The sequence below is a fragment of the Gigantopelta aegis genome, chromosome 1 (genome assembly GCF_016097555.1).
Source record: "Gigantopelta aegis isolate Gae_Host chromosome 1, Gae_host_genome, whole genome shotgun sequence".
NCBI lineage: Eukaryota > Metazoa > Mollusca > Gastropoda > Neomphalida > Peltospiridae > Gigantopelta > Gigantopelta aegis.
The window spans coordinates 32222546-32366724 of record NC_054699.1 but is presented as its reverse complement, the minus strand read 5'-3'; the positions used below and the strand labels follow the sequence as shown (position 1 = coordinate 32366724).

At 37.8% G+C, this 144179-nt stretch overlaps 5 protein-coding genes across 19 annotated transcripts in view; 3 read left to right on the top strand and 2 right to left on the bottom strand.

The window, feature by feature from the left end:
• Positions 1 to 19507, top strand: part of LOC121373897 (zinc finger CCCH domain-containing protein 13-like) — a 48747-nt gene extending 29240 nt beyond the window's left edge. For all 7 annotated transcript variants that reach the window (XM_041500713.1, XM_041500743.1, XM_041500721.1 and 4 more), the window contains 11 exons: positions 1 to 358; positions 3191 to 3692; positions 4495 to 4651; positions 6466 to 6549; positions 8040 to 8164; positions 9222 to 9421; positions 11160 to 11242; positions 13009 to 13086; positions 14663 to 14878; positions 17412 to 17611; positions 19287 to 19507. The exon at positions 1 to 358 is cut by the window's left edge and continues 1011 nt beyond it. In XM_041500713.1, coding sequence (XP_041356647.1) covers positions 1 to 358; positions 3191 to 3692; positions 4495 to 4651; positions 6466 to 6549; positions 8040 to 8164; positions 9222 to 9421; positions 11160 to 11242; positions 13009 to 13086; positions 14663 to 14878; positions 17412 to 17611; positions 19287 to 19439 — 2156 coding nt within the window. In that variant the 3' untranslated portion in view covers positions 19440 to 19507. The remainder of the gene's footprint in view (positions 359 to 3190; positions 3693 to 4494; positions 4652 to 6465; positions 6550 to 8039; positions 8165 to 9221; positions 9422 to 11159; positions 11243 to 13008; positions 13087 to 14662; positions 14879 to 17411; positions 17612 to 19286) is intronic.
• Positions 19508 to 27383: 7876 nt separating this feature from the next.
• Positions 27384 to 39892, top strand: LOC121367774 (sulfotransferase 1C2-like). The gene is made up of 6 exons (XM_041492140.1): positions 27384 to 27534; positions 33874 to 34100; positions 35321 to 35450; positions 36457 to 36586; positions 38068 to 38213; positions 39469 to 39892. Exons 1-6 carry the CDS (start codon positions 27384 to 27386, stop codon positions 39579 to 39581), a joined length of 897 nt encoding a protein of 298 aa, XP_041348074.1. The 3' UTR covers positions 39582 to 39892.
• Positions 39893 to 45013: 5121 nt separating this feature from the next.
• On the bottom strand, positions 45014 to 88360 carry LOC121373850 (glutamate-rich protein 6-like). Of its 9 annotated transcripts, none has more exons than XM_041500630.1 (16): positions 88273 to 88360; positions 85994 to 86433; positions 80026 to 80149; positions 74915 to 75042; positions 73143 to 73285; positions 70992 to 71072; positions 65521 to 65837; positions 64071 to 64138; positions 61347 to 61451; positions 57332 to 57379; positions 54282 to 54430; positions 52876 to 52961; positions 52003 to 52155; positions 50793 to 51021; positions 48041 to 48120; positions 45014 to 47167 (listed from the first exon to the last, which is right to left on the bottom strand). In XM_041500630.1, exons 2-16 carry the CDS (start codon positions 86331 to 86333, stop codon positions 46984 to 46986), a joined length of 2235 nt encoding a protein of 744 aa, XP_041356564.1. In that variant the 5' UTR covers positions 86334 to 86433; positions 88273 to 88360; the 3' UTR covers positions 45014 to 46983. The 9 variants fall into 9 exon arrangements, with proteins under 9 accessions (XP_041356564.1, XP_041356593.1, XP_041356570.1 ...); XM_041500659.1 differs by having other exon boundaries at positions 61347 to 61448; XM_041500636.1 differs by having other exon boundaries at positions 88281 to 88360.
• Positions 88361 to 88505: 145 nt separating this feature from the next.
• On the top strand, positions 88506 to 97532 carry LOC121373840 (RNA-binding motif protein, X-linked 2-like). Its single transcript, XM_041500618.1, has 5 exons — positions 88506 to 88641; positions 90998 to 91156; positions 93683 to 93812; positions 95400 to 95568; positions 96940 to 97532. The coding sequence occupies exons 1-5, from the start codon at positions 88628 to 88630 to the stop codon at positions 97470 to 97472; spliced, it is 1005 nt and encodes a 334-aa protein (XP_041356552.1). The 5' UTR covers positions 88506 to 88627; the 3' UTR covers positions 97473 to 97532.
• A 7385-nt stretch (positions 97533 to 104917) lies between these two features.
• LOC121373830 (integral membrane protein GPR180-like) lies at positions 104918 to 122690 on the bottom strand. Its single transcript, XM_041500608.1, has 9 exons — positions 122417 to 122690; positions 118129 to 118266; positions 115752 to 115976; positions 114128 to 114308; positions 112846 to 112895; positions 112164 to 112318; positions 110194 to 110385; positions 107813 to 107890; positions 104918 to 106537 (listed from the first exon to the last, which is right to left on the bottom strand). The coding sequence occupies exons 1-9, from the start codon at positions 122565 to 122567 to the stop codon at positions 106382 to 106384; spliced, it is 1326 nt and encodes a 441-aa protein (XP_041356542.1). The 5' UTR covers positions 122568 to 122690; the 3' UTR covers positions 104918 to 106381.
• Positions 122691 to 144179: the final 21489 nt, after the last annotated feature.

The following is a 144179-nucleotide window of genomic DNA, read 5'->3' as shown; positions in this document are numbered from 1 at the left end:
AGCCTCAGGAAGCTCGGGCGAGGAAAGACGAGAGAGGGACTACCAAAGATGAAGACTTGAAGAGTGACGCCACAAGACCCGAGAGGGTCAAGGAAAGCAAGAGGGATGAGAGTTCGGACTATAAGTACAGAGATGCTAAAGATAAAGACAAACATATTTCTGAAGACACTCAAAGACACGACAGAAACAGAGACGATGGTTCCAGCAGAGATTCGAAATCCAAGCTTGATGAGAGCGTTGGGAAGGATGGAAGGAAGAGGTGGAAGGCACACAAGAAGACTGCAAAGTGGCCTCCTCGTAGTTTTGATGATGTAGATAGTGATGGAGAGACTGTAGAGGAACCAGCAAAGGAAACAAAGTAAGTGCAGGGAACATTTTGTTCAGCATCGCATCGCCATTTGCTACCCAAGTTTTAGAGATAGCAACTCAATTTTGAAACATTAAAGGGACATTCCCGAGTTTGTTGCATTGTAAGATGTTTCCGACTAATAAAATATTTCTATGATTAAACTTGCATATTAAATATATTTTCTCGTTTAGAATATCAGTGTCTGTATATTCAATGTGTTTCTGGTCGTTTTAATATTTGTAAGAAGCTCAAACTGGACTGTCTTCAAATAATTTCGTATGTACGAAAAAATTTTTTTTAGGAAATAACATGAAATTTAACCTAGTACAAATATTACAACAATCAGAAATATGTTTAATATACAGCCACTGATATTTTATGCAGAAAAATATATTTGATATGTAATTAGAGTCGTCAAAAAGTCTCTGTTAGTCAATAACATCTTAACAATTTCAGCAAACTCAGGAATGTCCCTTTAAACAGTAGTTTGTAATCAATTTTCAATTGACTAGAAATATCGCTAATCAAGATTTTGAAAACAAAATGTTTTCTAAAGTGATCCAACCTTTTTGTCTTACTTTCATGAAGTACAAATTGAAAGCAAGATATAGTTATTACTTTCAACTTTTACATTAAAGTTTCGCGATTAGATCCATTCCTCGCAAATTAAAGTCCTAGGTCAATAAACTTGGTTTATAGTTGCACTTGTGGATGTTTATCATAGCACACCAAAAAACTTTATTTTAGGCAAGACATTTAATTCTACAGAATTCTTGTTTTGAAGTAAGCAGGACACAGCTCATCGGGACAACCAGAATTTTATTCATACATTCCAAATTTGAACTCTGATGATGATTTTTGGACCTTAATGGACATTGCAAAATCTTGTTTTATTTAATACAAACAGTTTAATGCTGCACCATAGTCCTAGCATGTTAGATATGCAAATATAAATTACAGAACTGAACATCCGGTCACCTACTGTCCGAAAAAAATTGTTAACAACTACAAAAAATTACTCTCCTACCTTTAATTACCATTACATTTCCCCAAAATTTTGTCCATACACAAGTTGTGAAAAAACCATTACAGTGACATGGATTCCACATATGAGACTGTAACGATGTGACCGGCCTCGGTGGCGTCGTGGCAGGCCATCGGTCTACAGGCTGGTAGGTACTGGGTTTGGATCCCAGTCGAGGCATGGGATTTTTAATCCAGATACCGACTCCAAACCCTGAGTGAGTGCTCTGCATGGCTCAATGGGTAGGTGTAAACCACTTGCACCGACCAGTGATCCATAACTGGTTCAACAAAGGCCATGGTTTGTGCTATCCTGCCTGTGGGAAGCGCAAATAAAAGATCCCTTGCTGCCAATCGGAAGAGTAGCCCATGTAGTGGTGACAGCGGGTTTCCTCTCAAAATCTGTGTGGTCCTTAACCATATGTCTGACGCCATATAACCGTAAATAAAATGTGTTGAGTGCGTCATTAAATAAAACACTTCTTTCTTTCTTTCTGTAACGATGTCGCCAGTATCGACTTTGCTGAGATAGCATAGGGCAAAATACATGCGGTTTTCTGCCGTCTGCCGTTTTGCTTTTTTATGGAATATTCTTCAAGAGGGGTGAAAGCCTCCAAAGTATGTGACATAATTAATATAAAATCAATGATCTTTAGTGGTATATTTAAACAAACAAAAAATAATGTAAAAAATTAATATGACGTCATCACGTTTGCTTTTATATCATAACATGTTATGACATTGCTAGATTAAGTCATATCCTTTCACCCCTCTTGGAGAATATTCCATAAAAAGTCAAAATGGCAGCCGGCACAAAATTACATGCTTTTTGCCCTATGCGATATCAGCAAAGTCGATATTGGTGACATGGTTATCATCTAGTATGTGTAATCTGTGTCATTGCAATGGTTTTTCCTAGATTTCTGTCTGGACAAAATGTGAGTAAAATCTAACGAAAAATAAAGGTAGGAGAGCAATTTTTGGTAGTTGTTAACATTTTGGTTCGGACTTTAGATCCGTTTCTTGCAAACTAAAAGTCCTAAGTCAATAAACTTGGTTTATAGTTGCACTTGTGGATGTTTATCATAGTACACCAAAAAACTTTATTTTAGGCAAGACATTTAATTCTACAGAATTCTTGTTTTGAAGTAAGCAGGACCAGAATTTTATTCATACATTCCAAATTTGAACTCTGATGACGATTTTTGGACACTTAATGGACATTGCAAAATCTTGTTTTATTTAATACAAACAGTTTAATGCTGCACCATAGTCCTGGCGTGTTAGATATGCAAATATAAATTACATAACTGAACATCCGGTCACCTAGGTAAAAAAAAGACAATTCTATAGGGACAGAATTTTCCTTTTGTTTATAACTGACATGAACAGATCTGATTACCAGGGCTAGCTGTGGGTTTGCAGAAAATTTCGCCAAATTATCTGTTAAACTTACAGAAATCCAGTTATTTTGTACCAAAATATATCAATTAATACTTGAAATAATTTCACCAAATTAAAATAAAATTCGCTGATTGTTTTTAAAATTCTCAATTGGCGAATTTGGCGAGTGCTAGAGCTAGCCCTGGTTACTTTAGCAAATGTGTTTATATATTCACTGAAATCTTCCTGTTCAAATAGCATGGATGAATGAATGTTTAACCATGTTACCATGTTACTGAACATTATAGATGAAGTTATACTTTAATGACAATTTACCCATTTTTCATATAGAGTTGTGGCTGCTGGGAATATTTGTTAGGCCTGGTAGGGGACATGTATTGCTATACAGTACGCTCAGAATGTGTGTTATTTCAGAAAAGAGGACAAACGAAATGTGGGTGAAGAAATCAAATCCAAATCCCCCCTTCCTCACGGCTCATCTCGGAAGGGAAGCCGGTCTCCACGGAAACGCAGCCGGTCTCCCTCAAAACACACACTGTCTCCTTCGTCCAAGAGGAGTCGATCGCCGGCGTCAAAACGAAGACGGTCTCCGTCAAAACACAGCCGATCTGCGTCCAAGCGTGACCGGTCGCTGGACTCCAAACACTCCCACGCATCGTCGAGACGCCACCGGTCGCGCTCGCCCGCTCACAAACGATCTCGCGACCTCTCCCCGGCGGGTTCGTACCACGGACAGGCAGGGGTTGGGGGTCGCCGACCAGATAAGAGTGTTTCCGGTTTGAAAGCCCCGCGAGACGAGGAGTCTGATCATGAGGAGAAGCGCAGCACAGCCGGGAGTCTCGACCTGGAGAGGAAGAACAGGAGGAGGGAAAGTAACTCTGAGGTTGTTAGAAAGGACAAGGCTAAAAGTCTAAGTGTGAGTCGGGGTTTGTTGTTTTGGTGGGGTTTTTTAATCCTGCGATCATTGGTTCTATTGACCGACTAAAAAAAGTCATAAAGTATATACTAGCAGATTATGACTTTTGACGTCACATGCATAGTTACGTTACAAAATCGTTCATTTGACATCTATAGTCCGTCCCATAAGGAACGCCTTCTTTCATACTATGGAATTTACTACAGGTTATTTATTTCTGAGCTGGTTGTTTTGTAATTTGCAGACAAAAAATACAAACTGAAATTATTCACAAAAAAATATTTTTGTAGGATGGGATGGACTATAGGTCATCCAACAATGTAGTTAAATTAACAGAAATAATAGCTTTTCCACTTAATTTTTACAGACTGCAGGATAAAAGTAATAACTAGTTAATGCAGTAGGATATCGGCTGTATCCTGTTCAGATTGAATGGGAAATTCAGCCTCGCAGAATTTTCCATTCATACATTGATAGAATAAAGCTGATGTACTACGTCATTAACTAGTTTAATGTGTTGCCATGATGTGATTTATATTTGTCAGAGTGTTGATTATGAATATGGTCTGGTGGAAAACAGAGAGCATGGGGTGAATAGAAGGTTTAGGACAGTGTGTGGAAAATTAGGACCAGAATTAAAACAACAGAATCACAAACTAAATAGCATATGAAATAATTGTACATTCATCTGTCTTTTGAAAAATTACCTGCTATTGCATTTGCTAGGTGTAATAAATGGACTGTTTTTTGCTTTTTGTAGGCCACTATTTGTGAACCATTGTATTCCATCTGTTTATTACAGCCCCAACCAGCATCAAGAAAAGTGGACGATACGTTTTCTAAATCGGATAAGGTAGCTAAGAGAAAACGATCGACATCTGGCACAAGTGCGAGACCCCAAGACGTCCATGATAAGAAAGACGAAGTTAAGAGAAGACGACTTAGTGACAAGGATAAAGGTAATTCTTGATAGAGATGAGGCTTGGATAAACTGCTCACTTGATGCATGTCGGTTTGGGATTGATCCCCATTGGTGGGCCCATTGGGCTGTTTCTCGTTCCAGCCAGTGCACCACAACTGGTATATGAAATGCCGTGGTATGTGCTATCCTGTCTGTGGAATGGGGCATATAAAAGATCCCTTGCTATTAATGGAAAAATATAGTATATGTCAAAATTACTAAATGTTATGTTGGACATCCAATAGCCAATAATTAATAAATCAATGTGCTCTAGTGATGTCATTAAACAAAACAAACTTTTAGCTCTCTTTCCAGCATGTGATCAAGCCATACTTACTTTTCTTATTAATCATCTTACTGTGCTTAGATGTTAACTTTTAGCTAAACCCTAAAACTGAGTGCTGTAGACCTAGGGCATAATTCAGTAAACTCTCGCAACTTTGCGATCTCGCAGTATAATGCAAAAAGACTTGCAAAGAGGATGCTTTGTTGTCTAGCAGAGCCTAAGAAAGCTTTGTGAATTAGGCCCCAGGGCCCCGTTTCACAAAGCGATCTTAGCCCTAAGATCACCTACAGTGCATATATTAGCTGTGCAGTTACGGTGATCTTAGGGTTAAGATCACTTCGTGGAACTGGGCACCTGGACTTGAAGAAAACTTAGAGAGAGATTAATTGCTAACCTAACTTAGAGTATGGAAAGCCATTTAGGATATTACCATATTTATACCACATTGTGTACTCTTGGGTGATAATTTTCCCTATGAGAAAAGCAATTCAAAATTGCTATCAGTAACAAATTCTGGAGATTTGAGTGCTGCTACAATGTGTGTCCAGTGAAACAGTGTTATTAATTTGTAAATGTAAGGTGGGACGTAGCCCAGTGGTACAGCGCTCGCTCGATGCACGTTCGGTGAGGGATCGATCCCTGTCGGTGGGCCCATTGGGCTATTTCTCGTTCCAGCCAGTGCACCACGACTGGTATGTCAAAGGCCGTGGTATGTACTACCCTGTCTGTGGGATGGTGCATATAAAAGATCCCTTGCTGCTAATCGAAAAGAGTAGCCCATGAAGTGGTGACAGCGGGTTTCCTCTCTCAATACCTGTGTGGTCCTTAACCATATGTTTGACGCCATATCATCATAAATAAAATGTGTTGAGTGCGTCGTTAAATAAAACCTTTCTTTCTTTCTTGTGAAGGTGACTCTTTTATTGTAAACAGTCGCTAGTGCTCACATGAACCATACTGATAAACAGCTTATTAATGCCCTTCCGGTTCATCTGGAGGGACCGTAGGTTTCGTGTGTCCGTCTTTCTGTCCGTCCCTGATGAGTCTGTCTGTCCATCTGTCACACATATGGTTGTCTGTCCGGACTTCTGTTTTCACAATGCCTTGAGATATGTAGCTCATATTTTGTGTATAGCTTTAACATATATACTAATACTGATCAAATTTCATGACAATTTCCCTATTTTTAACAGAGTTATGGCCCTTGAACTTAGGAGATATCAAAATGTGTGGTGCTGGTGGGGGGGGGGGGGGGGGACATGTATTGCTTTTAAAATTAGCTGTATTCTCAGAATGCTTGTTATTTATCTATGGGATGTGTACATTACAGAGTCCAATATTAAGAATAGGAGTTGCAGTTCTAAAACATTTTACCCTTGGTGCCATCATTTGAAGTAACATTACTTTCATCTGTTACATCTTATATCTGACAGCTAACAGCTTCCACATTTTTCTCTGTGTAATGAACTTAAAAAAATAAATTTATGATTACTAAACTATATTTTGTTTTTTTAATTCATCGAAAGAATCTAAACTACCAGTTGATGAAGAAGTAAAGAAATCTGTAGTTACCTCCCCTGACAAGAAATCACTGCATGATAGTGATATGGGTAAGTATAGAAAAGAATATTACATATTAACACAAATTTTGTGTTCCTGGGCCCCGTTCTATGAAGCGATTTTAGCACTAAGATCACCTTAGTGCATACGGTAGCTATACACTTAAGGTGATCTTAGGGCTAAGATCGCTTTGTGGAATGGGTCCCTGTATTGTAGAAAATTCTATTATTGAGTGTTTTCTTGTAGGCACTGATATTATTTTGTATTATTGTAAATGTAAAAGTGAAAAAAAAATTGTTGTATTGTAGAATATGATATTATTCTTTGTTTTGTAGAATATGATATTATTCTTTGTTGTTTTGTAGAATATGATATTATTCTTTGTTGTATTGTAGAATATGATATTCTGTGTTTTGTAGAATATGATATTATTCTTTGTTGTTTTGTAGAATATGATATTCTGTGTTTTGTAGAATATGATATTCTGTGTTTTGTAGAATATGATATTATTCTTTGTTGTTTTGTAGAATATGATATTCTGTGTTTTGTAGAAGATAAGATATTATTTTGTGTTTTTATCAGAGAATGTGTAATTATTTTGTTTTTTATCAGAGAATGTGTAATTATTTTGTGTTTTTATCAGAGAATGCGTAATTATTTTGTGTTTTTATCAGAGAATGTGTAATTATTTTGCATTGTACTGCAGGAGTGGTATATTTTCTGTTATATTGTAGAAGATAACCTGGAATCAGATGCCGAGAGGGTCGTGTTTATAGGATATTAAACAAACTTCCATTTTGTATCATGTTTTAGCAAGTGACAATGAAAATTATTTCACGAGAGACATAAATATGATATGACCGGCCTCGGTGGCGTCGTGGCAGGCCATCGGTCTACAGGCTGGTAGGTACTGGGTTCGGATCCCAGTCGAGGCATGGAATTTTTAATCCAGATACCGACTCCAAACCATGAGTGAGTGCTCCGCAAGGCTCAATGGGTAGGTGTAAATCACTTGCACCGACCAGTGATCCATAACTGGTTCAACAAAGGCCATGGTTTGTGCTATCCTGCCTGTGGGATGTGCAAATAAAAGATCCCTTGCTGCCTGTCATAAAAAGAGTAGCCTATGTGGCGACAGCGGGTTTCCTCTAAAAAAATCTGTGTGGTCCTTAACCATATGTCTGACGCCATATAACCGTAAATAAAATGTGTTGAGTGCGTCATTAAATAAAACACTTCTTTCTTTCTAAATATGATATGAAATGTTAGCAACTTTAATATCCTATTTATTACCCCTAATCAATCTTAATTTGTAACTCGCTTGGTTGATGTTCCTGTAAGGTTGTAGTGGCCAATTGATGACATCACAAAGTGTTACGTCCCACTTGGCATTCTAGTGGGACGTATCACTTTGATATGTACCAGGATATTTTTAACCATGTGGGTAATAATTTCTGGGAACTGAATCGGATGAAGGGGGTGGGGGTCATGTTGAGTGATTCATTGGAAGACTGTGTGATATTTTTCCGTTATATTGTAGAAGGGAACCTGGGAACCGAATCGGATGCGGAGGGAGACGTGTTCAGTGACTGGTCGGAAGATGACATTGCAGACAACATCCTCAACCAGGAAGACGAGAAACTGTTGGCTGCACAAAAAGCAAAGGTTCCTGTTTTTATTGTATTTCTGCCTCCTGGATTAATTTTGACAAAACTCACATCGAGAGAGTACAAGCATATAATGTTTACTCACATATTGTCACTTTAAAATCTTATACATACATATAAGGGCAGGATTTAGCACAGTCGGTTGAGTGCTCGCTTCAGGTGCTTACGTTGCAGGATCGAACCACCTCGGTGGATTCATTCAACTGATAGTTTTTTTTCTTGTTCCATCCAGTGCACTACAACTGGTCAAAGACCGTGGTATATGCTTTCCTGTCTGTGAGAAAGTGCATATAAAAGATATCTTGCTACTAATGGGAAAAATGTAGCGGGTTTTCTCTGTAAGATTCTATGTCAGAGTTCCAGCCAGTGCCCCACGACTGGTACATCAAAGGCCGTGGTATGTGCTATCCTGTCTATGGGATGGTGCATATAAAAGATCCCTTGTTGCCAATCGAAAAGAGTAGTCCATGAAGTAGCGACAGCGGGTTTTCGCCTTCAATATCTGTGTGGTCCTTAACCATATGTCTGATGTCATATAACCGTAAATTGAAATGTGTTGAGTGCGTCGTTAAATAAAACATTTCCTTCCTTCCTTCCTTCCTTCCTATGTCAGAGTTACCAAAATGTTTGACATCCAATAGCTGATGATTAATTAATCAATGTGCTCTAGTGGTGTGGTTAAACAACACAAACTTTTCTTTATAGATACATAAAATAAATCCTGCCATTTTGCAGGCAGCCAAGCCTGGAAATAACAATAGAAAAACAGGAAATAGTTTTGGAAAAGACAATGGTTGATTTACTTTTTTATTTTCTGTGACAAATATCTTGGAATTTTTTGTTCGAAAACAGGGTTTTGGTGAGTATTTTTGCTTGACAACTGTGTTGGAACATCCCAGTCATTTTGAAGAATTGATAGCTGATTGTGACAGTTAATTTGATCATAAATGTGACCATTTTACCAACAAAATACTGTAATATGAATCATAGTTCATTTCCAAAAAATTTCTAATGATTGAATTTATTTTTATATTTGTATGAACCTTGACTTTCAGAATGAGCCTCCAACTGATGAAGCGTTGCAGCGTGTCAAGGATGACCGAGCGCGACGAAGCCCTAGCAACAGTAGTCGTGGAAGCAGGTCAAGCCGGAGGTCAAAGGACCGGGGTGTGAGACCGTCACGAGACAGTGGGTCTCGTTACAGGGACGAGAAAGTTAAAGAGCTTAGTTCGGGAAAAGGAGATGCCAAAGAGAGGTTTGTTTATTTACAGTATTAAGACAGCCTTTGCTGTTCTGAAAATTGCATTAGCAAATACAAAAATAGTTTGCCTTAGCTGAAATACAATTTACTTCAGCATTTGTATTTTAAATATCTACAACTTGTGGTACAAGTATCTCTTCATTCAAGTTGTGTCGACAAAAAAAAAAGAAAGGTCATTTAATTACACAGTCAACTGGTATGGAAATCATTGACTTATAGAATGTTACATATTATTATGGAATATAATATAATAGTATGCAGATAATTTAATTAATATATAGAACTACTATGGAGATCATTTATTTTATAGAATATAATAAAGAGATAATTTACTTATTAATTATAAAATAAATAGAATATAGGGGTGGAATGTAGCATAGTGGTAAAGCACTTACATATACCTGATGCGCAGTCAGTAGAGGATCAATCCACGTTGATGGGCCATTGGGCTATTTCACGTTCCAGGCAGTGCACCATGACTGGCATATTAAAGACCGTGGTATGTGCTATCATATCTATGGGATGGTGCATATAAAACACCCATTGCTATTAATGGAAAAATGTAGTGGGTTTCTTCTCTAAGACGATATGTCAAAATTACCAAATGTTTCACATGAAATGGCCAATGATTAAAAACATTAGTGTGCTCTAGTGGTGTTATTCAACAAAACAAACTTTAAGTTTATTGAATGTAATATGGAGATCATATACTTATAGAATATAACATGGAGATCCTTTACTTACAGAATGTAATATGGAGATCATTTACTTAAAGAACATAATATGGAGATCATTTCTTATAGAATGTAATATGGAGATCATTTACTTACAGAATGTAATATGGAGATCATTTACTTATAGAACATAATATTGAGATCATTTCTTATAGAATGTAATATGGAGATCATTTTTTATAGAATGTGATATGGAGATCATTTACTTATAGAGTATATGGAGATCATTTACTTATAGAGTATATGGAGATCATTTACTTATAGAACATAATATGGAGATCATTTTCTTATAGAACATAATATGGAGATCATTTCTTATAGAATGTAATATGGAGATCATTTCTTATAGAATGTTATATGGAGATCATTTACTTATAGAGTATATGGAGATAATTAATTTTACTTATAGAGTATATGGAGATCATTTACTTATAGAACATAATATGGAGATCATTTCTTATAGAATGTGATATGGAGATCATTTACTTATAGAGTATATGGAGATCATTTACTTAGTATAATATGGAGATAATTTCTTATAGTATAATATGGAGATCATTTACTTATAGTATAGAATATGGAGATTATTTACTTATAGAATATAATATGGAGATCATTTACTTATAGAATATAATGTGGAGATCATTTACTTATAGAACATAATATGGTAATCATTTACTTATAGAATATAATGTGGAGATCATTATTTATAGAATATAACGTGGAGATCATTTACTTATAGAATATAATATGGAGATCATTTACTTATTGAATATTATATGGAGATCATTTACTTATAGAGTACAATATGGAGATCATTTACTTATAGAATATAATATGGAGATCATTTACTTATAGTATAGAATATGGAGATCATTACTTAAAAAATATAATATGAGAAGATTACTTAATCAAAATGATGAGCCTTTACTAGCAGATTAGTGTGAAAATGTATGAGTAAGCCGTTTTGTCTGGAGTATTTTGTTTGTTATTTACAGAAGTGTCAAGGAGGTGGAGCTGGAGCAGACTAGTGACAGAGCTAGAGTTCCTTCATCTCAGAGTGAGGATGTGAGAAAAGAAGGTAACTTAACTTAATTTTGTAACATGATAAGAGATTCACATATTACCTGTTCTGATATTGCAGTCTCATTTAATTTTGTAACATGATAAGAGATTCACATATTACCTGTTCTGATATTGCAGTCTCATTTAATTTTGTAACATGATAAGAGATTCACATATTACCTGTTCTGATATTGCAGTCTCATTTAATTTTGTAACATGATAAGAGATTCACATATTACCTGTTCTGATATTGCAGTCTCATTTAATTTTGTAACATGATAAGAGATTCACATATTACCTGTTCTGATATTGCAGTCTCATTTAATTTTGTAACATGATAAGAGATTCACATATTACCTGTTCTGATATTGCAGTCTCATTTAATTTTGTAACATGATAAGAGATTCACATATTACCTGTTCTGATATTGCAATCTCATTTAATTTTGTAACATGATAAGAGATTCACATATTACCTGTTCTGATATTGCAATCTCATTTAATTTTAATCAGTGTGCTCTAGTGGTGTCATTAAGCAAAACGAAAACCAAATTAATTGAATGTACACATGTTGTTATGTTTGTGTATATAAGTTAAACCGTGCGGTATTCTCATTACTCTAAGGAGTTTGTGCTGCCTCTCTTGTGAGTTGCTTTCCTGCTTTTTCATTTTATCATCCCACTCCTTGATCGACACCTGTTGCTTCAATTTTAAAATGAACATGCAATTTTCATCTTGGATGGTAAAATATCAATCTGTAAACTCATGGTAAATAAGCTCAGCCAAATACCATGCACATTTTTACAGCTAACTGTAAAAAATGCATTCAGCTTTTTCACGATGTATTTACTGTTGTGATCTACTATCGTCATAAACAAAAGGGATATTGTAGGTAGCATAATGATACTTGATGCCATGAAATTATCTGTTAAGACAACAATAAGTTGATATTGTGCAGATTTGAAATGTACCTTTAAAGAAGTGTGCTCTCGTTAATATTTTTTATTACATACCTATTCAGTCTTACTATAGTGATAAAGGCCTTTTGAAACTGTGTAATAAATTTATCCTGTATCGCACATATGTGCAATATGGACCGGAACTTTTAAATGGGGAATTCCCTTTTTCTTTTTACTGCAGTTAGCGTCTTTTATTTACTGACATCATATATGATTTACAAAGACATCACATCATATTTGAAACATTATACAAGGCTGCTGCAGAGTCTGATTCTTCATGCTAAATAAATCCATGAAAACAGTTTTGATCATAGATTTAAGAAAGTGTTGTTATGACGTTAAATTAAAAACCGTTTTTATAAAACATAAAAGAAGATATGTAATAAATACAGAACTTCACAAACGTTGTTTTCGCTTCCTATTTATTGCACTCGTTTATTTGGTGAAAAAACACCATGAGACCGCTACATGGTCTTGTGGTATATATTCTTGCGCAAAATAAACTTGTGCAATAAATAGGAAGCGAAAACGACGTATGTGAAGTTCTATATATGTATTAACAACTTGTAGTGGTGACATAATCTAATTGCTACAATGCTACGTCCCACCCCACAATAGCATGTGAACCCCAAAATCGTAATGACTTGTAGTACCTACAAAAAGTCATTACGATTTTGGGGTTCTCATGCTATGATTCGAGTCTTGTTACAAGTCATTACTACACAAATTGTAATGGGAGAGTGCCCCCTTTAAGTAACGTTATGTAATTATGTGTGTATTTTCAAAAACAAAATATTTATCTTTTCTTTTCAATTTTGGTCCAGTTGATGTAGGTTTGCCAGAATATGAATCGATTTCCTCTGACGAAGAGGAGTTCCTGGAAGAAGTGCCTCCTAAGCCAAGTGAGTTGTACTGCAGGGATTCTAGATTATGGTAGCCCCACTCCCATGGCTAGTGATATTCAATGTTGGGCTAGTAAATAACTACTATTACCATGCCAGACAGGGCTTCTAGATTATGGTAGCCCCACTCCCATGGCTTGTGGTATTCAGTGTTGGGCTAGTAAATAACTACTACTGCCATGCCTGACAGGGCTTCTAGATTATGGTAGCCCCATTCCCATGGCTAGTGATATTCATTGTTGGGCAAGTAAATAACTACTATTGCCATGCCCGACAGTTAGTGAATCTTTTTTGTCAAATGTTGCAGTTAAGTCTATTTTGTACATATGACTATTCTGCCCCCACCCCCCACCCCACCCCCCAATGTTAGTGTTTTTAAGCTCCATCTCCCTCTTTAGGTTACATATCCAATTATTACTATTATTTAATAAACTTGTATTAGTTTAAAGTAATATCGGGCTAGTGAATTTTTAATTGTGGCTAGTAAACATTTAAAATCACTGATCCCATGGCTAGTGGATTTTATAAAAATTCTAGAAGTCGTGTGTACTGCTAATTGCAAGCCCTGTGTACTGCTAATTGCAAGCCCTGTGTACTGCTAATTGCAAGCCATGTGTACTGCTAATTGCAAGCCCGGTGTACTGCTAATTGCAAGCCCTGTGTACTGCTAATTGAAAGCCCTGTGTAATGCTAATTGCAAGCCCTGTGTACTGCTAATTGCTGAACTAGTAAACAAATCACTTACCTTGCTTATGAGCTACATACTTTTTTCTGTTTCACATAAAATGTATTTTCAGTTACTAGGAAGACCAGAAACATATTAGGCCAACATTGGTAATTTAAGCAAGACGTTGGGGCGGGATGTAGCCCAGTGGTAGAGCGTTCGCTTGATACACGGTCGGTCTGGAATCGATCCCCGTCGGTGGGCCCATTGGGCTATTTCTCGCTCCAGCCAGTGCACCACAACTGGTATATGAAAGGCCGTGGTATGTGCTATCCTGTCTGTGGGATGGGGCATATAAAAGATCCCTTGCTGCTAATCGGAAAGAATAGCCCATGAAGTTGCGACAGTGGGTTTCTTCTCTCAATATCTGTGTGATCCTTAACCATATGTCCGACGCCATATAACCATAAATAAAATGTGTCGAGTGCATCATTAAATAAAACATTTCCTTCCTTTCTTTTCCACTATTGTTTTCAAGTGAAAATACTTGCTGAACACCACTTTTTTAACTCAAAATTACCAGGTATTTTCCATTGAAAAACTAAAGCTGCAGTACTCTGAATTAATCCATTTCCTCTTGGTGTATTATCATTTCCAGTGAGTGCATGTGCAAAACGGCAGGAAATATGAATTGGGAGATATCACACTTGTAGTAGTCAGAAGGTCAAGCAACACAGCTCAGTAGAGTATTTGTCTAGATATTTTAACTCATGTGAGCTCAAATCTCATGTAAGGCACCATAATCCAAGCCCTTTTCCTGTCTTGTTAAAAGTCTATCACCATCTGGCATTAGGTATCTTTGCTGTTACTGTGACAAGACATATTTTGGAGTATTTTTGTTTCTCTCAACAGGCATTGCAGACCTTCTTTCCATTGATTGGTCAAGTCTGAAACAGGAAACCAAGGAGAAGCCAATCAAAAGTTCTGTGTTGGACAAATTCAAACCAGCGAACATTTTCAGCCATCTTGGCGTGTCAAAGAAATACGCTGGAGAAGTGCTGTTTCAGAAAGTTAAAGATGTGTGTCAAACAGAGATGGCCGTGACCACAAAACAAGAACAGGGTCAAGGTAAGGATTCATTAACACAAAGCAAGGGCAAGGTGAGACTAATTAACACAAGACAAGAACAGGGTCACGGTAAGGATTCATTAACACAAAGCAAGGGTAAGGTGAGACTACTAAACACAAAACAAGAACATGGTCAAGATAAGGATTCATTAACACAAAGCAAGGGTAAGGTGAGACTACTTAACACAAAACAAGAACAAGGTCAAGGTGAGGATTCATTAACACAAAGCAAGGGCAAGGTGAGACTAATTAACACAAGACAAGAACAGGGTCACGGTAAGGATTCATTAACACAAAGCAAGGGTAAGGTGAGACTACTAAACACAAAACAAGAACATGGTCAAGATAAGGATTCATTAACACAAAGCAAGGGTAAGGTGAGACTACTTAACACAAAACAAGAACAAGGTCAAGGTGAGGATTCATTAACACAAAGCAAGGTCAAGGTGAGACCACTTAACACAAAACAAGAACACGGTCACGGTGAGGATTCATTAACACAAAGCAAGGTCAAGGTGAGACTACTGAACACAAAACAACAAAGTTAAGATATAAGAAACCAAGAACAAGGTCACGGTTACTGGTAGGATTCTTTGTCAGAAAAAGAACAAGGTCAAGGTAAGGATTCTTTAGCACAAAGCAAGGTCAAGGTGAGACTAGGGATAGGACAATTATTTGATGTTACTGAAAACTGCAGTTTTAGGCTCACGGTTTGGTGCACCCTTTCCCAATTTGCGAACCATGGTTCATTTTTATTTTTTTTATTTTTTTTGAAATGGTACATGTATAAACGTTTTCACACATTGCTGGTAATCCCAATGACCCGTAAAGTATTTTGGCCAATCACAGCATTTGATTCCCTTAAACTTGACATGTTTGCATGGGCGATAGGTGCAGTTTGGATCCTGCACAGAACCCACAAATTTCTTGCCGGGACCGTAAAAATTTTAACTTCCCAAAATAGGGACTGACCTCAACGATTAATCTGCCCAGAGAATAAACATTTTAAGTATGTTTTGCCCCAGTTGTCAAAATTTAAAAAGTAAAAACGTGTTGACTTCAAGAATTATAAAATGGCACCCAATTTCCATCATATTAATTTAAAACAATTCAACATCACTAATTTACGTAAATTTTTATTAGGACGAAATCGTCAGCAGTTCCAGAACTAGTTTGTACGCAAACTACATGTACTTTGCATTTTTTTTTTAAACTAAATCTTTGCAGATTTGTTTTTTCACTTTCAGTACGAGCAAAAAATTGAATAAAATAATAACTAGTTATATAATTCACTATTATATATTATGTGCATGTACTGTGCTTGCTTATCTTCTTTTTTCTTTAATCAGTGATACCTTTTTGTGTAACTTGTGTTGAGTTAAATAATCAACAGTAGGCGTATGTATTATGTATTTGTGCTTATATCGAGTAATTCATACTTTAAAAGAATATATATATTTCTCATCACAAAAAACTGAACTGTCCCATCCCTAGGTGAGACTATGTAACAGAACAAGAACAAGGTCACGGTAAGGATTCTTTGGCACAAAACTAGGTCATGGTTAGACTACTTAACACAAAAGAAGAACAAGGTCAAGATAATGATTCAGTAACACAAAACAAGGTCACGGTTACTGGTAGGATTTTTTGACACAAAACAAGGAACAAGTTCAAGGCCTGGATACTTTAACACATAACATTGTTAAAAAAAGTGTCAGGATAGGATGTTTTAAAACATAAAGTCAGGGTAGGATGCTTTAACACATAACAAAATTCATAATAAAGTATGTACCAGCTTCCATAACACTCTTAAATTTATTTATTTTTTGAGGTGTATTACAGGTGAGTAGATTAATATTGTCATCAATTTTCGATGGGGAAAAAAAGTACCCTTTGAGGGCAAAATATGTTTAATATAATAAGGTCAAGGTGGTATTCTTCAACACAGAACAAGGTCACGGTAGGGCTGCATAACACAAAACAAGAACAATGTCACAAGAACACAGTGGAGTGGGGTATTCTTAATATGAATTAAAATCTGGTCTTAAATAGCCACAAAACATTAGTGGTCAAAATAATGCAATTTAATATCAAATCAGCATGGAATACATGTATCTAACACAAAATAAACCCAGTTCTGTTGATGTTCATGACTCATTGGTAGTACATGTTGTATGTACACACAATTATAGACACATACACATTTATGCATTTACTCACAAATGTACACACACACAAACACACACATGCGCACGTGCGTATGTACACACACACACACTCAGAGACAAAACAAACATACATGTACATGCATCTCTGATGCGCATAGGTTTGTTTTGTCTCTGTACACTCACTCACACTAACTCACTCACTCTCACACTCACTCACTCGCTCACATACACACACAGACAGACATATGCACATACATATTTGTTTTGTCTCTGTACATAATACCCTTTTCACTCTCAATTTATGTCCTGTTTTAAATTGTCACACTGATATTTACAATCTACATGCACCTGGTTGAATCCTGCAGATGGTAAGGAGGGCGACAAACAAAGCAAGACGACGGCGGAAGGCTTCACTCTTCATCACAGTATTGCATCGTTCCACTGCTGTCTGTCGCGCACAAAGAAACAGCGAGAGAACCTCATGACCAACCTCGGTCCTAACCGACGCGCGCTGTGTGCCCGGCGAGATCTCGAGATGCGCCAGCAGCTCTGTAAAGTAGATAAAGTGAGTACAGGCCCCATGCTTATAAACCTTATGAACCTTAAAGTCTAGACTTTAATAAAGTCCAGACTTTAACGTCACGGCAACGCCATTCAAATAGCATTACGTTAAAGTCTGAACTTTATTAAAGTCTAGACTTTAAGTTTTATAAGCACGGGCCCTGGTCTTCTCTTAGAAAGTGGACCCATTTGGCTATTTCTCGTTCCAGCCAGTGCTCCACAACTGGTGTAACAAAGGCTGTGGTATGTACTATCCTGTCTGTGGGATGGTGCATATATACCTGTTACTGGTCATCATCATCTGGCATTAGGGGGTGGGACATAGCCCAGTGGTAAAGAATTCGCTTGATGCACAGTCGTCTAGGATCGATCCCCGTTGGTGGATCCATTGGGCTATTTCTCGTTCCAGCCAGTGCTCAACAACTGGTGTAACAAAGGCCGTGGTATGCACTATCCTGTCTGTGGGATGGTGCATATAAAAGATCCCTTGCTGCTAATCGAAAAGAGTAGCCCATGAAGTGGCGACAGCGGGTTTCCTCTCTCAATATCTGCGTGTTCCTTAACCATATGTCTGACACCATATAACCATAAATAAAATGTGTTGAGTTGTGTCGTTAAATATAATATTTCCTGCCTTCTTTTAGAAAGGTTTTCTAGTTCCAACCAGTGCACCACAACTGGTCAAAGGTCGTCGTATGTGCTTTCCTGTCTGTGGGAAAGTGCATATAAAAGATCCCTTGCTGTGTTAGGAAAGATGTAGCGGGTTTCCCCTGTTGACTATGAGTCAGAATTATCAAATATTTGACATTAAATATCCGATGATTAATTGATCAATGTGCTTTAGTGGTGTCGCTAAACAAAACAAATTTATTTTTGTTTTCTTTTAGAAAGGGGGTGGCATGTAGTCCAGTAATTATGTGTTCAACTGATGCACAATCAGAGTAGGATTGATCACAATCAGTGAGTCCAAAGGGCTGTTTCACTGTCTGTTAGATAGTGCATATGAAAGATCCCATGCTACTGATGAAAAAATGTAGCTGGTCTCCTTCCTAAGACTATATGTCAGAATTACCAAATGTTTGACATCCAATAACAGACGATTAATAAATCAATGTGCTTTAGTGGTGTCATTAAATAAAACAAACTTTAAACTTTAACTTTCTTCAACGTTTAATAATGTTTATTTGTTTCTTGTTGTTCTAAGTTTAATAATGTTCAGTGGCGGATCCAGAAAATCCATTAAAAGGGGGGGGGGGGGGGGGGGGGGGAAGGACAGTGACAGTGGAATGTCAAGGGAAATTTGCGGGAGGTTTGGAGGGGGGATCGTTTAAAAATTAAAAATTAATATATAATAAACTTCTAACTATCGCAAAATTTAGGGGGGGCCTGCCCCCCCCCCTCCAGATCCACCTCTGATGTTTATTTTTCTTTTGTTGTTCTAAGTTTAATAATGTTTATCTGTTTCTTGTTGTTCTAAGTTTAATAGTGTTTATTTTCTCTTGTTGTTCTAAGTTTAATAGTGTTTATTTTCTCTTGTTGTTCTAACTTTAATAGTGTTTATTTTCTCTTGTTGTTCTAACTTTAATAGTGTTTATTTGTTTTTTGTTGTTCTAACTTTAATAGTGTTTATTTTCTCTTGTTGTTCTAACTTTAATAATGTCTGTTTGTTTCTTGTTCAGGTGTTTGACCAGGCGGCCGTGTACCCGAGTCAGGTGATGGACATGGACCTGTGTAAACTGAGTATTCAGTTGTTCAGGAGGGGACGGGAACACACGCCCGAGAAAAAAGACTCGTTGACACACTCGTCCTCTGTTGTACCATGCGAATCTTAAAATCTTTATGAAAACTTGTGAATCATGTTGTGTATTACTTTTAAGAAATAAAAACATTATTTGTGTTTTATAGTTGTTTTACAGATTTGTTTTTCACCGTATACAATTTTTAACTTTTTTGTCAGGAATTTAGATCAATTTTGACATTCAACAGATAAGAGGTGTTTTTTTATACTAGTTTGTCCAGTGTTTGTCCATCGACTTTACCTTTGTAGTCTTATCTCCTACCATACATGTCAACTCTTACGGATCACCCGTAAGACTTACAGATTTTTTAGCATTTGATAGTCTTACGGGTGTAGGACAAATAGCTTACGGGTAACATGTATTTTCAGGTGGTTTTTTTTTTTTTTCATGATTATTATTTTTACATGACTCATTATCATCTTAAGTAAGCCATCCTTCGTGATCCTTCGTGATTTTCGTTGTCCTTCCGTGAATTGGAAAACGGCCATTTTGTCGTATTTATTTTGGATGAGAGGTGCCACCTAGCGAATATATGTGCACTAATCAAAATTGTACTTGTTAATAGTCTTGATTATCATTTTCATGTTGCCTTGAATTTAAAATCATCAGTTCCCAGTCCTTTTGCAGCTCGCTTATGGATTTTTGTCCACAGTCTTACAGGTGTTGATCAGTAAAGGTTGGCATCTGTGTCTCCTACTAGAGTTTTGATTGATAGTTTTTAAATAGGGAAAGGGATTCTACAAACTAACAGATATTTCAGAATTTTTCTCTTTTTTTTAACACATTTTTGGAGTTTAAAGGACGGTTCTCAGTTTGCAGCCATTGTAAGATTTTTTTGTGTAAGAAAGCCTTTTTGGCAACTAAAATTACATAATCAATATCATTTTCTTATTTGGAACATCAATGTCTGTATATCCCTCTCTCTTCTCTTCAACCTATAGGGGCGAGATGTAGCCCAGTGATAAAGTGCTCGCTTGATGTGCGGTCGGTTTGGGATCGATCCCCGTCGGTGGACTGGTATGTGCTATCTTGTCTATGGCCGATATGGGATGGTCAATATGAAAGATCCCTTGCTGCTAATTAAAAAGAGTAGCCCATGAAGTGGCGACAGCGGGTTTCCTCTCAATATCTGTGTGGTCCTTAACCATATGTCCGACGCCATATAACCGTAAATAAAATGTGTTGAGTGTGTCGTTAAATAAAACATTTCCTTCCTTCCTTCAACTTATTTTCGTGCTTATATCCAATTAAGGTTCAAGTACACTGTCCTGGGCAAACAGCAATCTGGGCTGTCTTTTCAGAACAGTGGGTTAGTTGTTAGTGGTTCGTGAAAGAGAATAGGATGTGGTGGTCTTAAAGCTACCCACTAAGTCGTTAAAACTCGCTCTGGGTGGGAGCCTGTTCCGGGCTGCGAACCCTGTACCTACCAGCTTTCTGTCTGATGGCTTAACCACGACACTACCAATGTGCTTGGGGTTGTGTGCTAATAACAGTACTGTAGTAGTCACTTTTTATTTTGCTTTATTTTATTTCATGTACATCAATGGTCATGGTATGTGCTATCCTGTCTATGGGATGGTCATTATAAAAGATCCCTTGCTGCTAATCAAAAAGAGTAGTCCATGAAGTTGGAAGATAACATCTGGATTGAGCTACTACAATTATTAGAACAACCACAAACAGCTTGTTTATACAGACACTGATATTCTAAACAGGATAGAAGCTGTAATAATATGTAATGTTAGTCATCAAAAAGGATCTTAAACCAGTTACAAAGGCAACAAACTCCGATAGACCCTTTAACAATGAAAAATTCAAAGTTCGTCATGTTTCTGATGATTAATCAATCATTTGCTCTAGTGGTGTCTCATAATTGATCACGTATAGGTAGGTAGTTAATTTGTTTTATATAGCAACCATCCATAAAATAATGTATTTAAATCATAGATGTATAGGTAGTAGTATACCAAATGACATCTCACTGGGTCAAAGTTCATAGTGCATCTAACTTTTAATATCACTGATAACACTACCAATCTTGCCATTGGTGATAAAAGTCCGTCTGCTATCATAACATGTTTCATCCCGCCATTACATTACTGTAATATAATCAGAAACCCTCGTGGATTCGTGCATGCATTTTCATAGACGAGTACAATGGACTTGGGCATTTTCAACAAGAGTTGACACTAACATCTATTGCCTGTCCAACGTGGAACGCCTTTTTTTTCATTGTATGGAATTTACTATAAGTTGTTGATTTCTGAACCGATTGTTTTCTACATTGGATCCAAAAATAGTTGGGGTTTTTTTAGTTTGTTGGGGTTTTTTGTTGTTGTTTGTTGTGGGGTTTTTTTGTTTTTTTGGGGGGGGGGGGGGTATTTTCAAAACACATTTACTTTTCTCCTTACGTCAGACAAAAAAATTATTTTAAAAAAAATAAAAAATTTAAGGGCTCAGAATGTGGGCAAACTGACATAAATTGGGGTTATATGAAATCACTTCTTGTTTTTTAAACCAGAGAAATTATTTTTGATGCGAACGTGCACATGGGGGTAAAAAAACGTCTCTTTTTAAGAAGCACGATATAATTATGTAGTAGTCTCTATTTCTCACACTCGTTGGTGAGAACATTAGTCATTATTTTTGATGACATATACGTGCGATAACATTTTACAGACCTACGTCTGGCTGTACCTAGGTGATGACCAGGTCACCAATGCCATACCACCCAATAGAAAAGCACAGTAGAAATCGATCACTCTGTGACGTACAAGTTAACCAGAAATTGACTTGTCTGTGACGCACAAGTTAACTATAAGTGCTAGGGCCGTATAATATAGGTTTTAGTTGGAAAAGGCGTTTAAATTTATTTTAAAACTGTTTTTTGTAGATATGTAAAATAAAAAATAAAAATACTACATTCGTGTCCGTTAGATCCCATTTATCTTACAACTCGTTTAAAAACGTATCCCAAATCGCTTTCGCTCGTTAGATACGTTTTAAAACAACTCGTAAGATATATGGGCCCCGTTCCACGGAGCGATCTTAGCACTAAGATCACCTTAGTGCATAAGGTAGCTATGCACTTAAGGTGATCTTAGGGCTAAGATCGCTTTGTGGAACGGGGCCCTGGTGTCTAACGACCGCTCATGTAGGCCTAGTATTTTCTATATAAACATTGGGGTGATGATCTCCATGAACAAATATCGGAATGTTTAGTTAAGATTTCACTGAGGATGAACGTAAAAGATTTTTTTTTAAGTTTAAAAATATATATAATAATAACTTTTACACAATAAATTGGATTGGTTTTTAAAAATGATTAAATAACATGAGCGGACCCAGTAAATATTTTAGGAAAAGGGACCGAGGGCAAAATGGTATATGGACCAATTCCCTAAAAAGGGCATCACAATGGAAATTGTGAACAAATTGTTTAAAACGGGGTCACTTTAATTTGTTGGGGGGGGGGGGGCAGGGCAGGTCCCATGTTCTCTCTTGGATTCGCCCTTGAATAATGATTATTTTAGTGGTATAGAGAGTTTTCATTTTATAAAAAGAAGATAACTTCCGTTTTTATTTTTATCGCATTTCTCGATGCAAATTAGCTCTTATTCTCTATTTTTGGGCATTGACACATAGGATTGCTTTACGTGTGACCATTTAACACGACTTGGTCTTGAATCACTCCCTCAACCCTTCGTAGATATATACTCTTAAAAAAAAGAAACTTGACATGGTAAAAATAATGCTATCGGATTGTTTTTACAGAATCAAAGCCATCGCAAAAACATTATAAAACACGTTCGATTTGCATAAACGTAGCCATGGTTAACGTTTGTACTGAAACGCAAAAGCGCAATCCTCGGAGAAGCACGTGCATCATTAAGGTCTGTAACTTTGCATGCCGAACCCTCCCTTGGTGGGGCATAAAAGGCCACATCAGCAGTGATTCAAACAGACCGCATAACGACACTGTCGGTAACGTAATAATGCCAAGATTGACGTCAGCTCAACGCAATAATGCCACTGGGAGGTTGCAAGCAGGGGCAACTCAACAAGCTGTGGCAAGCCACTTTGGCGTCTCCAGACAGACCATTTCTGCGTTATGGGCATGGTACACCACTCAACGTGTTAATGACAGGCAAAGGTCGGGTCGTCCCAGAGTAACCATCATCGCTCATGATCATCTTCGAAATCGAACCACAACAGCAACAACCACAGCGACATAAATCCCTGGACTACGCAGAGGGGATGATGGACACGTGCCAGGTGAAGGACTGTTTTGTTCTCAGATGAGTCTCGTTTTCTCCTGCCACGTGCTAATGGACGCACACGTGTCTGTAGATGTCGAGGGGAACGTTATGCTCCAAACTGCATGCAACAATTCGACCGTTTTGGTGGTGGCAGTTTCATGATGTGAGCAGAAATCCATCAAGGTGGTAGGACGGCTCATGTGCATGTGACAGGTGCACTGACGGGCATCAGATATCGAGACGAGATCCTGCAGCATCACGTCATTCCGCACGTGAACATCAACAGCGGAATGTTTCAGCATGTCACTGTCAGATCACATGTTGCGCGTGTTAGTCAGGAGTTTCTGCAGCGCCACAACGTCCAGACATTACCTTGGCCTGCCCGATCGCCGAATTTAAACCTAATACAACATCCATGGGATGCACTGGATCAGCGTGTGACCGGAGGAATCCACCACCCGAGACATTTCCATAACTTCTTACGGCACTGCAGCATGAGTGGCAGAACGTTCCACAACGTGTTGTACAACGTTTGATTGCTTCCATGCGTCGCCGTTTTCCAGCTGTCATCAGGGCTCGTGGTGGTCATAACGGATACTGACATTTTGCCCACCCCTATGTCAAACATACCTGTGTGCATGTTTCAGGTGGATTCCTAGAGATACTGTTTCGGGCATGTACAAAGTGATCCCCTTCCCATGGCGTCTTGATCTTTGGTTGCTTGTATCATGTCTACCAGTTTGTTTTGGGTTGTTGTTTTTTTTGTTTTTTTTATTAAACTTTGAAAATCAATGTCAAGTTTCTTTTTTTGAAGAGTATATATGCTCCTCTTTTTGTAATCGGTCAAAAAAATAATTATAAAATAAAAAATCTAAATCCCACTACATCGACCACAACGTGAAAGCTATAATGACCTTTCATTGTGATCAAAGCGACTCCTGTGAATGTTGACGGTCGTTTCTCTGTGACGAGACGTCGTGCATTAAGGAATCGATAATCTGGACCATGTTCTATTGGAAAACTGCGGTGACCGAAAGCCCAGCGTGTGACGCTGAATGCGGCCAGGTTTCCGTTTTCTGTCCCATTTGGGAAATGAGATCGTAAATCACAGAACGCTAATCAGTCGTTTGATGTTACGTCTGTGGGTAGTGCTGTAGCTGTTAGAAAGGGGCGGGTAGAGTTGTATCTAGCTTCATAAGCGTACGAGACAGGGGTCAGGGTGTTGTGGGGTATATTGGTGGTGAGTGAACTTTAAGCAGGGATCCAAAACCCTTGACCAACCTGTATCCGCACCTACTATGAGAGATTTATAAATAATTGAAACCTGTTCAACTTTGCAGAGCGTCTGTGACGACATATTTTATGGAAACCAGGTGTAATAGTGGTAGTATGATATGCTTGTACTGGCACATTGAACTAATAGTGGTAGTATGATATGCTTGTACTGGCACATTGAACTAAAAGTGGTAGTATGATATGCTCGTACTGACACATTGAACTAATAGTGGTAGTATGATATGCTCGTACTGACACATTGAACTAATAGTGGTAGTATGATATGCTCGTACTGACACATTGAACTAATAGTGGTAGTATGATATGCTTGTACTGGCACATTGAAGTAATAGTGGTAGTATGATATGCTTGTACTGGCACATTGAAGTAATAGTGGTAGTATGATATGCTCGTACTGGCACATTGAACTAATAGTGGTAGTATGATACGCTTGTACTGGCACATTGAACTAAAAGTGGTAGTATGATATGCTCGTACTGACACATTGAACTAATAGTGGTAGTATGATATGCTCGTACTGACACATTGAACTAATAGTGGTAGTATGATATGCTTGTACTGACACATTGAAGTAATAGTGGTAGTATGATATGCTTGTACTGGCACATTGAAGTAATAGTGGTAGTATGATATGCTTGTACTGGCACATTGAACTAAAAGTGGTAGTATGATATGCTCGTACTGACACATTGAACTAATAGTGGTAGTATGATATGCTTGTACTGACACATTGAAGTAATAGTGGTAGTATGATATGCTTGTACTGGCACATTGAAGTAATAGTGCTAGTATGATATGCTTGTACTGGCACATTGAACTAAAATTGGTAGTATGATATGCTCGTACTGACACATTGAACTAATAGTGGTAGTATGATATGCTTGTACTGACACATTGAAGTAATAGTGGTAGTATGATATGCTTGTACTGGCACATTGAACTAATAGTGGTAGTATGATATGCTTGTACTGGCACATTGAAGTAATAGTGGTAGTATGATATGCTTGTACTGGCACATTGAACTAATAGTGGTAGTATGATATGCTTGTACTGGCACATTGAAGTAATAGTGGTAGTATGATACGCTCGTACTGGCACATTGAAGTAATAGTGGTAGGATGATATGCCCGTACTGGCACATTGAAGTAATAGTGGTAGGATGATATGCTTGTACTGGCACATTGAAGCTACATGTAGTATAGTGGGAATATCCATGTTGGTGTAGCACTGGACTCCATATACAAAAGGTCTTGTTTCGAATCCGTTTTAGAGGAGATTGCTCTCATAATTGACCCATTTCCCCAGTCCCAACCAGTACCCCACGACTGGTATATCGAAGACCGTGGTATCTGGAGTGCTGTATGTGGGAAAGTGTATATTAAAATCACTCGCTGCTAATGAAAACAAAATGACATTGTCAGAATTACAAGATTTTTGAAATCCAATAGCCGATGATTAATAAATCAATTTGCTCTAGTGGTGTTGTTAAATAAAACAAACTGTAACTTTTTAATCAGCCGATGATATCGTAAATCGTAAACTCTACTAACGTGCCTCTATCCAGTTAAGGTTCAGGCACGTCTCTCCCAAACCCAATCTCTGGCATGGCCAGTGGTCGAGTGTGGGACAATTTTGAATTATTTATAAAAAGGGGGTAGGGGAAAATTTCAACGCCTCGTTCAAATAATCTATAGTATTTATATAAAGCCGATGATAGTGATGTCGTTAAACAAATACAAAATTTCCTTAGCGCTTGAGAGTGGTGTACCCATAACACAAGCCCTCCGAATCTACCACTTCTAACAAATTGATTTGGTACTGTATATTATATTTTCATTCATTCTTGTCCGCCGAATGCAAGCTTGGCATTGTCTGTGCATTGAATAAACACAAACATCATTCAAGCGATCACGATTGCTAACTAAACGATACACTGTTCATCAAGAGTAAAAATCATTAAAAAGCATCTGCGTACCATCGATCGATTTTCCTTTATTGGTCCCCATTTATCGGGGTCGAATTTCAAGTATCCGCTAGCACTAATAAGCCATCAACTTGTCGGAACGTTGACGATCGAATGACAGACACGGTGTGCTTGCATCAAAGAGCGTGACGTTTACAGGTTCTTCGTAATCATAAATCAGAAAGTCGGCAAGCGCATGGTTATTTGAATGCATCCCTAAAACGCGTTTGTCACCGAAGTCGTATCTGCTCGTGAATTTTGGAATACAGAACATCGTGTTCTAACTGGAATACCACGCATAGAGTGTTCCAGCCTCAGATTTGAACAGCATCGAGCTTGCCATTTTGTGTAGTCAAAACCATTTGACCAGAACCTTTCTCCACCTTGCTAGCGCTGTCTCTGTGTCTCTCTTTCTCTTTCTTTTTCTCTCTCGCTCGCTCTCTGTCTCTCTTTCTCGAGATGTCTGCGAGTTTTTCTCACAAGCTACCAGGAGAACACGTGTATGACGGTTCCTTATTTTTCGGCTTCAGTCCGCCCGACACATTGGACGCTGTGAAAGATTTCGAGGTGCGAGATGATGACATTTTCATTGTCACCTATCCCAAGGCAGGTGAGTGGTCAGTGGTAACATTTATATACCTGTTTCAAAACTTGCGTTAACGAAGTCGACCCCACGCTTTAACAGTAAACTTAAATTAACGCGATAACGCTTTTCATTTATGATGCTTTTATTTTGTTTTCATTATCATTACACACTACGTTGTTGGCGGATCCAGGAATATATATATATATATATATATATGAGGTGGGGGTGGGGGGGCTACGTTAAAAAGGCTAGATGGACCAACTCGTGAAAAAGGCATCGCAATCAAGGTTTGTTTTTTAAGCACTGGCGTAGCAAGGCTTTTATGTAGAGGGATCCGGGGGGGGGGGGGGGGGGGGGACAACCCACACTATGTATGTATATATGTATGTATGTATGATTTAAGATTTTTTTTTTTTAAAGGTTTGCACGGCCCCCGTGGGCCCCTTCCCACACCATTGTTATTAAGCCAGAAAAAAAGACACTTGAATATATTTAGTGGCGGGTTCCTTGCCCCCTGGGTTCGTCTCTGAGTCATTTGTTTTGAATTGCATCGTTTACATACCATTACAGAGTTTTAAACACAGATGCATAGTCAAACATGACACGTGGATGGCTCGAAACAAACACCGCGAACAAATTCACAAATGTTTACTTTTTCACAATATCTCTGGATCCTCTTTAATATTTGAGACCACCAGATCGTTCCATACTATAGACGTAAACTTCTTTTACAGCGCATGAGTCCTACATTCCCCTTATTTCTGAAAACGGTTTAGATGATGCATATGCCCACTTGTGGTAGATTTATGAGTACCTACCTTCCGAGGCGGCAGAAATTTATCACCGTCCTAATAGCCGGAAGATCCCTCTCACACTTTATTCTCATAACAATATGTTATGAGTTATTATATAGATTACTAGCCCTGGTGATTAGGCCTACTTACTGGCGTCAAAAACACGCACTCTATATAAACAGTTATTAATGTAAGTAAAACGTTTGTTTTATTTAAATACACCACACTACTAGAGCACATTGATTACTTAATCATCGGCTATTGGATGTCAAACGTTTAGTAATTCTAACAGAGGAAACCCGTTACATTTTCCCTAATGCAGCAAGGGATTTTTTTATGTGCACTTTCCCACAAACTGGAAAGCACATACCACGGCCTTTTACCAGCTGTGGTCTATCTGGTTGGAACGAGAAAAAACAAATCAGCTAAATGGATCCACCAAGGTGGTTCGATCCTACGACGCAAGCACCTCAAGATAGCACTCAACCGACTGAGCTAAATCACTCCGTCCATTAATGTATGTAAAAGAAAAATGCTATGTTTTTTCATAACTTTGATTAAAGCACCAGCCTCGGTGGCGTCGTGGCAGGCCATCGGTCTACAGGCTGGTAGGTACTGGGTTCGGATCCCAGTCGAGGCATGGGATTTTTAATCGAGATACCGACTCCAAACCCTGAGTGAGTGCTCCGCAAGGCTCAATGGGTAGGTGTAAACCACTTGCACCGACCAGTGATCCATAACTGGTTCAACAAAGGCCATGGTTTGTGCTATCCTGGCTGTGGGAAGCGCAAATAAAAGATCCCTTGCTGCCTGTCGTAAAAAGAGTAGCCTATGTGGCGACAGCGGGTTTCCTCTAAAAATAGTGTCAGAATGACCATATGTTTGACGTCCAATAGCCGATGATAAGATCAAAAATCAATGTGCTCTAGCGGCGTCGTTAAATAAAACAAACTTTACTTTGATTAAAGCATACATTTAATTGATTTATTAGCTTAAAAATACAAATGTGGTATTTATATACATGTATATATGGGCGGTGTGACAATTGTCTTTACGTTAAAGGGACATTCCCGAGTTTGCTGCAATTTTAAAGATGTTATCGGCTAACGGAGACTTTTTAACGATTACATAACAAATATATTTTTCTGCATAAAATATTACTTGCTGTATATTAAAAGTGTTTCTGATCATTTTACTATTTGTACTAGGTTAAATTTCATTTTATTTCCTTAGATATATTTTTTCATACGTACGAAATTATTTGAAGACAAACAGTTTGGGCTTCTTACAAATATTAAAACGACCAGAAACACATTGCATATACAGATACTGATATTCTAAACAAGAAAATATATTTAATATGTAAGTTTAATCGTAGAATATTTTATTTTTCGGAAACATCTTACAATGCAGAAAACTCAGGAATGTCCCTTTAAGCTGAATTGCGTATTACGTATCTTAAATTACGAATGTATCTTTAGGAAGAAATAACACAAACTTTGGGTTAGACGTATTGAGAATAATTACATAATATAACTACTAGTATACCAAAGCTTCTCAAATTGCAAATGACACAAAACAAATCATTACTAAAAGTCGTACAGTGAGTTTGCGGCTTATTGAGATGATGTAACACAAATTGGGATCTTGTGTAACGCATCCGAACAGTACGTTTACATTGACCACGACTGTAATTGCCAAGATGATGAATTTCCCGCTAGACCTATGCACGCATTTAAATAAGACTGACATCGTGGAAAATCAGTCAGTATGATCACCGTCATATGCGATAGAAATCGATATCAGTCTCCGACGTCCGTGTTTTGGTGGTTAACCCATCGGACTTAAAGGGACATTCTTTAGTTTTTTGGGGGCGAGACGTAACCCATTGGTAAAGCGCTCGCCTGATGCGCGGTTGGTTTGGGATCGATCCCCGTCAGTGAGCCCACTGGGCTATTTCTCGCTCCAGCCAGTGCACCACGACTGGTACATGAAAGGCCGTGGTATGTAATATTCTGTCTATGGGATGGTGCATATAAAAAATCCCTTGCTGCTAATCGAAAAGAGTATCCCATGAAGTGACGACAGCGGGTTTCCTCCCTCAATATCTGTGTGGTCCTTATCCATATACCTGACGCCATATAACCGTAAATAAAATGTGCTGAGTGCGTCGTTAAATAAACCATTTCCTTCCTTCCTTCTTTGCTGCATTGTAAGATGTTTCCGACTAATAAAAGATTTCTACGATTAAACTTACATATTAAATATATTGTCTTGTTTAGAATATCAGTGTCTGTATATTCAGTGTGTTTGTGGTCGTCTTAATTTTTATAAGAAGCCCAAACTGGATTTTTTGTCTTCAAATAATTTCGTACGTACGAAAAAACAAAACATTTTAGGAAATAAAATTAAATGTAACCTAGTACACAAAATGTACACATATTAGAACGATCAGAAACACGTTTAATATACAGCCACTAATATTTTATGCACAAAAATATATTTGATATGTAGTTACAATCGTTAAAAAATCTCTGTTAGGCGATAACATTTTAAAAATTGCAGCAAACTCAGGAATGTCCCTTTAAAGTGACATACCCTAATTCTTAATCACTACGGAAGAAGAAGAAGGAAATGTTTTATTTAACGACGCACTCAACACATTTCATTTAAGGTTATATGGTTAAGGACCACACAGATATTGAGGAAGGAAACCCGCTGTCGCCACTTCATGGGCTACTCTTTTCGATTAGCAGCAAGGGATCTTTTATATGCACCATCCCATAGAAAGGACAGCACACACCACGGCCTTTGATGTACCAGTCGTGGAGCACTGGCTGGAGCGAGAAATGAATCACTACGGCGTATTTGTTTCACTATTAAAGCCGTTTTATGATAACTGAAATCAGTGCATACTTAGATTGTATTGTTTAGGTTGTCCATTTCCGTACATACGAAGTGTGTCTGGTCATCCTGGTGTTTATAATACCACAAAATGTTTGGGTTTTTTTTTATATTTAAAAACAAAACAAAATGTGTGCCTCTGAGAAGTAACGGTTATGGAGACGAGCTCTAGTCTGTTTTAAAGGTATTTCCCCGTTTCAACGTCACAAACTCGTAACATAATCCAAATGTTTTATAGATTTGTAGATTAACCAAACTTAGTGTCAATTTTCACGGGTTAAAACTAGGTTATACGTCTTTAAGGCACCGCTGTTAAACAGGCCCGATGGATAGCCTACCCAGAACATGTTTTTAAGGCTAAATGCGAAGTAGTGAGGGGAAAACAAACAAACAAACAAACAACAAACACACAAACAAACAAACAGAAAACAACTACCCCGACTTTTTTGTAACTCACTAACCTCTAACAACCAGTTTCCATTAACCCACAGTCCTGGACAGACGTAACTGTTAATTAATTAAAGTTATAACACACTTAATTCAGCTAGCTAACTAGCTGAATTAAGTGTGTTATACCTTTAATTCTACATAAATCGAATTAAGCTATCAGAACAGCTACAGAACATGGACCTTATCTCCAATAAACAATATCGCATAGCAAATTTATGTGTACTTTGTTTATCTACGTTAAGAAGAATAATAACTCAACACGGGATTGTCGATTAGGCCACATAAGTGACATGTAATAAAACTAAGACCTAACATAATAATACTAAGACAAAAACAATAGATATAACAATTTAGATATGATTGTTACACAACAATGCAGACATGATTGCTGCGAATGTTATTTCTGGCAAAGTTCTAATGTGTAACTGTGCTAAAGAATGTTCCGAAAAGTAAATTCCTTCCAATATTTTGGGGCTGAATGCGCCTGCACATCTTCTAATCCAAAGCTGATAGTTGTATCTGGATGGTTGTGAACCCACAAACCTGCAATTATAAATGAAAGGCAAGCAGCAAATATGTTCCCAAAAAATTATACTCCATTCCGAAGTACATATGTATATATAAGACCTCGATCAACATTGTAAAAAGTATGTGAGAAGTGACGGGTTTATGGAGGAGGAGGTAGATGGGGCGGTGGTGGGAATTTTTCGTCTCTTAAATTTTTTCTGTCAGGTCAGCTTGACGACTGGTTCCGAAAAGATAGACGAAAGTCGGTTAATTATGCTTCCGGTTATGTGAAAAACGGACCAGACAGGTTGAACTGAACAACATTGATACGGACCTAGATATTTACAAATTCCCCATAAAATCTTTTACTAACGTAAAATGTCTTTATGTACAAGTTCTTTATTTATTTAAGTTTTTACAACATATCGGCATAAACATAGAATAAATAAAGACATTCGCAAAACTGTCCAGGATAATGGTGGAGAGTGAATTAAATACTTGTACATAAAATATATAATATAATAAGAAGGGAAGGGAATGGTTTATTTAACGACGCACTCAACACATTTTATTTACGGTTATATGGCGTCAGACATATGGTTAAGGACCACACAGATATTGAGAGAGGAAACCCACTGTCGCCACTTCATGGGCTACTCTTTTCGATTAGCAGCAAGGGATCTTTTATATGCACCAGGATAAACAGAATAGCACATACCACGGCCTTTGATGTACCAATATAATATAATATGTCACAGTTTTACTGATTTATATTTTGTCTTAATTAGATACAGTATAGTAAGAGGCAAAATAATGTATAGTGAAAGTTAAAGTTTGTTTTGTTTAACGACACCACTGGAGCACATTGATTAATGAATCATCAGCTATTGGATGTCAAACATTTGGTAATTTGGACATATAATCTTAGAGAGGAAACCCGCTACATTTTTCATTAGTAGCAAGGAATATTTTATATGCATCATCCCACAGACAGGGTAGTACATACCACGGCCTTTGATATACCAATCATGGTGCACTGGCTGAAACGAGAAATAGTCTAATGTACCCACCAACGGGGATCAATCCCAGACCGACCGCGCATCAAGCGAGCGCTTTACCATTGGGCTATATCTCGCCCCTTAATGTATAGGGTTACCTGCAAGAGGTGACTGCACTTTACTTATGGTTAACGTTACGATTACCACACACGTAATGTTTATTAAGCCAAGTTCCCATAAAATATGTGACATGACGTAGGTGGTCGCAGATCAACAACAGTTTTCTTAGGAACATAGTCTGCCGGGACTATTTGTTTGTTTAAGCCGTTGCAACTGATGAGTGATTTTACAAAATCAACTGCCGTTTTTATGGGAACATAGTCTTCTGGAACTGTGTTTGTTTTAAACGTTTCTCATTGAGGAGTGTCAAGTCAAAAAGTATTAAAACTGTCAAGTCTATGAGATGTAAATTTGAGAAAACCCCCCAACAATTATGTGTTATTTTTCAGTTATAACTTCATATATACCTCTGCTTTATATCAACCATGAAGTTATTTATCCGTCTTGGAATAACTACTGTTAAAGCAACCATGCATGACAATTTAACGGCAATACACAAGCAATTTATAGGGTTATCTCCAATTTTCAATACCCTGTCATTGAACCTAAGGAATTTCGTAAAAACATTCTTCAATGATTCTCTATACCAGGCACCACGTGGATGCAAGAACTTGTTTGGTTGGTGATGAACGATGGGAATATCGAAGCAGCCAAACAGAAACCAGTTTACTTTCGATCAGCATTTTTGGAATTCAAAGATGAGATCCTCAACGAGATTGGTATAGAGCTAGCCAATCCGATGCCGTCTCCGCGAGTCCTCAAATCACACCTGCAGGTGAAGTGGATGCCTCGACAAATACACCAGAAAAATTGTAAGGTAAGATGTTTTAAATTATATATGTAAATGTATTTACCTTTGTCTTATAAAAATGCAACCATGCGTATCCTGACGCTATTGCACATTTAATTGTGAGTAATATCATGAAAAATTAAGACCCCCACCCACCCAGAAACCCTAATCTTTAGTTCCTTGGGTGGACATGTTAATTGGTTTGGTTTTAGGTCGTGGCATCCAAACTGGTCTACATGTCTGCCTCCCTGAACTGTAGCTACTTGGGTAGGCATGTCATTTGGTGTAGCTGTAGGTCGTGGCATCCAAACTGATCTATATGTCTGCATCCATGTTCACATTAGGTGACTAACAAAATTGTCGTTCAAATTACTTAAAACTATAAAACGACTACCACAAACTTATAAACCACTAAATGTATGGCATGTTTGTTCAACCCCATCTCTGCCCTAGAAAGATATTCCAGGCCGCTGGACTGTGTCCCCAGGGCAGCGTATCTCAACCTTAATTGGATTTAGACACGTAAAATGCTATAAAAGTGAAGTGAAAAATAGATGTATTGATGTCAAACAACGTTATCATGGATTGTTTATTCCATGATATAAAAACATGCGATAACCAGATACCAATAATAGTAGGCAGCAACTTAGGTAGAGCTTGTGAATGACGTAATAACGCGTAAAACCAACTACAAAATCATGGTTTTCATAGAAGCTTCAGAGAAAACGAAAAAGAAGAAGAAGAAAAAATGTGCATGTCGACAAAAGAACAACATTTGTTTTTAAAGAAGCAAACTTGATGACTATTCTCATTAATTGTGAAAAGTGGACATAACCATGTAGTTTCGTTTGTCATCCCTCGCCAAACATTATATCAATTGGTCATGACATGCTCCGGATCAAACGTCCATTAACAACATGGAGTATCCCGTCCCATTCCTCATGTAATGCGGCCTGTAACGCTGCCAAAAGTCTGGGTAGGGTCGCTGTTGACGCTGACGAAGACATCGCCCAATGGTAGATTCTATCACACACGCGTTCGATGGGGGAGAGGTCTAGATTCAGGGCTGGTCATGGTAGTGTGTTGACATTTTTTAGATTTGTATCACGGTTTCATTCCATAGTCATTTGTATTTGAATCAATAATACTTTAATAAGTAACTGAAAGTATGGTTTCAACTTCTAAGTATCCAGTGTTTTAAATAAATCATCTTCTTTCTTCCAATAATATATTTGTTGTGTCTACAGATTGTGGTGATGTTTAGAAACCCAAAAGACCTGTGTGTGTCCTACTACCATTTCTACAAGAGCAGTTCGTCCCTGGGCAACTTCACCGGGGACTGGCCGGAGTTTCTGCGCATGTTCTTGTGTGGACACGGTACTGTAGCCCAGTAATAAAGCGATGGTATTGCGGATATTCATAGAAAATATCCTCCTGCAATCGTCCCTGCTTACATGCCTGCTACAAACAATTGATTTTATACCTTTGACACAAGCAGAAGTACATGAAAATATACTAATAATTAAAGGGACTGACCCTAGTTTTTAAACACTAAGGCATATTTTTCACTAATAGAGCCGTTTATGATCACTGAAATCAAACATTACTTATATTTTATTTCTTATATTATCCATTTCCGTACATCCGAAGTGTTTCTGATCATCTTGGTGTTAATTTCTAATACCACAAAATGCATTTTTCATATTTGAAAAACGCACGTGCGTCTGAGAAGTAACGGTTATATAGTCGCTTTTTAGTCTATTTTAAGGGTATTTCAACGTCACCGACTCTTGTTTCACTCTGCTGTATCCAAATTTGTTACAGGTTTGTAAATGAACCAAACTTAAGGTCCATTTTTACGGGTTAAAACTAGGGTCTAGGTGAAAAATATACTTTAGTGGTTCAAAAACTAGGGTCTGTTCCTTTAAAAAACTGTGGTTCTGCGTCCCGTGCGTTAACATGTGTGTGTGTGTGTGTGTGTGTGTGCATGCCTACGTGCGTATATGTGTAGTAAATTGAGTCCGCTTAGAAATAAATTCTGTCGCGCATTATATAAGGTACTCTAATTTGTTTTAATGAGAGAGATTAAATGTCGGCTGCAGTGAAATGACATTATTTAGATAATAAAATCACACCGCATTACATCACTTTATAAATATTTTGTGAATGTCTGTGAAGCCATCATCAATGTCTGCTAAGCTAAATCATTAAACAAAATTAATGATACAAACAAAATGGCTACATGGATCGTAAAGAGCTTTGATGGTAAATGTATGTTTAATCACGGAAACTTTACAATGAACATACACAATAGTCTTCTTTATTATATGATATAAAAACTCGCTAAAAGAGCTTTGATCGTATTTGTCTCTGCGGAGTTCAGTGGATCACGGAAGTTGGTTCGACTTTACACGGAGGGGGGGGAACATGCGCAACAATTATAATGTTAAAATCGTCTTCTTTGAATTTTTTTTAAGATCCCTCTCCAAACCTCCTCCAAAATATATTGGCTTGTAGTTCATGACAAGCCCCCCCCCCCCCATCTGCAAATGGATTTTTAGTGGCGGTGGTATGACTCGAGGCACAAGTTTCTGATGGTCACACTAATAGTGATTTTGGAACCAAGATAGATCATTTGTTTACTTAATAATATGAATGTATATTGGAAGGAAGGATGGAAATGGTTTATTTAACGAAGAACTCAACACATTTTATTTACGATTATATGGCGTCGGACATATGGTTAAGACCACACAGATATCTATGGAGGAAACTGGCTGTCGCCATTTCAATGGCTACTCTTTTCGATTAGCAGCAAGGGATCTTTTATATGCACCATCCCATAGACAGTATACCACATACCACGGACTTTGATGTACCCTTCGTGGTGCGCTGGCTGGAGCGAGAAATAGCCCAATGGGCCCACTGACGGGGATCGATCCTAGACCGATCGTGCATCAAGCGAGCGCATTACCAGTGGGCTACGTCTCGCCCAAATGTATACCAATATGGATGACAAAGAAAGGTTACCAATATAAATTATTTCTGAGAATATTTCTTAATGCTATTTTTATCAGTTGGTCAATTCCAAACTAACTGACGTTGCATTTACTGACGATCAATTTTTGAATTTCAAATGCTTGTACTTTTGATAACTATATTGTACCAATCATTTCTTACTGTTAGATTCATATCGAATAGTCATAATTAAGTGACTTAATAATGATGTAAACATTCAGCAAACAATCTCGAGTAAGTTTTAACTGACATTTAATCGACCGCGACTGACGTTATAAAACCCGACATATTTGTATCGTCATTCTCGGGCAGTTAAATATCCACCGAAGACCAACTATAACAAGTCATATAAAGACTGTTTTAAATTTCAGAATCTGTTCAAATCGATTGAAGACCTGAGTGTGCTTCTCAGTAAGTCATGCAAAGACTGTTAATTTTCAGAATCTGTTCAAATCGATTGAATACTTGAGTGTGTTTCTTAACAAATCAAGCAAAGACTGTTTTAACTTTCAGAATCTGCTCAAATCGGGGATTGAAGACCTAGCCCAGTGGTAATGCGTTTTGATCAAGTCATCCCCGCGATGGACTCATTGGGTTTTTCTCGTTCCAGCCAGTGCACCACATCTGGTGTCAAAGGCCGTGGTTGATCCTGTCTGTGGGATGGTGCATATTTTTTGCTAATCGAAAAAGTAGCCCATGAAAAGACGTGTTTCAACTCTCATACCTATCTGTTCACCAATCTCGATGATAGACCGTAAATAAAATGTGTCTGAGTGCGTCGTTAATGCAAAGATTTCCTTTTTCCTTCTGTTCAAATCGATTGAAGACCTGAGTGCGTATTTCTTAACATGTCATACAAAAACTTTTAACTTTTAGAATATGTTCAGATCGATTAAAGACCTGAGTGTTTTTTTTAACAAGTCGTGTAAAGACTATTTAACTTTCAGAATCTGTTCAAATCGATTGAAGACCTGAGTGCGTTTCTCAACAAGTCTCTGTCGCTGGACGTGGTTGATCGAATCACCAGACACTGCTCGTTCGAGAGCATGAGACGCAATCCCATGACCAACCACGATGACGTCTACTCCATCAACGCCGACATCTCGCCCCTCCTACGAAAAGGTTAGCGTGGTGTTCATAACTGAGCAATGTTCTTACAGAAGTTTTGAAGTCAACAAGATGTCAATTTGATAGGGGAAAAAAACCGAACAATAAACACCCATCCCCCAAAAATAACCTATATACCCCCCCCCCCCCCCCCCCCACACACACACACCCCAACCCGACACAACAGACGGGGCATCAGGTATAGATTCATGGAATCAACCACTAGTTTGCCAAATGCCCATTCGACTCTGCATAGTGTAAAGCCCTAATCATGTATTACGGTTTTGTCGTTCATATTTCATCTTTTGAACAATTATAACTCCCTACAATTATACATCTCTGGGTTACATTGGCCATATAATGGAATTTCATCCTTTTTACGATAACCAGTGTTCGTGTAATCTTACAGCAGTATATTAAACAACCAATCTCCGTTTTTACCACTTCGGTTATCACGCAGCCAGATACACGTATGTACGTGGTAGTGCATTTGCTTGGGGTGTGATACCGGCCTCAGTGGTGTCGTGGTTAAGCCATCGGACATAAGGCAGATTAGGTACCCTCTTCTCTCTCACTAACCACTAACAACTAACTCATTGTCCTGGACAGACAGCCCAGATAGCTCAGGTGTATGCCCAGGACCTTAACTGGATATAAATACGAAAATAAGCTCAAATGAATGAATGACTAAACAGTCAGTCTCCGTTTTTACCACTTTGGTTATCATGCAGCCAGATGTATGTCCGTGGTAGAGTGGTTGCTTGGGGTGCGATGGGTCGTATAGTCGGGGTAGGGGAAGGGCAACAGTTGCCGAACACCTGCTTATCCTGGCTATAACCCTGGAAGGATGTTTAAAGGTACAGATCCTAGTTTTAACCCGAAAAAATTACCACTAAGTTTAGTTAATCTACAAACCTGTAACACATTTGGATAAAGTTACAATTGAGTGAAACATGAGTCTGTGACTTTGAAATGGTAAAATACCCTAAAAGATAGACTACAACTCGACTCCATAACCGTTACTTCTCAGACGCACGTGCGTTTTTAAAAATATGAGAAATGCATTTTGTGATATTAAAAACACCAGGATGACCAAAAACACTTCGAATGTACGGAAATTGATAATCTAAACCTTAAAATCTAAGTAAAGTATTATTTCATTTGTCAAAAAACGGCTCTAATAGTCAAAAATATGCCTTAGTGTTTAAAAACGAGTGTATGTCCCGTTAATATAATACATGGCTATCAATACCAATATGTTATTTTACAGGAACGGTTGGCGACTGGAAAAACTATTTTACGGTGAACCAAAATGAAGACTTTGACCGAATTTACCAGGAACGGCTTGGAGACATCGACATACCGTTTGTGTATCAGCTTTAAGTAGAATCACAATGCAGATGTTCCCGGCCTGGGACTTAATTCACTAAACTCTCGCAACTTTGCGATATCGCAGTGCAATGCAAAACGACTTGCAAAGAGGATGCTTTGTTGTCTAGCAGAGCCTAAGATGGGATGGGAACTCTATTTACGTGCCCATATCCAATGAATGTTCAGGCACGCCGACCACGGATCCAGCCTCTGACATAGCCAGTGGGTGGTTCCGGGGCAGGAGGGAGAGCCTAAGAGACCTTTGTGAATTAGGCCCCTGGGTGCTTATAAACTTTTTAGAGTCTAGACTCGAGACTCCAATAGAGTCTGAGACACTAATGTCATTACAACGCCATACAACTTGTATGCGTGTGACGTCATTAGAGATCGAGTCTGGACTTTAAACGTTTTATAAGCACGGGCCCAGATGTACAAAACAAACGATGTTGCTTTGAAGAAAAATAGTGCTGTGATATGCATATTGTTATAGATTAATTAGTCTGTGTGTAATTAAGATTGTGTAATAGAATAGTCTCGTTAGAAGTATATGGAACTAAAGATACCATGAAACAGGGTCCGTGTTAAGAGTATTAAGGCTCATATAGATTGAATGCGGTGCGTGCATGTGGTCCGGCTAAAAAACAAATCGAAATACATTAGTTTCAACGTGAGCATCTATAGTCCGTTCCATCATCCTACAATTTTTTTTTTTTTTTTAATTTATTTATTTATTTAATTTTTTTGGTAAATAATTTGAGTTTGGTTGGACGTAAGAAGAAAAGTAAAAGTGTTTTGAAAACACAACAATACCCCCTTCCCCTATTTTTGTGTCCAATTTAAAAAAACAATCGGTTTAAAATTAAATGAGTTGTAGTAAATTACATAGCATGAAAAATGGCATTCAAGGTGGGACGGACTATAAACTGGATGCGTGCGTCTGCAAAACGCATGCCGCCAGCCGCAATGAAATAATCGTATATGTGTGTATGCCCAAAAGCCGCAGACGCACCAGAAGTACACATTCAGACCGCATGCACGCGTCGCTTCCAGTCTATACTATACGAGTCTATACACCGGCCTCATTGATATAGTGGCGTTTCCGTGCTGGCACCTGACGTCTAGTAAAACCCAGAATGGTGTGGACTATGGAACTATTTTTGTTTTGTTTCAAGATGTTGTTGGGTTTTGTTTGTTTTGGGTTTTTTGGCTGGCAAATATTGCATAATGCGAGTCAAAAGAAGGAAGGATATGTTTGATTTAATGACGCACTCAGCATATTTTATTTACGGTTATATGGCGTCAGACATATGGTTAAGGACCACAGATATCGAGAGAGGAAACCCCCTATCGCTACGTCAAGGGCTACTCTTTTTCGATTAGCAGAAAGGGATATTTTATACACACCATCCCACAGACAGAATAACACATACCACGACCTTTGATATACCAGTCGTGGTGCACTGGCTGGAGCGAGAAATAGCCCAATGGGTCCACCGACGGGTATCGATCCCAGACCGACCGCACATCAAGCAAACGCTCTACTGCTGGATTATGTCCCATCCTAGAGTCAAAAGAATGAAGATTTCTGTCCGGGTGTTGGACCATCGTGAACATTTGGTTATTAAAGTTGATGATATTTCCATTTGTTGTTCGTTTGTTTGTCAATTTGTTTTATTTTTTACTTTTTGTTTGCCGAATTTTATTTTGTGTACCATAAGTATGAATAAGATGGGTTAATGTTTGGTTAAAGTTTCTCCATTTTTTTATTTTTTTTTGCTAATCCGTTAATGGATGACTTTCATATATGAGCTGACTTAACACTAAACCATGAGTTTCCATCGTTCTACTCGCAATATTAGTTGTAAGCAACATTTAAAAATGCATATCGATTTGTTTAGAACCCTATATAACTGTATATAAATATAAATATATATGAACGTCGTTATCCAGATTCGGGCATCTTCGTTTAATTCGGGCAAAATTCAGCCTGCCTCCCCTATTGCCTCAGATTGTTGAGAATACATCAAGTCCATCCAGGAAACCATACTGTATGTCCATAAGCGTACGAGACAAAACCTCAAATTCGGGCAAAAATGATAAGATATATTCGGGAATAAATGATAAGATATATTCGGGAATAAATGATAAGATATATTCGGGCAAAATGTGGTAACCCGAGACGTTTTGATCATGTATTTTCATCATTCTACCCTCAAAATTATTTGTAATCCATGTAAAAATGCGTAGGGATTGTTTGCAATCCTATATAGCGTTTGGTAGCAATGCTAACATGAAATCTTGTTATCCAGATTCGGGCATTTTCGTTTTATTCGGGGTAAATGCAGCCTGGCCCCTCTTCCCCTCACTTACAAAAATGTTAGCCCGAACGCTTTTGCTGTATGTCTTCCAGTGCTGTAGGTGGTACGAGTTGAAAATTGCAACACTAGATAGACACCACATATTAACCACAGAAGTCTGATGAATACGAAAGTGAAACTGGTGCCAAATTAAAAGTGAAAGTAACAGTGTGGAACATATAAGGACACATCTAAAAGTTGGCAGTTTCTCTTGTTGACCATCAACACGGCAAAATGTTTGTTATTTTGCACTAAAAAATTAGGATAACCAACTTTGAGGGAGCAACTTGACACGTCCTACATAGTCACCAATGTAGAATAGCTTTCGTTTACAGTAATGTAAGTTTTCTCCCGTACAAATTATGTCCCGCAACAGGAATATCAAGGACTGTGGTATGTGCTGTTCTGTCTGTGGGAAAGTGCATATAATTGATCACTAGCTGCTAATGGAAAAATGTAGCAGGTGTCCTCTTAAGACTAAATGTTTGACATCCAATAGGTGATGATGAATAAATTAATATGCTCTACAGGTGTTATTAAACAAATCTTAATAGAATGACAAAACCATTAAAGGGACAGTTCTGAGTTTGCTGCAATTTTTAAGATGTTATCGACTAACAGAAACTTTTTAACGACTGTAATTACATATCAAATATATTTTTCCACATAAAATATTACTGGCTGTAAATTAATCGTGTTTCTGATCGATGTTAAATTTCATTTCATTTCCTAAAATATTTGTTTTCCATAAGTACAAAATTATTTGGAGACAAAATCCAGTTTGGGCTTCTTACAAATATTAAGATGACCAGCAACACATTGAATATACAGACACTGATATTCTAAACAAGAAAATATATTTAAAACATTTTATTAGTCTGAAACATCTTACAATGCAGAAAACTCAGGACAGTCCCTTTAACATGTTAAAAATCGTATCTTTGAAAATGGCAGAGTCCAAAGAATGTTTCAACAAGGCTTGATTGTTGACATGAATCAATCATTGTCAGGTGCTTTGCCTAAAGAAAACAGTATTAAAAAATATGATGAACAAAAGTCAGAACAAAGAGAGTCCCAATCACGTTTTAATTGCAAAACATGTCCAAAAAGATTATATGTGTGTATAGTATAAATAGTTTCATCACAGTTCGAGCCATCTGTAAGAAAATGGACGGAATTCCAAATAACAATATTAAGCAGCTCCCATAAAACCATAAGAAAACCCAAGGAGATCGTTTTTAACAGGTAATGGCAAAACGTAATACACAAACATATACAATGACGTCTTAAATGACATTACAGAATAAAAGACAACAATACTGTTTAATAACCACAAACGATTTGTTGTATGATGGCGGTAAAATTATGATCACAGGTATGTTATCATTAGCATTTTTTTTTTTTTTTTTTTTTTTTTTTACCGGTACCTTTTACTGAAAAGATGCCAGCATAAGCATTTAAAATACAAATGCTGAGACAATATGCATTTTAGCTGTAGTTGAATACTTTTGCCTCAGTCTTTATTTTTGCTGATGGAATGTTTTGAAGTACAAGTACTATTGAAAGGTGTGGAATGGATGTAAATATGACTATGGATATGAATGCAGGGCTTCTAGATTATGGTAGCCCCACTCCCACGGCTAATGATATTCAATGTTGGGCTAGTAAATAACTACTATTGCCATGCCCGACAGCTAGTCAAAAAAAAGTTGTCAAATGCTGTATTTTGTAAATATGAATATCCTGCCCCCACCTCCCCAATCATAGTGTTTTTTAAGTTATTCAGGTGACATATCTGATTATTACTATTAGTAAAATTGTATTAACTTAAAGTAGGGCTAGTGAATTTTTAATCGTGGCTAGTACGTTTTTTAAATCACTGATCCTATGGCTAGTGGATTTTATGAAAATTTTAGAAACCCTGTTGAATGTCACTGTTTATATGTATGTCTACATGATGAACCTCCACCATACATTTTCACATTTTTATATAAATTATAATGTAGTACTACTACCGTAATATGTTTGTTTTTTATATGAGAATGTAATTTCCAGATTTCACATACGAGTACAGTGTAGATTTGCCTATATGATGAACCTCCACCAAACATGTTCATATTTTGATATAATGTACTGTAGTACAGTGATACCTCTCTAAACCAGATCACGCCTGGAACTTAAAATTTATCCAATTTAGATGTTTAAAGGGTCTGGTTTTAGAATTTAGAAAAATCAGGACCACGAACCTTGGCTGGTTTTGACAGGATTCCGGTTTGTTCAGGGTCTGTTTTAGACAGGTTTCACTATACTTCTAATCAGGTTTTTTTTTATATATGAGAATCTAATCTCCAGATTACATATAAAGTATAGATTTCTGAACACAACATATTCCACATATAATTCTTTCATTATGTACAATATAAATGACATAGGCATAACAAAATGGCATAAATTCTAAATACATGTAGGTTTGACAGCAGATCGAAGTATATTATTGCAGGCACACAGTTTCTGTATAGTATAAAAAAACAAAATGGCACATTAAATCTAATACAGACAGATTTTTTTTAGAAACAAAGGCAAACATGGCAAGCGATAGAATTGTTTCGTCTCCAATAGATTCATTAACCTTAAAGCACGTGTTTATGAAAAGTTGGCAGCTATATTTACTAATCATAGTGAGGTATACAAGGTACTGTAGAGACGAAAAATAGGCAGCAGTGGTGGCAGCGATATCTGCTGAGAGTCACAATCTTCCACCTACTAGTAAACACTGATCAGTCTCTACTCAGCACACAATCTAATATATACATGTATTCTATACAAGACTTTTCAGCTTAATAAAATATTCAAATTTTAATGTATTAAGACAGGAAAACATTCATATGGCATGCTGATTTGTAGTCAATGAAGGTCAGCCTTGGTGGCGTTGTGGTTTAGGACATAAGGCTGGTAGGTACAGGGATCGCAGCCTGGTACCTGCTCCCACCCAGAATGGTACAGGGATCGCAGCCCGGTACCTGCACCCACCCAGAATGATTTTTAATGACTCAATGGGTAGGTGTAAGACCACTACACCCTCTTCTCTCTCACTAACCACTAACCCGCTGTCCTGGACAGCCAGCCCAGATAGCTGAGGCGTGTGCCCAGGACAGCGTGCTTGAACCGTAATTGGATATACTCAAGAAAATAAGATGAAATGAAATGAATGTAGGTCGTGTCACTTTAAAAACAGGTCCTTCATTCATAAACTTTATAATTTAAAAAAACACAGACACAACTTTTTTAAACAAGTTCTGCAACATTTTGTTAATTTTCTTTCTCACTAAAATACATAAACGAAATCATACTGAGTGGTAATTTTGGTATTTCTAGTATCTGGGAACATGTGAACGAATTCTGAGAAACAGCTAATTCACTGAACAATACTATAGGCACTGAAATAACTAGACAATATATCTATATTTAAATTATGTAAAACAATGATTTTAAATGATAAAAATCAGCCATTTAAAAAAAAAAAAAAAAAAAAAAAAAATACATGTATATCACAGACAGATATGTATAAACATAATATCAAATTTGTAGAATTAATTAATGCTGTTACTTACATGTGTCTGGTATCATCAGATGTCCACAAACCGTTTAAGTGTTACACTAGTCTAATATTATGACAGCTATTTTAGTTTTTATATTTCTGTCAGACGCCCAGCCACTGGCCCTGCCACAGACTGGACGTGGGATGGACGTGCCTGAACCTCTTTTAAATATAGGCACACTAATAAAATAAAATAAAGTAAAGTAAAGTTAAGTTTTTGTAACCTGAAACATTTTTTTTTCACTGGCTTTCAGTTTAGAAAATGGACTCCGTATCTTTATCCTGTAATACGTCTTTATGCAGGTATTGGCATAACCTGAAGACCCAATACAGGAAAGAGGTATAGAAAACAAATATACTGCTGTTGTTTTCTATGGCGATGGTAAAATGAGTAAAGTGTTACATTATCACCATTATTATTCAAACTGCTGATATAGTTCCTAAAATGAATGAACTACTTTTAAATTATTAAGTTAAACTTATCAGATCACATGTCAGGTTTGCGATAACAAGACATTTGTTATCCTTGAGACTAGAGAGTTCCTAAAATGAAACACGGACTAATCTGTCATGTTTAATGATTGATAAGAATTCTCATAAGCGACATCAAGATGTGCGTTGTTTGAAACTAAAAACTATTTTCTTTGGTGAGTACTATATTCAGGCCTTGACCTTGACTTTTTTCAGTAGTCGCCGGTCTACCAGGTTATAAAATCTGGTAGCCCTCAGTAAAAATTGGTAGTCCCATAATTTTAATAATTAAAAAAAAAGCATAATCATTTACTTTGATTTAAACATGTTGTTTTAGGTGGGTGTTTTAAATGTTTAAGCATCTTGTTGATTGCGGAGTAACTGGATTTGCCAAAAAAAATCTAGTATCCCGGCAGACTACTGGGTTTAGACATCTGGTAGCTAGAACAAATGGGTAGTCAAAACACTCCGGGCTACCGCTAAGGTCGAGCCCTGATAATATAATGGTTTGTGATCATTGTGAAAATAGCAAAAACCCACACCTATCTACTGCCTCGTAATGAGCATTCTATTGTGTAATATAGGCCTACAATGTCATCCATGAAGGTGCTGAAAAACTGATATATAGGACCCTTCATAAGAAACCTATTGTTTGCTGTAACCCCGACTTACTGATAAATATTGTCCCATTTGACTTCTGTTTATATTTTTGCTTTTATTTCTTTAATTCATCATCTTTGGGAATTTTTATTACTTTTAATTAATCTTTATTTCTTACAATCATCTGTTCTTCTCTCTCTTTTTTTTCAATTAAAAAAGAAATGTAAAAAGAATTAACTTCTGACTTAAGATTAACACAACTCAATCATCAAGGACTTTTCAAGTAATAAAATTTTGCTGGTCACATTTTAAAATAACTGAAAATGTAAACAATAGGGAGAAAACAACACAAACAACAAAACAAAATGGCCCCAGCTGAAATGCTAATTCAGTTGACCTTGACTGACGGAAGAGTTATCCGGGACTTGTTGCCACTTGTAGTGGTTTCTCGCTCCTTTCTCAGTTTCTCGTTGCGCTGCATCTTTGCACTGAGGTGGATTGGGGGCAGGATTTTGTCCAGTTTTGGAGACTTGGGAAATTTTAAAAGTGTGGCTACTTTGTGTAAAACATTCCTGAAAACAAAACAAAATTCCGAAATCACTTTTACATTTTTCAAATAAACAGGCACACAGTCTGTTATCTACTCAACCAAAATTTCCAGGATGTTTTTCTTAGATAGCCCATTATCTAATCAGCCCAAAAGTCCATTACCTAGCCCATTATGTAACCAGCCAGATAACATATCTAAACAGTCCAACAGCATGTCATACAAGAGACCACCTTTTAAACACAGATAGTCCATTATCTAATTAGAGACCTTTATCTGACAAGTGTCTCTAACCTAACAGCTGATTGACTGTCTTAGGGTCACTAAACATTCATTCATTGTCTCCAGATAGTTTTATCTGCCTACTGTGTATGTCTGCCTGATTCCCTCCCTCCCTCTCTTTCTCTCCATCTCCCTCTATCTGTCTGATGCCCCACCTCCGTCTCTGTCTGACTCCCATTTGCTCTCTCCTCCTCCTGCCCTGTTTGACTCCCTCTCCCCACCTCGCTCCCTCTCTCTGTCTGACTCCCTCTTTCTCCACCTCCCACCCTATATCTGTCTGACTCCCTCTCCCCACCTCCCTCTCTGAGACTCCCTCTTGTTCTCTCCACCTTCTGCCCTCTCTCTGTCTGACTCCCTCTCACCACCTCCCTCCCTCTCTGACTCCCTCTATCTCCCCACCCTTCTCTCTCTGTCTGACTCCCTCTATCTCTCCACGTTCTGACCTCTCTCTGTCTGACTCCCTCTTGCTCTCTCTACTTCCCTCACTCCCTCTCTCTGTCTGACTCCCTCTATCTCTCCACATTCTGCCCTCTCTCTGTCTGACTCCCTCTTGCTCTCTCTACTTCCCTCACTCCCCCTCTCTTTCCGACTGTCTCTCATTTATAATTATACTTACTCCACGTAAGCAGACTTTTCGCTGAGAAACAACTGTGTTTCGTCAATCTCCTTGGGAGGTAGATTCTCAGGGGCGACCAGCTGAAACACACAACAATTTGTGATTATGTAGTTATTAATAGTATACAGTTGGTGCTTAGCTTGCTTCACATAACTCAGCTATGACTATGCCATGTTAAAACATAAAATGTCATCATTGATACTGGAGTATCCTGCCAGTTAATACTGACTTAAACTGCAATGCCATGGTATTATTGGTATATGTATAAAGATGTATTATGACACAAACGGTAAAAAAATATGTATTACGATACACCTATTCGGTAATTTTTCAATTTCAAGCTGATGTCAGTTGGAAACCACAATCGCTTAGATTACTGTTTTCTCCACAGTATTCAAAGGTGTTAGAAAAGGAAGGACCCGACACTATTAACTAAGCTTTTATTTAGTACTGAAGTGATCAATATACTTCATTCTTTCAGGGTTTCTGCCACAGGGTAAAACAGGTATGGTGCCATACCCAAATAGAATTTTTTTAAAGTTAACTTTTTCACAAAATTAATTAGTCTTATCATCACTGTATGATTTTCTTAACCCTAACGCTAAACTTAACCCATTTTCATTCTGTGGGAGGCCCTCCATACCCCCTTATTGACTGTGGTAACATTCCATTTCATAGAGACATACCCAAAATTTTCTTTCTGGAAGTAACACTGTCTTTAACTAATAAACTTGTTGATGATGATAACTAGTTTAACGTGCCCATATACCACTAGGGTTTCGAACACGCCCATCCCGAGTCTGATAAGATCGGTGGCCTCACTCGGGATGGAAGGGAGGAGGGGGGGGGGGGGGTGAAAATGGCAGAATTTTGAAAATAACAATTAGTAAAAAAGTTAATAGAATAAATTTAAAAAAATAAAAAGGTTACAAGCCAAAAATAAAAAGAATTGACTGCTCAGCTGAATATTTATATAATTTGGAGCATTTTAGAAGGACAGTCCAAAATTAAATAAGAGAAAGAAGAGAGGATCGGGCTATTTAATAATATTTTTAAAAAAGAAGTAATTTCGACATAAAATTTTGAACGCAGATGTAAAAGTTTAAAGTCCGATCGATATGTCCACGCGACTTGTATCATGTATTTCTTTATTTTGTTAAATGCCTTCTTTAAAATCAGTTTAATGGTGCTGTAAATGATATATGTGTCCTGATACAGGAATCCCAGGGGTGCAGAAAGTACTCATCCGCTCGCCAAATGCGAATAAATATTCTGACAGATAAGTTAAAAAATACAACTACCAGTCCGACGGGTGATCTGTCCTGATCTGTCTTTTTCTGACTGATTAACAGACTACGAAAACAGAGCCGGTCAAAGGTCAATACTTCCTAGAAATTGTTTATTTACATTGAAAGTATGTTGCCGGTGTGCTTTAAAGGAACATTCCTGAGTTTGCTGCATTGTAAGATGTTTCCGACTAAAAAAATATTTCTACGATTAATCTTACATATTAAATATATTTTCTTGTTTAGAATATCAGTGTCTGTATATTCAATGTGTTTCTGGTCATCTTAATATTTGTAAGAAGCCCAAACTAGATTTTGTCTTCAAATAATTTCGTATGTACGAAAAAAAAAAAAAAAAAGGAAATAAAATGCAATTTAACCTAGTACAAATATTAAAACCATCAGAAACACGTTTAATATACAACCACTAATATTTTATGCAGAAAAATATATTTGATATGTAATTACAATTGTTAGAAAGTCTTTGTTAGTCGATAACATCTTAAAAAGTGCATCAAACTCAGGAATGTCCCTTTAAATAGATTGTTCTGTTAAATACTTGTGGGATGTCACTTGAATTTTGTAACTCTACATGAAAGAAATGTGAAAACATTTATATCAGAATATTTTAAAAATTTATTGATTTGTCAATCAAGGTGGGGGACTTGATTTCGTTAGCCACATGATGTTGATCAGTTACCAAGGGTACTTAATAACATATCATTTGAGGTGGAGACAGTGTTTATTATAATATTTTTAACAGTAATATTGTTCTATAGGCTGGTGGACTAGCAGAAATTCTGGCGGGCTAGTAAATTTAAATTGGTTCTGTTCTGACGGGCCAGTGAAATAGTTTCTATTTCTGCACCCTTAGGTCAGGTCATAGGGCTTTACGTGCACATTCAGAGCAAGCTGTTGTAGCGCACGCCTGTCCAGGACACCCTTGAACCCATATTGCTATATATATAATGTAACACAAATTCTCATAATACTCCATTTTGGTTCATACACTAGGCCCTCTTGCCTCCCTTTACAGCAGCAAGCAAAGGGTTAAAGGCATACTGTCACGGATTTAAGGACCTTATTTCTCTAAAAATGAATAACAACTAAAAATTACATAAATTGTTGGAAACCAAATCTAGCTATTGCATCACCTTAACTGAACCATGATGGAGTGAAATTCAAGTCAACCCTCTCGGCAATTTTAGTTTTTGAATTATGGACCATTGCCATAATTCAATTATTTTTACAAAATATCATTAATAAATGGAGTATGGTGGTTATAAAAATGGTTGAATAAAGTACATTTAGGGACAAATCAAATTATTTTTGTTCAGGTAATACTTTGTTAGACCATTAAATAGGTCAGTGGTCTGTGACAATATGCCTTTAACTTAAATGCAAAACGAATGCGAAATCAGTTAAAATCTAGAAAGTCTTACCCCAGCTGATCGGAATGATTTTACCTTTAATTTGGATCCAACATTAAACCTACAGCTGCATTTCTTGGCCGTCATAGACAGAATGATATTGTCCTGGCTCATGATCCGCACGCCTAGGTTGTGGTTCAGCCCGAAGCAGATCGGTTGAAACGGTGGGGCGTGCACGTGAACCTCGGGGTCGCGCCATGTCCACTTCCTCTTTCTAGCCCCGACTGTGTCGAGCTCCATCCCGCCCAGCTGGTCGAAATATACTCTGAAATAAAACCAGTGTAAAGTCTGTTACATCTAAAACAGTGATAAATATGAGGCGATTGAAATATACTCTGAAATAAAACCAGTACTCTTACCATATAAACATGTATACTAATCGTCCCCAACCCACCCCCATCCCCCCAAAATGAAGATAAAACAGTGCTTTAAAAAAATAAATTAAATATTATAAAATTGCAAATGGCAAATCTGAATGAAGACATGACAGATATCTTTAGTTATTATTACCCATATGGTTAAACATATCTTGGTATATATCACAGTAATACATTCCACTAAAACGCCAAGTGTGATGTAACATTTCGAAAAAAAAGAAAGAAAGAAAGAAATGTTTCATTTAATGACGCACTCAACACATTTTATTTACGGTTATATGGCGTCAGACATATGGTTAAGGACCACACAGATTTTGAGAGGAAACCTGCTGTCGCCACTACATAGGCTACTCTTTTCGATTAGCAGCAAGGGATCTTTTATTTGCGCTTCCCACAGGCAGGATAGCACAAACAATGGCCTTTGTTGAACCAGTTATGGATCACTGGTCGGTGCAAGTGGTTTACACCTACCCATTGAGCCTTGCGGAGCACTCACTCAGGGTTTGGAGTCGGTATCTGGATTAAAAATCCCATGCCTTGACTGGGATCCAAACCCATTACCTACCAGTCTATAGATCGATGGCCTAACCACAACGCCACCGAGGCCGGTGTAACACTTCGACGTCACACAGTGATGTCATTGACTGGCGCAACCTCAGAAAATGGAAGCTCGTTTAATATCCTGTAATTGCTGCATTTTTAAAAATTTGATTTGTGAGGCAAATATAGTTCCGTAGAGCTCGTGGTTACAAATCTCAAACAGTTCAGAGCAAATGTCTTAATGTACCTTCTACAGAAATCCATACAAATATACATGTCGAACAGGTTTTGAAAATAAACCAAAACATCACTGGCACGCGCTCTCTCACCTCACAATTCCGTTTCCATGGAAACACGACCCATAACCGTTTGGCTCAAATATGGCAGTGACGTTGTGTTTGGGAGTGTCGTCATGGACAATGTAGAGATACAGGCCCAGTGACACGCTCGTTATGGCAATGGCAAGCTGCCCTGAGGGATAGCTGAATGCACTGCTAAGGACTATATAGACACAGATTTTTACACAAGCCTATCTTGTACCAAATGTATGAAATATGTCTGTTGTTATCTGATCTTTTTTTCAGAAATTCATCGTCACTGTTTATTTTTCATCAGAAAACAGATGTGTATTTAAACAATGGAAACAAGGTTTTGTGTATGATAAGAGAAGACTTGGTTCAACTCTAGAAAACAAAACGTGTCAATTTTACTAAAGCATACCATGCACATGTCGCTTTTAAACTTTTTAAGTGTGCTAACATTATGTCACACAGATTCATGTTAGATTAGTAACACATGCTGCACTTGTATTTATGGTAATTTACATCATTATAGCAAGTGTGATATGATAAATATCAACAATAGTTCTTGGATGTGATATTATAAATATCAACAATAGTTCTTGGATGTGATATTATAAATATCAACAATAGTTCTTGGAATCACAAACTTTTATAAATTGTCAAATAATTTAGTTATCTATGGGTTTTTTTTATTGTTGTTTTGCCATTTTGTTAAATTATTAAAATATTTGTATTTAAATTGACAGACAAAAGTGAAGAATAAAGAAAAATGCTGGTCATCCAACAAACAAACAAAATAGAAAGAAAGGTCAGGTATTACAAGAAACTTGTTACGTATGTCACAAAATCTTTTGTAAATATTATTATATACACGTAACAGTACAAAATCTAAAAGGATACAACACATTTCCAGACCCGTCGGAAAATATTGTCAGGAACTTCTGTCCATTTTCGTAGTACTTCTGTATCAGTGGTCGGTCCACTAGCTGAAAGACAAACAAACATTTATGCCAGAAGATAAACAGGATGGAAGAAGGAAATGTTTTATTTAACGACGCACTCAACACATTTTAATTACGCTTATATGGCGTCAGACATATGGTTAAGGACCACACAGATATAGAGAGAGGAAACCCACTGTCGCCACTTTATGGGCTACTCTTTTTGATTAGCAGCAAGGGATCTTTTATATGCACCATCCCACAGACTGGATAACACGTACCACAGCCTTTGATAAACCAGTCGTGGTGCACTGGGTGGAGCGAGAAATAGCCCAATGGGCCCACTGAAAAGAATCGATCCCAAACTGACCGCACATCAAGTGAACACTCTACCACTGGGCTACATCCTGCCCCATAATAATAAAAAGGATGAACAACATGAGTAAACTCGAGGTGAACTGATCGAAGATCACTCTCCTGAAATGCTGCTAGGCAAGCAACCACATGAAGTTTCAATAATATTTGTTTTTAAAATATATCCAATTAAGGTTCAAGCATGCTTTCCTGGGCACATACCTCAGCTATCTGGGCTGTTTGTCCAGGACAGTGGGTTAGTGGTTAGTGAGAGAGAAGAGGGTGTAGTGGTCTTACACCTACCCAATGAGCTGTTAAAACTTGCTCTGTGTGGAAGCCGGTACAGGGCTGTGAACCCTGTACCTACCAGCTTTATGTCTGATGGCTTAACCACGACGCCACCGAGGCTGGTAAAATCAATTACGTATTTCTCAAGGTGATTAATTTACACCTCTCCAAAAACTTTCCAAGCAAGTGTGGAAGAGAGCAGGAGTGATCACTAACCTTTCCTGGTGAAGATGAAGGCATATTAAGCCTGGTTTTCATAAAAATCTATACACTGCATGATGCAGATCCACACAGAGGGGGAACAAATCTTTATGGTGGCACAATTGCAGACAGTCTGTCAGATTAGTCTGTCTGTTTGTTTTGTTTAACGACACCACTAGAGAATATTGATTTATTAATCATTGGCTATTGGATGTCAAATATCAAGTAATTCTGACATATAGGAAACCTGCTCCATTTTTTTCCATTTAGTAGCAAGGGATCTTTTATATGCACCATCCCACAGACAGGATAACACACATCACGGCCTTTGATATACCAGCCATGGTGCACTGGCTGGAGCGAGAAATAGCCCAATGGGCCCACCGATGGGGATCGGTCCCAGACCGACGGCACACAAAGCGAGCGCTTTACCACTGGGCTACATCCCACCCTTATATTCTTTATAGAATTACATCATGCTAATTCATCAGACAGATTGCAGTAAAATAGAACAAGGCAAACCTTCCCGCTCTCGATGAGAGGTTCAGGAATAAAGACTTCACACACTTCCTCCTCCTCCATGAGGGGGGTCGGGCAACGCAGGGTCCAGCCCTCATCCAGACATCGCTGTGACGACAGTTGGTAATTAATCGTCTTCATCTGGCGAGTCACTGCACAAATACACGAAACATAACAGTTAACTTCGCTTTCAAGTAAGAGGCCATTCACAACAATTGTAAAAAAATTTACAAGTCTCCAAAAATGTATGCTGGGGGAGGGGTAGGTGTATCCAAAGAAAAACAAAGAGAAAAAGATTGCAGTTTATATATGCTCGTAAAAATGTTGATAATTTTGAATGGCCTCTAAAAAAAATTTAAAAAGATATCAACATTCTGTAGACAAAACAAAAGATTAGACAATGTACCAAGAGAAACAGAACCTAAGTAATTTAAAACATTTTCCAATACAAAAATAATAATAATAATAATAATAAAAATTGGAAGGTCTAAAATACTGGTTTATGTTTCAGTACAACATCTATTCAATACATTGAAAACCCATGTACATTTGAAAATACAAAACACTGAGAAAAAAATATAACAGCAAAACAAATGAAGACTCAATTATCTTGTTGCAAACATTTCTTAAAATTTGAAACATACACAATCATGTAATTTACTAGATAACTGTTTCACTCGTAATACATATATATAACACAAGTCATTTAGTAATAGTAATGGAAACACTATGAGCAAATAATACATAGCTCCAACATTTTAACATTGTTTTGGAAGATAATAATATTCTAGCATTTTAATAATATTTCAGCATATAGACATTTTTTTAAATTCAGTTAACAACAACTTTTAATTTTTCATTCAAAATTTCATTGCTATTTTAAGAAAAAAACCCACCCAGATAACGAAGCAGCATTTGTGTTCACAAATGTCTGCAGGGTTTTTATGCCAGAGGGTAAAATGGGTATGATGCCATACCCAAAATTGTTTGCAGATTTTTTTTTTCTAAGTTAAACTTTTGACAAAATTAATTACTCTTATCATTCATGTACGATTTTCTTAACCCTAACCCTAACTGTAACCCATTTTCTTTCTGAGCTGGGCCCCCATACCCCTGTTGACTGTGGTTGCATTAAATTAAATTCCATAACGCCATACCCAAAAATTTCTTTCTGGCAGAAACACTGGTCTGGAGTTTTAAAATTTAAAATACCAGATATCTGATACATTGCACATTACCATACATGTATGTTGAACATCCACAGTTTCATAATTTTACACTTATTTTCTTGTTTAAAATGTGATGAAATTTTGTTAAACAAAATACTTTTTTTCCTAGCTGATAAATCACACTAAGTTATATAATTATACAGTGTCTATACAAACAATTTATTATTATAGTAACTGGCAGATATTACACGTATTACATCAAGTCACACTTGCAGGTTAATATCGACACTCTTTTAACAGAAAAAAAAGGTGAGATATTAGATGGTGCATATACAGATGCAATCAAGGGTGTGCACAAATTTGGTTTTAGTGTTTATTATTGTTGTACATGCAAGAAAGATGATGGTTTATGAAGGTACACGTTCCTGTTACAACAGTGTATGGTAGTTCTATGGTGTGTTCTGGAGGCCAAGCGATCATAAACAAATTGACTGGTACCATTGTCTTTTATAATATTACATTCATTTAATGTTAGGTGCAAAAACCAGTCTAATGAGTGACCACAATCACTCACCACCCCCCCCCACCCCCCTCCCCCTGAACAGGCCTCATGTTGAACCTTGATTTTTCTGTTGCTGTCAATTTTAGTTGGGACAATATCACGACAATTTTGAAGGTGATTGTAAATGTACTCAAAAATACATTTCAGATGCTCAAATGAAATGCAATTAATATATTAATATTGTCATCAAGAAAGTATACTTTAGCCAGAAATGCCCTACATTGTTGTAAGAAGATCAAGTATCTTTGAAAAAAAAAATATCACAGAGATTAATCAAGTTCTGTAATGTACGTCACACTCGAGTTAAGTCAGATGGTTTATTAAGAGAATATATCACAGAGATTCAACCAAATGCTAAAACATCACACATGAATTATATAGTTAACAACAACAGATGCACACTGAACACTTTGAATTTCATTACAATTTCTATGTTACAATACAATCTGTGAAAAACAGGACAGCGTAGAGAGGGCTACATTGCTGGATCATGCAATTCTTCAATAATGCGCTCGCCTGAGGTGAAAGCGTCATAGGTTCAAATCACCTCAGTGGACCCGAATGAGTTTTTTTCCCATCCCAGCCAGTGCACCATGGTGATATATCACAGGCTGTGTTTTGTGCTGTCCTGTGCACAGTAAAAGATCCCCTGCTCCTAATACCAAATTGTAGCGGGTTTCCTCTAAGACTATATATGTGTCAGAATTACCAAATGTTTGACATGCAATAGTCGGTGATTAATAAATCAATGTGCTCTAGTTGTATCAAACTTTAAACTTTTATCATCAGCAGTGGTATACCAAGGCAGCTCCTCTTTCTCAGTGTTTCATGGGTTGCCTGAACACATTCATACATAGCCACTGGTCAGATCGCATGTGTGCTCAAATGGGACGCGTTTCACAATAGCCTGTGCTGGTTAGCATATCAAATACTTACTTTATGCATTCACACAGACATTGAGACGTCCACGACAGTGTACTTGAACAATTAAATATATGGATATAAGCAAAAAGCTATCATCAGCTCTTGCATACAGATGTATGTAAATAACACATGTACTGCCCAACTCAACTTATTTAGATACATCTGTATGTAAATAACACATGTAGTATATGTCCACTTTCAAATGATAAATAAACATGCATGTTAATGAAATATAACACAAGAATTGAAATCGAAATCCAAACAAAACAGTTAGACAGACACTCAGTTCCGGCATGATTAATATCCACAGTAATTGTGGCAAGATGTTGTTGGTGCTTTACACAAAACCAAATTTACGTGCTGGCTCACTGCCAAAAAAGGGTAAAATAAAAACAAACCATCCATCCCCATAGGGCCCATGGGTCCTCCCCTGAACTGGCTGGCAGCTTTAAACAAACAATTATGGAAATATTAATAACACGATTGATGTACATAGACGTACCGACGTTTTGGTGTCAGTTTTATAATTACATGTAAATCTTGAGGTAAACAAATTGGGATTTTGAAGTGGTTAAAGGAAACTACAGTGTAACCCCTCTAAACTGGACACCCTTCAAACCAAGACAAATGTCCCGTTTTTAAGAGGGATCTGGTTTAGAGAGGTTAAGTTGTCTCTTGGGTTTTAGAAAGGGACTCGTTAAGATGTCCGGTTTTGAGGGTTTTGTGAGGTTTCACTGTATATTAAAAAAAAAAATTAAATCATAAACTTACTAGTACATGTGTACATGTACCAGTATTTAAAATTTATCAAAATCTTCTACTTTATTTTTTTTAAATAGTATACTGAAAATTGAACACAATAATAAAAACAATAATAAAAATAATAATAATAATAATAGTAATAATAATAGTAATAACAATAATAATTAAAAAATAAAATAATTAAAAACCTGTCTATACATAATTATATTTTATAATCATGAATATTATCTTTGAAGTTGTAACTTTAGACATATAAAAACATACCAACATAACTTCATGTATGCAGGTAATTTATTAAATCCTTGATTAGGAATTTTCTATTAATAGATTAGATGTAAAATGTCTGGCATTACTTTTCAAAATGTTAAATTATAAAGTATATGTACATATAATATATTACTGACAACACAAATATTTAAATTAATGAACATTGTATATATATATACATGTACACAATATCACAAAATACAGGAAAGATACATAACTCCTACATGAATATATGTGTAACCAATAACAGTAAAAAAATATACAGTCATGCATACAAAACATTTCAAAGACAAAAACCATGTTCTTAACTGTGCATATGTGCAATTAATCATATATACAATGTCATGCAACCATAAAAAAAGGGCTATCAATCAGAATAAGATAAGATATATAAATACGTACACAAAAATAAATATTAATTTTTTTAATTAAAAGTATAAGCATACAAATAACATACTTTTAAAGGGACTGTCCTGAGTTTGCTACATCTGTCAGATGTTGATACAGAGACTTTTTAACAACTATTATTACATATTATTATTATTATTATTTTTTTTTTTTTGCATAACATATTACAGGGCTTGAAATAGCGGACTGCAAAAAGAAAGAAGAAGTCCGTTTTTTTAAGACCTACATGTAGCAGGTGAAATAGAAATTCACGAGCTAGAACCAAACAAAGATTGCACGTCATTTTTTAAGAGACAGATTTATGTGTGGTTATCTCTTTTGCTGTCTAGCTTGTGATTCGGTTATACCGTATATGCAAATATTTTTTCTTTGCAGGATATACCTGTATTTCTGTTGGCCTGCTATTCTGAAAACAAAACAGCAGGCCACATCTTACCGGTACTTCCTATTTCAAGCCCTGTATTAGTGGCCATAATTAAATTTCCCAATATGTATTTTTTTTTAACACACACAAAATTATTTGGAGACCAAATCCAGGTTAGGCTACGTACAAATATTAAGACAACCAGAAACATATTGAATATACAGACACTGATATTCTAAACAAGAAAATAGATTTAATACATACTATGTAATTTTAGTCATTAGAAAATTGTATTAGTCAGACACAGAAACATCTTACAATGATGCAAACTGACAACAGTCCCTTTAAATTAATCATTATTATTAAGTATACTTTATATTTTTTATGTTAGTAAATCACACCAAAAAGTAACTGCATAACTGAATATTTTATCTTTAATATAGGCAAAGGTGCAGGTTTTTTCACTTGTTAGTAATAAGGCCACAGTTCCACTACATCCATATATACACATGCTCAAACTTAAGAATTTGTCTCCAAAGGCAATTTTGTTTTTAAATGCCATAGGTGCAACAGCCCCCCCCCCCCCCTCCCTCACCAAGGCAATTTTGAGTCTTCCTATGCCAATTTAATTTTTAAAAGTGATTTTTGCTGAAAATAAATATGACTGAAAAGTTATTTTCCTGTATGAAGTTTAATTTAAATATACAAAATTGTGTATACATTTTGATGTCGTTAAGGAGCTTTATCGATGACAGTAATTTTTATCCAGTGGCACAAAAGTGCCATCGTTAAGTTCAAGCCCTGCACACACACACACACACACACACACACACACACACACACACACACACACACACACACACACACACACACACACACAAACACACACACACACACACACGTTTTATGAACATAAGAAATAAGAATATGCTCTAATTAGTGAGGACACAGAAATCTGCTATATTGTTCCATTAGCAGCATCTTTTGCTGCTTTTTCAGTAGGAGTAGAATATTATGTCGATAGCAGGTGTTTTTTTTTTCTCTCTCTCTCTATCTTACTCTCGACCAATTGTCAAAGCAACCATGTTAGAAATCAAATAGCTATAGTTTAAAATGTGCTGAGGTGCTCAAGAGTTCACTTTCAAAACACAATAATTAAAGCCTTTTCCATATTTGGGAGTCAGCAGTGACGGTATATTGACGTTAGAAGTCAACAATATGAAAATAATTAAAGTTTCCATCACAATGTGATCTACAGCCACTGAACAGCATGTTAAAACTGTTCTTTGTGTGATATACCTACACTACATCAACGTAACATCATGCTGCAGCAAAATCATGCTTTTCTCTCTCTTAAAATGATGTCAATGATGTTTATTCTACAACTTACCCATAATATCTATGCCATAAACCCATTTGATTCTTACCATTATTAACTTGGTTAATAATGTTTTGCTGTCAATGGGTCACTTCTTTACAGCCAACAAGACTTGTATACCTGAGCGTAATGTTCTGATGAGATTTAGTTGAAGTGTGTGACGTCAAACTACATTCAGTGCTAATTGCGATGACGTGTTATTACTGGTGAGGCGACTTCAGAACTTTGATTTACTAAATATTGAATTAAAATGAGCCTCGACAAATACTGATTAACATAGACTCAGTTGATATTTTCCATCTTAAAAAATGCTCATGACGAATCCTCTATAGTTATATAGCATTTTGGAAATGAACTCTTCAAATATTCCTTTGGTTCTCTATGAAGAACTTCTGTGTTAATGCAGCACACATGCAGCATATCATGTTAATCTAAAACATCACTATATTTGTACTTGTATAAAGCAGTACAATAGCAGTACATTAACAGCACACAGTAAGTTGTTCCAATGGAAATATTGTATATGTTCCAAACTGACAGTTAATAAGCAGTACTTAAGATCAGTTATAGTATTTGCTGTGCTGCAAGAAATGTCAGTGATTAATAACTGATAATGAGTACATTAATAGGTACATTGATTAACTGATACATGTGCATATATGTCAAACAAAAGCAAAACATGATCCGATTACATAGTAAATAATATTAAATATGATACAAAGTTTTAATGCAGTCATGGTAAAAACAAATCTATATCTCAGTAAGGTACATGTATATGTGTGTGTTTTTAAATACTTCTTACACCCACACCCAGTCACGCATGCACACACACACACACACACAAGCATGCATGCATACACCCGCGCACACACCCATGCATGCACACATACACACACCCAAACATGCACACACACACACATGCATACACCCATGCACGCACGCACACACACTACACATTAAGATGTGTGTCTGCTTTTTAATACTTTTTTACACACACACACATTACACATTAAGGTATGTGTGTGTTCTTTTTCATACTTTTTACACACACACACGCATGCACACACACACACACACACACACATTTAAAAAAAGAACCCCTCCTCAATTCCTCCAAAATTAACTCCCTCCCAACACCCAAATAATGTGTGTGCAAAATACATGTATATGAGTGCAGTGTGATATACAGAGAACAGCAAGCATGCATAATATACCAACACCGATGTATACCCACCAAAATTACTCATGCCACTCGGGGCCATTGAGACGGCCTTTGCTCCATGCCCCGCCCGACCAGAAGGGTGGGCACCTCCTCGTTCGTGTGCACTTGGACCAGCTGCTACAGTCACAAAGCAAAGCAGGTTGGAAATTGCCGCAAGTACAGACACTACACTATAGCGCAAACGGAATGGACCGTTTCTCACTTACGTTCTGTTTTTAAGACACAACTAAACACACACCCTACCACCCTTACACAAATGCTAGGCTAGCGTCAATACAACCTGACCTTTTCTCATGTAATGTTTTGGTTTGTTTTTGGACCTTACTGGTGAGCATAATACATTATTTTTATTCCTAATATATGATATTGACGATACCGAAATACATGAGGGTAATAATCTCTTTATCATATAAGCTCAAGCTTAATACAACTGTACATGCAACTTTAATTCCAGTCCGCCATTACTAGATATTCAAATGACATAAGCATATGTGGCGCGGTGTATTTTTGAATGGAAATGAAGTCAAACTTGAATGATGTCATTTTGGATGTCCTTACATCAAAATAAAGTTATGCCTAACGTTTTTTGTTTTCTGAACGCTAGACAGCTTTCAGTGTCAAATTGCCATTGAAATGTTTTTATTTGATGACTATGAATGCCTACGTCAATCATGGAGTGTCACCCAAGTACGTTTGCTTAAATGTCAATAAACCTAGTGCCGATACCTCGACTAATTTACATCTAATTTGCAAAGTTATCAAATTCTTAAAGTATGTGATCTGAAAAATATCACATACTTTGATTGCACTGAAAATGTAAGATATTATATGATAAATACAAATATACGTTATATAGATTTTTTTTTTAAAGGAATTTGTGGATGCAGAAATATTTTAAAGAGTAATTTGTTCCTACATAATGTCAGTGACATCAGTCCATAATATCTACTACTTTAGCTTTCAGAGTCCTAATCACAAAAATCACTGTGTACTGAAAACCCCCAGCTTTAAAAACATATTGTCACAGACCACTGACCTATTTAATGGTTTAACAAAGTATTACCTGAACAAAAATAATTTGATCTGTCCCTAAATGTACTCTATTCAACCATCTTAATAACCACAATACTCCATTTATTAATGATATTTTGTAAAAATAATTGAATTATGGCAATGGTCCAGAATTCAAAAACTAAAATTGCCGAGAGGGATGACATAGATTTCACTCCATTATGGTTCAGTTAAGGTGATGCAATAGCTAGATTTGGGTTCCAACAATTAATGTAATTTTTAGTTATTATCCATTTTTAGAGAAATAAGGTCCTTAAATCCGTAACAGTATGCCTTTAAGTTAAAAGTAACATTTAATTTTCATTAGTGTAGTGTAGGCCTATTTGAGAGATTTCGTTATAAACTAGAGTTAAGTGAGAAAAGGTCCGTTTTAATTCTCACTAGCATCTCTATTTGTGGGGTCAAGTTTTATTCTGGCTAGGGTCAGTATTTGTTGCACTGTATAAAAAAAAATAGGGGCCTAATTCACTAAACTCTCGCAACTTTGCAATCTCACAGTTCAATACTAAAAGACTTAAAAAGAGGATGCTTTGTTGTTTAACAGAATGAATGAATGTTTAATGACACCCCTGCATGAAAAATACATCGGCTATTGGGTGTCAAGTTGTCTAACAGAGCCTAAAAGAACTTTGTGAATTAGGCCCCAGAAGGTCAGATTGTATATTATAGCTATACATTTGTGTAGCCCAATGTCTGGGTTGTGTATTATAAACAGCAGTTAAGTGAGAAAGTGTTTTGTTTCATCCTTGCTACAGTGCTAGAGCAGTATCTATATTTTTAGGGTTTTGTCAAAAACAGAAGACAGAAAGCCAAGTTTTATTCTCGCTAGTGTAGTGTCTATATTTGCAGAGTTGTGTCTTAAAAAAGAAGAGATAGAAAAGAAAAAAAAAAGGAAAAAAAACACAAGACAAGAAAGATAGATAAATAAAAATCAACATGAAAAAAGAAAAGAAAATGTAAAATGTAAGTCAAGAAATGAAATAAGTGAAAGAGTAAAATTTTAATAATTCTCAAGAATAATTATCTCTTAATTCCCATATAAAAGTTGTCATTAAACAGAATAAAATTAGAAAATATGACACCAAGTAACTAGTGTATGGGCATTTTCAACATATTTGTGCATAAAAGGTCTAGTGTTATTCATAAAAATACTAACTATGTACTCAAGTTGCAAGTAAAATATGCTAGTACTCTAGAATTGAAAAGAAAAAACATAAGCCTGTTCAAGAACGTAAAAGCAATACTCATTAAAACTTAAACTATAACAGTGAAAAGGGAGACAACTATATGTATTAGAAACTGTTAAACTATGACAAATCTCTAAAACAACTGTGACATAACTGTAACTATCAGGAGAAATCTTTGACTAACTGTAAATACTAAAAATATTTGTGGAAAATTGGATAACCTTAATGACTAAACATTAGCACATTCAAGTTTGTAACCTCTACAGTAGACAGAGTCCAAAAGACCACACTGCAAAGGTTACGTACCCAATGACGGCACCAAAGAAGCAGCATTCTACAATACTGGTTAGCACAGACAACACAAACATATGGGTAACTCAGGCATTTTGTGGATATGTTGCAAAATGTCCTCCTTTTTCAGAGTTTAACAAATATAGGCTACCTGGACTAGCATACACATTAAAGTTAGTGTACTTACGTGAAAACAAACTCGACTGCATTCCTTCTGCCTCTTGTTTGCGTCTCTGAAGTTCTCTGTCACGCATTCTGTAAAATTATAACAAGGGGAGATAATTCTGCAGTGGAGGTTACAACTCAGGGTCGTATAGCATTGTTGTTGTGCTAGTACAGTAAGTTGAATAAGACTAATGTGTTTTTAGAGGGACAAGAGGACTTTAATTTTTTTTTTAAAAGCCAGGGTTGGAGAATTACACTTCTAACAAAAATGTTTTTTAAATATATGTCCCGGACCAGGCCACTGGCTATCCAGAGGCCGGGCCTGGAGTAGACATGCCTGAAACCTTAATGGTATAGGGGCATGTTAAAAGGGTACTCTCTGTCTCTAAAAATATTAAAGGACAAATTACACAAACTAATTTGTGTTACTGGGGAAAGTTAGCTTTGTTTAATGACACCACTAATTCATTGGCTAGTCCTTTTAAAAGAGGACCATAAACTGCAATATCCATCTTATTTGATGCATGGAATATACAGTCACGTATTTTTACAATTTAAAAAAAATTTTTTTTATATAAATACATAGAATATACATATCTTTTTATAAAAACAAGTTTACACATTGATTTATTAATATCGGCTATTGGATATCAAACATTTGGCAATTCTAACATTTAGTCTTGAAGAGGAAACTCGCTACATTTTTCCATAAGAAGCAAGGGGATCTTTTATATGCATCATCCCACAGACAGGATAACACATATCACCGCCTTTGATATACCAATTGTGGTGCACTGTTTGGAAAGAAAAATAGGCTAATTGGCCTACCGTCTCAGAGATCGATCCTAGACCAACTGGGCATCTGGGGAGTACTTTCCCACTTGGCTACATCCCACCCAATGCAATATACATATATTTTATGAATGTGTGGAATATGTATATACTTTGATAAATACATGTACGAAACATCAGTTAACCTGTTTAGTCCCTATTATTTTTGGTGAGATCAACTCAAAGCATATTTTTGTGCCAATCATTTACGTAACATGTATAGTTACCTAAATCTGACTAAACTTATGCCAACAAAGTTACAGGGAACTTGAACAGTAAAGACAAAGAAACAGTCGACCGCAATATTAGCATCCTAAAACCCATTCAACCACGATGGATTGTGCCGGCTTTTGACAGGGTGGTTAAAGACCCCACAATCGTCACACGTGGCTGGCATCTTGCTGGAGTGTTCAACAATTAGTCTGTCTCGCCTACCACGAATTGTTTTCCAATTTTGTTTTATAAATATATATTAGAATTTTTATTTTTTTTAAATAATGTGGGACACATATGTAATATTATTAATGCGAATAACATGAATTTGCATTTTTCGCATTAATTTTTTGATCACATTAATTTCAGGATCTACAGTATATTTTCATAAATACATGAAGATTTTTTGTATAAACATCAATGAATACCTTTGCACAGCTCTTTCCTTAGCAGCCTTGCGGTCTTTCTTCGTTCCGAAGTGGGCGTGAGGCTTGACGCTGATCATTCTCTGCTGCTTCCTCACCTCCAGCTCCAGATCGAAGGCGGTGGTAGTTGCGAACTCCACGAACTCGCGGTACTGGTCACAGCAGTACAGCTCGTCCGGAGGCAACTCCTGCTGTCTCTCCACCGACGGGAATGGTTTGATCTGCTGTCCACAGAACTCGCAGATTCCTCCAAACAGACCCAGCTCGTCCATCAGATCGTCCCCCTTGCCCTCCTGGGGCTTGTCCGCTTCTCGCAAATACTGCACAGGAAAGGGAAGGAAGGAAATATTTTATTTAACGACGCACTCAACACATTTTATTTACAGTTATATGACGTCAGACACATGGTTAAGGACCACACAGATATTGAGATAGGAAACCCGCTGTCGCCACTTCATGGGCTAGTCTTTTCGATTAGCAGCAAGGGATCTTTTATATGCAATATCCCACAGACAGGGTAGTACATACCATGGCCTTTAATATACCAGTCGTGGTGCACAGGCTGGAATGAGAAATAGACCAATAGGCCCACCAACAGGGATTGATCCCAGATCGACCGCACATCGAGCAGACACTTTAGCACTGGTCTATGTCCCACCCCTGCCACAGGAAAGGGATATACAGTCAGGCTTTCTGGTATAAAATAGTTTGAGGGTATGTAATGAAAACTAAACAGAACACAAGTGCCACTATTAAGTAGTTATAGGGTTTGAAATCCATTGAAATTGTACACTACATTTCATGTACTTTGACAAATTTTAAACAGCAGTATAATCTTTCTGAAAATGACGAAATTTTATCTAATAATTTCCTAGATTTTAGGGTACATATTACTAATTTGATCAATTGTACCCTCTGGCACAAACCCTGACAGTGAAACCTGTTTAACTGGACCCTCTGTAAACCAAAACTCCCTCAAAACCAGACATGTTTCACTGTTCCCTTTTTTAAAAAATAAAAAAATAACCTCTGTAAACTGGACACCCTTAAAAGCAGACTTTTTACTTGGTCCTGTGGGTGTCCACTTCAGAGGGGTTTCACTGTATATGTTTAACTCTGATTGCTAAAGGATAAAATAAAGATCTTCCCCAGTCCTAGTCACTAACAAACTGATCAAGACTACAAGTTCACTGGGAGTAGGCAGCAAATGCTGGGCAAACTGCACGATATGCTTTCTGATAACCAGTTTCACAATCAGCTTATGCTGTCCATCTTAAAGGGGCATTCCTGAATTTGCTGCATTTGTAAGATGTTTCCGACTAATAAAATATTTCTATGATTAAACTTACATATTAAAATTATTTTCTTGTTTAGAATATCAGTGTCTTATATTCAATGTGTTTCTGGTCGTCTTAATATTTGTAAGAAGCCCAAACTGGATTTTAGAAAATAAAATCAAATTTAACCTAATACAAATATTGGAACAATCAGAAACACATTTAATATACATCCACACATATTTTATGCAGAAAAAATATATTTGATATGTAATTACAATCGTTAAAACGTCTCTGTTAGTCGATAATAACTTTAAAAAATGCATTAAATTCAGGAATGTCCCTTTAACTTCAAAAGTATTTCAAATATATTGAGAATTCTTCATTTTCAGAAGTAATAATACAAATTTTACCTTTTTATCCATGTTTGTCTCAAATCATTGATGTTAAAAAGGTGTTACAACAAGTCTAATTTTGAAACTTACTTTTGTAACTTATTAAGTGCAAACATATTAATTTACTTAGAGATAATACCTATGTAAGTTATCAAACTGATGATATAAGATACATATACTTTTTCCATGTGACCTACATTATGACTTTTATTATTAAACAATACATAGTAAAACAAGCATTCTGAGAGTACTGCTAAAGCAATACATGTCCCCTACCAAACACAATTTTTTTTGGTAACAACTAAATTCAAGGGCCACACTTCTGTGAAAAGTGGGTAAATCACCATAAAAGTTAAACTTGATAAGTAGCAGTACATGATAATGCTAAATACTCAAAAGCTCAATATCATCATGCAAAAAAGTCTGGAAAGCCAATTTTCATATCTCATAAGTTTAAGGGCCATAACTCCATCAAAAATCGGTAAATTGCCATGTAGGTCAAACTTGATCTGTAACAGTACATGATAAAGCTATACACAAAATTTCAGCTCAATATATGAAGGCCTTCTGAAAAAACTAATTTGTGAAAAAAAAATTTCACATCTCCTAAGTTCAAGGGCAATAACTCTGTCAAAAATGAACGTCAAACTTGACCTGTAACAGTACATGATAAAGCTATACATAAAATTTCAGGTCAATAGCTCAAAGCTTTCTGAGAAAAATGTTCATATCTCCTAAGTTCAAGGGCCATAACTCCATCAAAAATGAGTAAATCGCCATGAAAGTCAAACTTGATCTGTAACGGTACATTATAAAGCAATACAAAATATTTCAGCTCAATATATCAAGACATTCTAAAAAAAAGAAAAGAAAAAAAAAACAACAAAAAAACATCCGGAAAACTATATGTGGGACAGATGGACGGACAGACAGGCAGAAAGACAGAAGGACAAAAAACCCATAAAAAAGTTAAAATTTGTTTTGTTTCATGGTACCAAATAAACACATTAATTAATTCTTGACCATTGAATGTCAAACATTTGGTAATTCTGGCATAGTGTTCAGAGGTAACTCGTTATATTTGTCCAATAACAGCATGTACACCTTCCCACAGACAGAGAGCACATACCAGTGAGTTAGGTTGGGATAAAAACAATATGAGGTGGTTTGATCCTATGACACAAACATTTCAGGTGAGATGTAGCTAGATTTTGCCCTTAAAACCCCTATAATAATGCAGAAACACTACAGACTGCATTCAACTAATACTATCTAAAAAAACAATAAAGAACTACACCAGCAAACATTATAAACTGGCCTCAGTACATATTGTATATTGTGTAATAAAACATGGTCCTATAATTAATAATTCAGGGGTGGGAATTGGTGAACTGTAAAAAAAGAAGAAATCTAGAGGGGTCCCAAAAATTCTTGAAACCCAAGGATAAAATCTGTGCCATCTGACACATTTTGGAGAAAAGGACGATTAAAATGCAAGGAAACGCAGTGTTCCATGAGAGGAAAACAGCTGATCTGAGGAGAATTCCCACCCCTGATAATTAGTATTGGTGACTATTGCTAACAGGGGTGTCACAATAAACCGATGTATCATGATACTACTGCTGATGATACGATACACAATACCGTTGCTTGTGTATCGATTCCTATTTTGACCATGTACCGATTCCTATATTAATTCCATATTCATTTACCAACACCAACTTGTACTAGTATATACTTATTGACAACTTATTTCCTTTAAAAAAACAGAAAGCAGACAGAGAATATGTGACTGCTTACATCAATATGTCTATAATGTGGTATTTCTACATTAAAACTGTTTTTAATCAGTGTTTTAATTTTATCAGGTTTAATTCTTATTTTTAAATCACTTCACTTGAGCTTTAACTTCTTGTTTTTACGTGGAACACATCGTGAAACGGGTATCGTGATACGTATCGAATCGTGGGCTATGTATTGTGATGTGTATCGTATCGTATCATACCGTGGGCTATGTATTGTGATGTGTATCGTATCATATCATATCGTGAGCTATGTATTGTGATGTGTATCGTATCATATCATATCGTGGGCTATGTATTGCGATATGTATCATATCGTGGGCTATGTATTGCGATGTGTATCATATCATGGGCTATGTATTGCGATGTGTATCGTATCATATCATATCGTGGGCTATGTATTGCGATATGTATCATATCGTGGGCTATGTATTGCGATGTGTATCATATCATGGGCTATGTATTGCGATGTGTATCGTATCATATCATATCGTGGGCTATGTATTGTGATGTGTATCATATCGTGGGTTATGTATTGCGATATGTATCATATCGTGGGCTATATATTGTGATGTGTATTATATCATATCATATTGTGGACTACATATTGCGATGCGTATCGTATCGTATCATATCGTGGGCTATGTATTGCGATGTGTATTGTGTCATATCGTGACATAAGTGTATCTAATTGGTTATTGTGGTTTATTTAACAAAAGACCTGGTAGAGCTACAAGCAATGCGAGAAAGAGCAAACAGTGCACAGAGAAGATAGAACTAAACAGAAATTAAAAACAATACACAGTGCACAAAACAATTTAAAAGCATTTTATTGTGGAAAAGCGGTTACACTGCAAAGTGCATGCAAAAATCCCCAACAAAAACATTACACAGTACACAGTGAAACCAAAAACACTACACAGCGTATGGAGAAGACAAACACTACACAGTGTATGGAGAAGACAGAAACACAACAGTGTATGGGGAAGACAAACACTACAGTGTATGGAGAAGACAGAAACACTACAGTGTATGGAGAAGACAAACACTACAGTGTATGGGGAAGACAGAAACACTATACAGTGTATGGAGAAGACAGAAACACTACACAGCGTATGGAGAAGGCAGAAACACTACACAGTGTATGGAGAAGACAGAAACACTACACAGCGTATGGAGAAGGCAGAAACACTACACAGTGTATGGAGAAGACAGAAACACTACACAGAGTATGGAGAAGACAGAAACACTACACAGTGTATGGAGAAGACAGAAACACTACACAGCGTATGGAGAAGACAGAAACACTACACAGCGTATGGAGAAGGCAGAAACACTACACAGCGTATGGAGAAGGCAGACACACTACACAGCGTATGGAGAAGGCAGAAACACTACACAGCGTATGGAGAAGGCAGAAACACTACACAGCGTATGGAGAAGGCAGAAACACTACACAGCGTATGGAGAAGACAGAAACACTACACAGCGTATGGAGAAGACAGACACACTACACAGCGTATGGAGAAGACAGAAACACTACACAGCGTATGGAGAAGACAGAAACACTACACAGTGTATGGAGAAGACAGACACACTACACAGTGTATGGAGAAGACAGACACACTACACAGCGTATGGAGAAGGCAGAAACACTACACAGCGTATGGAGAAGACAGACACACTACACAGCGTATGGAGAAGACAGAAACACTACACAGCGTATGGAGAAGGCAGAAACACTACACAGCGTATGGAGAAGACAGACACACTACACAGCGTATGGAGAAGACAGAAACACTACACAGTGTATGGAGAAGACAGAAACACTACACAGTTTATGGAGAAGACAAACACTACACAGTGTATGGAGAAGACAGAACAAAACAGAGAGTGTGTAGTGAAGGAAAAATGCACATTGAGAATGGAAGCCATGGAGAAGAGTGCTAGCAGAAGCCAGGAAAGACAGCAGCGTGCAGCACACGTGTTACCTAGGTTACCTGTAATATTTGTGGTGGCCCAATACTTGGCAGGTAATCGCGGTTCTCCTGTTGTTTCCTCCAGGACTCCCCATCTGAACTCTTTAGTAACATGAAATAATGTTCATCATAATAAACATTGACTTTCCTCTTTAGTAACACAAAACAATGTTCATTGTTTATGTTGCGAAAGAACATATCACTTGACTGATATGCAGTCTCGTGGTATATACTCTTGCGCAAAATAAACTTGTGCAATAAATAGGAAGTGAAAACAATGTATGTGAAGTTCTGCATATTTATTTCACATTTTTATGCATTATTTAATAGTTTTAGTACATATATAAAATAAATTCAACAAAAATCTGTTCATCAAATGCATCTAAATAACAAAGCAATCTGATTAATTCTTCTGAAGTGACACTGTTTTTTATCTTATCGGCTATTGGACGTCAACTGTATGGTCATTCTAACACTGTTTTTATCTTATCATCGGCTATTGGACGTCAAACGCATGGTCATTCTGACACTGTTTTTATCTTATCATCGGCTATTGGATGTCAAACGCATGGTCATTCTGACACTGTTTTTTATCTTATCATCGGCTACTGGACGTCAAACGTATGGTCATTCTGGCACTGTTTTTTATCTTATCATCGGCTATTGGACGTCAAACGTATGGTCATTCTGGCACTGTTTTTATCTTATCATCGGCTATTGGACGACAAACGCATGGTCATTCTGACACTGTTTTTTATCTTATCATCGGCTACTGGACGTCAAACGCATGGTCATTCTGGCACTGTTTTTTATCTTACCATCGGCTATTGGACGTCAAACATATGGTCATTCTGACACTGTTTGTTATCTTACCATCGGCTATTGGACGTCAAACATATGGTCATTCTGACACCGTTTTTATCTTATCATCGGCTATTGGACGTCAAACATATTGTCATTCTGACACTGTTTTTATCTTATCATCGGCTATTGGACGTCAAACATATGGTCATTCTGACATTGTTTTTTAGAGGAAACCCGCTGTCACCACAGAGGCTACTCTTTTACGACAGGCAGCAAGAGATCTTTTATTTGTGCTTCCCATAGGCAGGATAGCACAAACCATGGCCTTTGTTGAACCAGTTATAGATCACTGGTCGGTGCAAGTGGTTTACACCTACCCATTGAGCCTTGCGGAGCATTCACTCATGGTTTGGAGTCGGTATCGGATTAAAAATGCCATGCCTCGACTGGGATCCAAACCCAGTACCTACCAGCCTGTAGACCGATGGCCTAACCACGCCGCCACCGAGGCCGATTCAACCAGATGACTGACCACACAATTTCATCCGTTATCCACAGTGAACACATCCCTATCCCACTCCTTGTTATTACACAACCTCACACCATCTTACAGCATGGTTATAATAAAATCTTCTTCTTCCTTCTGATTCTCTTCCCTTTTATACCCCTCCTGCCCCGGAGTTGGTCACTGGCAAAGTCAGAAGCTAAATCCGAGGTGGGCATGCCTGAACTTATGTGGATATGGGCACGTAAATAGAGTTCCCATCCCATCCCATCCCTCTTATTCGCTAGTTTCTCTGTTCTCGTTTAAATCTCGGATCATAACAATATAGTTATATTGTAGATCACTGTCCATGTCCTGCTGTATGCATGTGTTGAACTTTAGTGTGAATCAGAAGTTTGTTTGTTTTGTTTAACAACACCACTAGAGCACATTGATTTTTTTATTAATCATCGACTATTGGATGTCAAACATATAGTCATATGACACAGTCATAGAGAGGAAACCCACTACATTTTTCAATTAGTAGCAATTTATATGCACCATCCAACAGACAGGATAGCACATACAACGGTCTTTGATATACCAGTCATGGTGCACTGGCTGGAACGAGAAATAGCCCAATGGGCGCACAGACAGGGATCGATCCCAAACTGACCGCGCACCAAGCGAGTGCTTTACCACTGGGCTACGTCCCGCCCTTTAAGTCTGAATCAGTTTCTATTAGTTTTGTTATTTTTAACACATTTTGTTGTTGCTTAGAACACGGATATATATGTAAAGCAGTGATTCGGGACTCCCAACTCAGACACTGCTATCTGGGACAATAAATATTTATTTAAAAAACAAAACAAACATTTACTTACATCTTCTGAGTCAGAGCTGACATTCATGATGGGAATGCCGAACTCGTCGCTATACGGCGTGTATGGTCCTGCGTCCACTATCCGGTCATCCTGTACTGGCTCTTCCACCTCCACCTTCTCTTGGGGGGCCTCTTTAACTTCCACTAAAATAAACAAGTACCTACATGTATTAGGCCATTCTTTAATCTAAAAATAATGTTTTGTTTGTTAACACAACCCAATTTCCAATGTACATTTAACCTCAATATCAGACTCTCTTCATGCATTGCAAAACAAAAGTCTGGAAAACTAATTTTCATATCTCCTAAGTTCAAGGGCCATAACTCTATCAAAAATGGGTAAATCACCATGAAAATCAAACGTGATCTGTAACAGTGCATGATAAAGCTACACACAAAATATCTCAAGGCGTTCTGAAAACAATATCCAGAAAACTACATGTGGGACAGACAGACAGACAGATAGACAGACAGACAGACAGAAGGACGGAGATGAAACCTATAGTCCCCTCCAGTTGGACCGGTAGGGGTCTAACAAACGAGTACATATTAGGCCATTCTTTAATTTAAAAATAACGTTTTGCTTGTAAACACAACCCAATTTTTAAAGTACTTGTACGTATATGTATGTATGTTAGCTGCCATCTTCATAAATCAAGGCTAATATTCATTCCTCGTATTCAGCCTTGATACATGTAGTCAAAAAATTGTGCCACAAAATGCTTAAATTTCATTGGATGCGATGAGATCTGATTGCAACGAATCGCAACGCTCCTTATAGATTCCCTTGTTATGTAAACTCAATGTTGGCGGGCGAACACTGATATTGCTTTCAAGATTGTCACATGTTACCGATGCTGTGATTGGTCAGCGATGTCATCGTGTAAGGGACATAATCGGTGTTACAAATTTTCTTCCAATAGAGGGTCCTAGTAGTGGATATAAGTAATCTTGACTACATGTATCAAGGCTGAATACGAGGAATGAATATTAGCCTTGATTTATGAAGATGGTTAGCTGCTAGCAGGAAACATTTTGTTCAGTACCGTGGCGTGATTCGCTATGCACGTTTCAGAGATTGCTACACAATTTTAAAACATTAAACAGTAGATGGTACCGGTAATCAATTTTCAATTGACTAGAAATATCGCTAATCAAGATTTTAAAAACAACATGTTATCTGGTTAGGCATTTTAATTTTTTTTTTTTTTTTATATATAAATGCAATTTGTATTTGGAGATTTAACAGACTACAACTTAGGTCTCACTACACAGATGTCATCTGCCACTGAAACCCATGCTAAATTGCCCAACTTCAAACGAAGATTGCCAATAGAACGGGTTCTCATTGGCATTAACAACATACACAATTGTGAACATACATTATATAAGCATTTATTTTCACTCCAAAATTGAGAACATTTTCATCTCAGTTTTTTGTTATATGACCGCATCTGGCTGTAGTACCGGTCTGAACAGGTGGTTCCTTAACTGATACACTCTGGCTGTCTCTTATGCTATACACCCATGTCCCAAAAGGTAAATGCACAATAATACAAAATAGCATGGGCAAAACACAGCCAGAAGGCTTACCATTAAACATACATATTGTTTTAATTCTTCACCATTTCCTAGAAGTGAATATGTGAACCATAACTTGTGTCACAATTAGGAACTATAGTGGACCGTGATGAATGAACTCTCACCCGGAAGTGATGTGTGTAGTGAGACCTTAAACTCCACATCAAGTAGAGTTACATGTATGTACCTTACCTTCACTGGGTACTTCCTGTGTTTCCTCATTGGCTGCCTCATCAACCCAATCCCAGTCGGTTTGTGTGTCCGTGGTAACAAGCACGATTTCACGTCCATCGTATGTTAACAAGTTCATTTTTCTAATTCTGAAAATTAAAGACGAAATTTAAAAAAAGTTCTAAGTACATATTTACAAAAGGGTTTCTGCCAGAGGGTAAACTGGGTTTGGCACTATACCCGAATATTTTTGCGGATTTTATTTTGGTTGCATTCAGCACACACATTGTAAATATTCAATTCCATAGCGCAATACCCAAAAATTTCTTTCAGGCAGGAACCATTGAAATCCATGTTAAATTGCCCAACATCAAATGAAGATTGCTAATAGAATGAGTTCTCATTGACAATAACAACATATACCATTGCGAATATATATTATATATTATTAAGCATTTATTTTTCTCCAAAATTAAGAACATTTCCGTCTCAGCTTTTTGCTATATGACCGCATCTGGCTGTAGTACCTGTCTGAACAGGTGGTTCAGGAACCGATTCACACAGGCTGCCTGTTCTGCTATACACTCATGTCCCAAGAACTCAATGCACAATATTACAATATAACATTGGCAAAATCCAGCCACAGGGCTTACCATTAAAAAACTAAAATTATTTTAATTCTTCCCCAATTTCACTGGTGGCATCTAAGTCTGCGCACCTAAGCATTGTTTTATATTTTTTAAGTTAAAATCTTTCTTTAAAAATATTTTTTTCACCACCACAGTACAATGGAACAATGAACGTGTTACAACTAAAGTTATTTTAATTTTAATGTTTTTTAAACTCAAGTAATGAGCGCATTTTTCGTGAGACCCCCCTGCATTTACTGGCCTGGATGACGGCACATAAGTCTGCGCAGCAAACATTAAAACCACTTCTGTCGCTAATGTTTACATAAAACAGCAACAAACAATGAATCCGACTTTTATAAGTTCTAAATAACAAACACTTCCTGTTATAGTCTGTTTCAGAAACATTTAGATTGTGCAAATGAGATAAATATAAATGGTGTTCCATGCTCCTTAGTTTGGACAACGCAGTGACAATATAAAAAAAAGCCAATGTAAAAATATTTGATCATTATTCGAAAAAAATTGTCTGTCTATTTACTGTGTAAATGAGCACAAATAGTGTTCGTTAGACATATAGGACTATCAATGATAATTTTGAAGCAGACTATAGCTAAAATAGGCTATGCTGTAAGTGCAATCTTCAAAGTCTGTGTGCAGCCATTTTGCATTGTGTCACTCGGAGGGAACTTCAAAGTATGCTTGGATGTTTACGTCAACAGATAAAATAAGACATTCATTTCATTTATGGATTCATAAATTACAATAAGGTATGTATTGAAGCTTCTATGTAAATTTATCACTCCCCCCCCCGAATTCCGCAATTCCGCAGATGCGGAAAAATTTGCAGAATTTGCACCATCGTGCAGAATAGTTGTTTGTCCGCGGAAAATCACTTTTCGTGCAAAACATGTGCAGAATTCATAATTTTTAGGCCGTGAAATTTGTCTTAATCACTGCAAAATGTTCAATGTTTCTGAATTGTAACATTAAACATGGAGTTTTGATAGTGTTTACTTTCCATGCAGTAATAAGTTTCTTTTCTTTTAAAGGAACATAGCCTAGTTTTTAAACACTAAGACATATTTTTTTTACTATTACTGTTTTTAAAAACGCACGTGCGTCTGAGAAGTAACAGTTATGGAGTCGAGTTTTAGTCCGTTTTCAGAGGGTATTTCACCATTTCAAAGACACAGACTCATGTTTCACTCAATTGTAAGTTTATCCAAATGTGTTTCAGGTTTGTAGATTAACTAAACTTAGAGTTAATTTCCACGGGTTGAAACTGGGGTATGTCCCTTTAAGTTATTACAGGCTGGACTGGTAACAGCCTCACAGTTACTAGTCTGCATAATCTGCGTTTGGAACCAGCCTTTAGTTTCTGTCATTGAATCGGAAATTCTCGCAAGATAAAGCGCAATGGATTGTGGCGAGATGTTCCGATCGTTGCTCAGTGCGTAGGTTAAGGAAACCGACGAAGACGGGTTGTAATTACACTGACAGATTCCACAAATACGAAATAGGATTCAGCAATTCCATTCTATTTAATATAAAATAATTATATTAACATAAGTATCGATTGTTGGAATCGTGATGTTAAGCAACTATATTTAAGTATTTATTAACACAAATCACATTTAACAAAGAATCCGTAAGCGTAAAAATAGGAGTTTCCCATATCGTTTCCATTTCAAGTTTTAATGATTCAATCTTCCGGAAGCACCCGTCTGCTTAAAATATAAATCATCTTCTCTCTCGCAAATTTCAAATAATTATGAAACATTTTGAACATCTAGTTTTCAGGGCTGTAGCTAGCAGGGGGGCAAGGGGGGCAGTTGCCCCCCCCCCCCCCCCCCCCCCCCCCCCCCCAGATTATAGAAAGTTAAAGAAAAGGAGCTTTAGACTATTAACTACTCAGTTGCCTCCCATACAAAAAATCCTAGCTACGGCCCTGATTTTAATTATTATAAGTGTTATTTTTCAGTTTTATATGTTGCAGAATTTGCTGCAGAATATGTCAAATTTTACTGCAGAATATGTCAAATTTTACCGAGGAATTTTTATATGTTTGCCGCGGAATTCAGGGGGGAGTTGATCATTACAACGTTGACAGACACGTGTTGACAGTTGATAGAAAAACACGTTGATCAAGGCTGGCAAAAGTATACTTTTAGTGCATTAATTCAGAGTGTTTCAATAAAAGTGTTATCGACCAGTTTTATACATATATTCACAATCAAGATGTGTTGTTTTAACAACGGTTTTGTGAATTAAATTAACATTGTTTGTTTGTTTACAAACATACCCAGACACTTGTTTCAAGACGTAATGTAACGTCATTAAGTTGCGCAGACTTTTGTGCCATGCAGACTAAGGTGACATGAGTGTACTAGAAGTGAATATGTGAACCACAACAAATATCATAATTAGGAACTATAGTGGACATTGATGAATGACCTTTCACCTGAAAGTGAACTGTGTAATGAGACCTTAGCTAAATTTATTCTGTTGGGATGGGAAAACAACCACTGATATCCTACACCTCAGGCATGCAATTTACCCTCTGAGTTAGATCCCACCCCCTGAGTTAGATCCCACCCTGAGTTAGATCCCACCCCCGAGTTAGATCCCATCCCTGAGTGAGGCCCTACCCTCTGAGTTAGGTCCCACCCTCTGAGTTAGGTCCCACCCTCTGAGTTAGATCCCACCCCCTGAGTTACATCCCACCCGCTGAGTTAGATCCCACCCCTGAATGAGGCCCTACCCTCTGAGTTAGAGGGTACCTCTGAGTTAGATCCCCCCCCAGTTAGATCCCACCCCGAGTTACATCCCACCCCCTGAGTTAGATCCCACCCCTGAGTGAGGCCCTACCCTCTGAGTTAGGCCCTACCCTCTGAGTTAGGTCCCACCCTCTGAGTTAGATACCCCCCCCAGTTAGATCCCACCCACTGAGTTAGACCCCACTCCCTGAGTTAGATCCCACCCCCCGAGTTAGATCCTACCCACTAAGTTGGATACCACCCCGAGTTAGATCCCACCCCGAGTTAGATCCCACCACCAGAGTGAGATCCCACCCTGAATTAGATCCCACCCACTAAGTTAGATCCCACCCACTAAGTTAGATCCCACCACCAGAGTTAGACCCCACCCACTAAGTTGGATCCCAGCCCCTGAGTTAGATCCCACCACCAGAGTTAGATCCCACCCACTAAGTTAGATCCAACCACCAGAGTGAGATCCCACCCACTAAGTTAGATCCCACCACCAGAGTTAGATCCCACCACCAGAGATAGATCCCACCACCAGAATTAGATCCCATCCACTAAGTTAGATCCCACCCCCTGAGTTAGATCCCACCCACTAAGTTAGATCCCACAACCAGAGTTAGATCCCACCCACTAAGTTAGATCCCACCACCAGAGTTAGATCCCACCACCAGAGTTAGATCCCACCACCAGAGTTAGATCCCACCACCAGAGTAAGATCCCACCACCAGAGTTAGATCCCACCCACTAAGTTGGATCCCACCCCCTCGGTTAGATCCCCCCCCCCCCCCCGAGTTAGATCCCATCCCCCCCCGAGCTAGATCCCACCCACTAAGTTGGATCCCACCACCAGAGTAGATCCCACCACCAGAGTTAGATCCCACCACCAGAGTTAGATCCCACCCACTAAGTTAGATCCCACCACCAGAGTTAGATCCAACCCACTAAGTTGGATCCCACCCACTAAGTTAGATCCCACCCCCTGAGTTAGATCCCACCCACTAAGTTAGATCCCACCACCAGAGTTAGATCCCACCCACTAAGTTAGATCCCACCACCAGAGTTAGATCCCTCCACTAAGTTAGATCCCACCACCAGAGTTAGATCCCACCACCAGAGTTAGATCCCACCCACTAAGTTGGATCCCACCCACTCAGTTAGATCCCACCCCCCGAGTTAGATCCCACTCCCCGAGCTAGATCCCACCCACTAAGTTGGATCCCACCCCCTGAGTTAGATCCCACCGCGAGTTAGATCCCACCCCCTGAGTTAGATCCCACCACCAGAGTTAGATCCCACCACCAGAGTTAGATCCTACCCACTAAGTTGGATCCCACCCCGAGTTAGATCCCACCCACTAAGTTGGATCCCACCCACTCAGTTAGATCCCCCACCCCCCGAGTTAGATCCCACCCCCTGAGTTAGATCCCACCCACTAAGTTGGATCCCATCCCCTGAGTTAGATCCCACCCACTCAGTTAGATCCCATCCACTAAGTTAGATCACACACACTGAATTAGATCCCACCCACTCAGCTAGATCCACCCGTTGAGTTAGATCACACACCCTGAGTTAGATCCCACCCCCTGAGTTAGATCCCACCCCCTGCAAGTAAATGATGTCATTACACATTAAGTACACCGGTTAGTTTTGGCATATTTAATGCAAAGAATAATTTCAATTCATATTTTGTCAAACAACAGCTTAACCCTTCCAAAACAAGAAAATAAAATCTTACTCTTCAAATGAAACTGATCTCGTTGGCAATGCACTAAAATTATCATCAATTTCAGGTCGAAATGCACGAGCTATTGCTGGTCGAGCATTCCCCTCACCAGGAGTTTCCATGGCAACGGATGAAGCTACAACAAACATACAACATGCTAAATACACAGGTAATACAGTACTTTTGATTTCATTGAATAAATTGTTTTCAGTAGCATGCTGGTATATATTGTGTCGTCAAGATCATGGAAAGAAAGAAAGAAAGAAATGTTTTATTTAACGACGCACTCAACACATTTTATTTACGGTTATATGGCGTCAGACATATGGTTAAGGACCACACAGATTTTGAGAGGAAACCCGCCGTCGCCACTACATGGGCTACTCTTCCGATTAGCAACAAGGGATCTTTTATTTGCGCTTCCCACAGGTAGGATAGCACAAACCATGGCCTTTGTTGAACCAGTTATGGATCACTGGTCGGTGCAAGTGGTTTACACCTATCCATTGAGCCATGCGGAGCACTCACTCAGGGTTTGGAGTCAGTATCTGGATTAAAAATCCCATGCCTCGACTGGGATCCTAACCCAGTACCTACCAGCCTGTAGACCGATGGCCTACCATGACGCCACCGAGGCCGGTCCTCAAGATCACGGAAGCAAAATGTTTTTTATAAATTATATAAGCAGCACTAACCCTTATCCATTGACAAATTAGCCAATTGCTAATTTTCATACAAAGTAGCTAAAACATTTAGTATTTAATTTTTCACCACCATTTTTGTTTTTTTGTTTTTTGTTTTGGGGTGTGTTTTTTTATCCTACTGCCCCCTTTCCTTTCTCTCCTTTGAATTCCATCTCATTTCTTCCGATCTGGCAACTCCTCCTATCTTTCAACTTCTTTCGCTGTCCACCCAGTCCTTGTCTCTCCAACCGCGACAAGCGCTTGTCTCTTATGGCTATCTGTGCCACATACCTGCCATTCCCCATCAGCTTTTAGCTGTGGGCTTAGTCTGACCACTTCGGGGAGTGTTCAGTAGTTACTTCTGGCATTGTTAAGAGGCACTTGTAACCATCTACTATGCACCCCTACTACCGGCGGTCGTTAGTTAGTGCCGTGGGTCAAACCAGCTTTATTAGCGGCAGAGGGCAAGAATGCCAGGTGGGTGCCGGGAAATACACAGAGACTGCACCTGTGGAGGAAGTTGAGACGATGGTGTGGACAGCTCAGAAGACAGTCGGAGGAAACTGACAGAAAGGGTCGAAACAGATTGAAATCGTGGGTGAAATTGGAAAGTTTTTTTATATTAGAATAATGAGAATGATTTTTCCAGGACAATTTAATAATTCTCAAGAATTGGTCTACATATCTGAAAATTGGCTGAACCAAAATGTGTTACACAGGCTTCTTACATTTGAAAAAACCAAAAATTCAAGGACATTTCGAGGACACATTTCAATTTTTCCAGGACATGAAATTGTTGTCTGAATTTAGACAGGTTATGAGGACAACAAAAGTAAAGTTGCAAAAAAAATATAATAAACCTCCAAAATTTTGGCCTAATTTTCCAGGACACAATAAAAGTTAATACTTTTTCCAGGACATTCCAGGCCTTGATTTTAAAATCACAAAATTCAAGGACATTCCAGGATTTTCAGGATACGTAAGAAGCCTGTTACAGTGCAAACAGTGTATAACATAATCCACCATTACCAGGGATGGAATTTAACGGTGGCCATTCGGCAAATCTAGTTATAAACTCCAGGGCCCTAGTTATAAACTCCAGGGCCCTAGTTATAAACTCCAGGGCCCTAGTTATAAACTCCAGGGCCCTAGTTATAAACTCCAGGGCCCTAGTTATAAACTCCAGGGCCCTATAGTTATAAACTCCAGGGCCCTAGTTATAAACTCCGGGGCCCTAGTTATAAACTCCAGTGCCCTAGTTATAAACTCCAGGGCCCTAGTTATAAACTCCAGTGCCCTATAGTTATAAACTCCAGTGCCCTAGTTATAAACTCCAGTGCCCTATAGTTATAAACTCCAGGGCCCTATAGTTATAAACTCCAGGGCCCTAGTTATAAACTCCAGTGCCCTATAGTTATAAACTCCAGTGCCCTAGTTATAAACTCCAGTGCCCTATAGTTATAAACTCCAGTGCCCTATAGTTATAAACTCCAGGGCCCTAGTTATAAACTCCAGGGCCCTAGTTATAAACTCCAGGGCCCTAATTATAAACTCCAGGGCCCTAGTTATAAACTCCAGTACCCTAGTTATAAACTCCAGTGCCCTATAGTTATAAACTCCAGTGCCCTAGTTATAAACTCCAGGGCCCTAGTTATAAACTCCAGTGCCCTATAGTTATAAACTCCAGGGCCCTAGTTATAAACTCCAGTGCCCTAGTTATAAACTCCAGTGCCCTATAGTTATAAACTCCAGTGCCCTATAGTTATAAACTCCAGTGCCCTAGTTATAAACTCCAGTGCCCTATAGTTATAAACTCCAGTGCCCTAGTTATAAACTCCAGTGCCCTAGTTATCAACTCCAGTGCCCTAGTTATCAACTACAATGCACTGAAAATTAAACAGAGTATTACTATTACAGCCAAACTGGCCATGCCTTATTTTGCATATTAGTAATTGGTCTATAAGAACTGATAGCAAGTATGTTTCCCAATTATAAAAATATGAATCGAAAGAACCATGCACACACTTTTTGCATGAAGATCTATACAGAGTTGTTACTTGTATTGTGTGACCAGGGGTGGGCATTGGTGAACTGTAAAAAAGAGGCAATCTAGAGGGGTCCCGGAAATTCTTGAAATCCTAGGTTAAAATCTGGCCATCTGACACATTTTGGAGGAAAGGACGATTAAAATGCAAGGAAATGCAATGTTCTATGAGAGGAAAACAGCTGATCCAAGGAGAATTCCCACCCTGGTGACACAGTCGATCACGTGATCAGAGGTCATGACCTCCCAAAAGGCATATTTCACATTGTGAGAGACGATTTATATCACATGAGTATCTCTTCAACTGCAGTGTAATAAATATTGGTTCATAACAATACTTGTCATTTTGTTTGCTCTAAACAGATGTTTAAATAATTTGTTTAAATCATTAAGTTTAAGAATATGTCAAGATGTTGAAAGCTTACAATGGATAAAGTTGACTTTTTCAAAACAAAATTTAAGAAAATATGTCTCACTTTTTTATTAGCACTTATGTAATTTTGTTAAATATATACTGTATGTGCGTATCATTGTGTGTATGTGTGTGTGTGTATGTGTGTGTGTGTGGTATACATGTGTGATGTGTACATGGTGTGTGTGCATGTGTGTGTGTGTGTGTGTGGCATGCATATGTGTGTGGGGTGTGCTTGTGTGGTATGTGTGTGTGGTGTATGTGGTGTGTGTTATGTGTGTTGTATGTGTGTGTGTTGTATGTGTGTGTGTTGTATGTGTGTGGTGTGTGTGTGTGTCTGTGTAGTATGTGTGTGGTGTATGTGTGTGTGTCACTTACTACTATTTATTCAATTTAGTTAAAACCTGATATGCATAAATAAGAACACGATAATGACAACTTAATGAAGCTATTTATGTACCCCGGTAGATAATCATTACCTAACATGTACGTTAATACAATAGGCAGTTATTAGACTCTATAAATAAAAATATATATATAAAAATTAAAATAAATAAATAAATAAATAAATAAATAAATAAATAAATTAATTAAATTAATTAAATTAATAAAATAAAATAAAATAAAATAAAATAAAATAAAATAAAATAAAATACATCAAAATAAAATAAAATAAAATAATAAAAAAATAATAATAAAAATAAAACAAATCAATAATTAACAGAACTTGTATTGTACTTACTAATATATAGCCATGGTGGACAAGTGATGTCTAACAGGTTTTTATGTTTTGAAAACAATTCTAAAACCACTTCCTTTTTTGGCCCACCTTTGAACATTGTATAAAAAATTAATTAATCTCAAAACTTAGTTAAAAGAATGTTTAGAATATCCTTTGTCCATGCATGCATATGTGCATCAAATATAACAATGAAATGACATCACAGGTCACATGATCAATTTAAAAAATATGCATATTCATGAGGACAAGCAGAAGTCACCAGTAATAATATACTGATGACAAGATATTATTTGCTGGGGCAAATTTATTACCTACTAAAAACATTTAATATGCAGAAATTAAAATGATGTACCTTTTTAACTACTTTATCTGAGTTAATTTAGCTGTGTACATGTAATTAATCATTAGCACTAACAATTACATAACAATATAAATTAAACAAAGAGTACTGGTGAGGTACATGATACATCTGTCAGGAGTTCGATGGAAAACCATAGATATTAATGAATATGTTACGGGTATGATTCAATTCTACTTATGTGAAATTTTTGCAATGGGATGGATGAACAGTTTGTTTTGGACCAACTACTGATGATACTGTATCCATTGGGGAAGATGCGGTCTGATTAATGAAGTTATTGTTCTTTAATTAGAAAGGGAAATTTGTTTAGCATGGGTACTCTGGTGACACAGTACGCGATACACCGCCATCCCAAGTTGTTCCTACATGTGAGGTTTGATGGTTACATATGCATCTGTATGCAAAATATGATCCAGACAAGCAGGGTTTCTGCCAGAGGGTAAAATGGGTATGGCTCCATTCTGCCTTTTTTTTTTTTTTTTATTGTTGACCGTTTGACAAAATTAATGACTCTTTTATCAATACTGTATGATTTTCTTAACCCTAACCCTAAACCTAACCCATTTTCTTTCTGGGGGAGGCCCTCTATCGACTTCAGTTGCATTCAGCACACACATTGTAAATATTTAATTTCATAGCGCCATACCCCAAAAATTTCTTTCTGGCAGAAACACTGACAAAGATTTACTGTTATGTGCAGTAAGAACAACTTGGTAAGAGGTCTAAAACTGACTAATGTTCTTATCATATCCTTTCAAAAATTTATTTCTGTCAATGGGAATACTCATACGCGAGTATTTTTGGTATACTGTATGGAAATGATCGAAAAAAGATGCACTCAACACATTTTAATTACAGTTGTAAGTTGTCGGACACATGGTTAAGGACCACACAGATAATGAGAGAGGGATCCTGGTGCAGCCACACCATGGGCTACTCTTTTAAATTAGCAGCAACAGATCTTTTATATACACTATCCCACAGATAGGATAGTACATATCACAGCATATTATGTCAGTTGTGGAGCACTGGCTGAAACCAGAAATGGTGGGCCTAATGGATTCACTGATGGGATAGATCATTCCTACATGTATATATTGACTGCGCCTCACTGGGCTACATCCGACCCGAGGTATAAGATGAGATTCATATAGCCACAGGTACCCCCCCCCCCCCGCCCCCCTTATCCCAAACCCACTAGCTCCAATAACAGTGTTTATTAGCCATATGGTGCAACATAACTGAATTAATAAAAACTATACACAGCACATGTGTAGTAACAAGTTACTGTAATGATGTAATTATGGGAAGCGACGTCGTAACATGGTGTTGCTTCCCCCAAGTCCTACATGTAGCTCCAATTGTGCACATCATGAAATATGACATCATTTCATCATCTGCTTCTAGTTGTGATTGAAACATTTTGAGATGGCCCTTGTTATTGATAAAAATAACAATAATAATATATTTCATAAAATCAGTATGACTCACAAGCTTGTATAATAATATATACTTCAGGACTTCAAAAATTGCCAGAACTACTGTTTTGTTCGCATGTCTTTCACGCAAATCTAAATGAGCATAACCTATTTTCCGTTTGCACATTAAATTTAGGACAATATTTACATGGACATAATGGGTTATGTAAAAATCAACATGGGTTGCCTGAATTTATTTTTGTGTAACCGATAAATGGTTTATAAATGCAAATATTCATTTTACAGAGGCCTGTACTTACTATCTGATGCATTCTGCACTCCCCCCTCACTGCCACTTTCACTCTGACAATACGGCTCCATTTGAAACTTTACTCCTTTCTCTGTATCACTGCTAGCAATGTGAACGCCATCACCACCAGCTTTTGAGTCAAACGGAACATCGCCACTGCCCTGCCTTTCTATGGACTTGGCCCCGCTGCTCTTTCTGCTACTGGACCGAGAGTGCGGCTTGCTCCTCCTGGCAGAGCCGGGTCTGCCGTTGCTGAGGAAACTGTCTTTGGAACTCTGCGAGTCTGCCGCTGAAACAGGTCGATCGGAGAGTTGTGTGGAGCTAGACGGAGAGGGGACTACTCTCTCCATGTCGGTCGTCGGTATGTCAGTGTTTCAGATCAGTAGAGTGCTTGTCGAGTTCTGTAAGTTAGGTGTAGATGTCGGTGTAGTCTCTGAGGCATTGCTTCTGCTGAAACATAAAGAACGCTGCTGTCAATGAAAGTTTTGAAACTTAACAAAATAAAGGTGCAGGCCATGGGATTTCAAATTTCATGGGAAACATTTTTTTGGTTCTGTGCCTTGTGATCATGGGAACCCATTGGGAACTGCTTTTAAAAAATAATGATACATGTATATATATATTATTTTTGTTGAATAGTCGTACTCGATATAATAATCATGGGAAACAAAATTTCGGTTCCATGATTTTACCGAAACGGTACCTGAAATGGTTGTTTCTGTGAAATCTGAGTGCATAAAAGGGCATTACATATGAATTTTGTTTTAAAGGGGTTTTTTTGGTTTACAGACACAACTGGAGCACATTGATTTATTGGATGTCAAACATTTGGAAATTTCGACCTACAATCTTAGAGAGGAAACCTGCTACATTTTTCCATTAGTAGCAAGGGATATTTTATATATGCACCATCCCACAGAGAGGATATCATATACTACAGCCTTTGATATTACATACCAGTCATGGTGCACTGGCTAGAACAAGAAATAGATCAATGGACCCACTGACAGGGATCCATCTCAGGCCAACCACGTATCAGGCAAGTGTTTTACCACTGGGCCACATCCCGCCCCTCTGTTCAGTAAAAGTTACATCACTCTAAATTACTATTACTAAGACTTAGAACCCACATACATGTATATATGCCCAATCCAACATAATGCATATGATGCAGATTGTTGTTCTCTACTATTCTATTCTATACTCCACTTATTTCTGTGCTTATATCCAATTAATGGTTCAAGCACACTGCCTTGGGCACACACTTCAGCTATCTGGGCTGTCTGTCCAGGACAGTGGGTTAGTTGTTAGTGCTTAGTGAAAGAAAAGAGGGTGTAGTGTTCTTACACCTACCCATTGAGTCATTAAAACTCACAGTCTGGGTGGGAGCCGGTACCAGGCTGCGAACCCAGTACCTACCAGCTTTATGTCCGATGACTTAATCACGACACCACAGAGGACGGTTCTCTACATTTACTACTTTTACCAAGGATTCCTTCTAAGCTTCTTGAGTTAAGGAAGACAATGTTTTCGCGGGAGCAGGTAAACTCACCCCAAAACGAACTCGCCCCCTACCAATTTACCCCAGTGGTTGGTCAACTCGCCCCACACTGTTAGTCAACTCATATCATTATCATTTTATTCATTAATATACCAATATTTTAAGCATTAATGTGCATTAAATGTTGTTGAATATGCACACCAGTCGGAGTCCAAAAGTCTTGCCTAAATAGGCTTTGACAGTTCATTGTAATAGATTATTATTTATTCAATATTAGGATCTCCCCAATATAAATCATTTAATAAGTGGTTGTAATATCGGAGTTTCACTGTAAATATTAATAAATAAAATGATACCAAAGTTGTAGACATCTATTTTTAATTTTGTCACAATTATTTACGGACAATAAAATTTTGGGGAGTTGTCCAAACACTGGGGCAAGTTGACCAAACACTGGGACAAATTGGTTTTGGGGCGACTTGACCAACATTCTGTTTTCGCTGGGTAGCAACACATTACTGTGATTACAATTTCAATATTTTAAAGTTAATTATAAGGTTTAACATGACATGGATAAATTGTTAATTATTTATCACAAATATGGTGTAACATTAAATTTAGCTGCCAGACATCATGATCATGGGTCTACCAGGTGCAGAAAAAACGGCATTTGGCACGGTTTGCAATTAAAATAATGCGCCTTTAAACATTAAACTTTAACAACATCTTGCTTTAATTGTTGTCCTTGTTCTTTTTAAATGTATATTTAAAATGGCAAAATTAATTACCTTTTTACCTCATAAATTAAGTTGTCTAAGTTTCTTAAATAAACCATTCATTTCCCCGTTCCGCCATTGATAATTTGTTGATAGCGACCATCACGTGATACAGACTAAATAATTTGATTGGATTTTAGAGTATAAAAGTGAGAACGAATGATTGCCGCAAAACACCAATAAGTTATATTGAACTTAAATAAGTAATAATAAAATATATGGAATACAACAAATATCAAATAACCTGCATATATATCAATTATTACTGCTAAGTGTGGGGAGGGGGGAATACGTCAACCGGAAGTGAAACACTTGCTGGTTCTCGATTTGTTTACGTTTTCAGTGGAAAAAATAAGTCGCTGTCGACATGAATCCATTAACGTACGATTTTATTGTTGTAATTAATGTGAAGCTTTTAAATTATAATGTTTGAGTGCGTATGCTAGGCTAAACTAGGCCAGTGGCATTATTTTGTTGGAACCAAGACCTGTCCAAGGTTGAAAGACAAAGTCAAAGGGAAATAGCTTAGATCGAATCAAAATAAATATTCTATAATTGTCTTTTTAGAATGTAACATTTCACAATAGCAAAAAAAAAAATTGGAGGTTATGACCCTTGATCTTTTGAGGATACAGGGCTGTACAGTTTCCACGAATGACAATTTACTGATTTAGTTCGACATAGAAAGTATGGTTGTTTCAACAAATGAATATTGTTACATTTCCCTATATATAGCTGGTATTAAAAACTTAATTAAACAGTGCAAAAAATGGACACACAAACCACAAATATATAACCTACAATACTCACTAAATCCAGACTGAAGTACTTTCATCGTTATTATTTTATTAACAAAATAAATCTTCCAACGACAACATAAAGAATTTTACCGCCATTTTAAATTTGCTAAATATAGGGAAGCAACTCGCCCTGCACATTAAGAAAAATATTGACTTATGTGCGCCCAGCACTAGGCTGTGAGGAAAAGGGCAATTTCATTTGCATTTGTGCCAAATTTGTACAGTGCTAAATGATATTTTGCTCATAATGGTAATTAAAAGGTAAAGAGGAAAGCAAATGAACTAATATTAAATAATTCATAATCAAGCGAATGGCTCCAACAACATCCAGGCAGATTAGACAGTTACAAGAACTTTCAAGAGAAGACCAGGTGATGATGACACGGTTGAGAACAGACCACTGTAGACTCAAATACCACATGTACACAAAAGTCCGAGTGTGAGAAACTGGAACATGTGATTGTGGTACAGCCGCCATGAGTGTCGATCACCACATGTACACAAAAGTCCGAGTGGGAGAAACTGGAACATGTGATTGTGGTACAGCCGCCATGAGTGTCGATCACCACATGTACACAAAAGTCCGAGTGTGAGAAACTGGAACATGTGATTGTGGTACAGCCGCCATGACTGTCGATCACCACATGTACACAAAAGTCCGAGTGTGAGAAACTGGAACATGTGATTGTGGTACAGCCGCCATGAGTGTCGATCACCACATGTACACAAAAGTCCGAGTGGGAGAAACTGGAACATGTGATTGTGGTACAGCCGCCATGAGTGTCAATCACCACATGTACACAAAAGTCCGAGTGTGAGAAACTGGAACATGTGATTGTGGTACAGCCGCCATGACTGTCGATCACCACATGTACACAAAAGTCCGAGTGTGAGAAACTGGAACATGTGATTGTGGTACAGCCGCCATGAGTGTCGATCACCACATGTACACAAAAGTCCGAGTGGGAGAAACTGGAACATGTGATTGTGACACAGCCGCCATGACTGGCGATCACCACATGATTGTTGATCATTTCCTGCAGCACTGTCCCCACTACCAGGACCAGAAGAAAGCAGTCTGGCCTTCAGATGAACCCCTGGATAAGAAACTATTCGTCCCCAAGGAAAAACTGCAATGCATGGCAGCATTTGTTTGAGATACTTGGTTCTCTGTCTGAGCATAAAAAGAAGAAGAAAGAAGAAGATGATAAATTTATTTCATAATTATATAAAATTTACATATCAGGGCTTCTAGAATTTTTAAAAAATCCACTACCTATGGGATCAGTGATTAAAAAGACTTACTAGCCATGATTAAATATTCACTAGCCCTACTTTACTTTTAGTTAATATAATTTTGATAAATAATAGTAATAATCAGATATATCACCTAAAGAGGGAGATATAGATTAAAAACACTAACATTTGGGTCATGATATTCATATTTACAAAATAGACTTAACTGCAACATTTGACAATTTTGTTTTCAACTAGCCATCGGGCATGGCAGTAGTAGTTATTTACTAGCCCTACGTTGAATATCACTAGCCATGGGAGTGGGGCTACCATAATCTAGAAGCCCTACATATTTTATAAATTATGTAACTGGTTTATATCATTTTGAAAATAGGTTATGCAAGGAAACAGGGCTATGCAGAAATAATAATGCAGATTTAACTTACATACACATATTTCAAATTTGTTCAGCCCTGGGATAGTTTTAAAAATATTGATGACCACTAGCTTACATGTACATGTATGTTTCCAACAACTTTTTTTTGCTTTGTTCATCAAGATTGATTTATAAATCCTTTTTATATGCAAAATCTTAGGGAGCAAAAATGTCCTTATACATGTATATATACATGTATATTTTTTAATTTAGATTGATTTATATGCGTGTATATTTTTTATGTATCTTCTGCGTGTCTTTCCAGGAATGTGAAGAACATCCAGAAACTGAATGAAACCGAGCTGAAGTTGGGGACGGTTGGTAAAAAATCCTGGCATGACCAGTATAAAGACAGTGCCTGGATCTTCATAGGGGGACTGCCTTACGATCTCACAGAGGGGGACATCCTGGCAGTGTTCTCACAGTGAGTTATATAGAGGATAATCAATGAGTTACCAGTTATTGTCAAATTATTTCACTCGGGACATAAATTTGATAATAACTGGTACCGAGTTTGTTATTCTATTTATTATCCCAGCTGTTTGTGGGGTTTTTTAAAGCCTTTATTTTTAATATAGCCTACATCGGCTACACGTCCATGTATATAGAAATGATGTAAACTACTTTACTGTTCTGGGTATTGCTTTAACTTTGTCTGTTAATCACAGTTAAGTGATAATTTTCAAAACCCAAAGTTCTATTTATTCTGTGAAAAAAATAAATAATGAATTGCATTAAACTACCATTTTATTACAAGTGTAACACTGAAACCAGAAAGATGTAAATGCAAATGCTTTAAACTACGTGACGTCATTGTGTGTGCTCTGCCAAATCATGATGACGTCATATTTAGTACCAACAAGGTGATTTGTTTGTTGGCGTCAAATCATCCAATAGTAGTGTACGTTAAACCAATGCATGATAATTTCTCTGTGAGAAATTATGATTTTTATTTCCCCCGTTATGAGTGCCTGCTGGGGTAATAAATCATTGTATGCAGGGGCATAGGCCAGAGATGGATTTGGGGGTTTCAAATGAAATGAGGCTAAAACTATTTTTTTACAGTGCAATATTAGGCTATTCATATATAGGTTTCGAGGGAAGATGTAGACAAAAGTGTCTGCTAGGTTCATATTATAAACTTCAACCTCACCCCCTACTTGGTTCAGACCATGCCATGCCCCTGGTATATGAAAATAACTTCTGTCTCATTAAGCTTTGGTCTGTAAATGCACATGTACATAATTATATATCTACAGGTTATTTACAGCCATCAGAATTTCCAACAAATTTGTGAGAAAAACCCCATAACATATTTATTTCAAAATTAATCCTGTTTCTTGGCTTGTAGAATTCTTTTAAAATCCACTGACCATAAAGGATCAGTGATTTAAATAATTTACTAGCCACAATTAACAATTCACTAGCTCTACTTTACTTTAAGTTAATACAATTTTACTAAATAATAGTAATAATCAGATATGTCACCTAAAGAGGGAGATAGCGCTTCTAAACACTAACATTGGGGGTTGGGGTGTGGCAGGATATTCATATTTACAAAATAGACTTAACTGCAACATTTGACAAAAAAATATTCACTAGCCATCGGGCATGGCATTAGTTGTTATTTAATTAGTAGCCTAACATTGAATATCACTAGCCATGGGAGTGGGGGTACAATAATCTAGAAGCCCTGCATATTTTCAAAGTTCTACTTATCTATAATACTTTTAAAAAATACATATATGTATATTACGCAAGGCAGTTTCCAGTCGTTCTGGCCACTTGTCTTTTAATTTGTATGGCTGACCGATAACTTTGTACTTTACCCGAAATTCACACTTCGCAAAGATCTTTATGAATTCAGGACCAATCAACTTCTGTACGCACATCATTCAAAATATTGCATACATGTACAAAGATGAATTCAATAAATTCAATGGGCGGGACATAGCACAGTGGCAAAGAGCTCGCATGATGTGTGGTCGGTCTGGGATCAATCCCCGTCAGTGAAACCATTAGTATATTTCTCGTTCCAGCCAGTGCACCACAACTGGTATATCAAAGGCCATTGTATGTGCTATCCTGTCTGTGTGATGGTGTATATAAAAGACCCCTTGCTACTAATGGAAAATATAGCAGGTTTCCTCTCTAAAACTATATGTCAAAGTTACCAAATGTTTGACATCCAATAGGCAATTATTAAAAAATCAATGTGCTCTAGTGGTGTTGGTAAACAAAACAAAGAAATGTGTTTTCTATAAATTCAACTGCATAAAAGTCGCTTTATACACGGCAGACATATTTGTGGGGTGAAAGCCCAGTGTACGGTCACCACAGTAGGGCCTCCACGAGTCCAGAATATTGGACCCGAGTACTCGAGGGTCAAACTCGACCCGGACCCGAGTACCTGACACTTACAGCAGATGGTAATAAGACTAAGGAATAAAGTAAACTGGCATTATGCATCTTAATTCCAGCGCTGAACGTGGATGCAAATCATTATATTCCACACATTCGACTCATAGCCCTATACTGTAACCGGTGATAAACATTTGGCAAAATGACGTAAACAAATATAATTAAAGAGTTCTCTTTCTTAAACGGGTACTCGAGTCCTGTGAACGGACTCGATGAGTCCTGTGAACGGACTCGAGTCTTGCTCGACCCATACTCGACTCCTACACCACAGTGTTAACCTCCCTGTGCTAAGCACAGGTTACATCATTATTTAGTCCATCTCACCTCATATATTTTTATAAATAATTTCAATTTGGTTTGACGTAAGAAGAAAAGTAAAAGTGTTTTGGAAGTAATAAAAAAAAATCCAACTATTTTTATGTGCAAACAGTCGGCTCAGAAATAAATAACTTGTAGTAAACTCCATAGTATGACAAAAGGCATTCCCTGTGGGATGGACTATAGTATAAATATAAATGTATTTTTTCAGGTACGGTGAAATTGTGAATATTAACTTGATTCGAGACAAACAGTCGGGCAAGTCGAAGGGCTACGGTTTTCTGTGTTTTGAAGATCAACGTAGCACTGTCCTGTCGGTGGACAACCTCAACAGCATTAAGGTGAGGTAACTGCAAATACACTGAGTTTAAGCTGCACCCAAATAATGACTAGCAATTTGGCAAATATTGTCCGAAAATCTATATATAGCCAAATTCAAATCTCAGTTAGCTAAGTACACAGTATGGCGATTGATGTACAAAAGGGTGGCTCTTTTCAAATTGGGTCTTTGACAAATTACCAATGAAATTATATATTCATCAACTATAATTTGCATTTGGTGCAATCTAATTAAAATTAGCTCCACTATTACATGTGGATCTAACAGCAGCCAGTTGGAGCTCATGTCCACCAATCAAAACTCTAATTTTAATCAGATTGCTAACAACACTGCATAGTCTCCAATGTCCAAGTAACATTTCGTCTTTAAATAATAATTGAAATATTGACCAATCACACTTCGCCTTTTTTAACGTTATTTGGGAGCATACAAATTCTAAAAATATTGGGCGAGTCTATTTTAGTGGCCGCAGTACAGCGAACCATACCAATACGTACGGGATGGGTTATCAGTCTTTAATTTTATATTACAAATTATTTATTTTATAAAATAAAACATGTTTTAAGGCATTCGTAATTCACACGAAACATGTATGTATACCCTCAGGATAATTCGGAATGTTTTCAAATTATTTTTAAATCACTGGCATGATTCTGCAAGTACGGTTTTGATTGGTGGACATGAGCTCCAACTGGCTGCTATTAGATCCACATGTAATAGAGGAGCTAATTTTAATTAGATTGATTTGGTGATTTGGAGAATGACAATTTCAAACCTGATATGCAAGAAAAACATTTTGTTTCCAATATTAGCAACAGTTGTTAATTTATTGAAAATTGATTATCAGCTATTATTTGAGTGTAAGTACTCAAACTCTGACACTTGGATAGCAAACTTGTGACACTATACTGAACAGTGTTTCCTGGAATGTGTTCTTGAATAACCTGGATATTATCAAGGATAAAATGTCCTGTGTATTATGAAGATATTATCATGTGCAATACAATCTTCATAGTGTCATCTTTAAAAAAAACCCGAACAATACCCCCGCCCCCCAAACAAATTATTGACTTTGACAATTTTGTAGTTAATTGATATTTTATTTTGTTTGATAAAATTTGTATTTAATATTTTTTTGGAATGCTAAAATGTGGCTTTGAAGTGCCAATACATAGAGAATAACTACTTAATGATGTCAGATATCTGCTTTATCCTATGAAGGTAAGAATGGGAAATTCTGCAAGGCTGAAGAGGATAAAGCAGATATCCGACGTCAGTAACTAGTTATTATTTTTATCCTGCAGACCATAAAAATTCAGGGGAAAAGCTGTTATTTCTGCCACATTGTAGGTTGACCTAGAGGTCAAATGATCAATTTTGTAATGCAGCTATGCGTGTGACATCATATGAGTGACGTCAAAAGTCATAATCTGCTAGTATACCTTTATGACTTTGCTTTATTCAGTCATCATAATCTATCGATAGAAACAGTGGTTGCAGAATAAAAATATTTTTGTGCTAGTATTCTGTGCTTAACTGTAGTTCATGTAATAGAGCTCACATCAGTTTTTATTTTCTCTTTTTACAGATTCTTGGCCGAACGATTCGGGTGGATCACGTGGAAGCCTACAAGAAACCGAAAGAGCATGAAAATGATGATGATGTAACGAAGCTCATTCGCAAGGAAGGATGCGCACCAACAGTTCAGAACCAATCAGTCCAGGAGACGGAACCTGAACCAGCTAAAGTGAAAAAAGGTTCCTTATGCTAAATACTAGATTAAGAAAAAAAGAAAGAAAGAAATGTTTTATTTAACAACGCACTCAACACATTTTATTTACTGTTATATGGTTAAGGACCACACAGATATTGAGAGAGGAAACCCACTGTCGCCACTTCATGGGCTACTCTTTTCGATTAGCAGCAAGGGATCTTTTATATGCACCACCCCACAGACAGGGTAGTACATACCTTTGATATACCAGTCGTGGTGCACTGGCTGGAACAAGAAATAGCCCAATGGGCCCACCGACAGGGATTGATCCCAGACTGACCGCACTTCGAGCGAGTGCTTTACCACTGGACTACGTCCCGCCCACTAGATTAAGAGTGAATTGCAAGCCTTAGAAAATTGTACGAATGATAGGTTTTTTTTGTGAAAGTCTAGATTTGTGTAAATTATTTTTTTTTTGTACCTATTGTATTGTTGGTGATGCGATACCCATTTAAAAATAAAAGCTGAAATATATTTTAAAAGATTGAAAACTGGTTATCATACAGAAATATAAACTTTAAAGGGACAGAACCCAGTTTCAACCCGTGAAAATTAACACTACGTTTAACTAATCTACAAACCTGTAACACATTTGGATAAAGTTACAATTGAGTGAAACATGAGTCTGTAACTTTGAAATGGTGAAATACCCTCTAAAAATAGACTAAAACTCGACTCCATAACTGTTACTTCTCAGACGCACGTGTATTTTTAAAAATATGAGAAATGCATTTTGTTATACTAAAAACACCAGGATGACCAAAAGCACTTCGAATGTATGGAAACTGATAACCTAAACCATAAAATCTAAGTAAAATATGATGTCAGTTATCAAAAAAGGCTATAATAGTAAAAAAATATGCATTAGTGTCCCTTTAAGGTAATTTTCCAATATTTTAGATCAAATCCATGCTAACTACATGTAATTAAAACTGTTTTAAGAACTAATCTCTGATTGATGTTTTAATAACTATAATAAAAGATTTATAAGATATATAATTATGAAAATTTCCCTTTTTTCTTTTTTAAGTATTCAGAGACGATTCTATGACCTGATGTTAGCTACAGGGTACAGCAGTGTTCGAGATTAACGGTATCCCGATATCCCGGGGATACCAGAATTTAATTTTGGATACCAGACTTCAAGAACCCAGTATCCCACCGGGATGCCATATAATACTAAATTCTCAGGTGGGATACCAGATTTTGAAATGTTAGTATCCAACTGGGATACTGGCCAAAAATTTTAATCTCGAACACTGTACAGTAACTGTTGTTATTACATATAATTTCCGCAAGTTTACAAAGACAGTTGTCATACAATTATGTTAATGCTACTTGTTTCATTTCACAGATAAACACAAAAGCAAGAAGAAGAAAAAAGAGAAGAAGAAGAAAATAAAATCTGAAGACTCTTCGAGCAGTGCAAATGAATCAGAATCACCAGTGAAACGTAACCACGGCAACACATCTCATATTAAAATAAAAAATGAGAAATATGATTCTGGTTACGAGAAAGCCCTGAACCGAGATGACAGATCAAAGAGAGAAACTTCGAAAACTGATCCCGGATCACACGGCGACACAAACCATCCTGGACATGACAGACACACAGAGAGTAGGAGAGACGGGGATCGAGAGAGGAAAAGAGAAACAAACATTGCCTACGAGTTTGAAAATAAAAGACAGAAGATGGACAAACATTTAAAACATGGTGAAGATCGGCATAGAGACTGTTCGGGGATGTATGACAGGGATTCTGATAGACACAGGGATTCTGAGAAACGTAGAGATTCCGATAAACACAGATACGAAAAGTGGGGAGGGCATGACAATGATGAGAGAAGTGACCGAAGACGAGAGAGTCACCATGACGGTAGAAGATAGATTCACCAGTGTTGTTTATTATGGTTGTCTATCATTCATTAAAATTCATTTTAAAACATATATTTGAAAATTTTGTGGGTTTTTTCTTTAATGTTAGTAATCCTGTGTTTTTTCACTACCTCATTGGTCTTTTTTTCTGCCGAACTAATGCTCGATCACTGGTATATCAAAGGTCATGGTATGTGCCATCCTGTCCGTGAAAATGCATATACAAAAAATCTCTACCATTTTTACAAATTTATTTTTATAGGTCTGTCTTTAGCAGGTCATAGGGGTGGGATGTAGCCCAGTGTTAAAGCACGCACTTGATGCATGGTCGGTTTGGGATCGATCCCCGTTGGTGGACCCATTTGGCTATTTCTCGTTCCAACCAGTGCATCACGACTGGTATATCAAACGCTGTGGTATGTGCTATCCTGTCTGTGGGATAGTGCATATAAAAGATCCCTTGTTACTAATGGTACAATGTAGCGGGTTTCCTCTCTAAGACTATATGTCAAAATTACCAAATACTTTACATCCAATAGCTGATGATTAATAAATCAATGTGCTCTAGTGGTGTCATTAAACAAAACCAACTTCTTCACAGGTCATATAATGGTAAGGGGCGGGATGTAGCCCAGTGGTAAAGCACACGCTCGATGCGCAGTCGGTCTGAGATCGATCCCCGTTGGTGGGCCCTTTGATCTATTTCTCATTCCAGCCGGTGCACCACGACTGGTATATCAAAGGACGTGGTATGTACTACCCTGTCTGTGGGATGGTGCATATAAAAGATCCCTTTCTGCTAACTGAAAAGAGTAGCCCATAAAGTGGCGACAGCAGGTTTTCATCACTCAATATCTGTGTGGTCCTTAACCATATGTCTGACGCCATATAACCATAAATAAAATTTGTTGAGTGCATCATTAAATAAAACATTTCTTTCTTTATATTATGGTATGGCATTGTCCGTCCCTAAGTGTTTCATTTCTGGGGCATACCTTTATTATTAATCCATGTAGGATCACCAAACCTTGTACTTGTCATGGCACTGTTTTGTGTGCCACAACTTGGTCACTGTGACCTGCTTTTCACACATTGCTCACATTAAAAGAAATTCTTGTGCAGGCCATATCTTCCTTATCAATTCATATAACACATTCATTAATTTCTGTTTCTCCAGTGAACTGTATCATATACCGGTAGTATACATCACTTATAAATACTCTTTGTTAAATGAGTGATTTTTAAAAATATTTTCCATAATACTAGTACATTCTGGTCTCTTTGTATTACCTCGATGGAATCAATTGGGTTTTTTCTGTCCACACGAACACCCAACAAATGGTATATCAAAGGGCATGGTATGTTCTGTCCTGTATGGAAAAGTGCATATAAAAAAAACAGCATGCAGTTAATACCGGATGTGAGCAATGCAACAATATTTATATCCTAACCAGACGCGACCATGACAGTCTTTTTAAAATTGTTAGCAGTTGAAACTGCAAAAGTAAAAGTTGTTTGATTAGTAACAGAATCAATTCCTATCAGTACTGTGTCGCGTGCTCGACTACAGTAATGTTGTGCTGTACGCGTGTGGTTAGGATGCAGCAATTGAAATCGATGGTTTCTAAAATAATCGCTTCTGTCGCACGCATCCGGTTAGGATACAGATTTAGTGTCAGAATTACCAAATGTTTGTCATCCAATAGCCAGTGATTAATTGATCAACGTTCTCTTGCAGTATTTTCAAACAAAATGTAACTACTTTGCCGTATTGATCTTCATGTGTGGTTTTGCAAGTAAATGAAAATGAGGTTTGTATGGTACTTGTACAATGTAGAATGAAGGAAGAAGGAAGGAAATGTTTTATTTAACGACAACACATTTCATTTACGTTATATGGCATTGGACATGTGGTTAAGGACCACTTATATTGAGAGAGTAAACCTGCTGTGACCACTTTATGGGCTACTCTAATCGATTAGTAGCAAGGGATCTTTTAGTTTATATACACCATCCACAGACAGGATAGCACATACCACAGCCTTTGAACTACCAGTCATGGTGCACTAGGTGAAATGAGAAATAGCCCATTGGGCCCACCGACTGGGGTCGATCCCATACCGACTGCACATCAAGTGAGTGCTTTACCACTGGATTACATCTCGTCCCCATGTAGAATGAAGTCGAGCCGAGACTAGTTTTTAAAGTAAAGCTTCTTAGAAACTACACACAATTGCACGAGTCTCCCCTGGGTTGTCATGCCATGACCAGAAGTGGTCAGGTCCTTATAAGGGCCCTATGGGCAACCTAGGGAGACACCCAGCGTCTATAATTAACGAGCTACTCTCGATTCACCAATATCAAAACCTATATTAGCTCGGCCATTTACGTTTCAACCGACCGTTCAAAATTGCGCCATATTTCCTCAATCAAAATTGCGCACCCCTTTTCTCTTTGGCATTAATGGCTCCACTCAAAATTCCATAGCACCACCACCACCCCCATTCACCTGCTACCGATTCGATCGGGCTGCTGGTGCTCCCTAGCACCTGACAGTGCAGACGGTCCCTCCTCTCCCCTCCCCCCACCTTTCCTGTCATGGACAGGCATGTGCTACAACAGCTTGTTCTGAATGTGCACGTAAAACCCTATGACATGACATGACAGAAACTACAGAACACTGGATATGTCAAACATTTATTGCACCTTAATACATGAGTAACTATAACAATAAAAATGTATACAATAATGTTTTTTTCAGCCTAAATACCATATTTGCTTTAAAATAAGTAATTCTATAGAAAGTATCTGCCCTTGAAAACTATTAAAACATGTTGTTCATAGAAGTGGTTTTCATGATACAATGCACAGATTTGAAAACAATTTAGTCCACATTTGGAAAGCTTTAGATGGGGACAACAGTATGTAAATATATACGACAGTGTTTACATAGGATGAGAACCAGAATACATTGTATCCAAAGTAAAGGTTTTCTGAAAATTAAACTTTAAAGGCATATTGTCACAGACAACTGACCTATTTAATGGTCTAACAAAGTAGTACCTGAGCAAAAATAATCTTCATAACCATCATACTCCATTTATTAATGATATTTTGTAAAAATAATTGAATTATGGCAATGGTCCATAATTCAAAAACTAAAATTGCCAAGAGGGTTGACATGGATTTCACTCCATCATGGTTCAGTTAAGGTGATGCAATAGCTAAATTTGGTTTCCAACAATTAATGTAATTTTTTGTTATTATCCATTTTTAGAGAAATAAGGTCCTTAAATCCGTGAAAGTATGCCTTTAACCTTTAAACAAAATCTGAAAAATCCACCGAAATAAATAAAGTATTTATTTATTCAAACTGAATAGCTTCTATCATGTATATCCCCCAAGAAGAAAATAATATAAAGCAAAAAAAAAAAAAAGTCATGGACTATCATTTTCAAACACAATTAGTTCTGCTTGCCAATTCTTGTTATTAATGTTAACCATTCCTGTGCCAAGTTAAATATATGACAAATTTTAATAGGAAACAATCCCACAAGTGGGTCTAGTGTTTATATATAAAGATGCTCGAGTCATGACAAATACATATACATATACATATTGTATATAATCACTTTCAGCCATTCTGTTTTCGACATGAAGTGTGTAAAAGACACTCCTAACTATACATAATAAACAATTTCACTACTGATCGCCAAGTTTTACAAAAATAGTAACATCTCTATAACTTTGTTATATTTATTAGAATTACTTCAAATAATAAAAGTAAAAATGATCAGTCTATTTATTTGGTAATACTACTTACACATATTTGTTTTATGGTGATGCCAAGTCTTATACACTTTATTTTTACCAAAAGACTTGAGGACTCTGTTTGTACTATTGGGATCTTCAAAACAACATCTGCTTAAGCGGTTTAGGACCAAGTCTTTTTTTAACAACTAAAATTACATATTAAATCTATCAGGGGTGGGAATTCTCCTCGGATCCTCGGTTTTCCTCTCATGGAACATTGCATTTCCTCGCATTTTAATTATTTTTGCCTCCAAAATGTGTCAGATGGCACAGATTTTAATCTAGGATTTCAAGAATTTACCAGAACCCTCTAGATTTCCTCTTTTTTACAGTTCACCAATTCCCACACCTGATCTGTTCTTTTGTGTAGAATATCGGGTAAACTTTGTCTATACGATGTGTTTCTTATCATCATCATGTTTGTAGCAGCTAAAACGTTTTTTAATTTAAGAACTGACCATTTATTTTTTGGCTCATCACTCATTCTTGCAGAGTGATTGTTATGACATTGCATTCTAAACATACCAGGGTCTTTTTAGTGCAGTAAACAGTTGTAGATATTCAGAAATGAATTTCACATTATTTTAATCTAATAACAACTCAACATTTCAGTGGTTTTGAAACATTGTGAGGTCAACATGTTTGTACATGTACTTCACTGGGGCTTGCTCATTTTGGGCACAGTGCTTATCCCCTCGACTTTGCTTCAATCTAAAGGCCTGGAAAGCTAGAATATGGTCAAGCCAGTGGTATTTTTGCTTTAGCAGGGCAGTATAGTTACCCTTTGTATATGTAATTGTAAGCATTTAACCCAGCATATTTACAGATTACTTTGTATGTATCACACAATATGATGCATAAATCAAGAAAACCAATGAATGCAAGACAAAACAAATCTGAGATAAAATTAAACATTTTAATACATGACATTGGATACTTCTGACAAAATGTTTAGCAACAAGTAAAAAAAAAAAAAATGAAGCATCAGTATTTAAAAAAATTATTTGCTGTAGCATTAAACCTTGCATGTGCATTTCTACGAGTCAGTAGGCTATTCAAGAGTAGATATCTCTAACATCTCGTAGCACAGCCAATGTCACGTTTAGGTGTGTTTACTGGATGGTGAAGGTTTAATAACGCATCTTATTATCCATATGGTTCAACATAACCGAGTTAATAATAATCATACAAAGCAGATGTGTAATGACGTAATTTTGGGAAACGATGTCATAACATGACGTTGCTTCTCCAGTCATATGACGTCATTTCGTCGTCTCGTTCTAGTCGTGGCTGAACATTTTTCAGTTTGGTCTTGTTATTCATAAAGAAAATAACACTAATAATATGGATAATTAAGAAATTATTACACTCACGTGTGAGTCGTACCAATTTTACGAAACTCGTATCACTCGTTTCGTAAAATCGGTACTACATACAAGCTCGTATAATAATCTCTATAAATTATTTAAATTATATTGCCATACTTCACTGGTTGTTGCTTAGCTGCTTTTGGCAGGAGTATATTTTGTGTATGTCATAAAATAACTTATCACAACATCATTATGGTATCACATAGATGTACAGTGGACTGTTCAGACTGGTATCCGTGTAATCGGAGTATTTCTGTCAAACCAACGTAATCACAGAGTTCTATTCAGTTCTGTACAGTGAAACCCCTCTAAACCGGATACCCTAGGGACCAAGTAAAATGTCTGGTTTTAAGAGGTATCCAGTTTAGTGAGGTTATTCTCTTTACTGATTTGAAAAATGTTCGGTTTCGAGGGAATTCCAGTTTACAGAGGGTTCGGTTTTGAGAGGTTTCACTGTAGTAACTTGGGTGAAATTTATTTAAACCAGAACTCTGTGTTGGTCTATACCAGAACATTTACACAGCAACCTGGTTTAGACAAGTGTCCACTGTATACTTGCAAAACATGATTAATTTCAGACGGCCGGACACACAGACAGATTGCTAGTTTCAGACTACCAACTGCCATAATAAAGTTAGCCAACTTTCTGTTCTCATGACTTCTACAACTATCCAGTTGCTAGTCTGAGTGCTTGTACAACTCGATTCTTGTCATATAACCCATTAGTTGTTAATCTGAGCGCACCCGTTGTAAGTCGGGAGTTGGGGAAATTACAACGCAACCGTTGAGTTGGCCAACTTCGTCGTGACAGTTGACAGTCTAATATTAGCATTATACTAAGTTTTGCAACTGAACTAAAAAAACAGACATTTAAACTACATGTTAACTCATCAAAAATTGTAAAGTTGCTTCACAACACAGAATACCACATAATTTGGCATATTTTAAATTTACATTGTCACAGATTATCTGTAGAGAGAGCTCCCACATGAAGCAGCACCAGTATGATTATGTAATAATCTAAACATCGGCAAATCTGTCCTTGGCCAAAACACCCATTTATTCAACTCAACAATAAAATGTATGCATGTAGGCCCAGCAAGTATCATGGCTCACCATACACATTGTCAAATTAGCCAACTGCTAATTTGCATACACAGTGATTACAACATTCAATATTTGGGTAATAAAATGTCCAACTTTTGAATGATTTTCAAAGAAATACCCACTGGCGTAGGAAGGGGGGGGGGGGGGGGGGGGGGGGGGGGGGGGGGGGGGAGGCAAGGGGGGCATGTGCCCCCCACTTTTAAGATATTTTGCTTTATATATGCTTTATAATATAAAAATGTGTAGATATAAGTGTGCCCCCCCCCCCCCTTTTTTGCACCTTCCTACGCCACTGATACTGTACATATTATATGAAAATTGGTTCAAACAAAAATTTTATTCCAGTGTGATCACTGAAGTATGTTTATTTTCAACATTATAATAAACATTTTAAACTGTACTTTTTTAATAAACAATCCTAACAAAGAATAAACTCTACAAATGATTAAAAACAAACTTCAATGCATTCTAAGATTTCCACACATCAAGAGCGGGGAAGAGGATTACTATAAATTCATATACATGTATGCCATTACTCTGTAACCATGTACATGTAATTACTGCAATCGGAACAAATACAACACCGGTAAAATAACTATGGCATGCGAAGTCAGAGGTTGTGCCCACGACAGGCATGCTTCAACAGTTCTCTGACCCACATCCACATCTCACATTATGATATACATTTATAAAGCATGAGTTACCTATCAATGGCACTTGGTGGATGAAGGTTTGTAACATTTCTACTGGCTTCACATCAACTGAACAATTTATTTGGTTAAAACCGGTGTTAAAGTACTCACACATAGTCTGCAATTATTCCAGGCCTGGTGCTTAGAAAACCTTTAGACTAAACTCGAGACTCTAATAGTTTGGGTTTTTTTTGTTTTTGTTTAACGACACCACTAGAGCACATTGATTTATTAATCATCGGCTATTGGATGACAAACATGGTCATTTTGACAGACTCATAGAGAGGAAACCGGCTACATTTTTTCCCATTAGTAGCAAAGGATCTTTTATATACACCATCCCACAGACAGGATAGCACATACCACGGCCTTTGATATACAAGTTGTGGTGCACTGGCTGGAATGAGAAATAGCCCAATAGGCCCACCGACAGAGATTGATCCCAAATCGACCGCGCATCAAGCTAGCGCTTTACCACTTGGCTATGCCCCGCCCCCGAGACTAATAGAGTCTGAGACACTAATGCCATGACAACGCCATACAAATTGTATGTGTGTGACGTCATTAGAGATTGAGTCTGGACTCTTAAAAGGTTTTATAAGTACATGCCCAGGAGTGGCTACAGGGATTTTTTTTTTTTAGTGAGGGAGTTCAGCAGCGGAAAACGGCACCTATTGTATTCCAAACTACACTAGCATGCATTGTATTGAGGATTCTGAGATACTTTGAAGTTCAGGGGAGGGGTGTGCGCAGCCACAATGCTTTTACCCCTGGATCTGCGCCTGTATTCTGGTATTTTATTATGTCAAGTACATGTAGGGTTGAAACCGACTACCCAAAATAAAATACAAGGATTTTGACCAAGAGACAACAAAAGAAAATCATATACATATATTTGTCACGGCAGGACTCAAAATCGGATCCGAAGTAAACTATGACCTGCTGTTATTTTTTGTTTAAATCGCAGGCCAAAAGAAATATTGACTGCTAAGAAAAATATATATATATAGCCTGCTAGAAATAAGATGGCACAGGGTGGGAGGAGGGTTTTGAATACTGTGGAAAATTAGGATCTCTGATATGTATTTTAGAGCATTATCAAATTAAAATGGAACCGAATCACATGTTTTTTCCCCTGAAAAACATAGAAGAAAAACTTTATGGAGACCATGAATCCCTCCGTGTTACTGTGAGATTCATCCTGGAAGCAAACATCTCCTTGTGATATCATTACAAGAAGGAACGAAAAGAAGAAAAAGGAAATATTTTTAAAAAAACGTTTTTTTGAGGTGAATTTCTATTTCACCTGCTAGATCTAAAAAGGTTTACTACTTTTTGCAGCCCTGCAAGGCTATACTAAAATTTATGAAGCGTGTTAAGAACTATTTCCTCTGTAACCTCTCAACATTTATCTGCCACAATCAGGATCTTCAGTGTAATAATTTACATTCACATTATCAACATTCTGTCACTCTCATTATTAAAAATATTTAAAAATTATTTTTTTCTATGATAATTTTACATAAGAAATCTGAAAAGTTTATCGTGACCTAACCTGAAAATACTATTAGGAATTTGGCAAAATTTGTTTAAAAAAGTGTAACCAAATTTCATTTTTCTTTCACAATACTTTACATATGTACTTCAATTCATATTTCATATTTTCACAAATGACAAATTTAAATCCTCCAAGTGATAACAATAAGTTAAATTCTAACCTGGTAAGCTGTTCACAGATCAGATAACACTAATGTTTGACAGTATGATGTCGCACACCGAAAGACGGAAAAGTAAAAATAATGCAAGTTTGTGGTACATTATTAAAAAAAAGATACAAATAAAACGCTGTCTCTCAAAAAAAGGTAATTTCATAGCAGAAAACGATGTGAGTATATTTTAAAAATACTTTAAAAACAGCCACTATATTGTAAACACTGTGTCAAGAATATATCTTGATACTAAAGTTTCTGTCAAAGCGCAAAGGTAGAGAGCTGGAGAGTGCCGACACCTCCCAGTACAGACTTCTCGACAAGAAGAGACGATACAGAAACGCTCCAGCTGCCGACTGGCATAACAATACACCCATTATCACCATCTGAAATATAAAATAGTAAAGTTTGTTTTGTTTAAGAACACTACTAGAGCACATTGATTAATTAATCACTGGCTATTGGATGTCAAACATTTGATAATTCTGACAGTCTGCAAAGCAAACTTGCTACATTCTATATGATAAATATTACACAATCACGTAGTTCCAACACTTGATACAGGCTTCAAAATTCAGCATCAAAAGTTTGTTTGTTTTGTTTTATGACATCATAAGAGCTCACTGATTTATTAATAATTGGCTATTGTACAATGTACATGTATGTCAAACATTTTGTAATTTTGACATGATTATAGTCTTAGAAAAGAAACCAACTACATTTCTTTTTCTCCATTAATAGCAAGGTATTTTTTATATGCACCATCCCACAGACAGGATAGTACATACCACAGCCTTTGATATACCAGTCGTGGTGCACTGGCTGGAAAGAAAATAGCCCAATGGCCCACTGACGGCACATTGCACCCAAATAAGCATATGTGAGAGGGGGTTAGATGGTCAACTAACCCCCCACCCCCAAAAAAAAATCTTCAAATTCGGGAATAAACAATGGAGACATTTGGGCAAAATGAGCATGCCTGAAAACTTTTCAGCAGTTACTCCCATCATTCTATTCACAAAATTTGTTGTAATCCATGTAAAAATGTGTACTTAATGATTCATTTGGAACCCTATATGGCTGTTTGCTAGTATGTGAATCAGCGAAAGGTTTTACTGTATATTGTACACTGATGGCGAGTGTGTTCTGTATTGTTATTGGTTAATCAGTGATAGAAATAAGCAGAAATTATCACCAGTCCACCAGACAAATATATTTAGAAATCTACTTGTCTGCCAATACTGTCACTTGTCCAAATAAGTTTTACATTTTATTCAAGTGCAAGGAAATAACACCCGGAAAGCTAATGACGTCATTAGAAAGTGACGTCATTAGCAATTGGAACAGGCTAAGTTGACAGGTCAAGGGTCTACAGTTAGATTGTAGTCAGGTATTTTTTTTCAAGAAATACCAAATATACAGTTAGTTCTGTAGAAAAATTATTCAGTTTACAAATGGACATAACCATATGGAGTTTTTACATTTGTGGTTGTTATTGTCTATTTGATGCCCACAAATGTTTTATTTTTAACCTCACGCTAATGCATTCGGTCATAAATGACATTTGCGGGATCAAATAGACAATAACACCCACAAATCTAAAAACACCATATGGTTATCTCCTAATTATTAGATCACAGACACACTGTCAATATGCCTACCTTATAATGTAAGCATTCTGGAAAAATCCACGACGTTACAACTATTGCTGGATAACACAAGAACCATAACATGCACATCTGAAAAGAAACAAACATCCGTAAGACTAAGTAGTCAATATCCCCTCCCGCAATTTCCCATGGTAACGGGAAAAAATAATAATAATTAAAATGCCATCATAATAAAAGGTGAAAAATGGAGAAAACTTGGGAGTGTTTTCTCTTTTATAGATACATCACCTGTCCCCAAAACTAGTGCATATTCCCTACGGTTAGTAGACTGGTCCGAACATCCCAACAGCCAATAGGATGGCCTGAATTCTTCTACTGCGCACCCCTTCCTGTTCTGGTCAGGCAATTTTCCATGGTAACAGGAAAAATATAAAACATGAAAACTCCATCATAATAAAAGGTACCACTAGACTGAAATGTGTACAACACTTTGGAAAGTTTATCTTGAAGGGTTTTTGTGTTGTGTTGCAGAAACAGTGAATTTGGTCATCCTGACTACAGGTGTTTGTCTGCATGGCAACAGAAAACAATATTGAAAATAAAAACTCTTATAGCAAAAAACACTACTAGACTACATTCATTGTTTTTCAAAACATAAATACATTATAGAGAAATCTTTCAGTGGTGGATTAATTCGGCGGTATTGGCATTTCCCAATTTCTGAATATCTACAACTTTCAGCAGCTGTTAATATTATTGCTTTACAAAGATTTCGCTGTACTCAGAATAGGCCAAGCCTGGAAATAAGAGTCCCGTACAAATTTGTCATTTGTCAAGTTTTGACAGTCACAAACTTAATATTAGCAGTCATTTTGTCCGACATTAAATTAAGTATTTCTGTGTTGACGTAGTCCGAAATGAACGTAGAAAGATATTCACCTTATGTGTGCCTTGCACTAGTGTTGAAACAGTTTGTTGCAGTATGTTTTAAAATACATATTTAAAATAGTTTTTTGACCATATCATGGAGCATGCACATGCTTATGGAATGTTGTTAGAACGTCTTCGCATTTGCCCGGAAATGATGTTTCCCATGTCTATTAATAGACCTGAACAAGCCCGACGATCTAATGTGTTCTGAATAGTTCAAGTTGACAACACATCTTTTAACACAAAATGTACTTGTCTAAACTGAACAGCGGACAAATAATCTAGTGCCATTGTGTTTATTAAATGTAAGTTGTACCTCAGAAACCGCATGGCCCTGCGACTTGCGGTCATTATTTACATCGGCCAAATAAACAGGTAGTGTGATGTGCGCATGCTCTGGGTTAGCTGTCAGTCTATATTTATCAACAGTACCGTGTATAATAACAAAGCACCTAATAGCCGTATTGAATAATGTGTACTTCAGTTATTTTAAAACAAATATTATATGTTTCCAGTTAATTTTGATTACTTAATTGACATTTGTAAGAACCGCAATACAAGCTAGTTATTTCAGTTTCGAACCAGTTTTGGTCCCAATGTGTCAATTTAGTGTAAATCTTCCCCCTGAAAACTGGACAATCAAACCGATACCAATCAATGTGGTGCCACTAATTGCTCCTAATATCACTCCAGCTGAATTAACTGTCTGTCAACACGTAATATGTGCATGCTCGGGTTTGATGTTATCAATGAAATCACCGTTACATCCCGCTAAGTAGGCAAGGTTGGCAACATGGCAATAAACAGTAAAAAGACCCATCGCCAACATTGATATTTAATTAACACATGCATGGTGTTGTAATTTTGGTTAAGATAGGCTGAGTTTGGGTTTGGGATAGGTGTTTTTATTAAGTTACGAATGTGAGTTACGGTCTATATGTTCCTTCACAAACGTGTCTCATGATCTGCTTCAAAGATTGACAAAAATAACAATGAATTTAATTCACAGTCTTCCTATTAAAAACGTTTATTTAGCGAAATAAAGAGTAAGCAAAAGTAACGTTGGCTTTGCCTGGTCATTGTTGTTGTTTTATCACTTTCCCTATTTAATGGAGAATGGAAGCTACTTACGTAAATGCAGACCCCTGAAAACCGGACACCTCTGAAAACCAGATATTTTACTTGGTCCCATGGATGTCCGATTTAGAGGGGTTACACTGTGTGTATGTGTACATGTATGTGTGTGTGTGTATATATATATATATATATATATATATATATATATATATATATATATATATATATATTATACACATGTATAGGGCACTAAGCTTCTAAGAGGGCTTGTGACTTTCTCAAACATTTGTAAAGCAATGGCTTATTACATAAACAGATTTTTTAGAAATGTTAAAAATACAATACAATAATATGGTATAACTACATGTATGTAAAAAATATAATATTTAAAAGAATTTTTTTTTTTTTTAAATCCATCAACTTACCCGGGTAAAAGACCCGTAAAACTCTCTCTTGAGTGTACTTCTTTCCGCCGAGATGGTTGTGTGGAGGTTCCATGCAAATAGGCCGGCCAGCAGAATGCGAAGAATCACCAGGGCTATGCCCGCGTTACTCCGATGGGCATGGAACATTCGGTTGTAACTGTCTTGGAACTGCTCCCACATAAATAAACCGCCCTGAAAAAAAATAAAAAATTTTAAGATCACACTTGTAAGCAGTGGCATAGCGTGGGTTGCCAGTGCCAGGGACATGGCAAATATTGCACCCCCTAACCAGTGGACCGTTAGCACTCCCCGAGTTCCTTCCACCAGTCCAGAATTATGCGCCATGGCAACAGCCCCGGTGGTCCCGACCACGCTATGCCACTGCTTGTAAGAATCATGTTTTCCTCCACACTCTCCTTGAAAGCTTTAGGAGAACAGCAAACTGATCGCTACAAAATAATTTTAAAAAACAAACAAATTGTGTTTGAAACTTCATGTGATTGTTCGCCTGGCACCATTTCTTGAGAGTGATCTTCAACATGTCTTGGGGGCAGGACGTAAGTGTGGGATCGATCCCCATCGATGGCCCCATTGGGCTATTTCTTGTTCCAGCCAGTGAACCATGAATGGTATATCAAAGGCCGTGGTATGTACTACCCTGTCTGTGGGATGGTGCATATAAAAGATCCCTTGCTGTTAATCAAAACGAATAGCCCATGAAGTGGCAACAGCGGGTTTCCTCTCTCAATATCTGTGTGGTCCGTAACCATATATCTGACACCATGTGTTGAGTGCATTGTTAAATAAAACATTTTTTTCTTCTTTTTTTTCCAACATGTCTTGATTTTGCTCACTTACATTGCCAGAATCTGATATTTGCCACAAGTTCCTAAAGCTTATGTTTATTTTATTACACATGCATACCTGTACATATACCTATATATCTAAATACTTTAAAATATTAAATTAATGTAATTTAATATATATCTTCTATATAGATTAAAATACAAAGAGTAATCTAAAAAAAAAATCTTTTTCATTACACATATAGCTTGCTTATATGATTTTGATAAATCGAAGTGGAAATTCTCAGTTTTTTACAAAATGATGCTGCAATGTACATTGATTTATTCATCATCAGCTGGAATGTCATGCACTTGGTAATTCTGACATTAAAAAATGTAGTCTTTGAGGAAACCTACTACATTTTTCAATTAGCAGCAAAGAATCTTTTATATGCACTTTTCAAAGACAGGACAGCACATACCACAGCCTTTAACATACCAGTCTTAATGCAACATTAAACATAGCAAAATGTGTTTGGGTGCGGGACGTAGCCTAGTGGTAAAGCACTCGCCTGATGCACAGTCGGTTTAATATCGATCTCTGCTGGTGGACCTATTTCTCATTCCAGCTACTGCACCACGACTGGTATACCAAAGGCTGTGGTATGTGCTATCCTGTCTATGGGATGGTGCATATAAAAGATTCCTTACTACTAATGAACAAATGCAGCAAATTTTCTCTCTAAGGCTACATGTATATGTCAAAATTATTAAATGTTTGATATCCAATAAATTAATAAATCAATGTGCTCTGGTCATTAACAAAACACACTTTAGCTTTTTAATTCTTACCTGCATGTTTTTTTGCACCATCCCAGACAGGATAGCACATACCACAATCTTTGATATATATATCAATTGTGGTGCACTGGCTGAACAAGAAATAGCCCAATGGACCCACCGATGGGGATCGATCCCAAGCCGATTGCGTATCAAGCGAGCACTTTACCACTGGGCTATGTCCCGCCAGTGGCATAGTGAAAGGGGGAGCCATGGGGTCCATGCCCCCCATCATCATTTTTTTTTTTTACTGTATTAAATTTTATAAAAGCATACATACAGTGTGGTTTGCACACCCAATATAAACTTCTGGATAAGCCACTGCGTCCCCACCCTTCTCCTTACCTGCAAGATACCAAGTACTGCGACCACCTTGCTGGCTGGCCTCCTGCTGATTGTTTTCAGGTGAGAATATCGACAGTGAGCACTCGCCAGCGTCCAGCCTAGAGACAGACTCAGCAGCATGTACAGCATAGCAAACTGGGACAGCACGTCGAAAACTGACAACATATAACATGTGAATGGAGACCTCAACACATTATTGTATTAGTGAATATTAATGACAAGAAAACAGCATGGAGCTATCGTGAAAATAGAAAACAATACTGCACAAAACTATCGACAATATAATATATCCTTAATTTTCATCTTTGCCTAACCTGAAGATAAAGAGGCCTAACACCCCCCCTCCCCATTTGGGTTTTTTAGTGGCCAATCCTTTTTGGCTCAGTGTGTCATAGTGCAATGTCCCCATTTAAAAAACCCAAAAACTTTGGATGGAAATCTAACATATATGTATATATTATATATTATTATATTTTCAAATGTTTATGATACAGATGAATGTGTTCTGTATTCGCCATTCTCAAAGAAACCCATGAGACGACTGCCACCGACGCACAGAAGGAACATGCCTCACAGAGGTTATTTAATTCGCATGAATAATTCTCAGTATATTTGTACATGTAACATTCACAAACAAAACAATTTGGTGTACACATGTATTAAAAATCAACAACAAACTTACACTCAGATAAAACCTCTTTGAATGGTGACCCAATTCCATTGTATGAGTATCTGAAAAACAAAACTCAGTATTTAATCTATTTTATTTTTATAATTCTACATATATTTTCACTATGTATTGTAGGGGTGACTATTGCGGTCAGTTTTACTATTGCAATAGTATGGTGATAGTTAAAATACTATTGTGATAGTATTGCAATAGTGATAGTACTACTGTGATAGTTAAAATACTATTGTGATAGTATTGCAATAGTGATAGTACTATTGTGATAGTTAAAATACTATTGTGATAGTATTGCAAGTGATAGTGCTATTGTGATAGTATTGTGATAGTTAAAATACTATTGTGATAGTATTGCAATAGTGATAGTACTATTGTGATAGTATTGTGATAGTTAAAATACTATTGTGATAGTATTGCAATAGTGATAGTACTATTGTGATAGTATTGTGATAGTTAAAATACTATTGTGATAGTATTGCAATAGTGATAGTACTATTGTGATAGTTAAAATACTATTGTGATAGTATTGCAATAGTGATAGTACTATTGTGATAGTATTGCAATACTACTGTGGATTTTTAAATCACTTGATAACAGTAATATGAATAGATTTTTTGCAAAAAATGTATGTATGTGTCTGTGTGTCTGTGCGTGTGTATGTTTATGTTTGTATGCATGCATGCATGAGGAAACCTGCTGTCGCCACTTCATGGGCTACTCTTTTCAATTAGCAGCAAGGGATCTTTTATATGCACCATCCCATAGACAGGATAACATATACCACAGCCTTTGATGTACCAGTCATCAGAGTGAGAAATGGCCCAATGGGTCCACCGACGGCGATCAATCACAAACCGACCACGCGTCCACTGGTAGCAATTAATCTTTTATATGCACTTTCCACAGACAGGACAACACATACCACGACATTTGATATACCAGTCATGGTACACTGGTTGGGATAGGAAACACCCAATCAGAGAATGAGTCCACAGACGTAATTTAATCCTACGAGTGTTCGAGATTAACGGTATCCCGATATCCTGGGGATACCAGAATTTAATTTTGGATACCAGACTTCAAGAACCCAGTATCCCACCGGGATGCAATATAATACTAAATTCTCCGGTGGGATACCAGATTTTGAAATGTTTTTTAATCTCGAATACTGTACGACACACAAGCACCTCCAGCGATTGCTTTACTGACTAAACTAGATCCCACCCCTTTCATACAAATGGACAGAAAGAAGACAGACAGACAGGTGGACAAGCCTCACTTGATGAGATGAACCATCATGAGAAATGAGCCGATGGCCTGTAGACAGATGGACGCCGACAGGAGCTGTATCACCAGCTGCATGGGTCCCCCCTTACTGAGGGTCTGCCACAAACGAGGGGCAAAAATACACGACAGCACAAAATACGCCAGGGTCAGGAGCTGATAGAACCGCAGTAAACCTAAAAAAGAGAAGCAAAATAACATTTAATTTACAAATACAATATTCTGAGGGAGGCAAAATGCAATTTTTAGCAAGGCTTTAATTTTAAAATGATGTTTTCTTTCTTGTTCATCCATAGTATGATACTCACCATATTCATAATTGTTAAGCTAATCAGTATTCTATTTAAGCACCCATTGACTTTAGACAGAAAGACAGACAATTTACTATTATTTCCATAAAAAAACCTCCACCCTGGTAGATAACAATGTCTCCTCGTTATTTTACCATGAAAATATATGCTGCTACTGTGGGAGTAAAAGTTTTTTTGTTTAACAACACCACTAGAGCACATTGATTTATTAATCATCGGCTATTGGATGTCAAACATATGGTCATTTTTGACAGTCATTTTTCCATTAGTAGCAAGGGATCTTTTATATACACAATCCCACAGACAGGATAGCACATACCACGGCCTTTGATATACCAGTCGTGGTGCACTGGCTGCGACGAGAAATAGCCTAATGGGCCCACCGACGCAGATCGATCCCTAACCGACTGCACATCAAGCAAGCACTTTACCACTGGGCTACATCTCGCCCCCTGTGAGAGTAACACATTGTTTTTGTTGTAATATTCACCAGAGACTGTTAGCACTATTATATGACTGTTATTTATAGAGAAATCACTGAAAGGTATTTGAAAAAAATGTCTCCTCATTATCCATTTTGGATGGATGCATGATATATCTCATGCTAAGTACAGGGTTTTTCCCCCAAAAAAATTCAATTGAGTGGACAATAAAATGTTTAAATCAAAGAGAAGAGATTTCAAAGAAAACAGTGAAAAAAATATAATGTGAAACAAAATCAGACCATTATATATCTACTGTAACAATAATGTGTACTTTAACTAAAACTAAGATTAAGAACCAAGAGAGTCTTCTTCTGCTAGACAACAAAGGTGTTTTAAATTTTAAAAATGGTACTTTTAAAAACAATTTTTGGGGGTCTGTACCCACTTACCTATACTAGAGCTATTGAAATTTCAGGTTCGGGACCGGTATTAATATTTTTGGGGTGATTTACCTCGGTATCAGTATATTTGGTATTGATACAATACCAATACCGATATTGAATGGTATTTTTGGTATACTCGGCTTTAAATGCAGGCCCAAGTTAAGTTTTACCCACTAATTTCATCTAAATACAATGAAATTCCATACACAAGGCCCTCATCTCTCTCTTCTTTTCAGCTATTTTGCATTTGTCAGATATATTGTTAGTGCTTTACCAAATGGCGGATAATATTTTTCAATATTGAATTATTTTTTTTTTGAAATTTGCTTGCTACGGTAAATCAGTACTGATATGATACCGATACCGATACCGAACGGTATACCACCCAGCTAGGGTCCTGTAATTCTATAATGTCATGAATTAAACATCACTGTAAAAACCTGTTTCTTCGTCTCCAAAATGCTCCGTGGGGTTGCCAAGTGAATCTGGGTTGAGCAGCGTGATGTTGTACTGAATGAAGTTGTAATGGTTGACGTTGGGTGCGTTAGCTGTCTCACTGTAGAGGCCTTCGTCACAGGTGTGAGCATCGGCATACAGCAGGTGCCACTTACACGGCCGGTTGAAATGAGACACTGTGAAGTTCCCAGACGTTGTGTTCATTTCATCTGAATATTTTAAAAAATGTCTTAAACACCCGTTGATGGGAACATCATTCATTATTTTTGATAACACATACTTGTTAACACATGTATGTTTGTTAACAATTTCAAGGCATATGACTGGCTGATCCTAGGTAATGACCTGGGGCCTAATTCACAAAGCTCTCTTAGGCTGTGCTAGACAACAAAGCATCCTCTTAGCAAGTCTTTTTGCATTGCACTGCGATATCGCAAAGTTGCGAGAGTTTAGTGAATTAGGTCCCAGATCAACAATGCCATACATCCAATGAAAAAACAGCACAATCAAAATCGATTACACTGATGTATAGTTAACCTGACAATCATTTATCTGTGATGCTTAAGTCAGCTACAAGTGTAAGGGCTGTAAATAATGTTTAGTCGAAAAAGATGCTAAAATTTGCTTAAAACCTGGTTTTTGAGGATATGTAAGAAATAGAATAATACATTCAGGTCTGTTAGATACCATTTATCTTACAACTTGTTGTTTACAAACGTATCCCACTCAATGTAAGATAAATGGTATCTAACGGCCACTCGTGTAGTATTCTCTATATATTTATAAATACTGTACCTGTGGCAAATAAGTTAATTTGATAATGGCTCTTTTTAAAAAGTGGAGAAAAACTTCTCTTTTTTTTTTATGCCTATCAACATTAGAATTTTCTAAACAGTGTATTAATCACACACAAAAAACTTTAAAATTTTAACATCCAGCATGAAAAGCACTTGTTACTATAGTTGCAGGGTAGTACTTGTAAAAAACAAATCCTGTCCCCTCCATGTGCATACAATGAAGTATATCAATTGCGTAGAACAAATTCAAGATAAATAAGACATAAAGTAATGCATGTACCCGGTATGATACAGGTTTCCGTTTTATGATCAAATACTGAAATAGTCAAGTCTTGTTAGACCTCTGTTGCCTACCATAAACTGGATTCTTTTCTTTTTTTAAATCTTGTTTTATTAATGTACACAAATATTTAAATTAATTCTCTTTAGCATTCGGTGAGATGAACACTAACAGATGCACCTGTAAGTATTACACAAGATTGATAATGGTCTGATTGTTTACTTTTTCACTGGGATTGAATTATTTATAGATCTCTCATTCAGTTTAGAACTTAGAAGAATTTATGGTTCATGCAGGGCCCCGTTCCACGAAGCAATTTTAGCACTAAGATATCACCTTAGTGCATAAGGTAGCTATGCTCTTACGGTGATCTTAGGGCTAAGGTCACTTTGTGGAATGGGGCCCAGATGAGTAAACTTGTGTTAGTTTTGTAAAAAAAAAAAAAAGGATAATCAACTGAAGACCTGTGAAAAATATCCAGTTTGGGGAATTTCTGGTGTACCTAATCAGGGGTGGATTTAGCTCAGTCGGTTGAGTGCTCGCTTAAGGTGCTTGCATCGCAGGATCGAACCACCTTGGTAGATCCATTCAGCTGATTGGGTTTTTTTTCTTGTTCCAGCCAGTGCATCACAACTGGACAAAGGCTGTGAGATGTTTTCCTGTCTGTGGGTAAGTGCATATAAAAGATCTCTTTCTGCGTTAGAAAAAATGTAGCGGGTTTCCTCTGATGACTACGAGTCAGAATTACCAAATGTTTGACATCCAATAGCCGATGATTAATTAATCAATGTGCTCCAGTGGTGTCGTCAAACAAAACAAACTTTACTGTACCTAATCACTGCTTACAACATTTTCATTGACCCAGCTTAAAGTTTGGGGCAAGGAAGACTTCAATAACATGATGGGGCAGGGCATAGCCCAGTGCTCGCTCGATGCGCGGTCGGTGTGGGATCGATCCCCATCGGTGGGCCCATTCGGCTATTTCTCATTCCAGCCAGTGCACCACGACTGGTATATCAAAGGCTGTGGTATATACTACCCTGTCTGTGGGATGGTGCATATAAAAGATCCATTGCTGCTAATCGAAAAGAGTAGCTCTGGAAGTGGCGACAGTGGGTTTCCTCTCTCAATATCTGTGTGGTCCTTAACCATATGTCTGATGCTATATAACTGTCAATAAAATGTGTTGAGTGCATCGTTAAATAAAACATTGTTCTGGATTTTTTTCAATAACATGAATTAAACCTGTTTTTTCCTGCATGTGCCGGTTGTCTACAAACTTACGGATGATTCTTGATTTCTGAAGTTTGTTCGCGCAGTCTGTTTCATCCTGAACATCTCTCCAGTCTTCACTGATGTACAGATACAACTTGGCTGGTGTGTAGCCAGTAGTATTCAAATCAAACTTCACTAGCGCTTCACCTGTATACAGAAAACATATCGCTACAACACATGGTTTTTAATGAATATGCATGTACACACATGTATGTGGAAATACACATTTTTTTTTAAATTGCATTTTCCCCACCATTCACAATATACAAGTATTATAGTGCCACACATACATTTACACATTGCACAAACAAAAAGTAGAATATAAGCCAATAGACACTTGTGAGTTTTTCCATATACTAAGCTTGTTATACAAAAGGTTACTATATATGGGTTTTTTCTTGTCAATCTTTTGTGATGCAGTTTTTCCTTGTTTATGAAAATAGTCAACACACCAAAACCTTTTCTGTTTTTACCTAGTCCAGAACTACATGTATTTTGTCGCCCATCAGGTTTGAGTCTGGTGAAAAGTATGAATCCATAACTTCCATTTCTTAATAAATTACTCGTATTTATTCTTATTACAATATGGAGCTTTTTCTAAATTATAATAAAAATTTATTTTGACTTTAAGGATTTCAAAACTTGGGGTTTTCTTATCAAATTTTAAACTATATATACTCTTCAAAAAAAGAAACGCAAAAGGGTACAAATGGGTTATAACTCCTATTTTATGTTTCCTACCGGTTCATGCTTTGTGAATATAAGGTCATTGCATGTCCCAAACACATTCCCACGGTTACATTCGATAAAACGCAGCTACTGTACAATAAAGTTCCAAAATGTGAATATTCGCAAAAACGCAGCCACGTGCAAACCATGTCACCACTGCACGTGCAACATGAACACCGACAGTATAAAAGTGCAGGGTGTTCGCTTGCCTGGCCTCTGTATCTGGCCGACAGTTGACAATCCAGGACATGCCACGTCTCAGTGAAACGCAGAGAAACAATGCCATCGGCCGACTAGACGCAGGCGAATCCAGAACGGCCGTTGCCAGGGCATTCCATGTGTCCCCAAGCACCATCTCCAGACTGTGGGACCGTTACCAGCAACATGGATCAACACGTGACCTCCCTAGATCCGGTCGACCACGGGTCACTACCCCCGGGCAGGACCGCTACATCCGGGTACGCCACCTTCGGGAACGATTGACTACTGCCACCTCCACAGCCGCAGCAATACCAGGTTTGCACAGGATATCTGACCAGACCGTACGGAACCGCCTACGTGAGGTAGGAATTCGTGCCAGACGTCCAGTTCGAGGTGTCATCTTAACACCACAACACTGTCGACTCCGACTGCAGTGGTGCCAGATTCATCGACAATGGCCTCAACTGCGATGGAGACAGGTGTGGTTCAGTGACGAGTCCCGATTTCTGCTCCGACGTCATGATGGAAGATGTCGCGTGTATAGGCGTCGTGGTGAACGTTATGCGGCAAACTGCGTGCAGGAAGTGGACAGATTCGGCGGGGGTAGTGTCATGGTGTGGGCAGCCATCTCACACACTGGCAGAACTGACCTGGTCCACGTGCAGGGCAACCTGAATGCACAGGGCTACATTGACCAGATCCTCCGGCCACACATCATTCCAGTTAAGGCCAACGCCAACGCAGTGTTCCAACATGACAACGCCAGGCCTCACACAGCACGTCTCACAACGGCTTTCCTACAGAACAACAACATTAATGTCCTTCCTTGGCCATCGATATCACCGGATTTGAACCCAATTGAGAATCTATGGGACGAGTTGGACCGACGCCTCCGACAGCGACAACCACACCCCAGACCCTGCCCGAGCTGGCAGCAGCCTTGCAGGCCGAGTGGGCCACCATCCCCCGGGACGTCATCCGTACTCTGGTTGCTTCAATGGGCAGGCGGTGCCAGGCAGTTGTCAACACACGCGGAGGCCACACCCGGTATTGACTCCAGATGACCTTGACCTTGGTGGTGTGTCCTATCACTTACTCACAATGGACTAGAGTGAATTGTGAACAATCCTGCAACATTTGGTAATTATCGGACTCACCATTCAATAATTAAATCAATTCTCCAAATGTTACGACAATGTGGTTTTGCGTTTCTTCTTTTGAAGAGTATATATATATATTGTTTTATCAGGGTACCCTAAGAGAAAAAAATTTGGGGCCATGGTAATGTTAAGCATACGATATTACTTTTATTTTTGAAATTTGACTTGACTTGACTAAATCTATAATATAATAAGCAAGGTTTTTTAAAAACATTTTCCCCCATCATTCTGACCACTTTTCCTCTTCACTGCTGACCACCTTCTTTGTATTTACCTGATGCCGCACTTTACAAGGATCGTTGTACACTCTGGTCCAGTCGACTACTGTACACACATCGTGCTAAATATTGCATACAAAGAAAACTTCAATAAATACAACCAAAATGGAAGCAGCCATCTTTGTTACTTAACACAGAACTGGCTATTTACACTGGGGTTGTATTTCATGGGGAAAGTCCAGGGTAAGGCTACCACATCTGATCTACACTTTCCCCATGTGTCATCTTGTAATTATTTAAAAAACTGGAAAATGTCAGTGTTAATTAAATTTCAAAAACGGGACACAATAATTCCTGTGAACCATTGTTCTGTTCACGTGTTGGTTATACGATTTTATATTCATACAAACCATCATCAGGTTACATACATGTATGTATTATGGTGAACTGCTATATTCTAGAATTAAAAGTTTCAAACTTGAAGGTGACGAGAATCTTCAGGGCTTCTAGATTATGGTAGCCCCACTCCCATGGCTAGTGATATTCAGTGTTGGGCTAGTAAATAACTACTGTTGCCATGCCCGACGGCTAGTGAAAAACATTTGTCAAATGTTGCAGTTAAGTCTATTTTGTAAACATGAATATCCTGCCCCTACCTCAACCCCCCAATGTTAGTGTTTTTAAGCTCTATATCCCTCTTTAGGTGATATATCTGATTATTACTATTATTTAGTAAAATAATATTAACTCAAAGTAAAGTAGGGCTAGTGAATTTTTTATTGTGGCTAGTAAATTTTTAAATCACTGATCCCATGGCTAGTGGATTTTATAAAAATTGTAGAAGCCCTGATCTTATTTATTCATGTGAGAAAAATCTAGACTACTGTAATTTTTAAACACTTCATCTGCAGCACACCATTACGACATTGGTTAATTAGGGGTGGAAGGCATGTGTGCAGGTGAAAGGTTTTTGGGACCGAAATCCCCCCTGCTCAAGTAAACTTTCTTTTCTTCAATACATTTTCTGGGAGAGCATGACTTGAACCATACCCCTCCCCATAAACTTCCAGGCGATAGGATTTCATATTTCATGGGAACCACTTTTTCGGTTCCATGCCTTGTGATCATGGAAACCCATCGGAAAGTTGTTTATATTATTTTCATTCAACAGTGTGGGATGTGCTATCCTGTCTGTAGGATAGTGCATATAAAAGATCTATCCCTTGCTAGTAATGGTAAAATGTAGCTGGTTTCCCCTCTAACACTATGATAAAATTATCAAATAACTGACATCCAATAGCCGATGATTAATGAATCAATGTGCTCTTGTGGTGTCGTTAAACAAAACAAACTTTTTTTTGTGATTGTCGTATTATGGTATGAGATGGCACCTGGAAGACGAAATGGCTGAGTGGGCGATCATGTGATGCTACGTCACAATATAGGTCGGCAAACTTAGAATTCTGCTGTCTGCAGTTTGCCGAAGCTTAGCTGAATGTGAGTGCTGTCAGGTTTCTTTCTAAAGTGTGTGTATTGGTGATTGATATCTGGATTTTTTTTTAATCACGGAACTCGAAAATGATCTATGTAAATGTCTTTGATGTCAAACATAGGATTGTTGTGGTGTTATAGCGGGAATCTTTGACTACTCTTTGGTGGGCAGTGATTGAAAGAAAATTACATTGCTTGGTCTCATTATTAAATGAGAGCGTATAACTGTCCTAATGTCCATCTAGCTCTCTTACAGTCATAGTAGCCGGGTTTTAGGCCCTAGTTCATCAAGATTACTGTTGATTGCAAGATGAAGTGTTGACTTGTGTTTGCACTTCGACTTGCAGTCAACGTTAATCTTGATGGAACTACTCTGGCTAATCATAATGATTACTGTACCACCCCCACCAGTTACTTTAGTCTAGGTACGGGCATGGCAATTCTCGTTGTAACAGAATCAGATGCTGCTGGATGTCGTGATATGAGTGTTAAACTTACCATGAAAGCAATATGAAGACAAATATTGGCCAAACTCGACTTGGGCAACCAAGGAACTAAAAACACCCGACACGGTTTTTGCATGGACTACTGTGTGGCAAAATACAGTCAGTATTGTATAATGTTTAGTCAAAAACATTCTAAAGTTCATGATCTTTTCCCCTGATATCGCATATCAACTCATAAAACTGTCATTTTCCTGTCACTCTAAGTGTAACAACACCGGTACCGGTACATTAAAATATTTCGTGTTTACAGTTTACGTGTCCCTTGTCGTAAAATACACGTGCGGGTCCGATTTTCAGATGGAGTTTCTTTTGTGTTACGCGTACCACAATAAAATCAACATTCTGATGGTGTTATCACCAGTCTATTCTAAAAATAAACCGGATCATGACAACTATTTACACATTATATAAATAATCAGAAATAAAGTAGTTGATTCATACTTAGTCAGAAAAGTAATAGCCGTTGCAAAATAAAAACACAAATTAAGTTTGCATTGTCGTTATTTTCAAAATGAAACCAAGACTACTTTGCGATATTACTTCGGTAACATTCGTGACTTATCTTCGTTAATTTTCGTAAATCATACCACGTCAATACGACAAATAAAGTTTTTGGTATTAACAAGAGCTTCTCGTCGATCTGTACAAAACTGTCCACAGCTAAGGTTCATAAACGTACGAGACAGAGTGGGGGGTGGGGGGGTGGGGGGTAGGGGGGATCAGGGGTTAACTCCCACCCCACCCCACTCCCAACCCCCGTACTGGGGCAAAACGTCATATTCGGGCGATGATCCTTTTTTGTACAATATTTAACAGGTTAATAGTAGTGTAAGTATGAATAAACATTTTTATCTAGATTCTTGCATTTTCGATTAAATCCTGAAAAATCAACCAGCCACAACAAAACTGGGAGCTCGTACGCCTGTGCTAAGCAACAGGATAGCACATACCACGGCCTTTCATATACGAGTCGCGGTGCACTGACAGGGACGAGAAATAGCCCAATGAGCCCATCGACACGAATCGATCCTGAACCGACCGCGCATCAAGCAAGCGCTTTACCATTCGGCTACATCCTACCCTAGCACTATAATGAAAACAACGAGTTCGTCAGCCACAGAAGAGTGGTTAAAAGAATAAGACAAAATCCTTTTGAGTGGCCTTTGACCAATTGTGGTCATGGGCGGATCCAGGAAATATTTTTAGGGGGGGACCAAAAAAGAAGGGCACATTGACTCGTCAAAAGGGCACCTTACTACAAGTTTTGATATTTACAATTAATATGAATTCCTACAGTTCTACGTCATAATATACTAGCAATAATGAAGTAAATTGGCGTCACTCGCGTTAGAACCTCAATGGGGCCCCATTGAGACTCAATAACACAGACACATATCTGCAAGCTTGCGCATGTACACGAAAATCTTGATTTCATTTATCTACAATATAATTATTGTTTACTTAAAAAAAAAAAAATTCTACAAACAAAAAGGGCACTTGGACATTTTGAGGGCACTTGAACAATTTTTGGGGGGGACGCGTCCCCCTGGTCCCCCCCCCCTTGGATCCGCCCATGGTGGTGCACTGGTTGGATCCCCCGCGTGTGCTGTAACCTCACCGTGGTGCAGGGGTGTAACGTTCTCTTTGAGAATGGCCAATACAGCACAAAATTGAAGTTTTGAGTAAAATTCAGTATCCGTAAAATTGTGTTTTTGCACAGTTCTTTACACTGTTTTTGTTTAAGTCTTGAATTTTTATATTGATGTTGATATATCATCACTTTATTTATTTGCATTACCATAGTTAGACACCCAATGGCCGATGTATTTTTCGTGCTGGGGTGTCGTTAACATTCATTCATTCATTCATTCACTGGTTGGAACGAGAAAAAACAATCAGTTGAATGGATCCACTGATGTGGTTCGATATTGTGAAGCTATAACACTTCAGACGAGCACTCAACCGACTGAGATAAACCCCGCCCCTGCAATAATCATGCATGCCACGAATACGTCTATGCGGTAATTGTAACAGAGGACTGCAATGGTACTTTGAAGTTCGGGTAAGGGGGGTACAGCCCCCAAGCAACCTGCCCCGAGACCTGAGCCCGATTGCAATGTGTTGCCACAAACCACAAGATGACCAAATAAAAAAAAATAAAAAAATAGCAGTACAGCACGTTTCCATTATGACAGCAGTCACTTCTTTGTTAAGGGGGGGGGGGCATATAGCCAAGTGGTAAAACGCTCGCGTGATGTGCGGTCGGTCTAGGGTCGATCCCCGTCAGTGGACCCATTGGGCTGTATCTCATTCCAGCCAGTGCACCACGACTGGTATACCAAATGTCGTGGTATGTGCTATCCTGTCTGTGGGATGGTGTATATCAAAGATCTCTTACTACTAATATAATTTTTTTTAGCGGGTTTCCTATCTAAGATTATATGTTAAAATTACCAAATGATTGACATCCAATAGCCGATGATTTAATCAATCAATGAGCTCTAGTGGTGTCGTTACACAAAACAAACAAACTTTCTTTCCAGATATTACGAAACGATTCTAGGGCAAGGCGTTACGAAACATTACGAGATGTTGCAAGGTGAGAAAAGTGATTTTTAATTTATGAAGTAAAATATAGCTAGTCATTGTTCTTTAATAAATGACTTTCTCTTTAGAATTTATTTCCAATTTGGGCAGGGACATAGATCAGTGGTAAAGCACTCAATGCGCGGTCGGTCTGGAATCGATCCCCGTCGGTGGGCCCACTGGGCTATTTTTTGTTCAGGCCAGTGCACCGTGACTTATAAGGGCGGGACGTAGCCCAGTGGTAAAGTTTTCGCTTGATGCGCAGTCAGTCTGGAATCAATCACCGTCGGTGGACCCACTGGGCTATTTCTCGCTCCAGCCAGTGCACCACGACTGGTAAATCAAAGGCCATGGTATGAATTATCCCGTCTGTGGGATGGTGCATATGAAAGAACCCTTGCTGCTAATCGAAAAGAGTAGCCCATGAAGTGGCGACAGTGGGTTTCCTCTCTCAATATCTGTGTGGTCCTTAACCATATGTCTGACACAATATAACCGTAAATAAAATGAGTTGAGTGCGTCGTTAAATAAAACATTTCCCTCCTTCCTTTCTGACATACCAAAGGTCGTAGTATGTGCTATCCTGTCTGTGGGATGGTGTATATAAAAGATCCTTCGTTACTAATGAAAAAAGCGGGTTTCCACTCTAGGACTATATATAAAAATTATCAAATGTTTGATATCCAATAGCCAATGATTAATAAATCAATGTGCTGTAGTGGTGTGACCATATCGTTAAACAAAACAAACTTTTTATTTCTAAAGCAAACATAACGAAAACGGAAAATGCAATAGTATTAGTACTGGAAAGTGGGGGTGTGTGGGTGGGGTGGTGGTGAGGTGGGATTGGGTGTAATTTATTTTACAGAGAGACTGGTCTTACCGTTACAAAACGAGACATGACGGAGTTCTTTTTGTTTTTTTAATCCGTTACGCAATAATTGCAACGGTCCTTAATATACATTAATGCTTTTATAAACAACGAAACATTCATCTAAATATGTACATTTAGGGACAAATTTACAAAGACTGTTTTTCTTAAAGGCAGGAGTTTAAGCATTGTAAACATATATGTAAAACGTAATTACACGAGTGTAAGACATAAACAGGCTTTGTAAATTGGGCCCATAGTCTTTACAAGATAAAAATTAATAAATATTTTGACTATTATGCAACTTTGGGACTATCCCTTTTTAGTATGAAAAGAGAGCAGGTTTGTAAGAATTTTGCTTTCTGGCTACATAAGTCAGGCACAGCGGAAGCAAGTAGATAGTGTGTGTGTGTGTGTGTGTGTGTGTGTGTGTGTGTGTGTGTGTGTGTGTGTGTGTGTTAACTGAGATCGATGGAGCAAAGCAAAGTTTCTAGGCGGTTCGGGGTATTTACTACCCCGTAAAATGTTGCAAACTAGATGTCTTGAAATGCAATTTCCTGCATTCTATAAGTAAAATTTCTCTCTACCTTAAGATTTACTACCAATATTTTTGATTCAGAGTTATTGGAGGGGCTAGATTCCCCCATGCAACTTTCAACCAGTTTTAAAATGTATCTAACGAGCGAAAGCGAATTGCATACGTTTTTAACAATGAGTCGTCAATTTGGAGCTTTTGTTCTCCTTGTTTTGCTTTGTCAATCCCCTACCTTTTACAAAAACTAAGATAAACAGTAAAAATGAAACAAGTCAAAGGATAAATTTATTAAATTTCTTATATGCACACGTACATGTACTTTTCTGTCTGTATGTGGTGTGTGAGCGTGTGTGTTTGTGTCAATGTATGTGTGTTTGTGTCAATGTATGTTTGTTTGTGTAACTGTGTGTGCTTGTATGATTACTTGTTCATTAACAGTAGGCACGATTTCCAATGTATTTAAGCATTAGTCTTAATTAATTTCTACTTCCTCAACAGCGGAACATGCAATAATAATCTCTTCTGACACAACATCAGGAGAGTCATCCAGATCCACAACATTACCAAGAGTCTGACCCTGCTTAATGGACTGGCCCACGGTAACAAAATTAACATTATCTTTTGACTGGTCCTGCTCAATGGGCTGACCTATTGCAATAAGGCTGCCCAGAGACTGCTCCTCCTGTTCATAGGATTGATTCACAGCATCAAGAGTATCCTGTTTACTGGATGCCAAGTCTTGAAGTGATTGCTCAGCTACTAGGAGGAGGTTGGTGATGTCTTGGACAACAGACTGAGCAGTCTGTTCACTTTCCATTTCATCATCCCCTTCGATGACATATTGTACTGTGTTGCAGCTGTTAGCTACTTCAACTATCACAGATGTTTTTCCTTTTGTTTCCTTCTTGCTTGCTGCTGGATCAAACTGTTCACTTTGAGAAACTGAGTAAGATGCATGTTCATTACTTTGATGACTGCCAACAGTTTCAGAAGCATTTAGTCTCAACAGCTGTTTCAATCTGATGACATCTTCAGATAGCTTGTTTTCAGTACTTTGCACCGGCAGCTGGTCTTCTTCCATTCCATGAGCTTTTGTGCTATGGTTGGTTAAGAAGGCTTTCTCAAGAAAACCTTGGTTGCATTTTTTACAAACATGTGGAAATGCATTAGCATGGGCTGTGTGCATGTGCTCAACAAGCTTGGCTTTGTAGAAAAAACTACTGCTACAGAACTGGCAGTAATACAGATCTTCTGGAGTTCTGTGATATTTATAGTTTGTTCTTCTTGATTTATCAACTTGGAATTTGCTGTCACCATGCACTGATGACATGTGCTCGGACAAATGTCTGCTGCGTTGAAATGTTGCCTTACAAATCACACACACAAAAGTATGCATGCTGAAGTGAGTAAGGCGGACGTGGGCCACCATGGAAGACTTTTGCCTGAATCCGTGACCACAGTAGGAGCAATGAAAGCTTTCCTGAGTAGATTTACAAGTGTGCATTACCTGAACATGACGTTGAAGATTATGTCGAAATCTAAACTTTTTGCCACATTCTTCACAGACAAACATTTCTTTGTCATCTTCATGGATCCGCCTATGTCGATTCAACTGAGATGTGCGATAAAATGTCTTTTTGCAAATGTCACAAGACACATTTCTAATTTGATCATGTATCTCTTCAATATGCTGTTTTAGAGTAGCAACATAAAGAAATTTTGATGGACAAAGATGACATAGATGGTATATTTTTTTATGTGCATGGATCTGTCGGGCGTGAATTTTAAGACGGAATAGGTTTTTAAAGGATTTCCCACATACACCACAAGTACACAGTATTCCATCAGATTTCCCATGGACATTACTCATGTGAATGTTATGTGCTAATCTATCCGCTAGAACATCTTTGCAATAATTGCAACTCACTTGCTTTAAGTGCTTTAATTTGGTCAAATAATCCTGAATGTCACCTTCATGTTGATGATATTTTCTCACATGGCAATCGACACCTGTATAATCACAAAACAGTCGTTTGCAATATTTACATTCAGCATTCCTCGACAATGTTCTTTTTTTTCGAGTAATTGGAGGCACATGTTTGAGGGCGGGGTGATCTTGCAATGTTATTTTGACTGATGATTTATCATGCTTTCCAACTCTTTGAATGTTTTGCTTGTCAGCTTGGTTAATATGATTTTCATGATTTATTTTCCCATTTGTGCCTGAAGCATAGACATACTGCTCAGTATGCCGATTGGTTACATGTATGGCTTCATTTTCTAATGTACCCTGTTTTTGGTGTAACATTCCATCATCAAGAATGTTTACAAATGTGTCTGAGCATTGCAAACTTTCATCATCGACATCGAGTTCAGTTTTAATATGTTTACAACCTTCATCAAGCACACTGAAATCATCCGAAATGTCAAAGATATCTTTCTTGATACTTTCCCTTTCAAACTGAATAACAGATGGCGGTAACTTGTATCTAACTTTTCGTAGATTGTATCCATTCGATTCTGAAGTATCTTGTGAATTTAACTGGGACAAAATTGGTACTTGGTCATTACATTTTGATTTCTTATGTTCATCTTTTCTTGGCCTTCCTCGTTTTCTTTTTACAATGGATGTATCTGGTAAGCTGTTAGTGACACCAACGCCAGCAGTTACTGTACTTGTTTCAGCGAGTTCTGGCAGAACAGTTTCCGTGAATGTGTGCTCGGTGCTTGAAACGCTAGTTAACCCTTGTTCCATTTTCACATTGTTTATTTTTGCAATATTTGTTATTTTACAGGATATTTTATTATTAACAATGTCCAGCATAACACCACTGAAAACAAATAATATATACATATCGTCTTTCTCAAAACATTCTGGTGTTGTTTTCAAATATCCTGTACGGCATCGCGAGTCTGTGGCAATGCCGGAATTACATTCCACTCGCCACTCACAGCAATTTTCTTCGTGTTTGGAGCTGCTGGCATTTCGCTCGCCTAAAGTAGAAATATAGGTTTTAAGAAAATTCAGTGGCAAAGACAATTCCAAACAATTGATACTTTCTTGATTCATTTTATCATGTTTTTGTGTGTTTTATATCGAAAATTGTGTTAATTTTCTTGTAACGGAAACGAATACTCTTTTTATTGTTATGTTATTAAAGAGTGTATTAAAGGGAGACAATTCAAAGTGCTACACTTATTTTCGATCTTTATTGTTGGCGTATATTATTTGCGGCTATTTCTGTAGCGATATCAATTAACCGGTCTCGGTGGCACAGTCGGCGGTGGTTAAGCCGTCGGACTACATGCTGGTAGGTACAGGGTTCGCAGGCATCGAATTTTACCACGGCAACGACGGCAAGTGCCTTCGTTGCCCTCCTTACTTGCCGTTGTGCCCCGAAAATCGAACGTTATCGACGGCAAGGAAAATGCCTTTGTGCCCTTCCTGGTTTGCAACCGTGCCCTTCCCAGATCTACATATGATCATTTATTGTTTCACTGACAATTTCGAATAAAAAGTGTTAAAACACCCGTATTTCATTATGTTTTAAAATTTATTTACGTTACAACTCGCGTTATCAACAATCAAGGAGGCTACGTTGCAAGAGACTGCATCATGGACGCAGCTATATTGTGATCACGTGAACACTTCGTGGGACAAGGTCGGTATATCTTTATGTTAATTACGCACTGCCTTTATACTATAGTTTTCTTGTATTAATTTGATTGGTAACTGTTCGACATACTACCCAAAGAAACTAACTCAAATGGATGTGTAATTACCATTTGAAAATTTAGCGTATTATATCAAAATGAAAAAGGAAATTATACCCCAATATAGGTCACACAACCACCGATTCACACAGACACACTCGCACGCACGTGCTCATGTCATGATTTCCCTAGTATTAGTTAACAGAAATGCCACGGAAAGGAAGACTAAAAAAAAGGAAAGAACAGGAGCTTAGCTCGGCAGCAGCAAAGTGCGTCAAGCTGTCCAAATTCTTCGGGTATGAGTATTTCTACTAAACTTAGTTATATTAGCTATTGAACTGCAGTTTTCTTTTCCAACATCAATAAACTGGCACCAGTCCAGTTGTCTCAAACTGTCTTCTTGTCCTGAGAATTTCTAACAAATTGATCGTCAAGTAGGCCTGCTATATATCTATATGTAACGATAACATACATACAAACATACATACATACATGTACATTTTATTAAAATTTGACGGCACAGGTACCATTTGTTTGATAATTTTCGTGTTCACTCATGACATTATTAAAGGCAGTCAGTACAACCGTTACAAGACGAAAACAGAGATGAACTCCCGAAATTTTTCTCCTTGTAGCACCTGCACCAATCATCAATTTGTCCGTTCAATGCCATTGCCAAGAATGAAATCGAAAATGATCAAACTAAAGGTCTAGAGTCAGATTTAAGAAACGTTATATATTTTACATGTAATACTGACGACCATTCGGCGATTTTAGTCAAAGTACTTAACAATCCATAATGAGCCTTTGATCGTCGGACATTTCCAAACTGACTAAGCGCCATGACCGAACATAAATTATATAGAATCGCGCTTTGAAGGTCACACAGTTTAATATTAACGGTAATTTTGTGCGACACAAATGTTTTGACGAAAATGCAGTTTTTGTTTTGAAGCGGTTCGATATTGGGTAGGAAAAATGCTATTTTTTAAGTGTTCAAACAGTCATTGATTCGACATGCGCGTTTTTAACGGTACCTGCACAGAACACAGATACAGTCGCTAAAATGTCATCGCGTTTGTTTGCTATTAATAGACACAAGCGAGAAGCCGTAAGCGCCCGACTTATTCCGAATGGGTGTCTGGCTAACCGCCAGATTGGACGGTTGCCAACATGTTCTACAATTATTTATTTTCACAGCGTCTCCTTAGTACAATTTTGTGCAGTAAACGTATATGTAATTAAACAATAAATTAATTAAATATTTAACAATATGAAAATCAAAATTATTAAAGTGTTAAATTAATAGAATTTTTGTAGTTTTCACCATATAATGTAAATGTTATTTGAATCAGTAGCGTAACCGAGTCTTTATTTGGGGGGGGGGGGGGGGGGGGGGGGGCAGACCTTTGTCCGGGGGGGCCAATGTTGTATTTATTGTGTACAATCAAATGTGAAATGGGGGGGGGCGGCGATGATGTTTTGAAGGGGGGCACCGCGCCCCCCCCAGGCCCCCCGTAGTTACGCCACTGATTTGAATTAAATCTTGTCTAAACTCTTTACTCACATGCTATCAAACTATATTACGCCCACTCGTCATCTTAAATATATAGAACTTTATCACTTAGATATGAAAAAAAGAAACAACAAACTTTGTATCTAAATTTTGCTTCATTAAGATAGCTTGCTGCTTTTTTTTTTCATTTAACATTAACAAATTAAAAGAAATTAATTTATTTGGCAATACCGTACTTACAAGTGTTTTGTTATTCATCCCATCCTGGTCACGAGTACATTGTTATTTATTAAAGCCACACATTGATTAATATATTATAGGGCATTTTGACAGGCAGTCAAATGTTTGCATGCTTGTTAAAAAATATATGTTCCTGGATGGGAAGGTGTGATTGATTTCATTATAGTTTTACCATCCAATACTTAACAAGCAAGTTGTCATGCATTTGCCATTCTACTCTTCCTTCAGTTGCATGAATCTTGTAACAACTGACATGGATATATTATAATTGTCTAATTTAATTTAATTTTTAATTTTATTCAGCTCCAAGCCCGAGTCATCAGGAAATGATGCTGATGCTGATTCAGTACCTTCCTTGGAACCTCTGCCTGAGTCTACTACTGTTGTGTCTTCCAATGTGGACCAGGGTCCAAGTACTAGTAAAGCTGGAAATCCCGAAGAAAGTGTAGTTAACATCACTAAAGCACCGAAGTACAAGTGTAAGGTGACAACAATACTTTCCTGGGAAAACGGACTGGGATTGGATAGGATTCCAGGAAAAAGGACGGGTATGTTACACTGGTATGGTGCGAAGTTTGTAAGGGCCTACTATAGTGAAGGTGAAAAAAGCAGTTTTACACCAAGGACAGTCACAAATTATGCGAATTGGAAGCATATATAAAGGGGACTGCGAATGTGAAAAAAGATACTGCCCGGACCCACAATGCTAGCAAGCTGCATCGAGATGCGATTAAGGCGGACCAAGGCCACCAAAGAGATGCCTGTTATTTACAGGCACCTTAAACAAATGGACAAAGAGACATTTACAAGAATGTGTCACCTTTTTGATTGGGCATACACAGTCGCACACTCAGAACTTTGTTTTACAAACTTTCCAGTCTTAATTAGTGTAGAAAAAAAAACATGGAGTAAACCTTGGTAACACTTATGCCAATGACAAGGCATGCCGAAACCTTGTTGATGAAATTGGTGAAACGATGGCAGACGACTTGAAGCATCTGTTTTTCCACGGAAACCCTTCTACTGTTCAATCCTGTTTGATGGCAGCACTGAAAAGAGCCTCTCGGGAAAAAGAAGTAATTAGTGTTAAGTTGCTTGAGGACGGACTGCCTAGGTTCAAACTTCTTGGGTAAGTAAGTGTTTACTTCTTGTGATAACGTGACTTTTTATGACAGATATGGCTTAGACTAGTCACCCTAGCTACATAAATAATTGCACCATTAATAAATAAAGTTCTCCTTTATTCTTCTAGAATTACAGAACCTGGTCAATGTACTGCTGAGGGCATATACAATGCAATTACTGCAAAGACTCGAGAAATGGCAGCTTGACATCAAGACATGCTGTGTTGCAACAGCAGCTGATGGAGCTTCAGTTAATTTTGGGAAAGAATCTGGTGTACTGGTTCGACTTGCCATGGCTTAAATGATACACTGCATTGCACATCGTCTTGAGTTGGCCCCTGAAAGATTCATTCAAGGGTTCATTTTTATGAACTTGAGGTGAATTATATTCTTGACTTTTTAAGATCATGGTATGTGCTGTCATGTCTGGAAAATGCACACAATACATGTAATTTCAAGTAATAGGGAAGCATTGTTTAGTAAACGTCACCTGTAAAAACAATATGGTTAGATTAATGTAAGGTTCAAATAACTATTAAAGGCAGCTTACAAATGTACATTAAACTGACTAAATATCGTATTGTCATACAAAGCTAAAACGCAATTCACTGCACCATGTTGAAATGCTGCATCCTATTTACATTGAGTGGTTTTCTGGTAGAATAGGAATATTGTACCACGCTTTGGTGTCAGTCCCCATTGATTTTACCCGTGGTGTATCCCATAGTTAGGCCCGGGCCCCCCTAAATTTTGCGACAGTTTATAATTATATTATATTTTTTAAACGTCCTACCTATGTGGCAGCAGCGGGTTTCCTCTAAAAATTTGTCAAAATGACGTCCAATAGCCGCTGATAAGATAACAATCAATGTGCTCTAGTAGCGTCGTTAAATAAACACCCCAAACTTTACTTTTTATATCATTGCAACTCCCACCACCACCCCCCACCCCCACCCCACCCACCCCCCACCCCCCCACCGCCCCCCCCCCACCCCCCCCCCCCACCCCCCCCCCCCCCCCCCCCACCCCCCCACCCCACCCCCCCCCCCCCCCCCCCCCCCCCCACCCTCACCCCGCCCCCCCCCCCCCCCCACCCCCCCAGCTCCCCCCCCCACCCGACGCCCCCCCCCCACCCCCAACCCCCCCCCCCCCCCCCCCCCCCCTAAATGGATTTTCTGGATCCGCCACTGAAATCTCTCGGAAAAGGATGATGTAACTACAACTTAACTATACCAAGTGTACCCAAAACATAATTATGTACTAAATAACCTGGTTTAACTAAATCAATTATTGTTGACATATGCATAGTGGCCAAACATAAGAAATGGATTATGCACAATGTTATTTTTGTCAATGAGATGACTTGAAATATATAAAAAAAAATTCCTTGGTATATATCTTCTTTTCATCTTCATTATATTTTATTTGAGTATTGCTAATAATCTGAAAATAGGATCATCATGTTAGTTTCTGAAAAATTTTTTACTGTTTGTAAAAAATGGTTTCATTTGTTTTTTGAGAAATACTTATTATGTTTCTTTTTTTGCCTTCTATTTTTCAGATAGATAATCTGATGATGCATCTATATTATATGTACCGGCGATCTGTCAAGAAATGGCACGAGCTTCAGAGAGAACAGCTGAGACATTTGGTGAACATGTAGTGAAACCATCACGATCTCAGGGCACCAGATGGATAGATCATCGCAGAAAGGCATTAACAGCCCTGATCCAGGATTACCGCTGCATTGTAACACAACTCCAAGAGCAAGGATCCGAATTGCGAAAAAAGACATCCCAGCAGGAGACCGTGCAAAAATGAGAGGATATTCCAAACTCATGACCTCACACCGCTTCGTACTATACTTAGCTTCCTACCAGGATCTTGTGGAAGACCTGGCAGAATTGTCGCTCTCACTCCAAGATGACAATCTTCCAATTTCTGGTGTACGAGCAAACATTGATCTTGCGCAGGCTAACCTCATTTCAATGGTCAATAATCCAGGGAGAAATCTACGTAGAGTCCTACTTGAGACCACAGCTGCTGAAAATGATGGCGTTGTAAGATTTAAAGGTATCGAGTTGGTGACATCTCCTTCTGAAGTGGACACGTTCAACAGAAAGTCGAAAGAGATAATAGAAAGGATCACCATTTGCATCTCTAGCAGATTCCGAAATTTTGTTGATGACCCAGTGCTTTCAGCAGCTGATATTTTAGACCCAACAAACTACCCAACAGATCATCAAGCTCTTGCTGTTTATGGACAAAAGGAAATTACAACCCTCACAGATCATTTCAATGCACTTCTAGTGAAAAAAGGGCTGCCAGGTAGATGAGATAGAATGGGAGTGGGCCAAGCTGAAATATGATATATCTCGAAATCACAGACAGGAGGCATTCTATCCGTTATGGCAAAAGATGCTTACCCAGAAGGAGGACCGGTACAGCAACGTACTCCACCTTGTACGAATTCTACTGGTCTGCCCTATTGCCACTGCGCATGTCGAGCGTCAGTTCTCATACATAAAGAGAATTCTGGGAGACTGGCGTCTCAACCTGGGCCTGAGTACCATCCAGCATTTACTCCGAATATGTTCTGAGGGACCCGAGCCTGAAAATTTCCAGCCAGCGCCTGCAGTCAATCGATGGAGGTCTTCCTGTGTTAAATCCAGGAGGCCTGAAATCATGCCTTATGGCCCGAGAAAGAAGGCAAAATCCATTGCTGCTACTCCTACAGATTATGAGCAAGTGGACAGTGATACTGACACAGACTAGAGTAGACAAACATCAGAGTGAGAAACTCTTTGCACATATCCGAGTTAGGATATTTTTGTTTTATTATGGTTCATGAATATGTACCGTATACTGAACTTATTTTCATTGTCATACATAAATGTAGTCTAGTCACCTTGTAACACATGGTTTCTCGGCTAGGGGAATAGCCAAACCATCTATGCATAGCCTAGTTTCAGTCAATGAAGAGAAACTATCTTCTAGTCAGCTTGACAAAAACGGCAAAAGTACACTAAGTTCAGTTCAGCATTGGATAGTGACCACATTATCAGTCTATTCGCAACTTACTTGTACAATACACAATTCATTATATGACTATGGTACTCTTCGGAGTGTGATTCAGATGGAAAATGAGGATTATTCACTGAAGTTAATGTGCAGTTATCCAGTGAAGTGATTGGTGCTATTTAATGTTCATTATCTTCAAAAGTAGTAACATTGAGGTATCCAACGTGACATTTTCATAGTATTGATCTTTCTTTCTCGTTCTTGATCATAATGGCATAGACTGTCATTCTCAGGTCATTTCTTTGTGAGAATTATTTGGTATGATAGAATTGACAAGTTGTATAGTATTTTTTTAACAATATTATTTCAAATGTGTGTTATTGTTTGCTATACAGGTTGGTATAAAGTTTAAACACAGGACCACTGTCTATTACATTTAGAAGATTAAAAGTTTCTATTTTACAATAATTATTTGAATTATTATCCAAGTAGTAGTTAGTATGCGGATATGCTTATGAATGTATCAGTCATAGAGTAATAATCAAGTGACTCACCCATTCCCTTATGGAATAGTCCTAGGCCTTCAGTAGTAACATTACAGTTTGTAATAATATGGGATAATTTTATAGAAAATAAGTTGCCTTCGTGCCTCTTTTATGAAGGAAAACTTTGCCTTGGTGCCCCTCCAACTTGCCTTGGTGCCCCAATTTTTGTTCTTGACACGAAGGCAACATTTGCCGTGCCCTCAAAAAGTTAAAATTCGATGCCTGGGTTCGCAGCCCGGTACCGCTCCCACCCAGAGCGAGTTCTTAAGGGCTCATTGGATAGGTGTAAGGCCACTACACCAACTTCTGTCTCAATAACCATCTAATAACTAACCCACTGTCCTGGTCATACAGCCCATATAGCTGAGGTGTGTGACCAGGACAACGTGCTTGAATCAATTGGATATAAGCACGAAAATAAGTTGAAATGAAATGAATCAATCGGCTACACCAGTGGCGAGATCGAACTGGGCCCTACGTCTTTACAACAGCATCAGCAATAAACAGAAATAACATTTAAATTAGTATTTCTGTTCTGTTCTGTTTTAAATATATCAGACGTGTATACTTTTTTTTACTAAATTATTTATTATATATATAATAAATAATTTAATAAAACATTTATACACATCTGAGGATTATAACTACAACCATAATTCGTTTTATCTCCTAATATGACTACCACTACTATTACTGGCCTCGGTGGTTACGTGATTGAGCTATTGGACATAAGGCTAGTGGGCACTAAGTTCGCAGACCTGTACCGGGGCTCCCACACATCCCACGTTTAACAACTCAAAGGCGGGTAAGACCACTACACCGACTTCTCTCTCACTAACAACTGTCCTGGACAGACAGCACATATAGCTGAGCTGTGTGTCCATCATACTCGTATGAGACAGGGGGCGAGCCCCCCCCCCCCCCTCCCAGTGCTGGAGCAAAACCTCAAATGCGGGCAAAAATTATAAAGGTATTCGGGCAAACTCATGGGCGGATCCAAGGGGGGGGGGGACCAGGGGGACGCGTCCCCCCCCCCAAAATTGTTCAAGTGCCCTCAAAATGTCCAAGTGCCCTTTTTGTTTGTAGAATTTTTTTTTTTTAAGTAAACAATAATTATATTGTAGATAAATGAAATCAAGATTTTCGTGTACATGCGCAAGCTTGCAGATATGTGTCTGTGTTATTGAGTCTCAATGGGGCCCCATTGAGGTTCTAACGCGAGTGACGCCAATTTACTTCATTATTGCTAGTATATTATGACGTAGAACTGTAGGAATTCATATTAATTGTAAATATCAAAACTTGTAGTAAGGTGCCCTTTTGACGAGTCAATGTGCCCTTCTTTTTTGGTCCCCCCCCCCTAAAAATATTTCCTGGATCCGCCCATGAAACTATACTAATCTGAGACCATTATACAATGTATTTTCATCTTTCTACTCCAAAAATTAGTTTTAATCCATGTAAAAATTGATTCGTTTGTCACCTGATATAGCTGTTTGGTGGTAATGCTAATATGAAAGAAAGAAATGTTTTATTTAACGACGCACTCAACACATTTTATTTACGGTTATATGGCGTCAGACATATGGTTAAGTGCCACACAGATTTTGAGAGGAAACCCGCTGTCGCTACTTCATTGGGCTACTCTTTCCGATTAGCAGCAAGGGATCTTTTATTTGCGCTTCCCACAGGCAGGATAGCACAAACCATGGCCTTTGTTGAACCAGTTATGGATCACTGGTCGGTGCAAGTGGTTTACACCTACCCATTCAGCCTTGTGGAGCACTCACTCAGGGTTTGGAGTCGGTATCTGGATTAAAAATCCCATGCCTCGACTGAGATCCGAACCCAGTACCTACCAGCCTGTAGACCGATGGCCTAACCACGACGCCAACGAGGCCGGTCTAATGCTAATATGAATAAATGTTCTTATCCAGATTCTGGCATTTTCGTTTAATCGGGCAAAAGCCAGGCTTTCCCCCTACAAAAATGGGAGTCCGTACGCCTATGGTGCCCAGGACAGCGTGCTTGAACCGTAACTGGATATATAAGCACGTGTATAAGTATAAGTACTACTACTACTACTACTACTACTACTACTACTACTATTACTACTTTTATTGTTATTAGTTCATTGTCATCATCATCATCGTCATCATCACCATATATTATTGTATTGGAATCACATTCGGTTATCACCATCACTGCTACCACGCCCAAACCCCACCCTAATTCAAAACGCTCGATCCTGACAAAACTTTGAAACGTAAAAAGAGAGAGTCACTGTATCCAACGTATTATTATTTGCGACTAATCATGGGTGCATTTTTATGTGTTGACACGAGAAAAGTCGAGGAATTTTCCCGATCACTCTGGATTAGTCCGGTTCCCTCTCGAAACACGGAAAGTGTATCTTTTGTAATATATGTCAGGCCATGCTTCTCGGCAAATTAATGGGAATAACTTTAGAAAAGTTACTAACTGCGCAGCTGAATGATGTGCGAGTTAACACTATGTTTACCAAATAGATAAATATGAGGTGGGTTATTTTTTTATTATAAAGAATGTGGTACATATTTAAATTCCCTCCCCTGCACCAGGCCACACGAAAGTAAAAAAAAGTAAAGTTTGTTTTATTTAACGACGCCACTAGAGCACATTGATTTTTTATCTTATCATGGGCTATTGGACGTCAAACGTATGGTAATTCTGACACTGTTTTTAAGAGGAAACCCGCTGTCGCCACATAGGCTACTCTTTTACGACAGGCAGCAAGGGATCTTTTATTTGCGCTTCCCACAGGCAGGATAACACAAACCATGGCCTTTGTTGAACCAGTTATGCATCACTGGTCGGTGCAAGTGGTTTACACCTACCCAATGAGCCTTGCGGAGCACTCACTCAGGGTTTTGGAGTCGGCATCTGGATTAAAAATCCAATGCCTCGACTGGGATCCGAACCCAGCACCTACCAGCCTGTAGACCGATGGCCTAACCACGACGCCACCGAGGCCGGTACACGAAAGTAAAGCACGCCATCTGTCCTAATCACTTTCAAATATACTCGCGAAAATGTTTTTCCTTCGCATCAAATGAAAAGGGTCTCAACCCATCTTCAAAGTCTAAATGGTTGACATTTTAAAGGGACATTTCTGAGTTTTCTGGAATTTTTAAGATGTTATCAACTAAAAGAGACTTTTTAACGATTGTAGTTGCATATCAAATATATTAGTATGCATAAAATATTAGTGGCTGTATAGTAAACGTGTTTCTGATCGTTCTAATATTTGTACTAAGTTAAATTTGATTTTATTTCCTCTTGTCTTCTTACAAATGTTAAGACGACCAGAAAGACATTCGATATACAGACACTGTTACTCTAAACAAGAAAATATATTTAATATGTAAGTTTAATTGTAGAAACATCGTACAATGCAGCAAACTCAGGAATGTCCCTTTAAAAAAATGTCAATCACTTCATTTTGCAAATCGTTTCATAATGTTTATGAGTAATCAAAAATAATTTCTTGGAAACGATTTCATTTTCGTCTTCAATACTGTATACCTTGTGCAATACATGTACATGAACTAGTTCACGTGATTATATATACTACTCAAAAGAATTTAAGGGTCAGACGATATTTTCGACATTATTTTCTGAATGTCAATTATATTAGCTAGACCATAATGTCACGCATGGTATTGTTCCATTTTGACGAAAGTGGGTCTAAGCAACCCATAAATGAATTAAAATCCACTGTCATTGACACTGTCGACTAGTTCTAATAGCGAAAACATGCTTACATTTGCACGTAAATTAGGGCGAAAGCGAAAGGTCTGCTAAGTGCCCATAACTTGCTTTTTCACAAAGCGCTTCAGTTGCACGCTTTGCACGTGTATTCCATGTTCCCAATGCTGAATTTCCGTATAATTGGAGCTTGCGTTCGTGTACGGTGCACACTCCAAATTCGACAATGGTACGACTTCAACTGACTATCGAAGATCGAGGAAGGGCTATTGCTTGGCTTCAGGATGGCAATACGCAAAGAAATGTTGCTCTGAGACTTGGTGTCAGTCAGAGTGTCGTTGGCCGACTGTGGCAACGGTATCAAGCAACGAATTCTGTTCGAAATCGTCCACGTTCGGGAAGACCCCGAAGCACTACAAATAGAGAGGACCGCTACATCACCAATATGGCTCTACGTCAACGCACACCACTGCACGCCGATTACGTGACAATCTGCGGACTGCGACTGGAACTCGAGTGTCTGATCAAACCATACGCAATCGTCTGAGAGCCAATAATCTACGCTGCCGTCGCCACCACTCCTACCACGTCACAGAACGGCCAGACGTCACTGGTGCACGCTTCATCTGCGGTGGCAACGTGTTCAGTGGGGTCGAGTGATGTTCACTGATGAGTCCAGTTTTAGTCTCCAGTTCAACGACGGTCGGGTTCGTGTCTACAGACGTCCTGGGGAGCGCTTCGCTGACGTTAACGTTAGACAACGTCACCGGTTCGGTGGTGGCAGCGTCATGGTGTGGGGCGGCATATCTATCCACCACAGGACCTCCCTCTATGTGGTGGATGGCAATCTGAATGGAATCCGCTATCTGAATGAGATTATCCGGCCGTTGGTTCTCCCAGGCCTTCAGCAGATTGGCGGCGGTGCAGTTCTGCAGGATGACAATGCCAGACCCCACCGCGCCAGGGTGGTAACGGACTTTCTCGGACAACAAGGTATCGCCAGGATGGATTGGCCAGCATATTCGCCTGACTTGGCCCCAATAGAGCACGCCTGGGACGAATTAGGCAGGAGAGTTCGGGATAACCATGCTCCTCCGGCCAACCTTCATGATCTGGGTCAACTTCTTATGGCAGAGTGGCAGGCCATTCCCCAAGAGTTCTTCAGACGTCTGATCAACAGCATGAGGCAACGATGTGTCGAGTGTATTCGCGCTAGGGGTGGATTCACACACTATTAAACGAATGTTCTAATGTGTAAAATCCATGTTTGACAACCTTCAACTTTGACAGCATGTCATGTGACTTTCTTGTATACAGTGACGTTTATTTGTGGTTTTTTGTAAATATGGAACAATAAATAAAACATTTGGTGTAGTTTACATCATCAATCTAATACACTCTGAAACTTATTTGGTTATAAATTTTTGACCCTTAAATTATTTTGAGTAGTATATATAGTTGTATATAATCATTTCATGGTCAGAGCTATTCTTTTATTCGGCGCACTAAAGGTTCAAGAACGGCCACCAAGGGCCCAGCTATGGACATCATACGTGACTGAATCCAGTTCAGTGTACCTAGCAATTAGTTTACACATAGGCCTATCCGCAATGTCTCTATACATAGGCCTATCCGCAATGTATCCGGGATAGATTCTTTATCTCAATATAGCTTTGTCTGTTTTCTCACTCTCCACTCACTCACTCACTCTCTCATTCACTCACTCACTCACTCACTCATTTACTCACTCACTCATGCTCTCACTCATTCACTCACTCTCACGCTTTCTCTTTCGCTTGTTTCTTTTATCGCTTCCTTTCTTTCTCCCCCCTCTCTCTCCCCCCCTCTCTCTCTCTCTCTCTCTCTCTCTCTCTCTCTCTCTCTCTCTCTCTCTCTCTCTCTCTCTCTCTCTCTCTCTCTCTCTCTCTCTCAGTAGGGTCGCGTTGCATACAGATTGTTGGCTACACAGTACACTGTAATTAAACAGTGTTTTGATGGAGTATCGAATACGAAATTAATATTTTCCCTAATAACGTTTGACCTAGGATCTAGCTATGTTGGTAGAGCACTCTTGTGATGTGTTTTTGTCGTAGGATCGAAACACTTCAGTGGACCCATCTTTTGATTTGATTTTTTTTTCGCGTCACGACTGGTATATCAAACACCGTGCTGTCCTGTTAGGTAAATGCATATGAAAGATTCTTTGCTGCTGATAGGGAAAACAAATGTTTTTTTTGGTTCCGTCTTAGACTTGCTGTCATATATTATAAAATGTTTTATATGAAATAGCCGATGATTAATATATCAATGTGTTTTAGTGGTGTCGTTAAACAAAACAAACTTTAACCTTGATACGGATCATGCCAATGAGGTAATAAGTATTTACATTAAATGTATTCTCTGCTAAGGTTATTTCCAGTTGAATCCAGCTAAGCTGTAATTTCCATATGCAAATTATTGCCCAGAGTATAAATAACTGGTCAGCGTAAAGGTTCGAGACACATCCCAGGTTAGCACTTTAAGACAATGGGTAATCCGGTTTTGGCGCCAAAAAGTCAGGTATCGTCTGCGAAAGAAGGCGCGTGGGGATGGATCGTAGTTGTGAGTGCAACCATCATCCACGTCATCGTCGGAGGACTTTGCTCTGTCAATGGTATTATCTGCAAGAAACTGGAGACCACGTACAACATCGACCCTTTTCGTATCTCGTGGACTGGTGCCATCATGCTGGGCTTTCTCAACTTTGGAGGTGAGAATATTTGTTTTATTTTTAGTTTATTTTAATAGGTCTGCGATATTTTCTTGAAGTGTTAGAAATAGTTGGGGCGGATCTGGTTATTCGGTTCTCTTTTCGCCTGGGTTATTATTATTTTTTTTTATGTGATACTAGCGATATCAGCCTATATCATCAGTAGGTAGTGTTGGAAAGCAATTGAAATTTCATCATCAGTCATCGGTAATAATCTATATACAGCAACCGATCAACTGTCGATTGTGCAGTCGGTTAGAATTATATGAACACACAACATAACAAACTTTTGATGAGCACATGGTCGTTAAAATTTTAGTGTTTTTTCTAATGTAAATTATTTTAAAGGCTTTGTTTGTTTTGTTTTTGTTTAACGACACCACTAGAGCACATTGAACGACACAACTAGAACACATTGATTAATTAATCATCGGCTATTAGATGTCAAACATTTGGTAATTCTGACACGTAGTCATCAGAGGAAACCCGCTACATTTTGTTCTAATACAGCAAGGGATCTCTTATATGCACTTTCCCACATACAGGATATCATATATCACGGCCTTTGATATACCAGTCTTGGTGCACTGTCTGGATCGAGAAATAGCCCAATGGGCCCACCGACGGGGATGAATCCCAAACCGACCACGCATCAAGCGAGCGCTTTACCACTGGGCTACGTCTCACCATATTTTAAAGGCATTCAATGCAACTCAAAGCAAATTCATTTCTGGCTACATTGTGAATAAATTGCTTGTTTTATGACTGTACGACTGTATAAATGGAAACACGTACATCACACCAGCTAGTGGTAGACAACTATGTTTTGTTGTGGGCGGGATCTACCTCAGTCGATAGAGCACTTACCTAAGGTGCTTTCGTCGTAGGATTGAACCACCTCAGTGGACATATTCTCTGACTGTTTATTTCTCCAACCAATGATCCACGACTGGTGCTTCAAATGCCGTGGTATGTGCTATCCTGTCTGTGTGAAAAACGCATATAAAATATCCCGTGGTGCTAATGACAAAATGTAGTGAGTTTCTACTAAGAACGTATGTCAGATTTATCAGATATTTAACGACCAGAAGTCAATGATTAATAATT

What these genes read in the sequence shown, in the direction of transcription:
- LOC121373850 (XM_041500630.1), bottom strand. Translation starts at nt 86,333, where the DNA reads ATGGAGAGAGTAGTCCCCTCTCCGTCTAGCTCCACACAACTCTCCGAT. An exon ending in GCAGTCGAGTTTGTTTTCAC is followed by an intron (nt 61,452 to 64,070) that starts GTAAGTACACTA and finishes TTGTGACTGTAG; the next exon opens with CAGCTGGTCCAAGTGCACAC. An exon ending in GAAAAGTCTGCTTACGTGGA is followed by an intron (nt 47,168 to 48,040) that starts GTAAGTATAATT and finishes TTTTGTTTTCAG; the next exon opens with GAATGTTTTACACAAAGTAG.
- LOC121373840 (XM_041500618.1), top strand. An exon ending in ACAACCTCAACAGCATTAAG is followed by an intron (nt 93,813 to 95,399) that starts GTGAGGTAACTG and finishes CTCTTTTTACAG; the next exon opens with ATTCTTGGCCGAACGATTCG. An exon ending in ACCAGCTAAAGTGAAAAAAG is followed by an intron (nt 95,569 to 96,939) that starts GTTCCTTATGCT and finishes TTCATTTCACAG; the next exon opens with ATAAACACAAAAGCAAGAAG.
- LOC121373830 (XM_041500608.1), bottom strand. Translation starts at nt 122,567, where the DNA reads ATGAACTTTAGAATGTTTTTGACTAAACATTATACAATACTGACTGTA. An exon ending in TTTTGGAGACGAAGAAACAG is followed by an intron (nt 114,309 to 115,751) that starts GTTTTTACAGTG and finishes TCTCTTTTTTAG; the next exon opens with GTTTACTGCGGTTCTATCAG. An exon ending in CAAAGAGGTTTTATCTGAGT is followed by an intron (nt 112,319 to 112,845) that starts GTAAGTTTGTTG and finishes ATATGTTGTCAG; the next exon opens with TTTTCGACGTGCTGTCCCAG.
- LOC121367774 (XM_041492140.1), top strand. Translation starts at nt 27,384, where the DNA reads ATGTCTGCGAGTTTTTCTCACAAGCTACCAGGAGAACACGTGTATGAC. An exon ending in TGTCACCTATCCCAAGGCAG is followed by an intron (nt 27,535 to 33,873) that starts GTGAGTGGTCAG and finishes TCTCTATACCAG; the next exon opens with GCACCACGTGGATGCAAGAA. An exon ending in CATGTTCTTGTGTGGACACG is followed by an intron (nt 35,451 to 36,456) that starts GTACTGTAGCCC and finishes TGCGGAGTTCAG; the next exon opens with TGGATCACGGAAGTTGGTTC.